Consider the following 121,896-nt stretch of genomic DNA (forward strand, 5'->3'; position numbering starts at 1 on the left):
TGACCATTTGTAAATGACTAAGGAAAAATAAACCCAGAAACATAATGTTATAGATTTCATTTTCTCTGTATCATGTTGCATTGTTCTGACTTGCCATTGTAGTTTGAAGGACTCGGCCTTAAGAATCCCTCTTGCAAAGTTGTCACAGAGCTGAAGATTCCCTCTAGAGGTTTTCTAAAAATACCCCCAATTCCCTTTTGAGATCTTCCCTCTTCTCTCTTCCCCACATGACCCTTCTCTTGACAGGAACCATGCCTCCCTCCCTACAGTGTCCATCAAAGCTAACTTGGCCAGTGTCAGCCACAGTTCCCTATAATCTCCCAGGAGGTATAGTGGTGCCAGAAGTGACAGAAGTCTTTATCCACATCTCTGAAATATAAACAATATTCCAGAATAATGACAGGAGCTGCATTAGCAACCAATACCCTTTAACCATTTTGGTCCAGATAACGTTAAGGGAAAAAAATGACTATCATTAATACCTGGCTCGGGGTCTTCAACACATCTTTATCCTTATCTACTGTAGCAAAGTACCTCAGCGAAGAGCACATTTCAGACATTTTCTCTTTTTCATCTTTCAGAGAGACAGGATTTTTTTTTTTTTTTTTTTACTGTAAGCTTCATGTTTCTTCAAAAAGCGAGATCAAACATCCTGCTAGGTTTAGCATGGAAAGTCTGGAGATCAGTTCAAACAGCAAGTAAACAGTGTCAGATTCTTCTAGAAAATGACTACAGCTGCCAAATCACTTTTAAAAAAGGGAAAGCAAAATGGATTAAACGTCTGCCTTTTAATTTGTTCCTCAATTAATCCATGAAATCCATGTACATGTTGCAGGACATTAGGATAGATGCCTTTTAAGGATTTTGAAGAATAGATGGAAAGTGGTTTCTTTCACTAGCTTCCTGGAAATTTACTTTGAATGGAAAATGAGTTTCCTAGAAAATACAGATTTGCCATTGGCACTCATTCCCCAGTTCTTCTCATCAGTTATGACAGACAACCAAATGTGCAAGCATGTGTTGGAAGCGGGGTTGGTGCAGTTCATCACTTATAACTTCCTACTATTTCTAAATATGATTAATGCACTGTGAAATCCAGGCTATGCCAATAAAATTATAGATAGATAGATAGATAGATAGATAGATAGATAGATAGATAGATGGATGGATGGATGGATGGATGGATGGATGGATGGATGGATGGATGGATGGATGGATGGATGGATGGATGGACGGACAGACAGACAGACAGCAGTGACGTGTGGTGATGTTTATGGCTGGTGAGGCACTGACACAGTGGTGGGTTTCAAAAAAAATTAGACTTGTGGACTTCAACTCCCAGAATTCCATAGCCAGGCATGCTCAGTTCCGATTTAAAGCGACAGCATTTGTTTTTCTCCTTTGTGAAATAAGTTTCCTTCTTTCTTTTTCTTTTTCTTCTCCCTTCCCCTCCTTCCTCCCTCTCTCCCTCCCTTCCCCCCTCTCTCAAACACACACACACACACACAGAAGTTGGATTGGACTATCTCTCCTACCCCCTTCCCTCTCTCACTCAATCTCTCTCAAACACACACACACACACAAAGTTGGATTGGAGGGAGAGCACCAGTGAGGAGACCACAGGAGGAGGCAGGAAGCCAGTCAAAGAGCCATACTGGAACATACACACTTTCCCCCAGCTCCGGAAAGATCCAACCCAGCTTCACTGATTACAGGTTTGAAAAGGCAACGTGGCTCTGCCTGCAATCAAACTACACTTGGGGAGGGAGAGCACAAGCGAGCCAGGGTCCTTCCCTCCAGCCTTTGCCCAAAGCCCCGCACCAGGAGGATGAAGTTTGAATTCCTCCCCCTCCCTCCAACTCACACGTACCTTTTCCAGCTGTTTCAGAGAGGATTTCAACTCTGCTCTTGCCTCAGGTCCTCTGAAGAAGCCCCGCCCAAATGAGCACCCTTTATTATGAGGAAGGAGAACTGTGTGCCTCCCCTACGTCCAGAATTTTTAGGCTTTTAACCCTTGCTTACCTCTGCTCGAGTGATCATAAAATGCCTAAAGTCAGACTAGATGAGGCACTCAGTTCTCCTGCCTCATGGTAGAGGGCTTTTTTAGAGGCTTTTTTAAACAGTTAAGCAGAGTCATCCATGCTGACGCAGCAACTAGCTCAGCCTGACCTCAGCTCTCGCCTTTTTCCTTTTACATTTTTTTTCTTTTCATGATGGGAGTGGTGAGGTTGTGCCTCACTTGCCTCACCTGACATCACTGATGGACAGACATTTAGATCTTGATCTAGACTGATAAAGATCATATGCAGGAATGTGGGCAGAGATGGCATTCCAATGATCAGACAAGAAATGGACTACATGGCTAAAAGCACTACTTAAATACTGTAGGAGGTATCTAATTAACACCCATAACATTTTATCTTATTCTAAGACAGAAAAAGTTTTTTATTCCAGTTCATTTTAAAAATGCAGGTCACAATTCAAGTTTTCATATCAAAATATGTTTTTTTTAATGTTCATGTCTTCTAGAAAAGAATTAATTGATTTCCAGTTCTGAATCAAAATTTACATTTTCTAGAAAAAGTGAATTATGGCTCTGCTTGGCTTCTTGAGGTGCATTCCTTATTTGGCAATAGTAACACTCTTACACCTTATTTTTCTTCTTTGTCATCTTCTCCCACTCATAAACTGTGCCAGAAACTTTTTCTAGGGTCTGTAATCTGGTAGGAATAAACTAGGAGAAACAATAGATTTCATATCCCAAAATGAAATTCAATTTAAGTTAAAATGTAGCAAGAAACAGTATATATGCGTCACTTTAAAGATTTAAGCTCAAATTTAAACCTCAAAAATTTAAGTCAGATTGAATATGACTCCATCCTATTCTATGCCCTACTAAAGCCAGCTTGCATAGAAAATGTTTGAAAGATGTTCAAACAAAGGTTTGGGTGACTGGCAATAGAAGGGGAGCATCATTGTATAGACATGCAATCTGAGGACGGGGCATAGATACCACATTTTGATATCACAGGGGATCAACTGCCCCAAGTTTTATACACCTAGAAAGAGTATCTCCTGTTATCTCCTCTGGTTGCCAGAATTAGAGGGGAAAGGCAGAAAAGATTTTGGTGATCCATAGAAAAATTATTTGCATTTTTTATATTGCACTAAATCAGGGCTCCTCAAACTATGGGCCCTGGGCCGAATATGTGCAATGAATGCTTGTGTTGCTGCAGAGACTCTCCCTCTTCGGGGTCTTTTTGTGCAGGTCAGCGGGGGGGCAGAAATTCCAACTTGGGGTCTGTTTCAGCCTCCTGGTGCAAGGCTTTGGGCAAAGGCTGGAGGGAAGCACTGCTGGTGACAAAAACCGGAGGGACTTATTCCAATGGGACTGCATCATGGTCTGGAACTGGCTGACCATCTCAGCCTGCTGTGCCTCCAGGTACCGGTACCTGGCCTTGCAGTCTCACAGGTCTTCCCTCTGCTTGGAAAGCCTATGATATTAGTCCTCAGTGAGGTGCTTCTGCTGAGCCTTCTTCTCAATCTGATCCAATTTGAATTGAGCAGCTGTTTTGCCAAATTTTTCTCGTGGTGGCTGCTTAGCTCCAACAACTGCTTCCTGTTGGGGGTCTAAGGAGTCTGGACGGTCAGATGAGTAGTGGGAGGGGAAGGGTAAGTAGAGGCTGGTGGGGTGCCCCTCAAAGTGAGTGACATCAAGTTGGCACCACCCACCGAGTCACACCCACCTAGCCATGCCACCCAGCCAGTCATTAGGCACATCATATTAGTGGTCTGTGGGATTTAAAATTATGAATTTAGTGATCCCTGAGGTCCAAAAGGTTGGGGACCCCTGCTTTAAAGAGTATCCATTTTGTCTCCTTACTGTCTTAGTTTACTCTTAGGAATGTAAAGCTTTCTAAAAACTCCAGCTACTAAAGAGGAGCGCAGGAAATTAAGGTGGTTATTTTTCACAAACAATATAGCTTGCATCACTGCTTATTTTGTTGGCTTGGGGTTTTTTTTTTTTTTTTGAAGCATCACAACTCATACTTTGCCATCAGCGTGTATGTAGCCACTCTGAAAGGTGAATGAGGATGGCCTTGCAACCAAAATCTTTTACTATAATTATGGATAATAGCTCTCTATCTAAATAGCAAGTAGCCAATCGGTAGCAATTATGTGATTCTACTAAAAACACTGTACTTTCCTAGAACACAAGGTATACTCATGAAATGTATTGCCACATTGCCCCTTTTATCAGCCATACTAGTTTGGGAAGATAGGAATCAGAGCTCAGTGTATTAAAACATAAAATTAGGAAAAATTGTTTTAAAAATAAACAGAAGACAATATTCAAGAATGAGACTATAACTTTGACAATTAACTGGATCCCCAATGTTGGAAATAGTCTTCCTACTTAATCAGAGTTACTGAAAAAGTATACAAGTATACAAGGAGAGTTGCAGCTTCCAAACTCTATGTGAAACCATGAGGTTAGAGAAGCAAAATCTAGCTTATGCTCTCATTGATATACCCTTTCCCTTTGATTTATTTATTTTATTTACTTAAAATATGTATACAACCCAAATTTGGATTTGTTCTATGGAGAATATTTTACACGTGAACAGTCATCCAGCCAGTGAAGCTAGAATACCAAAGAACAACTATTGGCCTTTCTTACAAATGAAACAAAAAGGTTTCAGTAGCTTTCATTTGCATTGGCTATGAAACCTAACCTATGAAACCTATCATAAACCCAACTCCATTCCCAAAATAAAAATATGGTAATAATAAATCTTGCAGTTTCCCCTAGACTCCACTCCAAATGACATGAAATGGAGTCAATCATAATAGAGTATTTATCACAGGCTCACACTTCAGAAGCCTCTGGCACAGCTCGAGATGTTGGAAGCCAGCCAAGGCTCAGCCAAGGATAACAAAACAGCTTTCATTCAAGTATTCCGAGCCAATTAAAAAAGACAAATTAGCAGTGTCCTTATCTCTACCTCCTTCTCCCCTTTCCACTCCAGAGGAGTTCTTGGGAAGGAATGTTTCTCATTCTGAATTGCTGGGCCTCTCTGAACTTCTTCAAGGTCTGTGATGGATAGAAATCTGTTCTTGTGTTCATCAAATGTCATATGGCTACACCGAGTCAAAATAATGGTAAAGTTGGGGACATGCAAATAGAAGGGAAAACTGAGATATTATAAGAAGGCTTCTTATAATATATTATAGGTAAGCATTATACTTCATGCCCTTTGACTGAAAGCCATTAATGATGCTGCCCTAAGAAGCGAATTCATAAGGTTAATTTTAATTAAGCAGGCAAGAAGTCTCCTAGACTAATCCAGAATCCTGATTTCAACAGTGGGCAATTGATGCCTCTCAGGAAAAGACCCAGAGATGTACACTTGTGTGTGTGTATTTTGGTTGCTATTCAGTAGCTCGTTATACAAAACAAAATAGCTTGAGGTCTTCTCCAAATCATTTTTTTTTAAAAAGCAATGTAACTTATTCCGGTTCATGAATAGGAGGATCATATTTGTTCCTTAGTGTGAAGATGATAACACAGCAATCTGGAAATAGTTGATGTATTTACTATCTTTGGTATACGATGGTTAAGAGATGGCTTAGAATCGCACTCATCTTTGCTAGAAAATGTTGTGTTTGTAAAGTAGGTTCCACCACAAAACCGCGGAGGACAAAATCGCGGTCGACGAAAGCGTGCATTTGACGTCATCACAGCGCGACGAAAACATCGCGCTGTGATCGAAAAATGTAAAAATAAAGCGAAAACCTTACCCTAACCCCCCCAAACCTAACCCTAAACCTAACCCTTAACCTAACCCTAAATCTAACCCTAAACCTAACCCTTAACCTAACGCTAAACCTAACGCTAACCCTTAACCTAACGCTAAACGTAACCCTAATGCTCTAAACCTAACCCTAACCCTTAACCTAACCCTAACCCTAACCCTAAACCTAACCCTTACCTTTATGTGAATCGGCTTGCTTTAATTTTATTTTTATTTCAATTTTTAATTTTTTCGTCGCGCTGTGATGACGTCAAATGCGCGCTTTCGTCGATCGTGCTTTTGTGGACCGCGGTTTTGACGGGTCACATGTAAAGTAATTAAACCAGTATCAAAGTATCTCAAGAGATAGCTGCCTTTGCTTGGAAGACTTCTAGTGAAGGGCAGCCTATTTTCTTTCTATATAATTTAGATAGATAATCACATAGTTATACAGTATACAATAGCAGAGTTGGAAGGGACCTTGGAGGTCTTTTAGTCCAACACCCTGCCTAGTCAGGAACCCTTAATTGATTTCATCACAGTTACCTACAGTAAATAATTGTTGGAAGCCAGCTGGGAAGGTTATAAATAGTGATCACATGACCCCAGGATACAGCAACTGTCATAAATACATGCCAGTTTCCAAGAACCCAAATTTTGATCACGTGACCTTGAGGCTTCTACAACAATCATAAGTGTGAAAAACGCTCACAAAATAACTTTTTATCAGTGCCATTGTAACTTCAAACAGTCACTAAATGAATGGTTGTTCAGGACTACGAGTACTGGAATGGGGAAGATTTTTAAAGTTCTGAGCAGAATACCATAAGCAATGCCTTTCTCTACATATCATCACCAGTACATATACTATGATTACTAAGTGGTTCGGGAACAGTGTGATATGATTGCAAAACAATTTTGTATTTCAATCAAAACGTAATTCCTAAATCTCAGGAAATACCATTTCTAATATATTCCACAATAGTCAGACCATATTTCAAGTACAATGTCCAATAGTGGATATTATGGATTCAGAGAATCTGAAATAGTTTACTCAGACATTTGAAGCTTATAAGACTGAAATAAGTGATATCTTGTGCAAAGACAAGGGGGATTTTAAATGCCTGATACTCTCTCATTTTATCAAAGAACAAATGGCAGGACTTCTGACTGTGATGTTAGACATTTAGCCAAAGCTGTATCACAGAAAGCTGTTCATCAAAACTTTGGTCTATTATCTTATATGTGTCAAACTGTTGGATTAAGAATAAGAGATTGAGGTTTATACAAAGGTAAAGGTTCACCTCACACCTATGTGCTAGTCGTTCCTGACACCAGGGAGTGGTGCTCATCTCCATTTCAAAGCCGAAGAGCCAGCACTGTCCAAAGACATCTCTGTAGTCATGTAGTCATGTGGCCTGCATGACTAAATGCCAAAGGCACGCAGAACACTGTTACCTTCCCAGCAAAGGTGGTCCCTATTTTTCTACTTGCATTTTTACATGCTTTCAAACTGCTAAATTGGCAGAAGCTGGGACAAGTAACGGGAGCTCACTCCATTACACAGCGCTAGGGATTCGAACCACCAAACTGCAGACCTTTCTGATCGACAAGCTCAGCACCTTAGCCACTGAGCCACCTTGTCCCTATTGAGGCATGTATAATTCCCTTCAATTTGATGACTTTGGGACAGTAACTGTGTCTTAAGCCAATCAACCTCACAGAATTGTGTCTATGGGACAAATGGGGATTTCTTGGTGATTTAGGTTCCTGAAGAGAGAACAAGCTGTAAAGCTATTGTACAGTTTAGTAAATAAATAATAATAATCAAAAGCTTCAATCTAGTTCTCTAATTAAAAGGTTAGCCTTGCAGGTTTTTCAGTCCTAGTATAATACTTGAATAAATATGTGTCCCACTAAAGAATCCTAATTTTAAGTGACCACTTTCTTGTTCCCTGAGGTTTGGTGGCTATGTCACAAGGGATTTCTGCCTAAGGAAACCAGAAACCCTTCAGTTAAACAGCTGGTTGGAAGTTTTATGGTCTTGAAAGACCAGTGTTCAAAAAGTCAAGTTTAGTCTGAATTCCAACCCTTGCAAAATCTTTCCCCAAGCTGATGAGATGAAGTGTCCTTGGAGATGGAGTGTCCTCGCTTTGAGATGAGGTGGGTGCAGATCAGTGTGGGATCAAAGTATTTCCCCTGATAAGCCATCAGGCTCAAGCAAGTGTCAAAAGAGGTTCAATGGTTAATTGGATGGCTTTTATCTTTGCCAAATGATTTGGAAGTATGAATGAAAATATCTAAGAACTTTCCTACTATTAACTTCTTAACTGTTCCTTTCATTTAGAATGAAAATTACTTTGGTCCTGGAAAAGTGTCAGCATGGTCACAAATGACTTGCATTATGCTGGATCTCAGACTGTTGAGCTCTGGACTGAAATTCAGGGAGATGTTATTTCCCAAGCAGTGATAAAATAAAGGATTCCTCCTCTTCATGGGGATCTTCTGGATCACTAATGTATACACAACTGGATCTCATTGGATGGCTTCCTCTTGAAAGAAAGTGGTTTTTGCTATAGGGGCAAATATCTGTAGCTCAGGTGTGGGATCCGGGTAATGGTTCGTTCTCTAAGCTTTTGGGTTGGTTTCCAAATGTTTTGTTATCAGGCTAATATTTTCAGCTGAGTTTAGGGGATCATTGTGCCACTTGGCATCCAAACGTGCATCTAGATTAGTGTTGAGGTTACTGGTCCAACATTGTGTCTTTTTTGAGGCATGGGGAACAGATCAAGAATTGGGGATCAAAGGACTACAGTATTAGGAATTCCAGCAGAATCAATTATTATTCCAGGCATGTGATTCCTGCTTTTCCAATACATATTCTTCTGCACAGTCTATTTTTTTAAAAATCCAAGCAATTTACTCCCAGATTGACTAAAAAGTCTGTAGATCAATTCTAACAGATTGACTAAATGTCAATGAAACATAAGAATGACAGGCCTTTGTCTTATTAAACGGGGATGGGGACAATCCATAATTTTTTTAAAAAAGATGTGACAAGAGAGTATGCTTTCTGCTTCACCAATTTATTCCTTTCTTTCCCAGGTATTTTTATTCCTAGTAATGTATCATGACCAGAAGTAAATTCTCATAAGGATAAAAGTAATTGGAGTGAAGAAATTTAAGGGAGAAATGCTTGAGGAACAAAGAGTCCATTCCTTCTCCTATCCACTCCCTCTGAGACTTAACACTCTGTTGCCCACACAAGGCATTTTGGAAGCTTTCCCAGCTTGTATTCTTCTAGCTGACCATTCTAGTTAAGTTTGGTTGATGGAAGTGCAGTTTAACATAATTGGTGAGCGCTAAATTGGTGAAAAGTGCTTTTTAAGCATTTAACACAAGCCAGTTTATGGGGAAGGTGAAATGGATTGGATCTGGCTCCACTACTCTCCATTCTCTTTTCTCCCTTCTAATTATATCTCTCTTATAGTGAACACAACAAATGGGGTGATATATCCTAAAAGGTTTTGTTGTTTCCAGCTGAAATATGGTCATTCCTTAGGTCATGTCTTGAGATAGCTTTTGCAACTAACTGTCTCAAAAGGAGGATCTGTGTAAGAAAAGCTGGACTTCGGAGACAAAAACACACACCCAGACAAAGGGAAATGAGAGCAAAAGGGAAAGGGAAATGTCCAATTTGTTAAATGCTGTTTGGCTTTTGTCTCATTGATGGAGGAAGAAGATGAGAATCTGTTGTTGAAGAAGGAGGAGAAAGAAGACTCCTTCCTGGTCCAGCTCGGAAAGAGCCCAAGAAAGAACAAATAACAATAGAAATGATGACCAAAGAAAAAAACAAATCCATCTCATTGACAGACAGTTGCTTTGGGATAAATTAATAGTGGGGGACGGAATCAAATACCTCCATTCGGGCATTCCATTTATTTTGTATAAGTGTAGGTTCTGCACAGCTGAAGAACTGCACAGCTGCTTATTTCATCTCCTAGATAAAGCCTATACCTCCCAGACCCCCACCTTTTTCTATGTGACTTATGGAGATGAATTACAGTTCTGAAGAAACAAAGAAATGAAACTTTCAGAAGAAGAGAGAATGAAGTAAAAGCTAGGTTAAGGGTTTAATGTCTGAGCACCTAGCTGGGCAATGAAGCCAAACAGTGTCAGAGCTGGTTCATACTGAATGTAGCTGGAGACCTCCCCCCAAAAGGCAAGACAATAGCTAAATATTTTTGTGTTGTTGAGAAAAATGCACCAACATGTAAAAAGTTTGTGTAAAGCTTATATGTTCATATCAAGACTGATTTGAGGGAAATGCTCCTGCCACCTTCCATTCCTTCATCCAAATATTTTCCTCAAATTTCACTTCTTTAACAAAATGGGAGTGAAAACACCAAGTCTATAACATCACTTGTAGCACAGATAGGTTCCTGAAAGAATGAGATTGCTATTGTTTACCAAGGTAGGGTATGGGGAGCACTGGAATGAGACAGTAGGCAGGAACAGGAACTGGCTTCCCAAAACATGATAAACCCTAAATTTTGACTAATAAAATACCAATGGCTTTGTTCATATAACCTGGGATGCCTAACGGTATGGCTTAACATATGGTTTGATTTATACAACAATTTCCTACCCAATTTCATTTTTCCTACTTGTTTAACAAAGATATTAAAATAGGAAGGTTTCTAATATGCATTCCAGTGTCTGCTTTGCTGAGATGCTGTCAATTTTTGATACTTGTTCTTGGATATTGTCCTACACCTTGTATCCATAAGGACAGTTGTGCACACTCTGTGAAACTAGGAGCCCTATTCAATTATCCCAATGAATTTGAGTGTCACAGCACAACTTGTGAGTAGCAGGACTCAATGACACTGGAATCTTGATGTACTGTAAGTACGAATAGCACAACAACCTCACAGCACTAACAAAATTTCCCAGATTATTCAATAATATGATAAAGAAGAATATAACAATATTGAAATATAGAATAAATCGAATACAATACAATACAGTACAATATAATACAATAGCAGAGTTGGAAGGGACCTTGGAGGTCTTCTAGTCCAACCCCCTGCCTAGGCAGGAAACCCTATACCATTTCAGACAAATGGCTATCCAACATCTTCTTAAAGACTTCCAGTGTTGTGGCATTCACAACTTCTGGAGGCAAGCAGTTATACTGATTAATTGTTCTAACTGTCAGGAAATTTCTCCTCAGTTCTAAGTTGCTTCTCTCCTTGATTAGTATCCACCCATTGCTTCTTGTTCTACCCTCAGGTGTCTTGGAAAATAGTTTGACTCCCTCATCTTTGTGGCAATCCCTGAGATATTAGAACACTACTATAATGTCTCCCCTTGTCTTTCTTTTTATTAAATTAGACATACCCAGTTCCTGCAACCGTTCTTCATATGTTTTAGTCTCCAGTCCCCTAATCATCTTTGTTGCTCTTCTTTGCACTCTTTCTAGAGTCTCCACATATTTTCTACATCGTGGTGACCAAAACTGAATACAGTATTCCAAGTGTGGCCTTACCAAGGCATTGTAAAGTGGTATTAACACTTCACGTGATCTTGATAATAATCTAGTAGAAATGAATCTAGCAATCTAGTCAAAGTAAATAGCTCTGGATTGAACTATAAAAATCCTTGTGCTGTCTAACATTGGTTGTTTATCTGCATATGTTTTATTATTCAAGGTGGTAATATCAACAATGCAAGTGAGTGTGGGGCTTGCTGCATTTTATTTCCAGACTGATTTGCACTAGTGATATTTCCAGACTGATTTGCAGTGGTGATATTTCCTATTTGGATAATGAAACATCTGCAAGCAAATAATCAAGTTCAGACAATACCAAAAACCCTATTTAGTGTATATGACACCATCAATGGGCATAGTAGCTGGTACTTTTTTGTCTGTACTGTGTCTACAGTTACCTAAACAGATTAGACTAGACTAGACTAGACTAGACTAGACTAGACCAGACCAGACCAGACCAGACCAGACCAGACCAGACCAGAGAAGATTAGCTATACTGGAAGCTGGGAACTTGTAAAGCAAAGCATCAGCCTCTTCTAATCTCTTTATTTTTCAAAATGCCTCTGGATTTAGGCAGACTCAACAGGCAGTTCAAGAAAATGAAAATATGGATGGCTACGCAGTGATGCTTTTTTGTAAGTGTGATCAGAAAAAAAGTTAAAATATGCTACTTAGACATGAGTTGTTGATCAGCATTTCTTAAATATTAGGCTAGGTTAAATAGCTTTGAAATAAAGGAATGCCTTCCACCCATCCCTCAGATGGAAACCTGCAAGCTCGGTGCTGAATATTGCTTCCAATATCCTTGGCTGCAGTTCTCAAAAATCTCCAAAAATTGTATTAGTAATTTTTCAGAGGAAAATTACTGAAAAGATATTGTGGTATCTAAAAATTAATTTAATTAACTTTATATACCAATGAAATGAAACCGAATTTTGTTTTTCTCCTGCACCATTTACTAGGTTTTTGAATTTTGTCCTATGACATCACATAAAAAATTAATTGTTGCCTTTGTCCAGAAGTTGCATATCCCTGAGATAAATGCTGCTTTCAATATAGCTTTCAGATACAGGACTGTTGAAGAAGAAAAACAGTTGGACTTCTTACTGCAGTCTGAAGTACAATTATCTTGTACAATTATTCTAGTTTTTGTTTTTCCTCTTTAGGCATAGATTCAGCCTTAGTAGTCATTAATCAGGTATGACTTCTGACTATAGAGAGGAAAGCCCAGGTCAGGTTTTGATATGGAAAGCTGGCAGACTGTCTAAGGACAAAAAATTCTGCTCATCCAGCGGAATTTGCCAAATGCTCATCCAGCGGCCCAATGGACACACAGTCTGGGGCTTATTGATCCAGAATACTTATCTAGAAATGTATTTCAGTTGGGTCTTCTTCCTGTGAATCAATCAACCAACCAACCCATCCGTGTCTCCATCTCAGATGTAGCCAATAGAGGTTCCCTTCCCACACAGGTTTTGACCCTTCCATTGCCTGTTGCTTCTGGAATTCCCTATCGCTCAGTGACTCAGCTGACAGCAAGGGAGACAATGGTTTTTTACCTCATCCCAGGCTGTCAGGAGCCTCTCTTATCCAGGCAATGTTTTTCTATTAGTCTAACACTCCATTGTGCTTCCCTGTTATCAGCTACAGTGATGATGTAATACTCTGGGCTTGGAATTAGCTCTTCCACCAGGACAGTTCCATTTTACTTGGGAGGAGAAAGAAGCAGGAGGATTATTTATCACCAACCCCAGGAGGTTGCATCTTTTAGACAACTGTTTCCAGCCCAAAGGTCAAAACTGCATTTAAGTTTCTCTTTGAAAGAATCCATGTGCTTGAACTTTATTGATCTTGGGCGACCCATTTAACTGATTTTCCCCATCTTTTCTTAAAAAAAAATACTTTCATATAAATTAAAAACTAAAGATGCAAGATTTTCTATCAAGGTATCTTATTCAGGCATAGGCAAAAAAATATTATGAATTCCACATCCAAGCAAAACTGTCTTTTATTCCAGCCTCACGATGAAGCAAAATGAAACTCTGCTGCCATTAAACGAGGAGTATGATTTAAAACCAGAGGGCCTTAACCACCAGGGAAGTCTTCTCCACATGCTTCCCAGCAAATCATGGCCTATAGGAGTGAGGTAAAAAGGGAGACATTTAAATCTTCTGCTGAAGGGAACCAAGTTACCTTGGAGTAGTCCTAGGGTTAAAGCTGTATTTTTCAAATCTTGAGTTCAGCAGAAGTTGCTGAGAATCTCCTCCATAGGAAGATTATGAGTGAACAATACTTTTCCTTAAAATGTAAGAATACATTTGGGACCAGCAATAAACTGTTGGCAGTATACAGAGTTTCTGTTGAGATGTCAGCCAGTCATAACCTTTTGAAGGTTGTAGCAAATTACCTCCATGTCTAGTTTTATGCTTTGGGGAGGGGGGGTATCTCCATAAGTCAAATGATCACATGGACATTGAACATTTTCAGTCCTCAGTCTGCTTTTGCACTTTCATTCCTAAATTTTAGAACCTTTTCCATAAACATAATTCTGCAAACCTAGTTCCTATAAGCTTTTATCCTATAAGCGTATACCCTATAAGTAATAATACATAGAAAACAATACTAGTTGTTTTCTATGATAATAGGAAATAAAGAACTCTGTTGGATTGATTTCATCTAATATAATAATAGCCTTCAACTGCAACTTTTAAGAAAATCTTTTTTAGAATTGTTCATCATTTGCGGCATTATAGCTTTAAAGCACATTAACTTGTATGACCTTAGTGAGAACATTAAATAATAGCTCATGGAAGGCTCATGTTTCAACCACAATTTCCAGGTGGAGTTAGCGGCCTTTCAGTCATCTAATAAAAAGTATTATTGATTAGTGTGTGAAAGAACACAAGTTGCTGAGCAACAGTTTGGAAAACCTGAAGGCTTTATATTAATAACTACTCCATTGGGAGGCTCTGTTTGTCCTCTTGGCCCAGTGCAAGAGGACTTTGGCCTTCTCTTATCATGGAGGGAAAACCAAAAGATCCAGGAATGCAAATGGTCAGGCTCACAGTGCTGTCAATTAATCAAACAGTGCTGCCACCCCTTAACCCTTTTGTGGGGCAAGTGAGGTAAACAGGGTTTAGTGTTCACCTAGAATGTATAGAAAGGCTGCACCTTTGGGAGGAAAAGATGCTGCTGAAACAAAGGAAGCTGGTTTTTTTTTTTAATTGGGCCAGCCCAGACTTAATCTCCAATATTAGGGGAATAACTTTTTGGGGAAGATGCTTTTTGAGGAAGACATATCAGAAGTGAGACTAAAGACATAATAATTTGATTATACTTGGCTAATTTATTTATTTTTAGTTTTGTATTTAATATTTTTCTGTGAACACACTAAAATACAGATCATGTATTTAAAAAATGGAAGTTTTAAAAAACTGTATCTGAGGCTTTAGGAAAGTACAAGTAATCATGAACCCCTGACACCTTACCAACAATAATAGTATGCAGGGGGATGCACTAAGTAAGAGTCAAAAAATGAAGGTGATAACCACAACTCCTCAATCAAAGCCCTGTCACTTTGTCTATGTGTTGTTTGTATTATGCATGTAAAAAGGGGGTGAGTCTTCAGTCACAAGGCCGCAGCCACCATTTTGATTATTTTTTTTTGACAGACGAATCCCAGCACCACCAAAGATAACTGTTAATAACTGTTAATAACTCATCATAAATAACTGTTACAGCACCTTTCAAATGGACTGTATTTTAAAATTGTTGACAACTCAAACGTTTGATAAAAATATTACTATTCTGATGTTGGACTCACCTTAAAGGGTGACAATGTATTACTGCATTAATCATTTCTGTGGCAGTGTACACAATTGTTATTGACTGGTAGAACAAATTAAGCAATATTCATTTATTTAAAAGTTGTCTAACTCTAAGTATGTTTTGGGGATTTGGAATAGAGCGTATCTACACTCACAATTAAAACTGCTTCTGTCTGTTGCATATGCTGGAATGACTCAAATCAGTTTTAAGAAAATCCTGAATAGGCTGAAGATTTGCAGAGAATTCATACTACATGTCCTCCCACTAGACAATCTACTTGCTGCTCTACTCACCCAACTTTCTATGCCTGGAATGCAGCAGCCAATCTTTTTCTTTCCTGTAAGTGGATTTTCATAGACATCTGCCATTTTACAGGTGTTTTGATGAAGACATCAACACTATTCATAACATTGAAACTTAATGTGACGAGTCCAACTGGTCCAATTGACTGGTCAGGCCAATTTGGGCATGGACTGTCCTGACATATGTTGGGCAAACATGTTGCATTTTCATAGTGCCCTTTACTTTGTAAATGTGATAGCCCTTTGGGATGAGGCCATAACAGGCACACCGATTTTATGCCAATGTTTCTCCCAGGTGGTCATATCTATGTCAAGCAATTTCAGGTTCTTGGAAGCATTTCTTTTGCCCTCCATGTAAGCATTTTCCAGGAGAAAGTTCCACAAAAAGGAACTGTTTGAGTATGTGCTTATCCAGCATATGGATGATGTGATCTGCACAATAGAGCTGTATTGTCATTATTAGATAAAACATTGGGGTGAGTGGGGCATCAGAGAGGGGTATCACCTCTTTTGGAAGGACATGATACAGTCTTTCCAGGTGTTTTGCCTAACTTTGATCTTCAGTAGATACAACCCCCGAGGGTTCTTTTAGCAGACGTTATGTGTGATAATTAAATGTGATAAACCAATACTCAGGACATTTTTTTTGTGAAGCAATGTATGAGATCTATGAAAGTGAAATAGCATTTTGTTTACTTTAAATTGTTTCATTTAGTGCTTTATTTCTCATACAGAGCTAATATGGGAAATCCAGTTCCATATCTGCAGAAATCCAATCAATCACTAGATGGCAGTATAGGGCAGGTTGCATGTTTTTGCCAACCTCTAGTGGTTCCATAGATATTTGCAGCCCAAATCTAATGGTAAAGGCCCTAATCTTGTGGAGAAAGATTAACAGGCTCAGCATTTTCAATGGGTCGTAAATAATGGGTGCCCTGGGCTGAGTTAAAAGCTGGAACTGATTCTTTTTCAGCTGCCTGTTTGGAACAGGCCTCTTGACAGGGCCCCTCCCTAATTTCCTTGTAACATGCGACCAACAAAGGTCAATAGAGCAGAAATCCTTCTAAAGGGCCAATCTGTATTTGAATTATTTAAACAATGTCGAACAAGCAAGTTAAATGGAGCTTATCAAACGTCACACCTCTCAAAGCACAATCAGAGATGGCAGGATATTAACTGGCAAACTCTCCAAGGCTGCCTGGGATGAGAAAAGCAATGGGCTGGCTTTCTCCCTTCCGCCTCCCACTCTTGAAGAAGAGAAAAGAAGGGCACACACAACCCCAGATTCCTGGGTGGGTGGAAAAACACAGGTGTCTGTGGCTTTGCTGCCAAGAGGTGACGTCTCAGTTGCTAAGGACAAGCCCTGTGGATGGAAGCCATGTTGCATCTCTCCCCTCATTAATCACCATCGTTTGCCAGGCTGCTGAGCAGCATTTTGAGGGCTTTAGCAAAGGGGGGGGGGGCTTTCTTACCAAAACCTTGAAGTTCAAACCAAATCCAAAGCCGTTCAAATTCTACTCAGGCTTTTCCATCCAGTTCAAGGAGAGAGATACTGGAACTAGCCCCCAAAGATAAAAACAGGATATTGGAAATTGTTTGAATTCTAGTGTTGTTGTTTTTCCGGGAGAGAGGGTGTTTTCCATTAAAAGGAGGCCACTGGAAAAAAGGTGATATTTTCCTCTTCAGCTCAAGTCACTGTTCATCTGTTAACCTTAAGAGCAGAGGGAATAAAGATTACAGACAATTCACTGGAAAACAAGGAAAACATTCTGAAATCTACAGTAGTGTTTTTGCACCACTTTTGCATATTTTTTGACACAATGTGATTGGGATCCTGGCAAACCTTTTTAGAACCCTAAGATTCATCAGCAGTAATTTGCTTTAAAGCAATATTTTACAAACTTGTCAACTTTAAGCAATGTAGATTTCAACTTCCAGAATTCCCCAGCCATCATGAAGCCCATCTGAAAGTCGCTTTTTTGAAAAGCACTGCTTTAAACTTTTACCAAATGCTGAAGCACAAATAGATCCCAATAACGGTAGTTTGATGGGTCCCATCATGCATAGAGCAAAATTTGATAGAATTCAGAAATTCAGTACCACATTAGACTAACAGTAGGAATAGTACCAGACAGGGAATGAATATAAGCAGGGAATGAGTTGCAAATCAAGATATCCCCTCCATCTGTCAAATCTTCCATGAAAGCAATAAGTAACTTTAGGGAAAATCACCCTTTCAAAACTTTCAAAAGGAGTATTGGGATAATGAATGAAACAACAGTAACCTATTGTACACATTTTAAATGAATAAATAATAATATAATCTCCTCCTCTTTCTCTTCCATCCTCATCAACACCATCATTATCAATAATTGACTAATCCATATCATATCAGAATACAAAATACAAGACAATATAAAGACTACATAACTCATTAAAGCAAAATACAAACTCAAAATAAATACAGGTCATATTTCTGTATCCTCCCTATAATTTAACTTTAATCAGATCTACATGCGCAGTTCTGAATTGTATTGTTTTATTCAGATAAAAGGAAACATTATATGTAATATTGGGGTTCTGACCACACATATTATATGTTATGCTAATATCATTTAATAATTAAATTAAATTAAATTAAATTAAGGATACTGAAATTACTAGATGACCTCCAAGGTCCCTTGCAATTCTGTTATTCCATGTTCTATGTTCTTAATGCCTTAATGCCTGGGATTTTCAAACATCAATTAAAGTCCTACATGGGAAAAGGCCAAGAAAAACAAGTCATTGTTGATACACGCTGGATAATTGATAAATTGAAAGAATACCAAAATGAAGGCACTATGTGCTTCATAGTGCTGATTACAGAAAGGCTTTCAATTCTTTTGATTACAATTGTATCAATCATGTGGAAAATACTCAGAAAAATGAGAATCCAGATCCAGAATCCAAATCTCATTGTTCTAATGAGAAACTTATATACAGGTCAGGGTACCACAGAACCCTTGTAGAATTGTTATTCAGATAAAATGATCCTGACTATCATAACTGTCATAAAAACAAGAAGTGCTTCCAAACATTTTTCTAAGTCAATCATTCTCACATATTGCTTTCCAGAAGTTTTGATACTAGTTGCTACAATTTTCACTGTCTGAAGGATACTAGTTTGACAAGGGCTCACCTATTCCAATCTTCCTTTCAAAAAATCTGGAAAATGATACTTACAAATTAGCCAAAGTCCCAAATAGCCAGCGGTTTGCAAAATAATCATCTACCTGATCTTGTTATATATCAAGGGTTTTATTTTGGCAAACCACCTTTTGTGCAAATAGACAGTCCCAAAAGACAGTCAAATATATTTTTGGAATTTGTTTCTTTAAATCAAACACCTTTGATTTAACAAGAATATTTGGTAGAAGTGGAAAATTCAGGATGAATATTTGCATGAATTTTCTTTTCAAGTACTGATAATTTGCTAGTTTTTAGTTGCTTTGACTTCCCTTATTGTTAAACTCTATACTGAGATTTTAAAATTACTTTCCAGTTCTTTAGTAGTTAAAGCATATTCTTGACTTTTTCCCACAGGTTTGGACTATCTTTTATCTTTAAATGTTGATGCTGCACAATCTCTGTGTAAGCAAAGATTATTTGAAAGTACATACAAGTCAGAGATTCTCCTTCCTACTACTTTAGCTCAGCACCTACAAACTGCTTTATTCCTCAAATGGCACATAAGTATATTTCAAAATCTAATACTTCCTTCTTCTTTTCTTGTCCCCTCCTATTATTTAACTCACATAGAGATGCAGCTGATCAAACATGTGATTATATTTTCCATATTGTTTCTAAGAATATCACAAGTCACTAGATGGGATTCAAGTATGGGTTGACTTTATCAATAAATTTAAGACCAAGTTTTCAAACTAAAATTGTACAATACTTTTCTGGCTGAAGACTGTTGTAAGCAGCAAATTAGGAAGACTGCTTCAAATAGTAGATAGAACCACAAGAAAAAAAAATGACTAGAACAAGCACTTAAAATGATTTTAGGTAAAACTTGTTTAAAAAATGAATCATTTGCAACAGTTAATATAAAAACTCACCATGCATTTATAAAGTTTCCTCTTTGATAATGTTACAAAATTCAATTTTGTGGCAACTTTTGAGAGAGATACATAGGATACTGAAGCCACATTGAATTTCTTTGTTACAAATTATGTTTTACTTAGGTCATTTAATTAGGGAACAAAATGATAAAATGCTATTTTTCAGGAAAATTTTTCACTTAAATCTATCCACAATTTCCCCCTGAAATTGGGAGATTTCTTTGTCAGGATTTTTTTTCAGCCGTCATTTTGAAGGCTAGATAATAAAATCTGCAAACACAAAAAAATAGATACACTTTTCCTTAGAAAAAGAAAAGTTAAGCGAAATTTAAACTGAAATTGCAGAATAATTCTTCTTATGATTTAAAAAAATAAAAACAACTATTTCTCAAAGTATGACCTTCATTCCAGATTAATATTCCTCCAATGGCAATGATATATCTGCCACGTTCTTGATGTTTTATTTTTTATTATTTATTTATTTAAATCCCATCATCACTATTTTTACAAATAATTCAAGGCAGTAAACATATCCAACATTCCTTCCTCTTCCTATTTTCCAAGAAGAAGAAAGATAAGGAGGAGCAGGAGGAAGAGGAGATGTTTGTAAAGGTTTCTGGCTGATACCCACATTATTAAGAATATCTTAATAACTTTTGAAACATTATATTAAAAACACATGCTTTCATGGGGCTACAGTTCACTTCATCAGATGCATGCTGATCTTGCTAATATCAAGTTTTGAAAGACTAAACAGGGTATGTTTTATTATTTTTTTATTTTATTTATTATCAGTCTTTTTGATTTGAAGTACAGTACTATGGATGACAACTAGAAGGCCATAAATAATTTGCAATTTCTGTAGACCTGTGGCAGCTCAGTTCTCATAACTATACATAATATTGGGCTTACTGGATCTATAAACTGGCAACCCAGCAATTTGACATATCAAAAGTCAGATTCATATTTTTAGATTCACAGTATTCTTTCTTACATTTTATAGCAGAAATGTGAAAACTGGGTCCATTCATTCACTATTGCGGCTTCCTTGCAATATGAATTGATTGTTCAATCTTCATTAATCAGTTCAATACATCTATTTTGTGCTTACTCTCCCACATCTAGTATTTCTGCTCTGCTTATTCTTTCTGTGCTAATCATCTTCTTTGACAAATAAAGCATTTTTAAAATGTATGTGAAATCCTGTATTTAATAGTAATAATTCTAAAAGTCAGAACATTTGTAGACATTTTTTAAAATAAATAGGATTTTAAGTATAAAGAAGCCTGTCTAAAACTATTTTTCCAATGACCTTCAAGCTATTTTCTCCCAGAAAAGCCAGAGGCTTTATCTTGGGAAATTCTATAATTTTTCTTGCTTTTAATCCAAAATATAACAACTGTTGGAAAACATCCAGTATATTGCTTTGAAGGATTATTACACTCTCTAGCCACCTGGTTTAATGCAGGAAGAAGAAAAACAACTGCTGAAAGAAGGAAAAAAAGAACTTTCCTAATCAGGTTGAAATAGATGTTAATATCTCTGATACTCTATACCAGGGGTGTCAAACTCACAGCATCACAGTGGCATCATGTGACATTTGGGACTTCGCTAAACTGGGCATGGGCATGGCCAGTGCGTGATACATCCTGCCCGAAGGCCATGAGTTTGACCTGCTCTATACGATTTTGTTACAGGAATAAGAAAAGATTGGCAACCCCTGCTCAACAGATATTAGATAAATGTGTCTCTGCTTTTAAGGCAGTTTTCTACTGCCTGATGCCTCCAAACATATTGAACTGCAGTTCCCGATCTAGAGCTGAAGGAAGCCATAGACCAAAACTTTTACAAGTCAGTTGTTTGAGGAAAATGGAAGACAATGACAAACCAGTTCCAACTTGTTGCCAAGTATAATTATTTGATACTTATGGGATCTACAGCAATTCAGTTCAGTTCATTTTTATGCTAGCCCACTGACATCCATTGTGACTTACTCACAAGGGTGCCCTAATACCACTTTTGTGACAAAACATTGTTGTAAAATTTAACAGAAGACCTATAGCTGAAGAGTTTTCAGGCACTTACTGTATAGCTTGGCCATATTTTTGGCTGCTTAAGAATAGAATATATGGTATAATTTTATCAGAATAGGCTTCATTGAATTAAATGACATTTCCTTCCTGCCCTCCTCCAAAATCCATATAGCCAGATTCTTTCATAATTTGTGAAGAAAGCAAAAAAGAGAAGAAAAGTGTATATAATTGGGAACCAAAATCAATGTATGAATAGATATAAGGAAGCTGTTCTAGGAAAGACAGGTAAAGAACTGCCATTTCCTTCTAAAAGATAAGTGAAATATAAATGTTTTGTATTTAAAAAAGAAATTTAGGCTGGCAGACCTACTGTAGTTATGGTAGTTTTTGGAAACGCTTTACAAAAGCCTTGCTCTGGGTGTTTCATTCAGCCAGTTCCTGTCTTGGAAAGCATATTAAGAGATAGTTTGCCAACTGGGAGCTTGGAGAAAATCCTATCTACTTGGCTGCATTTATTGAAGCATGAGTGATTGAGACTTATTTCTAAACAAAGCCATTGGATAATAGCTGATGTGCACTAGAAAATATATGATTATAATGCCTGATTCTTTGTTGTGACACTGGGGAGTGGGAAGTTTGAGAAATTGAGAAATCCAGTCCAAAAGTCACTATTACACATTTAGAATTTTAGGGGCAGGGTTTTTTAGTAATTTTGGAATGCAATCCTTTTTCTTTTTTAAAAAAATAAACATTTCTTGAGTTGAATTCCAAGTTCTTTCCATAGTCTTGGTTATCTGGAAATTTATCAATGCAAGTCAGAGGTGGGTTGCTCCTGGTTCAGCCCCAGTTTGGCCGAACCAGTTATGGAATTCAGGCCTGGGTCACAGAAGCGGCAGCAACCCAGGCCTGCCACACACACACACACACACACACCAAAACGGTTCCTTAGCCACCACTGGGATGCCGCCATTTTGGATTTTAGTGACCGTGTGTGCGCAGTTAACTGTAAATTGTTCTGCGCATGGGTACAGAACAATTTACATTGAACAGCGCACACGCATGCATGTGCGTTGCACACAGGTTGCAAACTGATAGTAGTATTCATAAAATGTCTATGCAACCCAGAATATAGAAGAAAGAAGGACCAGCAACACTAGAAAAATAATTATTTATTTTTATTTTCATTTCATTATTTTTATAAATAAGGCAGTGAACATATCCAATACATCTATTTTCCCCACAACAACTCTGTGAGGTGGGCAAGAGAGAGTGACTGGCCAAATTTTGAAATTACTTTAAAAAACAAAGGGATTGAACTATCATGGAAATAAAACATTTGCTATTTCATTATTTATAAAGATAAGGTAAAAAATTTTATTTCAATCCATTTATTAATGGAGATCTCAGAACAAGATTTTTCCTGTGACAATAATATCTAATAACCCCATTAAATGTCAGGTGGGTTGTATCTTTTAGCCAAGCAAACTCTCCTATTGTTTTTTATTGCTGCTTTGTTGTTCATTTTGAGTATCATTGGATAATTTGGAAGACATAGCCGCTCATTTAATGCTTTCCTCTGAGGCATGTTGTTTCACAAAGAGTTTGAAAGTCTCAACTTGCTTTCAAATTTATTGAGAAAATGAGCCGAATGTTCTCTTTAAAATTTTTTGGATAGACTCAGATGTCATGCTTAAAATCATAATGTGGTTTGTTTGTAGCATAGTGCAATGTAAGAATAAGCCACCAAGTTTTATCAACCATGGTTTTGGTATAGCACAATGCAAACATTATTTGCATGACCACATTTTACAGAATAAGCCATAATTAACTAGTTTAACATAACATATTAGGCAGAAACCAAACAAATTACATTATGTGTGAACCCCATCAGTTGCTGTGGATTAGACTATGCCTTCCTGCCTATTTTCTGAATTGATGTGTTTTCTTCTGACCAAAAATTCTGGTAAGAAAGAATGAGGTGGGTCTGTGGAAAAAATGGCAGGATGTAATCCATATTCATCACCAGAAATCCTTGGGAGACTCTTTCACTTACACCTAACCCAGGTGGGGGCAGGAGAAGGTCATGGATTTTAGGTTCCAGTTGTTGAATGCTTTTGTCCAGAGCAAAAGGTCATGAGATAAAAATGGTCGATTCTTGCTTTCTGTGTTGCTAAGAGATGGCGATATCTGTCCCTTTTGCCCTGTATTTGCTCACCTGCTAAATGCCAGCACTCACCAAAAAATCCAGCAGAATTAACTATTTCTTAGCTACCATCAACTATCCTGTACCCCTCGATAGGAAAATTTGTATTATGAATCTTTAAGTTTTAGCTAATTTTCTCTGTTCATTAACCTCATTTAGTATGAGGAAAGAATAGTGGATCTGTAAAGCATTCCAGGGTAAGTAAGTTCAGAGATTACCTCACCATTCCATCAAATGAAAAAAGAGAGAGCATTGATATCATTGCATACTATTTTTGCTTTTTTTCAGAGAGGAAAAAGTAATGATCTTGCACAGAGATTGATTGCAGAGCAATAATATTTTGGTCAAAACAAAATAATTGTAACAATTTTGATGGCAAACAATCTTGAACAATTATTTTATGTATGCAGAATACATTGTTTTGCTCCAAATCCATACAGACTTCATTGACTGATTGGTTTGAGTTTATTAGCGGCATGATTCCAATACAGTCTTCCATTGCTTGATCTTCAAACCCTTAATCATGGAAGTTTATTAGATAATACTGGGCCAGTTAGTCTCTCTTGATGCAATGTAAGGATAATGTGATAGTGGAAAAACAGAAGGAAGAAGTGATATGTATGCTGCCTTGAGTTTCTGAACACATGGTAGGATGTACATCTAACAAATAAATAAGGAATACATGCTGGAGATAAAACCTGTACTCCAATAACGTTAGAAGTAGGATACTAAATTGAAATTCTACAGCTTAGAGACAATATGTTCCTGAATAGCAATTTTAGGCCCAGTGGTCAAAGAGGACTGTTGCTTCATTGTCTTCAATGTAGTTGGGTGGGCTGTTGTTGAGAAGATGGATCTGAAGAGTGGTCCATCATTGCTCCTCTTTTACGTCTCTTGTATGTAAGTGCAATTCATATTGTTAGAGCTAAGCATGTGAATGTCTGTGTATGTGCATACAATACATGGATGCACATATTTATTTATTTATGGATGCCTACCTTAAGAAATCAACACTTAATGGCTCACAAGCCAAACTTCATAAAAATAATATATGGGTGTATCTACCTGGCTGGCAATTCTCTCTGTTTGCTATGCTGAGTTACAAGCTGTTCAGAAGAGTTCCACATATTTCTAAATACCGCTTTCACCCTCCCCTTTTATGGCTACCAACAATTTCCAAATTTAACAAAGCACTTTGCAAGGTGGATTTTCTAAATGTACAGGTCCATCTCTCTCTGGGACCACATTAGGAACACAGAATGTACTCTTGGTCACTACTGGAATGGAAGTGCCTTTTAATCCTGCTTGTTTCTCTCCTTCAAGACTAGTCTAAACAGACATCTTAAGAAAGAGACTGCTTAATTGCCAAGACAACTTGTGATAACACTATTCCCCCCCTCTCCCTTTCCAACTTAAACCTTCCAAAATGGTCCCTGGAGGCTGATTCCAGGACTGGAGCAGCCCCTAATGAACACTCAGGGAATTAGAAGTCACTGATAAGGCCCTGCCTTTTATAGTTTTAATTTCATAGCAATAGTCACAGCTTCCTGATAAGGAAAGCATACATTGGATTGCACTGCACTCCCTGTTTCATAGCTTAGAGGCCTTGGGTGAGTTGGCATCCATCAAAATGCTTTTTGCAATTTACATGAATACGCTGATGCCTGGTGATAAGGAAAAGTGTAAGTCAACAGAGTTGTGGCTGTAATTGGGTGTTACCTGTTTAGATATTCTGGGCTGTTATCTCAGGATCATTTCACTGGCTCTGTTGAACTTCAGCTTCACCCTTGTTAGGGTTGAAACCTGTGTACCATTCCAGCTCCCTATAAAGGGCACTTGGCAGTCTTCCTACAGCATTCCGTTCCTCAGGCATTTCCTGGAATTCTCAGAGTGGCATTCCCAGGGGCCAACTGGGGATGGCTCTTATAGATTTATGGAATCCTAAAGTTAAAGGAGGCCTTTTAAGGCCATCCAGTTGACTCAGGGACTCAATGCAAAAACGTTTCAGAATTCAGGTCTCTTCAAGAGGTCTACACACAAACCCTCTCATTGGCAGAAAGCTTGTCAACTGATCTTATTCTTAGGAGGTGTCTCCTAAAATTGGATTTCTTGGTCCTTAAATCTGTTTGATTTAGTCTTGCCCTGTAGGACAGTAGAGAAACAAAAAATCATGCCTATTATTTAAGAGCCATTCAGGTGCAAGTAGTCCTTGACCTATGACCACAATTGAGCCCAAAATCTGTCTTGCTAAGCAAGACAGTTGTTAAGTGAATTTTGCCCCATTTTACGCCTTTTCTTGCCACAGTTGTTAACTGAATCATTGCAGTTGTTAAGTGCAATCTGACTTCCCCATCGACTTTGCTTGTCAGAAGTTGGCAAAAGGTGATCACATGGCCCTGGGGCACTGCAATAGTCATAAATATGAGACAGTGTTCAAGCATCTGAATTTTGATCATGTAACCATGGGGATGTTCCAGTGTGAAAAACAGTCATAAGTTACTTTTTCAGTGGTATTGTAACTTTGAATGGTCACTAAACAACATTTTGAGGACTGTTGAGGCAGTTGAGGACTGCCATTATTTGTTGTAGTTGTTGCTGTTGCTGTTGTTATTGAAGGTGAATATACATGTCCCAAGAGAATGTTGTAGGATCCAATCTGGGTCAGTCACCAGGACCAGATTTTTAGTCCTCCAAGCTTTAGGACTCATGGTGGAACCCATCCTTGGGGAACTTCACTCATAAATTCTGATGGGAGAGAAGTTTTCTGAGGATGGGCTCCAGCATGAGTCCAAAAGCTTGGAAGACTAAATTTCTGGTTCCAATGACTGACCCAGATTAGATCCTGCATTATAATATTTATTTGAATATATGAACGGTTCAAATCCAATGACTCTGGGTAGCGTATGATAGTAAGTGTTCACATCTGGCTCTGTAAATCTATTTCATAATTACAATTTGCCAACAGTTTTACTATTTGTTTCAGCTATGAAATGAATATTTGAACACAAAAGGTGATGCTAGAGGTGGCCCCTAGATCAGTGCCTATTGATTTCTAGTTACTTGAATCACAATCAGGAATGGGAGGGAAACACTAGATAGCCTCACTCAATGATTCAAATCCTGCATTTGTATTTGTATTTTATTATTTGTATGCCGCCCTTCTCCGGGAGGACTCAGGGCGGCGAACAATTCAAGGGGGGGAAAAAAAGAGAACATAAAAGACAAAATACAAATAATAAAAGTAGACAACAGTCGCACAGCCATACATGTCGAGAGGGGAGGGAACTCATCACCCCCAGGCCTGCTGGCAAAGCCAGGTTTTGATGGCTTTTCAGAAGGCCTGGAGAGAGGTGAGGGTCCGAATCCCTGTGGGGAGTTCATTCCAGAGGGCCGGAGCTGCCACAGAGAAGGCCCTCCCCCGGGTAATAGCCAGGTGGCATTGGCTGGTAGATGGCACCCGGAGGAGGCCAACCCTGTGAGATCTAATGGGTCTGTGGGAGGTAATTGGCAGCAGGCGGTCTCTCAAGTACCCAGATCCAATACCATGAAGGGCTTTATAAGTTACGACTAGCACCTTGAAGCGTATCCGGAGACTGATCGGTAACCAGTGCAGCTCGCAGAGGATAGGTGTAACGTGGGTGTACCGAGGTGCACCCAGAATCGCTCGCGCAGCTGCGTCCTGGACGAGTTGAAGTCTCCGAATACTCTTCAAGGGCTGCCCCATGTAGAGCACATACTAGTACACTTCAGATTTTGGGGCAACTATTCCTTTATCACTAACAATGCTGCTAAGATTGAAGTGCAAAGCATCGGTAGATCTTTATTCCCTGCGTATCCCATAGTACGTTAGCAGTCTAATGATCTTTTTATGCATGTATGTATGTCTTGCCTTTATTTTTACAAAATACTCAAGGGAGTGAATGTATACAACAGACCTCATCCCATATTTTCCACACAACAACAATCCTGTGAGGTGATTTGGGCTTAGAGAGAGTGACTTGTCCAAGGTCATCCAGGTGTCTTTCATAACTAGGGAAGAACTAGAACTCACAGTCTCCCACTTTCTAGCCTGGTGCCAACACCACTAGACCAAACTAGCAATGATGATGATGATGATGATGATGATGATACCACCTAGGATGCAGGCAGTAACCCATATCAACCATTAGCACCAGTCAATGGTATTTGTGATACATTTTAAATGTCCAGTTGACTGAATTTCATGTTTAATGAATAAAAGAGATGATAATGATGATGATGATGATGATAATAATAATGATGATGATGATTCCAAAAGCACTGGAATTACATTTAAAACAGTTAAAAATTGACAAAATCACCATCAGTCAAATGCAAAAAGCTGCACTGCTTGGATCTGCACGCATATTACGAAAATACGTTACGACGTCCTAGGCCCCTGGGTGGGGCCCGACTAGTAACCAATGCCAAATCCGGCGAAAAACTGGTCGCTGTGATACAATAATAATAATAATATCCCCCATTATTGTGTTCAAATTATATTGAAATGGCTAAAGAGAGGGTTCTTTAAAAAGGGTGAGTTGGTAACACCTTGGACAAAAGACCTCTATTACAGTTGGGTCTTTGCCCTGCCAAGAGGTCATGTTCTCTGATATTGCCAAGGAACTTTCACATCAAGATTGGCAGGCAGAAAAGGGGTAATATGCAAACTCTCACCTCAACCTAAGCTGGGCGATCTGTTCCTGCAGAGGAGGAGGAATGCTTTGGTACAAAGAAAAAATGAATTCTGATTGTCAGGAAAAAGATTTCCTCCCCACTCTATTATGCTCCCAGTCTCTACAGGGAAAGTAGCATTGTCTGAGAGATAGGGAGAAAATGTCTGCGGCTTAACTCACTTAACAATTTTTCCCACTTCTGTGCCACTGAAGGATTCTATGGAGCCAATTAAAGGGCTCCCCATCCCAAATGTTTTTCCATCTGCAGGATAAATGTTGCAGCCACCCTGAGAACTTCATTCAACAAGCTGCATTAACAGAGGAATACAATTAAGATCAAGTGAGGTACTAATACCACTCTATAAAGCTTTAGTAAGACCACACCTACAACACTGCATCCAGTTTTGGTCACCACACTATGCAAGAGACGTTGAGACTCTAGAAAAAGTGCAGAGAAGAGGGACCAGGATGATTAGAGGACTGGAGACTAAAACATATGAAGAACGGTTACAGAAAGTGGGCATGGCTAGTCTAGTGAAGAGAAGGACCAGGGGAGACATTATAGCAGTGTTCCAATATTTGAGGGGCTGCCATAGAGAGGAAGGGGTCAAGCTATTTTCCAAGGCACCTGAAGGCCAGACAAGAAATAATGGATGGAAACTGACAAAGGAGAGAATCAATCTAGAAATAAGGAGAAATTGTCTGACAGTGAGAACCATCAACCAATGGAATAGCTTGCCTTCGGAAGTTGTGGGAGCTTCATTACTGGAGGCTTTCAGGAAGAGATTGGATTGCCATTTGTCAGAAATGATATAGGGTCTCCTGCTTGGGTGGGGGGGTAGACTAGATGACCTACAAGGTCCCTTCCAATTTTATTAATCTAATCTAATCTAAACATTGGAAGATGGGAAAGGATCAAGCTCATGGTATCTCTTGTATGAAAAATAGAAAATATTCTTACGCCAAACCATTCTTAGGACTACAGACACATTCTCTACTTTTATAATGAAACCATAAACATTTAAATTCAGCCGCCTGGAGTCCTCCGAGATTGGGTGGCCTAGAAATTTAACAAACAAACAAACAAATAAATAAATAAATAAATAAATAAATAAATTCAAAAAGCTTTAATAACTGATCGCCTCCGTGGATTGCTGCTGTTGTTTTAATTTTGTGTTGTTGCTCTCTTTTGTATATTTATTCTTAAAAGTGCAGCTATAAACTTCTCTATTAAGTGGTACATTCCACTATAAACCCAGCCCTTATAAATTAGTTGTTGTTTTTTTAACTATTTTAAAAAGAAACTTCCACTAGTTTCTTCTCCAGCCTTTCCTGGGTTGGGCTATAAAAATTTTCTACTTTCAAGGAGTTATTGCTTAATTTTACATGGGTTGGGAAGACTTTAAAAAATAGTTTAAAAACTTTCCCATCTATAGTCAATTTCAGTTCATTTTATCACCTTAGGACTCCATCCTTTCATTGTGATGCATGCGTTATTGGAGCCAAAAAATGCTAAGGATAATTAAGGCGTTGGGTTCTAACAGAGCTCTTTTTTTGTGGAAGTCATCCAAATATATTATCTCTGCTGCAGAATGCTTGCAGCCCAGACATCATTGCATTTCTTTCTTTCCTAGGGCCAGAGAAGTTAAAAATGAAAATGACCAGACCCTGGTCTATAATTAAACTAAGAGACTCAAACTGATTTGCAAAAAGTCAATGGCATCCTGTCCACTCTGCAGCATTTTTATTAGATTCTTATAATTTTTATTTCACTTCTGATGATCTAGGGTGTCAACAATTTATAGATAAAGAGAATCATATCTCTTGTAAAAGATACACGTTCTCTTCCCTAAGGCTTGTCCATACAGAGACAGACCCATGATGGAATGCCTGGGCTGTATGCATAAGATGTCTAGGTTTTTTTCAGACAAATAAAAGCTCAGGTTAATAGAGTTAGGAGAAGAGAAAAGAGTAAATATTATATAATATCGGCACAGAAAGGCAGTACCATATACTATATATGTCAGAGTTTTGGCAGCTTGACTATTATTATGAGATAAATCCAGGAACAAAACATAAAACACAACACAGAGAGAGACTTTAGACAATTAATAGTGGTTTATATACAAAATACATAAACATTCAAATGCAGACATAAATTCCCTTACCACCCAGCTATGGACACAAAGAGAGAAAATGAAATAAATGTTGAGAGAGAGAAATGCCCTCTAATAACCACCTATATATATAAATATAGATGTGTGTGGACCTCATCAGAGTCTTAAAAGGGCGATACCATAGTAGCAGGGACGTGCAGGCAGGGGAGGCAGGGGAGTCAGAGCCTCACCACTGTCATCATGAAAAGAAAAAAAATGTAAAAGGAAAAAGGCAAGAGCTGAGGTCAGGCTGAGCTAGTTGCTGCCAGAGTCATGGTGGATGACTCTGCTTAGTGCTTAACTGTTTAAAAAAGCCTCTAAAAAGCGCCCTCTATAGGAGGAGGCAGGAGACCGATGTGCCTGATCTAGTCTGACTTTACGCATTTTATGATCACTCGAGAAGAGTTAAGCAAGGGTTAAAAGCCTAAAAAGTCCTGACGTAGGTGAGGCACGTCATTCTCCTGCCTCCTCCTGTAGAGGGCGCTTTTTAGAGGCTTTTTTAAACAGTTAAGCAGAGTCATCCACGGTGACTCTGGCAGCAACTAGCTCAGCCTGACCACAGCTCTTGTCTTTTCCCTTTTACATTTTTTTTCTTTTCATGATAACAGGTTAAGAGCAGAGTTGAAATCCTCTCTGAAACAGCTGGAAAAGGTATGTGTGGGTCAGAGGGAGGGGGAGGAATTCAAACTTCATCCTCAAGTGTAGATCCCTCCCCTTTGGTTGCAGGCAGAGCCATGTTGCCTTTTCAAACACACACACACACACAGCTGGATAAAACTATATAAGCCCAGCTTCACTGATTACAAGTTTGAAAAGGCAACGTGGCTCCGCCTGCAATCAAAGGCTCGGATCGGCTCCAATCCAACTTCTGTGTTTGTTTGAGAGAGTGTGAGTGAGAAAGGGAAGGGGGTATGAGAGATAGTCCAATCCAACTTCTCTGCGTGCATGTGTCTGTTTGAGAGGGGTGGAAGGAGGGAGAGAGGGAAGAAGGTGGGGGAGGGAGAAGAAAAATAATGAAGGTAACTTTTTAGCAAAGGAGAAAAACAAATACTGTCACTTTAAATCAGAACTGAGCATGCTAGCTGTGGAATTCTGGGAGTTGAAGTCCACAAGTCTAAAAAAATTTGAAACCCGTGTCAGTACCTCACCAGCCATAAACCTCACCGCACGTCACTGCATAGTAGCAATGTATCAGCCTCATTGCAACAGCTTCCGGTTTACAACCTTATATCAGCTGGCAGATATTAAATCCTTATTACCTGACAATATAGCTGAAGAAGATGCTATTATTATTATTATTATTGTTATTGTCAGACAATAACAATAATAAGGGGCACGGCTTTGGGGAGGCATCATTACTCAGAAAGTAATATATATTTGGGATCACATGACCACAAATAGATGGAACTAGTACAAATATGCTTTATATTTTAATAATTAACAAGCTTACACACAAAAAATTAAGTTAATACATTTAGTAAATTTATTTAGTAATGTATCAATTTATTATAGTAAATAATAATTTATTTAATAATTAAATATTATGTAATAAATGTACTCACCAATACATTTAAATAAGCAAATAAACAAATAAAATACTTTCTATTCTTGAAATAATTTATCTCACTTTTACATTAAAAATTACAGCTTGGTAGAAAATTTTAGAGAAACTTCAGGAATGCAGCCAGCTTTATAATGGCTCCATCATAACCCAATAGACACAAATATATGTTTCTATTCTTCAACATATCTGACAATCCACAGAAATGCCATCCTTGTGTGCTTCAAATAGGTGCATGTAAGAAAACATTTTTGATGGGAGCGTTGCCCACTAATTCAGCATCTTATTTTTTTTTAATTCTTCTTCCAAAAAGGACAGGGAAATCTTTTGTTCAGTCCAACATTGCATCTTCCCATTCTGTATCTACAACAGGCCTCTGATATGATGGGATACTCAGTGGGGCCTTTATAAGTAAGATTTATATACGGATTTCCAAAGACAGTAACATATGTGACATTTCATTGAAATAAGATAAATTGCTATCTTGGAAAATTATTCAACAAATTTGTAGCTGCTAGATATGCCCACTAAAATGAAAAACTTGGTATATATCTGCAGTTGCTAATAGAGATGAGGAAAGAGTACCTCCTGGAGCCATGTTTCAAATGAAATTGGACCGGATGGAATGGTGCTGCAATCCAGGTATGAAAGAATCGAGCTCTTTGCATTGTTAGAGCAGAAACAGGAGTCAGACTCCAAATAACCACTGTTGAGAATGATGGAATGATGGGGGAGGGCAGAGTAAAAGAATCCTTCTGAAGGATGCATTGAAACTGTATAGTCTACATTGACTGAATTTTAAGATTTATTGTTTCAATGCATCTGGAAGATAACAGGCTGAGGAAGCCAAGTTCAGGATCAATGGAAAGGGAAAGAGGCCAATATATCCTGGGCAGAAGATTGGCATTGGAACAGGGCATTATCCTTCCATTCATTACCTCCTGGTAATTCACACAGATCTCATCTAGCTTATTCCAGGAGCTTGCCATAGTTGTTCAGTCATCTTGAGGTTTCTGATAACTCCCTCTGCTACTTTCTTGCTATCTAATCTGTACAACCCTAACAATCAATTAGACAACTCTGGACTTTCTTCTCTTTTTTTGTTCTTAAGCTTCTAGGAGGGCACCAATCACTAACCACCGATAGAGATATCTCTGGATGGCTATTGACCGTGGGTGGGGTTTCTTGTAATCAATTGTTTATCCTTTGTTTGGACTGACTGAACAAGCAAAGGGTTACAGATGATAGGGTGGGTTCCATCCTCCGCTCCCCCCCCCCTGTGAGGATTTGCATTTAATTAAAAAAAATGTTGCAACCCGTCACTATAGAATGTGCAAATTGTCCTGTCTAGACAAAGAGACCACTGCAGAGGGGGAAAGTAATAAGACAAATTTGGCTGAGAAGCAGAGCTTTTGGACTTGCTCTTTCCAAGGCCATGCAGCTCAAAGTCTCCTGAGGGTGACAGAGATCGGGGTTGAATAAAGATGAAGGAAGAAGCAAAAGTGGGCATAGATAAATAATTTATTCACCTCTAACTAGAGCAGCTGTAAGAAGAATCTGTTTGTTTCATGAGACCTACTGGTAGTAGTTTTACTGTCATGTCTTTTCTAGAACTACTGCAGGCTATGGGTCAGAATAGCCAAAATCCAGGCCGACTGCCTCTTTCCTGGTTTCAGAAGGATTGGGTGAAACTACGTCTATCTAAAAAGAAAATATAATCATTTATGCAAATAAAGTACAGTGAAAACTTCTGAAAGCTGCTGTGATTCTTTTATTTTTTTAAATAAAACCACTATTGTAATCACAATAGTGATTTTTTTTTAAATTAGTTAAGTAGAACTGAGAACTGAGCTAGCTACAATCAAATGTCACTGCTTGTTTTCCTTTCAAAGATAGCCAGTAGAATTATGAATCTGAATATGTTTCCATAGGCTAGGTTGCAAAGCATATTTAGGCTATTATAAGCCACGGGAAGAAATTTATGGCCCTCTAAATCTTACTAGGCTACAACTCCCAGCATTCTTCATCACTGATTGGTGTTACTGGGAGTTTTAGTTCCGCAACATCTAAAATGCCACTGATACCCCACTCCTTGATCTATGGTAAAAAAAAAATGGCGGGGGGGGGGGAGTGCATATTTTCAGTTTAAAATAAACTGAAAGCAGTTGAAAGCCTACATTTAGGAATCAAGAGTTATCTTTCAAATCCTGAACTTAACAAATATAGTGCTTCAGAATGAAAAAAGTATGCTTGTATGTTGGTTTTTGTATTTATTATTTATTAAACAAATTTATATAGCTGCCTGACTCATAAATAGATAATTCCAGGCACCTTATATTACAGACACAGTAGAATCTACACCAAGTGGTACAGAACAATTTTGGCACCCTTCATCATTCATTTTACCTGTAAAATACCAAGAGGCTTTCACTGCATTTGTAATCCGTTTTTTAATAATGTACATACGTACGTACGTATGTACGTACGTACGTACGTACGTACATACATACATACATACATACATCTTTATATATATAAAATCACACACACACACACACACACACACACACACACAAACATATGTGTATATATATATATGCTGGTCTTCTATTCGGGTCTTTTCCCGTGTAAGATTGAGATTGTCTTGGCAACGTTTTGCCATCTTCAGGCTGGTGTTTTCAGTAAAGCATGGTCGGAGCTGCCGTCTCTCTATAAATCTTGGCGGGGATGGTGGAGTGCTGGCTTTGTTGCTGTAAGTGGGTTGATTGGCTGTGTAGGTGCATCCTGATTGGTAGATGGAGTTGATGTTTGTAGATTGCTTGGCTGTTTCGTATCATCCTGTGTGGTTGAGCTGCTGGCTGTGTGTCCGTTGTTCTTTTGTGTTGTAACTACCTGGGTAGTGGGTGGGGCTCATTTGTTGACTAGGGCTGGTTTCCAGATGTCTGGTAGGTGGGAGGTATTGCCATGTTTATTCATGTTGTGGGGGTGTTTTTCTATTTTGATGGCTTCCATAATTATTCTCTTGTGAAAACCAGCCCTAGTCAACAAATGAGCCCCACCAACCACCCAGGTCATTACAACACAAAAGAACAACGGACACACAGCCAGCAGCTCAACCACACAGGATATGAAACAGCCAACCAATCTACAAACATCAACTCCATCCACCAATCAGGATGCAACTACACAGCCAATCAACTCTCTTACAGCAACAAAGCCAGCACTCCACACATACCTGGCCAAGATTTATAGAGAGACGGCAGCTCCGACCACTCTTTACTCGCACAAAAGCCAAAAACACCAGCCTGAAGATGGCGAGTGGGACCTCGCCGAAATGTTGCCAAGACAATCTCAATCTTACACGAGAAAAGACTCGAATACAACAAGACCAATAACCTACACCCATGAAAATCTACGTCTTGTAAATCCTCTTGCAATTTTACACACTGAAGTAAAAAATGTTATTTGCAAAAAGAAGCAGAATGAATTGAATGGTTAATTTCAGCTGAATTTGCATTTCCCAAGTATGGTCTAATAATTGGTCACCCATCTCTAAATCCAGCCTAGAAAAAGGGCCTGAAAAACACCCTGGTCCTTCAAAGGAGAAGAAAAAGTCTACATTCATGAAATGCACTTAAACAAGCTTTTGAAGCTTCTGGATTTGCATAAGATTTATTACTTTTATTATTACTAGATTTGAACTATAAACTAACTAAATGAAGTGACATAGGCATGAAGGCTTTTACCTCTGAGGGTTCACTTCTATGATCCTATGAGCTTCCATTCTAATAGACTGATGTGTATTCCAATGTTACTTCGGTATCTGTACCAGGTATCTTCAAAGGTAAAGCAATCTGCTCTGTAGTGCAGTTCTTGGCAGCTCATCACAAACAAAGCAGACCATCTTGCCTTCCTGGCAAAACATCAGAATTCTAGGCAACCCATAGAGCTGGACAAATGGAAGGAACTAAAGAGGTCATCAATTCCACCCCCACCCCATCCCTGCATACTGCCTGACTCACACCATTCCATAAAATGACTATTCACAGCCTCTGTTTGAAAAACTCAACATTGGATAAATGTAGAGCATGTTAAGCAACCAAGGTTAACGCTAACCAAGCTTAATATGTTGTGCAAATGTCCCTTCCATTTGTCAGCTTTTCAGCTAAGCTGTTAAGGGGGTTGTGTGTACAGCGCAGGCAAGAAGTCTTCATTGCAGATGAATTGCAACACAACAAACTCACCAGCACAGCTAATGCAATACTATGGTGCTCCAATCCAAATATTCACCTTCCTGCCTTCTATTTCATGGTCACACTGCCCTGTGATGGGATTATGTGGTCTGTCTTTCTATATGCACAAAGGAAAACCTTGCTCAATCCTTGTAAGGCGCCTGAGGTCCCACCCTACACCAGCCCAAACAAGGATCCCTACAGGCAGCAGGAACACTACTGGGAATATAAGGACTGTGCAATCTCCATTACTTTCGCATATTCCAAATTCCTAAAAAGCTGAGATCACCGGCAGAAGGTTGTGAAGAAAAGACTCCAGTCACGATGTTTTCTTTACTCTGCATTGTCTTTCCTCGCAGAACCTTTTGTTTGTATTTGGGAAGGTAAAATAAAGGGGTCTGGATAGGTATGTGTCAATTTGTTCCCCTGCCTACAGATTAACAGAGTTGGAAGGGACCTTGTAGGTCATCTAGTCCAACCCACCCACCCCTGCCGAAGCAAGAGGCCCTACACAATTTCTGACAAATGGCAGTCCAATCTCTTCTTGAAAGAACTTCCAACTAACTGGTTGGATTCACCTGTGGCCTTGAGAAGCGGCAGTTCTTTCGTTTCCCAACCTGGCGCCCTCACCACGGTTAGACACTGGTCGCTTTCTCCACAAACCCCTTGTGAGTTTGCAAGAGAAGGGTTTGGAAAGGCCCATGTTCAGGGTTTCATTCTCAACCGACACGTTTCCGACAGGGGTGTCTGTTGGACGGCTCGCGTGGGGATTTCAGCCCATCTGCTCTGCCCGTCCAGAAGGGAACAGATCCGGTCTAGCCGTCCCCGTTTCCTTTGCCTGCTCCTTCCTTCTCTGGCTGCTGTAATCTGCAGAGAAACAAGGGCTCGCACGGAGCGATCGGGGTCCGCCGGGTTCTGCCCTTACCCAGCGCCGGGGAGTCTACGCCCGAGCAGCAGAGACAGGCCGGCGGCGACCCTGCAGAGCTCCCTATCAGCGGACACCTCATTAATATCCCGGGAGGCGCAACGCTCCGACGTAGCAAGGGAATCGGCGCAGCAAGGCGCCGTTTACACGGGGCGGAAGGACGTTGAAGCCAGTAAACTGGCGGCGAAAGAGCGTCGAGGTCGACTTCAGTGGGAAAGGGGGATCTGTATGACGGCACCATGGATTGGAAGCAGTTGTCAGTGGAAAAGGGCGGTGCGAAGAGGTTCAGTCCGCCAAAACTAAAATAGGCATACTCATGGGGAGAATAATAATAATAATAGTTAATAACAATAACAACAACGATAATGTGTTGTCCCAATTGTAATTGGAGCCCTTGGAGCAATACCTAAAGGGCTACCTCACTATTTGGAAATTCTAACATTCTGACTCTACAAAAAACCACCCTACTTGGAACAGCTTATATCCTCCGACGTTACCTTAACAGTTCCTAGGTCCTTGGTTAGGACTCGAGCTGTTGAGCTACCAACTAGCCCCAAAAGCTGCGAATCTCACCAAAGATTAGCTGCATAATAATAATGATGATGACAACGACGATGTGAAGGGAATTGGTATGTTGTGGGTTTGCCAAAAGCTGTCTGGAGTGGGTGGTATATAAGTGAGATAAATAAAATAAAGAAATGCATGCAGAACGATGAAAATAAAATATCAACCACCCTCTAATAATCACGTTAATTTGGTTTTAAGATTATGGAATTCATAAAAGGTGCATACACGTTATCATAGTCCTCATGAATTTTCAATCAATATGGACTAAAAGTGGAACAACTTGTGTTGCTTTCAGAAAATGACTTGATGCTGAGTGATTGCATGACAAATGAGCAAAACCCAAATAAGGCAAACATGAGTCATTCTCCACCCCCACCCCCCAGCTCCCTTCATCACTTAAGACACCAAGCACGGCCAAATGTAAGGGCATTATTTTATTTGGGTTAAACACAGAGTATTTTTAATAAGAGTTGGGGGAAGAAGGTGAATTACTATAATTGGTCATGATTTGCACATGTATGCACAAGATCCCAAAGTAAATTTTGTCCACCATGCAAAATAATTTGCTGAGTATGAATGACTATGGGCACTAGGTAAACCAATGAGTTAATCATATTTTATTTTTTGCTAATAAAACTCTTAACACATATTTTGTTTTTCATACTCATAGTAAGCTTGAAAAGTGATATTGGAGTAAGTGGTAGAGCATGACAGCTGGCCTATAAGCAAACATTTGAAAACAAAATCAAGGTGGAAGGATATTTTTTTCCTATTTATTTGGTGCTCAATACGTGCATAGCCATTAGCAAACACTGCAGAGAACATAGGACTCTACCAACAGATCTCATTTGTAAGGGAGTCAAAAATTGAAAGCATTAAAGCAGCACCCCTCCAATTTCCAACTGGCATATAGAACCTCTGCTCCCCACCTCCACCCCCATTTCTAAATACCTGTCTGGTGCAATGCCCACTTCCTACTTCCTTCTCAACTGATGCTCACTTCCTGGGTTTTTTTCCCCTCAGCCTTCTCCAAGAGCAAAGAGAATATGGGCGGGGGAGAAATGAAACTTGGAAACCTGACTTCCAAGACTTACATTACTACATGGGCTTGTTTGTTTGTTTATTCTCTTTCTCATCTGTACCAATGACTCCCCAACTTCCCATGATTAACTGAAAAACAGGAAAATAGAGGGCAGAAGAGCCAACTCTTGAAATGAAGTCCTGTAAAGGACGTAGCTCTTTTCTTCTAACAATGTTAATTCTGTTGCACAGGAGTTACTGAAGAAAAACTCTTGCTCTCCCATTTATTTGCAAAGGAAACCATTGCCGTTGGAAGGCTGTATTCTGCCATCCCCCAGTTCCCTTGAAATAAGATAAGTCAAGGTAGAAAGAATTCAGTGGTTATAACAACATAGCTGGTATCCAATATAAAATTTATCTTCCTTCCTGGTCCTTTTTTCCCTTTTTTGCTGTGCCTAAATGCTTATGACCCTGTAAATAGACATTCCTTTTTAAAAGATGACAATTATTTTCTCCTCCTTGATGAATATTCATGCCGGAATGTAAGAGCCAGATCACGCATAAGATCTGAACCGTTGTCTAGAAAATGCTGCAAAGGCAAATTTAATAATCTATTTCAACTATTATTTGAAGCTACCAGCACCCTAAGGTGACCTGCCTATACTCTAGGATCCCTGCTTCTTTATGCAAAATTTGGATGTGGATTTATCTTTGTTTAGAAAATGCCCTACTCAGACTTGCTAGGAAGACCCATTAGCAGTATTAATTGATTGCAGCAAAGCTATCTGAATCCTAAGGATGTGCCTTTGATCTTCTCTCCAGAAAGATGCATTTTTCTTTTGGGGGGGGGAGAATTATGTTTTCTGGAGAGGAAAGGATCAAAGGAACAAATTTCGAATACAGATGGCTTGAATAGTCCCAGCGTTCCAATGCCGAGGCCAGGCTAAACTCACTTAAATATTTCTCCACTGAGGTCAGGGGCTGTGTTGGTTGGCCAGAATTAAATATGAGCAAAACATGTATCAGATGTTCCGAAGCCTTGAAAGATTAGCACAGCTTTCCATAAGCCGGAGCCCTCCAGATATGTTAGACTACATTTCCTATACTCTTTAGAAAAAATGTGCCAGACCCAGACTGGGGAATCTGGACTAGATGTTACAATGGAATTAGATTATATGCAAGGCCATAATAAATTTTCAAATTTCATACTTATTCAATAAGTCTGGGAATTATTTGGTCTTTTGCATATATTTTTTAATCTAATTGGTCATTTGACCAAGCCTTCTATTGTTATGAATGAAGTACAAAGTTTCGTATCTTACTCACTCAATTTTGAAGATAAATTTACCTACTGCCCATTCTTGATGTGCTCTTACGTTAGTTTTCTCAAACTTAATAAATGCCTGGAGTGTGGAAAACCTAGCTTATGCTTGCCAACTTTTATGTTCCACAATGAGGAATAGAAACTTAACAGAGGAACTAGCTCAGAATGAATCAGACAATATTGATTAATTACAATAATACAGAATCTTATTTTTCCTCCAGGGACTTTGGGGCAAACTGAGATAGCTGCTTCCTCATTTTACAATTTATGATTCAGTGAGGTGAATTTGGGTAATTCTTGAAAGTTCTTTTTCTGATCATCACACTGAACTGAAAATGTTCCATGAAATTGCACTGATTTTGTTTCAGTATAATCAACTGTAAAAAATAAAAATCTTCCTTTCGCTTCTCTGTAATTTAATTTTCACAGTGGGGTAACTAACTTCCTCAAGTGGTGAATCACAAATCTCATCACTCCGATCAGCATAGCTAGAGATGACAGGGTTTATTTTCCAACACATCTGGAGGACATCAAGATTGTTCTGGAGGCTCATCTTCATCCCTTCCTGTTATATTTTAAGCAAGGTCAAAGCCTAACAGTATCATTTATGTAATTTCCTCTGCTGTGTCAGTGGATCCATATGGTCAGGTATATGAAGCTGGCTGACTCCAATCTAAGAAATTGTCTAGGGTCCCTGTTATGTAAGAAGAGGCATTTTTGCCCACACCCATTTGAATTCAGACTCCCAAATGATTCATATCAATTGCCTTTATTTTTATGACTAGCCTGGAAATGTTTCTCAGCCTTGAATTAAGAAGTTCTGGCAGTCCTGGAAAGAGCTGGAAGATACAATTCCACACACAAATGTCCTTGAAATGATCTCTCCTACTCTTAGCAACTGGAGGGTTAGGTTTTTTTTTCAGAAAAGAAAAGGCAAGGACAGCAGAAGGAGAGGAAGAAATTAGAAGTGGGAGGAAAGATGGAAGAAAAGCCAGAGAAAGAAAAATGAAAGAAAAGGTAGGAAATTATATCACCAATATACGAAGATGTGCAGAATGGGTTTAGGGATATATATTTCCTGTACTGAGCACTGGGAGAACTCTCAATGAAATGAAACCACCTATATAATACGAAAGAAAAAGAAACTAAACAGGGATTCGAGGGGTTTTTTTTAACTATTCTAAATGAACGGGGCAGGAGTTGCATATGACTCTGGCTTGACTCCATCAAGGCACAGTCGGATGAAATTGAATCCCGGCAGACCCCCACAGATGGTCGAGGTTCTCCTTTTTCTTTTTTCAATATATTGGGAGAAACATCCCTCTGTTTTGTCCTAAACTAAGCAGTTTTGCATGCAGCTCCATTGACTCAAATACGATTGTTCTTGGGGGGGAAAACGTGATGATTCAAAAGTTGTATTCGTTTGTTCATATACTGGAGTTTTGGGATGCTTTGGGGATGAACCTGATCTAGTTTCTGATGAACTTAGGTAATCCAAAACAGTGAACAGAAGGATCCATTTCGAATAAAGGGATGGCTGAAGAAATGATCTGTTTCATTCTTCCTGCTGTCTGTTTAGGTAGATTTTTCTGCAAAACCTCACTGCAATCAGCAGACATATTGAAGCCTAACAGCAGGCTTAGCACAAGTGTATTTGCATATCTAGCTTATATTTTCAGAGGCTTTGAATTTAAACTTTTCATCATTTGATACTGATTTCCCCCCCTCCCCCATGTCAGGGTAGACTGCAAGTTCAGGTTACTATCTTATATGTTTACCTGGGAGTAAGTGTCCCAGTGCTTAGTAGGATTTCTGATTAGCAGTATCCAAATTGCTCTCTTCGGAGTAAATAGATCTCGCTATTAACCTAAAATCCACAGTAATACATTTACCCTTCAAAGCACCACACTGCTACAGCCAGCTAATAAAGAACTATAATTTACATGAAAATTAATGGGGTGTGCTATTCAGCAAAGCTGTAAGCTATTCACTAGTATGATGAACAAAGGTTTCCAGTTGTTTTATTATTGAAATGTTGTTTTCTAAAGAACTTCGGTTTGAAAAGAGGTGCATAAACCCAGTGAAGAAATAGAAACTAATAGAAGAAGACCAAGGAGGAGAGTAGATCACAACGCCTTCTTGGTCTTTTGGGCTAAGAAAATATTGGCAAACAATACAGCTTTATCTTCTGTGCCCTAAAATTGGTGAGGCGATGTCTTTAATGGGGTTTGTTGTTAGATAACTATGGAGGTGACTGAGTTTTAAATTTGGTCCTTGTTAAGTTGAATCCAATGAAGAGAAGCTCCAGGAAAGAAAGCCATCCATCCTAATCTCTCCCTTTCTTTATAAGGTGGTTGTAGTTGAAACTCACCAATAGAAGAAAAAACAAGATAGTCAAACATGCAACAGTTTCTACAACAACTAGTTTAGGCAACACCCTATTTATTTTTATTAATTCCAGCTAAAGACAACAATTGTTCATACCCCACACTAACTTTTTGATCATGGAACGGATGATTAATAAAACTAAACCAATGCCATGGAAGTCAGGGAAGATTGCTGCAGGATCTCTACTGATTCCCTTCTTATAAGTTGGGTGCAGCTCATTTCGGCTGGGTGCAAATGACTCCGCAAGGAACTGAGCAAGATGGCTGGAGGCTTAATTGCATCATCTAAGCTTTACACAACTCAGTCCTAACTTTTTTCCAGACCCGATCCCCTTGAGGATTTAGAGTAAAAGTAAAGCCAAGCCTCTGACTTTACTAGGGACTAGTGAAGTCCGATTCACTCTGACTAGTAAAGCCTTCGCTGCTTCTTCACCCTTAAGCCCACCTTGCTCAGAGGCCCACCCATGACCTTTGATGTAGTCTGAGGACCAGTAGAAGTTCACCACCTAATTCTGACTTGCAATTAAGTCCCATGGAGGGCAAGCGGCTTCGCTTCTGATTCCATGGGCAGCTTATTCAAAGGGAGCTGGGCGGCTCTGAGCGAAAAGAGGCAGAAACTACGGAACAACTTTCAAGCCCGATCCTATACCTGCTTATTAGACGATCTCTAAAGATGATCTCCGCCTGACTGAGTCTTGTCTCAGGCTTTAGATTTTGGAAAGGAGTAATAGAATATTTCCCCTTATAACTGAGCGGGAAGAATATCGGGTGGTTTTTTTTTGTGTGTGTTTTTTTTTTTTGAAGCTTCGTGACTTTCAATATCACCTGATCAGAAGTTTCCCCATTCTCTTTTCCTTCTCCTTACCCTTCGAACAGGATATCGGTTTCGCGCCGAAAGTGGTTTTTGATGCACTCTCCTTCTCTTTCTTTCTCGGGTTCAATATGTTGGCGATTTGCAGTGTTTCTTGGACGCCCACTATCTTGCCCAGTTCCTCTTGTGCGTGGAATCACATCCACACCGGTCTAATCTGCTTGTTGCCTGTTTCAAGGCAACAAAACTCTTTAAACCATCCGAAACATTAATAATATCGGTTAAATCGTGCCAACAAGCCGGGAGCGGAGAGAATCCGGAGCAGCGGAAAAGGCCTAAAGCAAACCTGGATTTGAATGGCGGGGTAGCCATTCAAATCCTGCCTTTTCATATTTATATAGAATGTATTATATTACATATAAAGGAAAAAGGGTGAGACGTAGCTTTAATTGTATGAAGTGCATCCTCTTTTTTTCCTAACGAATCCCCCCCCCCGGTAATAAATCTTCTCCCCGTTGATCCCGGAGGGAGGGACATAAATTCGCTTTTAAGATTACGCGCGTTCTGCGCGTCTTTGCTTGGGAAGAAACCGACTTCCCGCGGCTGTTTCCAGCCGCTCCGGCTTCTCGAAGTAACTATGCAAGCGGCCTTTCCCGGAACCTCCTCCGTTTTTCCTTGGAAGGCAGACGCGGAGAACTCTGGTAGACGCCCTTCGAATGAAGAGTTTAGCTTTCTCTTTCTTTCTTTCTTTCTTTCTTTCTTTCTTTCTTTCTTTCTTTCTTTCTTTCTTTCTTTCTTTCTTTCTTTCGTTCTCGTTCTTTCTCTCCCTCCCTCTCCCTCCCTCCCTCCCTCCTCCTTCCTTTCGTCCGTTTAATTCTCTTTCCTATCAGAATTTGGAAACATTTCGAAATGCGGGTGGGGGTGAGAGAGACATGTTTCCACACCTTTTTCGTAAAAGCATGAAAGCATTCTTCTTTCCGTTTATTACAAGACCTTTTTAAAACACACAGCCACTGGAGCAGATGTACAACATTATTTCTTTCCGCACGCATTTTTCTTGAAAAAAATTCTTATTGTTAAAAAGAAGAAAAGGCGTGCTAGAAATTATAATTTTTAAAATAGAAATTGTAAAAGTTTTGCATTGGGGAAGGAAAAACGGATTTCGTCTTGGTTTCTTACTATTATTACACTGAAATATAAAACACAGAATAAATGTTATATATATATATGTCCCTAGAAACTACCAAGTATTTTTTACTTGGTAGTTACTTTTACTTTTATTTTTTTATATTATATTTCACACGAAACTACTTATTTTTTTCTTTATCGAGTGACAGCTAATAATAATTTGTTCTTTATCAGAAAATGTATATTTTTATAGAAGTAAAACACACATCGTGGTTCCAAGCTCTTAAGTACATAGGAATGAGTCCCATTGAATTCAATAGTTTTACTTTTGACATGTATCAGAAATTTTAAAAAATATACACGGTACATAATGATTGTTAGGGTACACATCTCTGAGAAAACAGACCCAAATTAATAACAACATTGTTCTGTGATATGAATTCGGTTGAAGCATAAAATCAATTACTAAGTGGGAAGTGGGTGTTAGTTAACAATGAAAGTTTAGCAACAATAAATTTATTTCTCTAGTGGAAATAGCTTTACAGGCTGCAGTCTCATCTGCATTTCCAGGGCAAAATGTTTCATTTGCTTAGTGGACTTAACTTGCAACTGATGGGCAAATGGGCAAAGTGGATTTAAAAAATAAAAAAAACCAAACTCACTATTATATACTTTTAGTATATAATGGTTATACTTTTAGTATATAATGCCTATCATGCATTCCGGGTATACACTTTTGTGACTATTTCAGACAGCCTCGCCTTTTAATTTAAGAAGAACCTGAGAAAAACAATTGTCACTTCTTCACACAGTTTAAGCAAACTTATAACGGAGAAGAAATCCACCCATTTCCCGGGTGTTTAGGTAATCTTATAACTGAGAGGAAATCCACCCATTTCCCGGGTGTTAGAAGCCCTGCTCAGTTACCTTGATCAATAGCGACGCTGAGATTCAGTCGCGGTTTCGACACTTCGCACGGCCAATACCCTCCTGCAAAGAAAAATACATGCAGAAAATTCCCCTCGAATGTGGAAAGCAGCACGTCGAATAAATCCGAGCTTCTTTCCGTTCTTCGTGGCTGCTAAACAAAAGTCTGTCTCAGTATCTCGGCCGAGTCTCTCTCTCTCTTTCTTTCTTTCTCTCTCTCTCTCTCTCTCCTCGCTCTCTGCCTGTTTATCTCAAAAAGATTGTAGCACGGGTTTTTTTCCTCCCTACACGTTAACTTCATAAATAGCAGGCACAGACCACCCCTATCACCAAGCTAGTTTTCCCACCTATTAAAAGTTTTAAAAAATATTGTTCGTGCCTTGATATTGTTACAGTCAAGGACCGCAGCCCCAAGAAACAACAGAGAGGTTAATTCTTCATTTCAGTTGTAATTTCCACCACCACCACCCCAAAAAATAGCACCCTATGTTGTCGGTAATAAATTCCCAAGTGACAACTGTAAATATGAACACGATTTCCATGGGGTCATAGTAAATGCAGCAATTACAAGAGAAATGTATTTTAAAACAGAAGTAGACATTCTTAATTATTTCCATTTTACACGCTGGTAAATTAAGGCTAAGAATGACTATTCAAACCCTGGATGGTCTCATATTTGAACTCAGAACTGAGACCCTAGTAGAGTAACTGGATTCACCTGAATTGTTTAAGATTTTCATCCACTACAAACAAATACTTGTATGTTTGTGTGTGTGTGTGTGCACACATACAAATAAACTAGTCTGATTTTTGTTTAAAGGAGTAAAATGAATAATATAGAAAAGGAACTTATGGAAAACATATTAATAAATTAGGAGAAGGAAGGAGTATTGGCTATGCTCACCACCTTGAGTTATTTACAAAAAATAATAAAGGTGGGATAAAAAAAATCTAAAATAAAATAAATAAGTTGTAAGCCATATGGATCATGTGTGGAATGTTTGTATGTTAAGGCACAATATATCATTTATATTTAATTTTAATTTGATGAATTTCTGGGTCCCAGTCCTAAATCTATCTCTTGCAAGTCGATTCGGATTTGTTTCAGAGAGAACTGTACATTTTGATTAGGAAGTTAATGATACTGTGTATACAATGAACAGATTCGTTTTATCCAAATGCAAATCATGCCATTCAGCCTAAATTATGTACTTTTAAGAACCTTCAACTTCATAGGAGAATTAAAAGCCATCTAGACCACCTATGTGCTCCCATTTAAATGAATCAAATTATACAGTCTTTTACTTGGACTCCTGATGCTGAGAGCATGAATTGTTCAACATACAGCATCCATAAATGAATGATACTGACCCATAGAGAGAGAATCCTGCTTAATGTGCATGTATTTATTTATTTAGAAGTATGTCTGGGGCTCTGTACCCAATGCAGTATGCAAAGACATTGCAGACTTAAACTCTGCTCTTAAATACATCTCCATTTAGATAAGAGCCTCTGGACACATTAAGTAAAGTCCAGATACTATGCTCCTTACGTAAACATACCTAATAATACTTGGCAGTTCTATCATGTTTTATAAGGGTTACAAGCACTCGTATGCATCAGTTGATTCATCCCCAGGAGAAGTCATGCTGCCGTGGAAGGGGGGGCTGGGAAACTGGAGGTGCCTTGTCTAAGACCACCTCTCTGGTCCACAGCAGAGGCAAATCAGAGAGCAGACATTTCCAAACCTTTTCCAGTCTTCTACAACAGCTTGAGAGGAAGCCCCATTAAACTCAAGGGTGGTTTGAGAAAGGTTATCTAGGAACAGCAAAAAAAATGTCTTACGACCAAGAGCAACTTAAACAGCTAATCTTTCTGTTTCATTTCACTTTTCATGTAAGTTTTTATTTAAATAAACTCTGCATCAGTCAAAGGCACTAAGGCAAATATTTTTTAAAAACACATTATTTTAAGATATGAACTTTTAAACAGACATATTCAAATTTCAGACCAAAAAGACATGTGTGTGGATGGAGGTAATCTGTTAAGAACAACTTTGTTAATGCAAATAAAAAGAAGTATGTGAAATATCATGATTTTAAAAATTAATAAAATGTAAAATATTTTGATTCATGATTTTACATGGCCACTGATCAAGGATTCATTACTGGCAGTGGAATGTTAGATTGTGTTGTCTATATCTGATCTCTTTTTCCAAGGTTTTGCGTGAGCTGATACCTCTCTCACCCCCACATTGTTTTATCTGTACAACAACATTGTGGGATAGGCTAACTTGAGAAATACAAGCTAAATTTCAACAACATGTTAGATTAAAATAAAATGGGCTTGGGTGGTTCATTAGAACTGGGTAGTGATTAAGAATCAGCAGCAAAAAAGATGTTTTGTGAGATTGCCGGGAACCACATCACATGACTTTTGCAATTATTTTTGTTTGTTTCCAAATCAATGCTTAACCTTGTAGTGGATGGATTAAGTAAATGGTGAAAATCTAATCATTGTCTCAACAGGTCAAGTGAACCAGGAATCACAATATGGTTATTTGAGTATTCTCTATCTTCTGAATATTAATAGCAGAATGCAGCAACTGTGTTCTAATAATCTAGGTTCAAGATTTTTGTGCTGTATGAACAAAGTCTATGACTGGTCCATAATGCTTCTTGATTGGCAGGAGACATTATTTGGGACCTTCAAATCTTAGCTTCACAAATTGGTGATTGCACATTGAGTTGGAAATGAAATATTTGGGGTTCACTGTTGAATAGAATGGAAAAAAGGCAAAGATTCACTGACTGATTGTGTTCATGTAATAGTCACAAAAGGCTAAAATGAAGAGGTGATTTGAGATTTGTTGTAGGAGTCCAACTATTAGCTTAACATTTTGTGTGAACCAGGACATCATGTTATGTCATATTCAGGTTTCTTGGTTTATATTAGCAAGTATGACACCACAGCAAGAATTTTTTGTTAACTAGGATTAATGCTTAGTGCATTATGTAGCCTAAGCCATTGCTTTTGTGCTCTCTACATCAGTTGTTCCAATTGCATATATTTTGTATTACAGGCTGAGTTTTGTTTCTGATTCATATAGAATTCAATTCACTTAGAATGCTCTTCAGTATGGGGCTGATCCTCTCTCTTTCCCCAATTCCATGTTAGTGTGTTACGTTTAGTGAAGGCTGCATTAGAGGTCAATGAAACATAAAGATGTTTTATTCTCTATAGGTTCATTTTCTTTCTTCTTTTCTTAAGATGTACATTAAATAAAACTTGTCCTTATCTGGTGCCAACCTTTGCAAGGGGACAATTATACAATGTTCATTGATCACTCGGTACAGCAGAGAACATGTCATTGTCATAAATAGATTATATTCTTCCCACAAAAATCCTCCCCTTTTAATTGCTTCTGCCTTTATTTCCTTCTCTTTTCTCTGTTGCTTTGGTTGTGTCAAGTTTTAGATTGTAAGCTCTTTGGGTCAAGAAAAAGTACTGTTCTGGTACTTGTGAACTAGCCAGGGCTGTCAAGTTGGTTTGCTTTATTTATTTATTTAGATGGAGGTTTTGCCTGACTCCAGAATGACTCCGAGCAGTTGACAATATCAAGCAAACAAGATAAAAAACACAATACATTATACATTGTAAATAAACAAGATAACTTCCATCCAAACATTCCATGTACAAAGACTCATCTAAGGGGGTGGGTGGAAATTCTGCCTTCTTCCCAACATCTAGAATAAATATCTACATTTCTTGACTATATAGTATGTGAATTCTAAGCAGTAACTTGTCAGGTACAGGAACTAATAAACCACTGGCAGTATCTGAATATTAGCAGAGGATCAGGCAGATACATACAAATTTTTACCACTTTACTCTGCATAATTCCTTCCACAGATAATACCTTTTTCATAAAATGAAATGATGCTTTTAATTATCTGTTCATACATCATCCACCCATCATCCACCCATCATCCACCCATTATCCATCCATCCACCCATCCACCCATCCACCCATCCACCCATCTACCCATCCACCCATCCACCCATCCACCCATCTATCCATCCATCCATCCATCCATGTTAGATCCTGGGCTAAAGGAAAAATGAAATTTGGGACTATGCAAAATGTTGATATAGGATTGCCAGGAGATCCACTGGGTGACATTGGATGATTAGGCATTACTGTCTCAAAACAGTCATGATAGATGCTACTATTTTCTTCTGAGTAAATTTTAATGCAGTAGTAGGTCATTCAAAACTTACATGTGCACCATAGTTCATCCCACTTTGCATCCCTGTCACTAGTGTTGAGGCTGTGAGTTGGCACTTTATTTTCAGCAGGGTATAAAGGTAATAATGAGCTAAAGTAAAATAAATGAAAATTATTATACCCAGTCGATGTTATCAAACCATTTTTTCTAGCTCTCATACAAACAAACTCTGCATCTTTTTAAAATCTGGGTCAAGAACTTATATTTTCCACACACATAAGTGGAACTTATAATATAACTTATATTTTCCACATATAAGCCAAAACAGATGGACTCCCTTCTATTATGGAAAGAAGCTGTTCATTTGAGTGAGGAAGCAACATTCTCAGTTCTTCAGACTTTTAGCAAAATATTCAGAGAGCCCAATGATCATCCCTTTTTTTTAATTAGGTACAACATGTTCTTCAAGCAGCTATGGTAAAAATGACAGTTATTTTTAATGTTGCCTCTTGCACAAAAAATGCTTCCAAGATTCATAAATGTAATATGCAAAATGAAATATAATGATAAAAGGGACAAAAAATACATACTAAAGCAATGTTAGAGCCACAGTGGTACAGTGGTTAGAATGGAGTACTGCAGGCTACTTCTGCTGACTGCCGTCTACCTGCAATTTGGCAAATTGAATCTCACCAGGCTCAAGGTTGACTCAGCCTTCCAGCCTTCCGAGGTCAGTAAAATGAGGACCCAGATTGTTTGAGGCAATATGCTCTGTAAATCGCTTAGAGAGGGCTGTAAAAGCACCTTGAAGCGCTATATAAGTCTGAGTGCTATTGCTAGGCGATTAAATAGATAAATACATCTCAAGGCAGTAAGACAATAATAGGCAATATTAAGGAGCTGATGAACCACCATCACCACCAGAGATTTTTAAAAATGCCCATCATTTGATGAGGCAAGGAAATGGAAGAAGTCAAGGGAGGGAATTCCAGGATGTGGGCATTGCTGCAGGAAAAGTCCTTTGCATCATAGACCCTATTAATTATACTTTAGAGAAAGAAAGGAAAAATGATGAGGTCCTCTGCTAAAGATTTCAATTGAAAGCAGTTAGTTTTATAGGATATTGAATTAATCTCTGTTATCAGCTGTAACTCCATATTTTGAACCTCTCTTTCCTTATACGTGTTTCCCCCCCCAGCAATTTGGGTTTAAGCTGCCATTTTACACATCTCTCCTAATAAAATTTTACTGACCTCTGTCGGGCATGTTAGTGTGGAAATGTATCCCAGGGCTACATAGTTAATTGTTTATTATTTTAGTTTCCCACACTTGTTTCTGTAGGGCATTTTGTCAACTGAAAGGGACCCAGTTATAGAACATTAATATACCATAGTTCTTGGGGAGGGGGCTAAGATCTGGGTTGCTTGCCTGTTATCAGTCTTAAGGCTACATGGTGATGAGTTATTACATTTTTTTAATATAGTAATAGTGTTCTCTTATTGCCTTATTAACCTTCAAAAGTTCCTGGTACAGTGACATCTCATTACAGTTCAGTGGTGGGATTAATTTTTTTTTACTACTGGTTCTGTGGGCGTGGCTTGGTGGGTGTGGCAGGGGAAGGATACTGCAAAATCCCCATTCCCTCCCAATTAGTTGGGACTACCCGGGAGGCAGAGAATAGATGGGGGTGGGGCCAGTCAGAGGTGGCATTTACCGGTTCTCCAAACTATTCAAAATTTCCACTACCAGTTCTCCAGAGCTGGTCAGAACCTGCTGAATGCCACCTCTGGCCCAGTTCCAAGTAAGGCCATTGAAGAATAGCTAAAACATTTCTAAATCAAAATATTCAGAAATTGTGAGAATTCTGGAGATCTCTAGTATACAGAGAAGTCACATAAAATATGTTGTTAATGTTTTTTTTTAAATTAGAAACCAACATCAGGCAGTTGAGTGGAATGCCCAAAGCATTCCAGGGCAAACTGAGCATTAAGGTGTGGATTGCCATCTGACTCTTGGACCTCAGAGTCAACAGAGGGAAGGGAGGATGCCATGGAGGATCTTGGAAGGGGCTTAATAGGCTAGCTCACAAATATGATTAATTGCTCCATGCTGCCCTTTGAGATGAATTACCATAGCATTTGGATTTCATGAATTAAAAACCAACTTGTTCTAAATGTCCTGGCAAAATAAATTAGGAATAAAGAGGAATTTTGAGGGATGTGCGAATAAGAAAAATGTGGAACAAAGGTATTCAGCAGCCTGGATATGGTCCTGGGACATCTTTGCTACAGAATACTTGGTTCTGATGTAGCCTCAGCCTGAGTATTTTGGTTGGGAAGTCTGTTTCTATAAGCTCATCTGCCTCATACTTCCTGGAAAGAATCCAGTCCCTCTGGAATTTCTCCTGCTTGGAAGTTCCAAATTCATTAAATTTGTGAATAGCATGGCTGGCTACTGACTCTGATTTACTCATTGACTAAGCAGACTTTATGTTTAAACCAATCATCATGGCCAAGGCCAGCCCTAGACCAAATGGCGCCCCAGCACAAAAGGTCTTTGGTAGTTCCCTCTCCATTTGTTTGGTGTTTGTATAACTTGTTTATTTAATTTCATTTGTCAACCCTTGCACAACTTTGATGTGTGCCTGATTAGTTACATGCACACTTTTGGTGATAGGCCACCAGTTTTCCACGTCTTGTGCTTCATAAAGATAATTTTAAAAGAAAAGAAAAAGAGCAACAATGCCAATCTCAACAAAACACAAAAACCATGTTGGTATGGGCCACTGAACAGAAAATGGAAAGCAAAAGCAAACCCTCCCCTAAGCATGAAACATTCCAAGTCCAGGAATCCAGGTTTTTTTTTATTCAAACCCCTAGCTTTTACATATAGCCTAATCACAAAACATAATTAATTGTTTATATTAAATTGGGAGGTGAGACATTAATGTTTCAATGAAGTGCTCCTAGGGAACTGTTACAGTTATCAGATCTGGGTTGCAAAAATCCAGATAACCTTAGATGGCAGCAAAGAGCTCAACAAATCTCTAGGCAATCATCTATTGGCCATTTGGAATTTTATAGCCCAGTTCTTACCCTCCTAGAACCCCTACTCAATGAACCATTGGCACGTGTCAAATGTGTGTGTGTGGTTGGTAGAAATAGGTCTGCTTATCAGTGTAAAGGCCTATTGAAATAATAAGAAAGCAAGTCTGTGAGAAAAAAGTAGAGACTCTGCTTTCTTCTGCATGGGTGCATGTATATTATTTCAGATATGGATCTGGATATCTTTCCAAGCTTTCCTGGCACGCAAAATGGCCATTTTGTTTTAATGTATTTATCTATTTACTGTATTTGCAGAATGTCCTAATAGACTGAGACTCTGGGCTGTGCACAACAAAGCAGAAAAAAGGCAAAGAACAAACTAAAGAAAACAAGACAGAGATATGCATATCTTGATGGAAGACACACAATCGATCAGTTAGGGCTAAAAGCACAATATAAAACAATGTGTTAAATACGTTGCATAATGTACCTTCAGGCTGGGGGGGGGAGCACTTTTAGAAAGGCTGATGCCTGATCCAAATTTGATGTACTGTGTTTAAAGAGGGGAGGCTTAGCAGGCCCTCTCAAGTGTTCAGACTACATAGCCAGAAACCATTTTGACCAGTTAACTATTGCTTATTTTCTTAAAGGAGCCCATGCTGCTCATTGCAAAACTGCTAATTGCCAGTTGATTCCTCTCCCTTGCTAAATCAGGGCCAACTTGAAGAGATGACGTACAGCTTCATGGCTAATGGGACCCATATTTATAAGTCCATGTCTTAGGGCAAAATGTTTTCACATTTGGTGGCGTTATAAAACAATAAAATGGAAGACCTGCAAGGAAACTTCAAAGGTTGAAAGGTATGGCTATTCCAGAATTCCCCAAGTAGATTTCTTGAGAAATGTTGGACCACAATTTTCATTTCCTTCAACCAGCATGATCAATGACATCACCAGAAGCACCAGAAGGCTAGTCTATTCTAATGATGTATTTTTTCCTAACAAAAGCAATGAAATAAAGATATTTACAAGCACTAAGTGATTTACAGTATACAAAGAGATTGTCTTCCATCCTGGATTGATGATTTTATTTTTTATTTTGCTTTTCTATTTTCTTCTTTCATTGTAAGCCGCTCGGAGTCCTCTGGGATTGGGTGGCCTATAAATTTAATAAATGAATGAAATGAAATGAATGATCATATCTCCTTAATGTCCTTTCTGACCGGACATAGTCCATAACCTAATTTAAAAGAAAAAAAGATCATTGTACACAACTACCTGTGTGGATTGAAGTAATATAAATAAATTGTCATATATGTCTTTATTCTTTCCCATAGGACAGAAATAACTTTTTAGAAATCGACAGCTTGCACCCTCTTGAGTAGTGTGTCAAACAAGGCCACAAGTGGCTCCTTATTTGGTTGGGACTCTCAAGGCAACTCCAGAATATAATTAATCAATTAATGTGACAGATATAGAACATTAATAAATGCATATGGAATACTCAGCTTAGTTATACAGAGGAAACACACCTATTTTTAGAATTAAATTTAACTAAATAAATTATAGTCAAATTAGTTTTTCTTCTGCCCCCACCTACTTTTTGGATCAAAATGTTCATGCTGTTCAAAGGCTACATATTCCTGCCCTCGAAGATAATCTGCTACTAGAAGGTATCCTGGTGTCCATTACTAGTCAAAGCTAGTGATGGGTGGGATCAGATCAATATATTAATGAGACCACCCCTCCCCTTTCTCCCTCTCTCTTTTTTCTAGGTCTACTATCACTTCTTTCTCAAGTTCTCCTTTTCTCTGCTACCACTCCCCTCTCTGGCTGGGTTTGCATGCAATCTAGGCTAATTTGTGGTTTAGCTCATTGTGCTAACTCACAAAGTCAGCTTCAGTAAGTCATCGTTTAGTTAATGAATGAATATGACTTTCTTCCTCTTCCTGTTTCTCTGTCTTCATCTCTACCGAGTGGCTTGCCAAGCAAGAGAGAGATCTCTCTCATTAAAGTTTTTCATTGACCATTTGTAAAAGTCAATGCCACAAATCCACTGATGGCTCCAACTGAGTCATGGCACTTAAGGTCTTCTTTACATTACAGTGGTCACTTAAGGTGGTACCTATTATAGCCACTAGGTTTCTTGTCCCCCTAATATTTATTATTGCTTTGTTTTTTCCTCCTTTAATTTTTGAATCTCTCTTCTCCCTTACCCCAAACTGGCCATCTGGTATGTTGCTAAACAAAGAAATAAGCCCCAGTACCTTTTTCTGAGAATGTCATTGGGCTCATATGAACTCTGGAGACATTCAAAACAATAGTAGGCGGATGCAACCCAGTAAGTCAGACAGGAGAGTGTCGAACTATCCAGAGAAGAAGAAAAAGGTAATACCAGAAGACCAGTTAGTGATAAGGGTCTGTTTTGCTTGCAAGAATGGGTATCTTTTGCCTGGTGATTTTTAATGTTGTGTCTGCCTGGGAATGTATCTCACCAAATTATTTGTGTCTTTGTCTTTGATACAGATATGGGACTTTTGCATCCTTGAAAATGGCTTTCTTGCAGCTGGCAGCCCACAATAGGCAAACCTCTTCATGACAGCCATTTTTTGAGACCCTTTTAACATTTTCCCAACATTTTAAAGACATCCTTTGGCTCAGAATAGTTGCAGTCCCACACACGAACTCTTTTCTAAATCTCACCTCCACATTTTGCCTGTTACCTCCTGCTTTGTGTCAGTGAGTTCCAGAAGTTGTTTATAGCTTGGATCCAAATTTTATAGTAACTCTGCTCTATAAACAGTATTTGCACAACATGCTTCGGTTGGCTGATTTATATATTTAATATATTTTGAGCATTTACATTTTACAGGACAATCAATGAGGAACCAGGTTATGTTTGCAGAATACGGAGTGAAAACAAAAGAAACAGAAACACTAGCAGTTCTCATACAGAATACTACATTTGGTTAGTTTTAAAAAGTAATGTTTGCCTAGCAGGCAATCTATAACATTTATGGTGAGTCGGTACAATCAATTAAATTTGACTCACTGCTTGCAGTTTTCTCTTTATGAAAGCAAATGTAATTCCCCCTCCAGTTATCTCCTAATTAAAATCTCTATCTTTACCTTATTTATGTTAATGAATAAAGTGAGGTTCCAATTTGATGTTCATCAGATGTTTTGGACTACAGCATATTTTCCATCATCCTTGATCCTTGGTCATGATAGCAGGGCTGATGGGAATCATAATTAAAAATGGAAAGCACCAGATTGGAGAAGAATTAGAAGCTCTCTAACCAAGCTGCCCTTCTAGAGATGGCCTCCATTCAGAAGCAGAGACAAACCATACCAACCACACTTATCTGATTGACTCAAGAAAGAGGGATCAAGGTCTATTTTTCAAGTGTGGGTAGCATTGTAGCATAGAGAAATTAAATTGAGCTGACTTTGGGAGTTCTATGTTCAATCTCTCTGAGTCATGTAACTTAGTGATTGAATTCTCACAGTGTAATGTCCAAATTAATAAAATATGCCCACACACTGTATGCCACATATATGCCACAGTTTACATCCTATGTATTTACTACTTTGTAATGAAATTAGCCTAATTCATTTCTCAGAATATGTTGGACCTCAAAATTGTCAATTCCATTTCAGCCCAGTGTGGCACATTGTATGAATGCAATTAGTGAGTAAATCTGAGCCACCAGAGAGTTTCCATGAGTTTCCTTCCTTCTTAAGTTCACCTTCCCAGTCACAAATGGGGGAATGCAAGGGGAGAGAAAGCAGAGATGGGGGGGGGGGGGATGAGAGGATAGAACACTTTCATTTTTTCTGACATAAGGAAAGCAATTACCAAAGGGAACTAAACTGCAGGAAGCAGAATTCAGAATGTTGACTGCTGCTGAGAAGGTGCAACTTCAAATTCTCCTATCCTTTGCTTGAAGCTCAATAGTTGATTCTCAACGAAGGTGAGGTAGTCATTTCTCATGGTAGTGAATATTATTTGGGGGGAAGATAGGAACTGCAACCACCAAAGCCTTACTGCAAAGTGGTTGGGAGCATATCACGCTCCTGGTTGGATCAGGATTTTCTCATTTTCCTAGGGTTTCTTTTGGAGGAGAGGGGAAGGGGATTTTTGTTTTGGTGATTGTGTGCGCCCATTAACCCTATTTCACACCATATACTCTGATTTTTAAATGTTTCCAGCCTCAGAACAGTGGGAAACTGGTTGGAGATTGAGGAGGCTGTTCAAAAGAAGTTCAGGAGCTGCCTCATAGGGTTGCAGAAGGAATTGAATGAGAATAAAGTTGTGGATAATCTGTCTTCAGAGCTTTGAAGGAAAGCCTGAGGCATATATGGAAGAAAAGTCAGTAACTTAAAGGGAGTCCTGCATGTTATGTCATCCAATCTCATTCCTCTTTAATGCAGCATTTCCAAAAGCTGCTGTCTTTGCTAATGTGATAACTCCAGCAAGGGAGAATTGACCATTGCCTTGTTAAACTGGTTCCGTTACCAAACTCCTGTTCTCAGAACACTTCACCCAAATTTGCTTTCCTTCCGCCCTTTAAATCCAGCAAGTTCTATACCTCCAAGCACATTTGCAGAATGGGAGTTCGCTCTCATGCACTTCTATCCACTTGATCATTTGATCGCATGGGGCGAGTTTCTCCCCAACAGTAAATCACCTGACCAAAACCTACACGTTGATTTGCATTGCCCCTAAGTACAGTCCTGTTTTGTAGAGCCTGCAGCTGTCAGTCTTTTAGTAGTGGACGTTCCTGCATGGGGTGGAGGGTTGTTGATGGCTTTTTTCCCCTCTTTTATCCTCCTCCAGTAAAATGAATCAGAAAGGGGTCCCAGAGGGAAATCTGCATAGCGGCAGAACTCACTGCTAAAGATAGGCAACGGTACTCCCTGACGTGGAAGCAATAACAGGTATGCACAGAGTAATTTCTGTAAGCATTTCTGCTGCATCCCTCTCTTGACACGGAGCCTACCAGACGAGACTGGGCATATGGTGGCAGTGATGGTGGCAGTTGAAAAACACATGGGGGGGGTACCAAATCAGGAAGGAAGGGTGAGGGAGAAATAGTTAGAACTCTACTCATGTTGTTTGGGGGCACAAGTTGAAAGTCGGTTTCTCACACCCTGAGCTTATAACTGCACCCAGTTGCCCACGAACGTGGATACCTATGTGTCTGTCTATCCTTGATTGTGTGTGTGTGTGTGTGCGCGCGCGCGCGCGTGTGTGCGCGCGCGCGTGTGTGTGTGCATGTATGTATGTATGTATGTATGTATGTATGTATGTATGTATGTATGCATGCATGCATGTCTGCCTGCCTGTATGTATATTCCCCCACAGGAATGAAGCTTGGCGCCGGCTGATGGTGCAACAGATACCCTCGTTCTCCCCCCCCCCCGCCCCCAACTCATCCCGTCCCCTCGCCACGTGGTGTGGAGAAGCCAGTCACCAGGGTGGAGACAAGAAAGGAAGAGTGTAGGGAAAGAGGACCAAGCGGGGGGTGGGGGCTGGGGGTGAAAGAGAAAAGCCGGGGAGGGAAGGCAAAGCGTCCCATCCCTGGCTGCCCAGAGTCAGAGCGGCGTCGGCGGCGTCACCGGGAGCGAGGCGGGCCAGGCAGCGCACCCCGCCTCATCGTGCTCGCTCCCCGGCCGTCCAGGCAGGGCTGCAGAGAAAGGAGGGAAGGCGGACTCGGCTCCGGGCACCCAGGAGGCCCGGCCTGGGCGGGGGTGGGTGGGCGCTTTCGCTCCCGGCGTCTCCGTGGCCTAGAGGTGGCGGCGGCGGGCGGGCGGACGCGCGGGCCACCCAGCTGAGCGGCCAAAGCCGTCCGGGCGATCCTTCCTACCGTTGCGCCGCTTCCCTGCTTTCTGACAGGCGCCCCATTTCCAAGGGTTCGATCGGGCTCCGGCAAGACAGCAGATCGCGAAGGAGCCCAAGGCGGCCAAGCGGAGACGTTGGAAGCAGGTCGGTTTGGCTCTGCGGGAAAAAAAACTTGGAGCGATTCTCGGTTCCTTTCTAGTTCCGGAACTCCGACGCACCTTTGGCGGCCCTTTTCGTCGCTGTAGTCTTTCTTTCGACTTCCCGGTGTTTTGTCCGAAGTTCTTGTCCGAGCAACCTTTACCCGAGAGAAACGTCGCAAGGCGACTTTTCCCCGGGTGGCGAGTGGGGTTTCTTGTTTAATTCCGGGCGCCCCCGCTGGAGTGAAGGGAGCCCCGGTTGGAGCGAGCCTCGCAGATGTTCTCGCCCAACTTTTCCTCTCTCGTCCGCCGGCATCGCTCTTGCTGTGTACAGTATTCTCTTCTGGGTAGAGACATCTCGAAAATAAATCCCTTTTCTCCCAGCAGAAGAAATAATAACGAATGTAGTTATTATAGAGGGCGAAAAAATTGGGCGTAAACATCCTTTTATTTATCGAACTTGAAAAATAAAGACCTTAATAATAACGCACGAAATATGACTTTTCCCCATAGTTTTGGTAATCTTCCTATACTGTATTCCGGATTTTAGGTGTATAAATCATTTTGTTTTGTTTTAATTAATAGCTTTAGTTGTTTTTTTGAAGCAGCATTCACAAGTCAATCCAAGGTAAAAGGTTTTTTTAAATTTCACCGACCTGAATTCGATTTCTATGTGCGCCAAATTGGTCAGAAGAAAAAGCGCCGAACTTTCTTTGGCTATTATTATTATTCTTACTTTTGTTCCTTTTCTGCCATTGATTACTTCAAGGATATTTTGGGATAAAAATTGCTTTTCTTTCCTGTTTATTCCAATTAAAAGGGGACCCATCCACTGAGTCCCACTCAGTTTGTTTGTTTGGGGGTTTCCTCAGAGAAAATTGGCAGGCCCGTAGTATATTCTTTGGTTCAAAAACAGCAGAATTCTGGTTTTCAAAAGGAGTTGGGAAAAGATTAGAAACGTTAAAAAAACAGGAGGAGATATTACAAATATAGGCCTCCAGTTTTTTTTATATTGCCCCTTTCAGAATGAGTGAATGTACTATGTCGCATTATTATTATTATTATTCTACCATGTTCTTTCTTATTCTGTTGTGGTTATTTTAAAACAGCATAGGGACGTAAACGTTTTAAGCTGAGCTGGTAAAAATGGCCAGAGAGAAACTGTGGATCTGTTTCAACTATTTATTACAACCAGTTATTTCTATTTGCAATAGTTTCAAATATTAACGCACTTATTTCTCTTCAAATCTGCTTTGAAAGTACATCAATAAAATGATTGTGCGCCTTCATGTAAATATTTCTAGAAAATGATGGATGGAAATAATGCCTTTTGATGTAATTCTGGAATCTTTATGCTATTTTGATTTTACTTTAAAAATAATTAATTCTTCTTCCCCATTTACTTATAACAAAGAGATAATGAAATTAGTGTTAAGGGCTCGTATTTGCATTCTTCAGATCTATATTTTGAATTAATTGAATTCCATTATCCAATAAAAATCACTTTCAAGTCCATTGATTTTGATGGGAAGATTAATACATATTAGGTAGGTAGTGGGTAAACTGTGTTTCTTAAAACACAATCATCCTTTGGTGAATTGTGCCCATATGTGACTATTTTGTAGAAATGTATGAAAGGTGCCTAAATATAACTATTTTGTTTTATATATAGTGTTTTTCAAATGTTTTCTAACTTCTCTTGAACAATTGCTTTATAGGTACCCCCTGTGCCACTTAAGATTTGCTTGCTTATTGGCAAATGATTTTACTGGAATATAACAACAGACATGTTTTCTCAAATAACTGTGAAAAAAAATGTAGTGGTAGTAATATGTGAGCAATTGATATGAAGATGATTTTAAGGCAGTCGGGTTAGGTGATTTTTATTTCACTAGAAATAAATTAGAAACGGGGGGGGGAGGGGATGGACACTAGCTTTTTCTAGTTCTGTCCGAGATTTCTTTCAACAGTTTTCTTTCACACTTCTTTTGTTAATTTCACTTTTTAACTTTTTCTTTCTTTCTTTCTTTTCTTTCTTTCTTTCTTTCTTTCTTTCTTTCTTTCTTTCTTTCTTTCTCTCTCTCTCTCCCTCCCTTCCTTCCTCCCTCTCTCGGAGACTGATGAATATGGTTTTGCTTGAGGAATTGAAAAGTAGGATGGGACAGAAAGGGACAGGAGGGGGAGAGGAGGCGGCAATCCGAATTTGCACTGAAAAAATCCACAGCTGGAATATAGCTCCATGGGCAACTCCAGCCGTCCACATTTCACTTTTAGAAACAGCGCCAAGGTCCCGTTACGTAGCCAAGAGAAAAAGTGAGAGGTTAGTAAGCCTGTCTACAAAACCGATCCCTTTCCAGGGAAAACTAGTAAGTCCTGAAGACCGTGATCCTAGGCCTGCTTCCCAGAGACTAAGACTCATTAAATGCAGCAGGATCACCCACAGACGAGGCCAGCACAGGATGGCTCTATGAACGGAAAACAATTCTTGGACAATTCTTTGTAGAGCCATGCAATCCTAAGTCTCCTCTGCAATCCTTGATGGAGAGCACCCCTTCCCGCACACCAGTGCTCGAGGTGGTGAAAGAGGTTTCCCAGACTCCCCCTAACTTTAATCTCTGCTTTTCACTTCACCTTCGAAACTTGCCAGTCCAGGTTGCTTAAGATGATCTGGGTCTGCTGGGGTCTAGAAGAAGCAACCTGGAGTCTCCAGGAGAGGTTTTAGTAGTTTATTTAGAATGTACATTGGTGCATGTAGGAAGCTGGTAAACCCTGAATCTCACTCACTCTAGCTTCTGTTGTTGGGCAAATAGGAATTTTGTCCAAATCTACCATGTATGCACAGCTCAGTCGGTTTCTTGTTCATAGATTCTTTTTCAAAGCCATGAGTTTGTTTTATAAAAAGGAAGTAATGAACAGAAGAGAAACCTCTGAGACTCTTTGGCACAGAATGGCCAAACTCTGTCTGTTCACATTTGATTTATAGGTCACCACTGCTCTGGGTATATCTTGCACGTTCTTTCCCTCGGGTTTGATCTCAAAACCATATTATATGTGGATTCGCCCAAGACTACACTAAAGCAGGAGTAAGCATTTTATGGTGCAGTGTGTTGTCAGAACTCAGCTGTTGTTTTAGCATGGTTATATAAAACAGGGGATTATGTTACACAAATATTCGCTTCAGCATAGTATGCATGTTAACCTGTATATTGTGTGAATGCAATCCGTAAAGCAACAACTTATTTGCTTTGAAGTAGTATTTTTAAAGGGTTAAACTGGCTATGGCTGTTTTAACCATTCTTTTATATAAAACCATCACACACAAGAGTGTTTAGAAAACAAATCACAAATAGACTTTTATAGCTGAGTGGCCAGGATAAAATCAGGATGATGATGCACTTTGATATCTCCAGGGGGAATAGATTTGGGGTGTGTGTGGATATAGGATTTAAGTTAAGAAGAGCCTTTAGATCTAATAGTTGTGTACTCACTAAGATTAGGGAAAGATTTTTAATATCCATGTAATGGCAGCTCTGATGGAAGTGAAGCATTGCCATTTTTTGTCTTCTTTAGAAAATTCCACTTGGTGACAGTGGTGTGTGTGTGTATGTACATGTGCATGCAATGTATCTTTATATGCAGAGCTAACTGATGCTTGTAAACAACACTCAATTCTTTCTGTTCTTCATCATTTACTTAGAGTAGCCACAGACCATTAAGGGCTAGGCAACAGCATAGTCAACCATAATGGTTATATAGATTGTGTGTCAGGAGTGTTCTTGCCAAAATGCTAAATGCTAAAATTTTGGAGATGTGCAACTAAATGCATATTCAGCAAAACATTTTTGAGTTTTGTTAAACTGGGCCAGCCTCAATTTACATTGAGAAGTTTTCAAATAATTTATCAGGACAACTGGAAGGGCAAGTCTTGTTCTCATTTGGAAATGAACAAGCTCACTTTGTTCCTGCATCAACAGAAGTTAGAACAGCCTTCCCCAACTGGCTGCTCTCTAGATAGGAATATTATTAACGGAATATTTTTTTAGTTGAAGTCCAATACATCTAGCAAGTTTCAAATTGGGAAAGGCTGTGTTGAAAAGCTGCATTTTCTTCAGTTTTTGCAAGCACAGACATTTTCCTATTCTGATTTTTTAGCTGTTTCTGAATTCATTTGGTGGGACCTTAAATTGATATGTGTGTGTGAAAATTAATAGTGCTATGGGTATACAGTATGTTGCAAGCATTTTCATGCAACAATTCATCCTGTAAATTATTCCTGAATTTGCAGGAATTCAGATCATGGTCACAGTCTTAGTCCACTGGAACCCATATTTATGGTGTAAATTTCTGTAGTTTGAATCTCTGAGATATTTTCAAATTTGGAACTAAGAATATTTTTGAAGAAGAAAGGACTACTGATCAATCATTTGTAGAATTTATTTCCATTATTCTAACCTTCAGAAAACATTGAACTTCTTCTGAAGAAGTTTATTTATTTATGTAACCTAGGATTTCTGGGAGTTGTAGTCCAACATATCTGGAAGGCACCAAATGGGGAAAAACCCCAACAGTAGTATACAACTGACTTCACCATTACTCATGCCCAAACATTTTTCATTTTCCTGCGTGAAGAAGATCTTACTATCACTTCTGCCTTTTGATTTTCTCTCCCTCTCTGCTTAGCAGGCAGAAAAATTGACCTTATCTTAGAAGCTAATAAGGATTGGAGCTGATTAACTGCACGATTGTGTCTGTTTAGTCACTAGGCTCTCGGCTCCTTCAAAATTCCACTTCACATTTCCTCATTCAAATCCAGATTTTGAATCCCCTTAATGATCAAACGATAGCTTTGGGTTTAACTTTTAAAAAAAGGAGTAAGTCATCTGAAGGAAAAGGATTGATTTCAGAAGGAGCATTTGGTTAAGGAGTAGAGGTAACCCTCGACATACAACAGTTCATTTAGTGACCATTCAGAATTACAACGGCACTGAAAAAGTGACTTACAACTGTTGCATCTTGGCAACTGATTCATATTTATGATGGTTGCAGCATCCCAGGGTCATGTGATCACTTTTTGTGACCTTCTAACAAGCAAAGTCAAATTCACTTAACAACCTTATCTCTAACTTTAACAACTGCAGTGACTCATTTAAAAGGAAGGTGCAAGGAAGGTTGTAAAGTCACTTAACAAATGTCTCACTTAATAACAGAAAGTTTGAGGTCAATTGTGGTCATAAGTCGAGGACCACCTGTATCTCTCTAACCTCTTCCCCAAACCTTACTAAAAATACTTTTAATGGGGAGGCCTTTCTGCTTTCTTTTTCTCTTTTTCATTCTGGATACAATCTCATTTTAATTTTGCCTCTGTTGTAGGTGGGAACTGAAGATCCAAAGATTCTGCCGGCCCTGATGGCTCAAATAAGACAGGAAAGATCGAAAGTGGAACCTAGGCAGTTCTGTTAGGGATTTTTCCTGGATTGGAAACCATCTTCGCTGGATCTGAGTTGGAACTGCATGGTCCATCCTGCCCTTTGTGGAGGAAGGTGACTTCATACTTGCCTTCAAACTTGGATCTCTGGAGATAACTTGTCCGTGTGGTTGGGTTGCAAATCAAAGCCCAGTCTACACCTTCAGAGATGTACCAGAGTTTAGCAATGGCAGCCAACCATGGCCCACCAGCATATGAAGGGACCAGCAGTTTTATGCACACCACAGCTGCTGCTTCTCCTGTATACATACCCACCACAAGGGTCACTACCATGATCCCCAGCCTGCCTTACCTCCAAGGGAGTGGTTCATCCCAGCAAGGCAGCCCAGTCTCCAGCCACTCCATTTGGACTCAGCCTGGAGCTGAGAGCGTTGCTTACAACCCTGGATCTTCTCATCCATCAGTATCTCCAAGGTTCTCCTTTGCTACTAGCACCCCCATACCAGCAACTACTTCCAGAGAAGCATCTGCTTATAGCAGCTCTCTTAGTATCTCGGCCAACAGCAGGGACCAGTATGCTCGGAGTTTCAGTGGCTCCTATTCCAGTCCATATCCAGCAAGTTATATGACCCCAGAATTGGGCACCAGCTGGACTTCATCTCCCTTTGATAGCCCCATGCTCCACAACCTTCAGAATCGAAGTACTCCAGGAGCTTCAAGGCACACCAACATAGGTAAGAATGAATCTTCTAAACTTTATCATACCAAGAAAGGTCATTATTATTTTCAGTATGGAATGGAATCCATTTGGAATGGATTGTATGACATTGATAAAATTTTAAAAGATAAGACATACTATGCAGCTCAGTGAATTTAGCAATTTAGCATACATAGATTATCAACAAAATGCATTTTTTCTCATTTTGTCAGTGAAGTAGTCTTTTAGCAGATACCATAAATAAAAGAACTCAGGGAGATAGTATTTACAATTTCTTCTTCATCACCTTTAGAAGCCAGCAATATTGGTCCCAATGACATAAATGTGTCTTTTAAAAGGATCAAGAATCAACAATATGGTGATCTCAGGTGCATTTTAAAAAATGCACCTGAGATTAAAATCAGAGAAATTCTGTAACTTCTAATTCCACATAGTTCTTGTTTTTTTTTTACCCTATTTATAATTTTATGCACTGGTGAACTGCTTCCTATTAGCTTCATTCCATTACAATTGCAGTCCTGTTACACTGTATCTGGGAGGAAGTCCTTATGGATACACTTGGAATTGTTTCTGCTTATGTCTTGCTGTCCCCATGATCTTCCTCCATCCTATAATTCTGGACTGAAAAAGACCTACTGTTTGCTTCGGTTATAAGCAACAAAAGAGTCATGGTTATATTTATTACTTTGTATCATTTGATGCAGAAGGAGGGCGTTGGCTAACCTTTGAGGTCTTTGCAACATTAAGCAATTTTTAATCTACTATTAAAAGTGTATTGCATAAAAATCATAACTTTAAAGCTTTAGTTCATATGGATTAAACAATTAAGGCTCAAAGTACTCACCTGTACAATATACTTTGTTAGCATTACAAATGTTGCAGGTTGTTTTGAGAAAGGCATAACCTTTGGGACAGTATTTCTCAACCTTGACAACTTTAAGAGGTGTAGACTTCAAATTCCAGAATTCCTCAGCTAGCCAAGGTTGAGAAGCCATGCTTTGGAATAATGAAAAAGGGTACTGTCTCTTGTGAGCAAAATTATTCCTGCCTGTTCATCTGTAAATCAGTTAAAGGGCCTCATGTATATTTGCCTAGGAATCCTTTAAAAAAAATTGAAATTATTATCTTACACATTCAGTGATAAATTGGTAACCTATGGACTGTTGGAAGCGCTGCCATTCTAATCTCCCAGTCAGCCAGGGTCGTGTGTTTACCTTTTAAAAAAAACCATGTATAATTGATGCACAATAGTACATTTTTCTGCAGAAATTCATTCTATTGATGTTTGAAAAACTGAATAGGGTGTATATAAGAACCTTCTCAGAAGAAGCTGACCACAGGTATAAGTTCTCTGGAAAAAATAAATTGAGGATTTTAAGCAATCCATTACTTGGTATGATGTGCTTAGTATTTTGCAATGGTGTGTACCCCCTAGTATTTTGCAAGAATATATATATATACAACCACACGACCAATCATTCCACTTACTGAAACAAAGCCAGCACTCCACACACTCCTACCAAGATTTATAGAAAGACGGCAGCTCCGACCACGCTTTAAGCCCAAAACCCAGCCTGAAGGTGGCAAGTGAGATCTTGCCAAGACAATCTCAATCTTACATGGGAAAAGACCTGAATACAACAAGACCAGCATACCTACACCCATGTATGTATGTATGTATGTATGTGTGTGTGTGCGCGCGTGCACATATGTATATGTGTGTATGTGTGTGTGTGTGTGTGTGTAAATTAATTATATATATATATATATCACAAGATTACACACACACACACACATGCACACATGCTACCTGTGAAATCTTGTTGTAATCTAATTTCAACATTCTTTAGTTATGAGATGAGTTATTTTACTTTGGTTTCAGTTAAGAGTTATCAAGATTCCCTTGCTGATTAGACGCAATGCTAGAACAGGGGGAGTGAATGTAAATCTGAAGTTTAAATTAGCCCACGGTCTACAAGGACCAGGAAGTATACACAAATTACAACAGGGTTTTCAAACTATGTTCTGCAGAATCCTAGAGTTCCATGAAAGAGTAAGGGAGAAAAGGACAGTTCAGTTCAGATGCAGCCAAGGGTGGCCAAGGTATAGTGGGGCTTGTCATACGACATTCAAAAGCTTCACTCTCACAGTTTCAGTGGCTCAGGATGTGACATCATTCTGAATGAGCCTGAAAGATAGGCAGTGGCAGGGTGAAAATGATTGCCACAATTTTTCCCTTGGAAAATGCCTTAGCCATGCAGCTATAATTGCCTTTGGGTGAATGCGTATCCTGCCATCTGCAAAGGAATCTTGTCCCAGCTCTGTCTCTTTCCCCCCTCCCCTTAAAAAGGTGAAATGGAAGTTTTGGGGGTGAATCTGTATGATTCAGATAACTTCAGTGTTACCTCAATTAGAGTGAGCACAAATTTGATGGATTAATTTGATTTTTTTATTAATTTGATTAATAAATAAGTTTCATTTTATTTCCCATTTCCTATCACTAGAGGTTTGCTCTTTGATCAGAATTTCAGGAATTTAATTTTTTTAATTAACAGGATCCATAGCCTAAACAAGTTTGAAAATCTCATAACACTACATAACAAATTTGTAGCACACTTTGTCGTATTTAATATGAGTAGCATTTTAACATTTTTGCTTTACTAGTGCAGTACAGTTATTGCACAAAACACTGAAATCCTCCTGGAGTTTCACTTTATAGACTTGCAATTTATTATCAGGAAGGCCAAAAAATGAACCAATCACCATATCTTTTCAACCTCCCCTCTCTCTCCCTCCCTCCTCCCCCTCTTCCTTTCTTCCCGGATTCAAGTATTTAGTAATGTTTCTGCTCCCATTCATAGAGAAGGAGAGAGGGAAGTGAGGAGAAAGAAAAAGGAAGTTAGGATTTTAACATCATTTGTTTGATTAGGTTACCATCCTATAAGGTAGTATTTCCCAGCCTTTCAGATATATTGGACTTTGAGTCCCATAATCCTTTTCCAACCTGAGGGCAACAGAATGGGATAGGCTTCTAGAAATACTTTCTCATGATGATGCAGTCAGCTTTCCTATTAATTCGCTTTTCTTCTGCTTCTCTTTTAAGAAGGTCAGGAGACAAGATAATTAACTGCCTTTCTGTTTTTTTAAAACATTATAATAACCCTAAGGGGTTGGTTAGATTGAAAGAATAGTGGCTAAAGGTGGTTCAGGGTTAACCAATTTTTTTTTCAGAAGGTGGAAAGTTGAATCTTCATTTCCCGAAATTGGCTGGTTATTTTGACCACTAGACCACACAGGCATTTGATGTGAGTTAAGTTGTGCTATCCTTTGATTGCTAGTTTTATGTAAGTCCAAATCAATTTGGCTGAGGGATTTTTTCTTCCATTCATGCCCTCCTCTAGAAATGGAACAAAATTGAGAACCTAAAATTGGGACAAAATGATTATTGATTGGCGACAATAATTCTAAAGGGTGGAAAGAAATGAAAAATTCAGCTCTCATTTTCCTTGTGACCCCTTTGATCTTTACATGAGTCTGTGTTTATATGAATAAACCAATTGCACTAAACATCTGTTACATTTATCTTATTTTTTAAAAGATTTGATTCATTTAACTAAATTAATGTTCCTAAATACTTTTATTTTATTTTTTAGCAGGAGCAGGGATTAGAATGATTTACAGAATTCAATATAAAATCATAATTTTGAAATAAATGCAGAAACAATCTGGCGGCTTAGTAAAACCCAGTATAAAGAAGTGTACATTGTCAGGAATTAAACCATACTGAAGTTGCTTAAATCTGACAAGAAAAGATAATGTTGATAGGTGCCAAATGGACATCACAGTTGGCCTCTAAGGTGAACCCTTTGAAAGTACACATGCTGTAAATTGGGATGAAGGGTGTATGTGTGTTTGTCTGGGCCAGCTTTTCTTTGAATCTTCTATCTCAATTAAATTTTTAGATAGTGGATTGGAGAACTTTACAGTAGTCTGAGTGACACTAAACTACAATTTCAGCTTTTAGTCAGGCTATAGGTGTTATAGGTGGCTGGTCTTTTAGAGCTCAGAGCAGCACAATACTAGATAGTGGGGAACATAAATATTGGGGGAGGGATATATAATTAGTTCATTTCCAACTTAAGAAACATCTGGTTGGTTATCCCAGGACAGGATGCTGCTTTAGATAAGCCTTTGATTTGATCTAATATTCTTGTCCAGTTCCTGATAGTATTGGAGATTTAAATGAGTCGAAATTAAGGGCTGCGTTTAGCACAATGAAATTCAGTTCTGAATGAGATTTGGGTTCAGAAACGAATGCAATAGGAAGAATCAATCTAGATTTCCAACGGAAGATTTTCAAGGAATAGTTCAATTGTAGGCTAAGTTGGAAGTGAAAAACAGCCTCCGAAGACAAATCATTTCCATACTGCTACCAAATAAACTACATAGCTGTGCCCACAAAATTACCAGGAATTGAACTTCATTCAAGATTTTATTCCTTCTTATCTTATTACCAGTGTTCCTTTGGTCTGTCTCTTAACAGCAGGCAATATCTGTGACTTTATACTCTGCTGCATGATGAAGTAGGTCAAATTTTCCATTCACACCCAGCACAGGGACCTGTATCACATCTATTCCAGCAAATTGTCTTTTGTTGTGACTGGGGCACTATGTTGGTCTGCAAATGAGGCTGAGCTTTGCAAAAGTTACACACGTGTGTTTGCTTTTGCAAGCTGAGAAGAATAGGGAAATTTCTGTGGCAAAGCCTCCCTTTCTTTCTCACTTATACATATTTAAATGAAACACCAGGAGCCCCTGGGCAGTCAGGCAGAGGTGTTACTTGTAAATAAGATCATAGGTTTTTCTTCAATAAGGATTTAAGAGGAAGAGAAGAAAGATTAGCGGTTTGTTTGTTTTGTTTCTTTTTGGGGGGAAGATTTAAATGGAATTTTATTTAGATAGGATTGATACCATTTTGCAATTTTATGAATTATTTTCATTTTAAGAGATTTATCAGTGATAATGAGAACTTCATTCTGGATAGAATTTGGTCTCTTTCTTCCTTGAAAGGCTGCATTGTTAGGTCAGATTAAATTTGAGATTACCTTCCTCAGATTTTTTTTTATACAGAATGAACCAGAATGTTAAACTTCAATTTCTATTAGCACCACAATCTAAATGAGACCTGGGCATTTTAGGGTCTGTGGCTCATTTCTAACCCTTTAGCTGTCTCTGTCCAGCCTGAGGCAGTGGGAGAGGGGAGGTGGCAGTGGGTGTGGTATGAAGGCAATCCTCCACAACAGCCTCAGTTTTCCATGTGGCCCTTTGGGAAAATTAATTGCCCAGCCTGTTTTAAACCCTGCCGAATGACCATGGAGGACTCAGTTCATCTCACATGATTCCTTGATGCTGGAGCAATGGCTTCATGATTTTGGACGTGACTGTTCTCAGGTACTGCTCAGTTTATATGGATCTTCTCTCAGACATCAGGCCCCTGTGTACTTTATCAAAAGAAAAAAACAAAGAGGAAGTTAAAAAAATCCTTAACACGAAAGTATTCAATAAGGCTTTGAAATTTGCTTCATGATGTCAATCCTTTTTCTTGGAGATCTGATTATTAATCCCAGATATTTGGGGCTTCTGGGTCGTTCAGTGACTAAACCAGTGTTTCTCAACCTTGGTGACTTTAAGTCCTGTGGACTTCAACTCCCAGCTGGCTGGGGGATTCTGGGAGTTGAAGTCCACAGGACTTAAAGTCGCCAAGGTTGAGAAACACTGGACTAAACGATTCTGTATCTGCTGGAGGTGCTGCCTCCTTTTATTCCTCTTTTCCTAGCATCCCAACGTAGGGTAAAACAGGCCCAGTTCAGATCATGTATAGGTAGTCTTCAACCTATGGCCACAATTGAGCCCAACATTTATGTTGCTAAGTGAGAAATTTGTTAAGAGAATTGTGCTCCATTTTACAACCTTTCTTGCCATGTTTGTTAAGTGAATCACTGCAGTTGTTAAATTAGTAACACGGTTGTTAAGTGAATCTGGCTTTCCCATTGACTTTGCTTGGCAGAAGGTCCCAAAAGTCATCCCAGGACACTGCAGCTGTCATAAATGTAAGTCAGTCGTCAAGCATCCTAATGTAACCATGACGATGCTGAAATGGTCATGAACGTGAAAAATGGTTGTGACTCACATTTTTTCAGTGCTGTTGTAACTTTGAACAGTCACTGAGTGAACTGCTGTAAGTTGAGGACTATTACCTACAAAAACATATGGTTCATTTTTTTAGATTTTTAATATTAATACATGTGCCTTTTGATTTGAATTATATATTTTTTTTAAAAAAATATTTATCATACAGATAATGCATATATATTCTAAACTGTCCAGAGTTGAGTAACCCATAAAACCAAGCAAATAAATACAATATAGCAAATAAATGAATTGTCCCATATACAGTATCCCTCAGAGATTCCTACTCTTTATACTTCTGTTCTATACATCCATAGAGCCTTAGCCCTACATGCTCAGCTCTATTTTTGCTTGTTTGCCAACAAATGGTTTTCTGTATTACTTCTGGTTGGAAATTGTTTCTTTTAGGAATGTCCAGCCTTGCAGATAATGTAAACAAAGCTCAATTGCTTTCTGTTACAAATGTTACCCCTCCTTTTTTTGCAGTTGTTCCAACTTTTTAAAACTTAATATGTGAAACTGCACTGGAAGCAAACAATACAAAGCAAATCACGGAGGATACAAGATGTTGCCCCAAAGGTGCTTTTTTTCCCCAGGAGGCAACTGGACTTTCTTGCTTTTTCTTTTGAAGACATTTCACTTCTCGTCCAAGAAGCTTCTTCAGCTCTGACTGGATGGTGGGGAATGGAAGGATTTATAGTCCTTGCAGACAGCTGACCATGTGCATCCTTTTAGAGAGTTGTTGAGGCTGATTGGATGTTTATCTGTGTCCTCAGGGTCACCTGAGTAGTGCTAATGGTTCCAGTAGTCTGCAACTTTTCTGGAAATCTGTTCATGGTCCCCTACCATTTGAGGGGTATTCATCCCAAATTGCATAGCTAAAAGTCTTCAAAGGGAAAAACGAAGAAGTCCAGTTGCCTCTTGAAAAAAGACAACCATGACTTGAATGACTGAGAATTGCTACAGATACAAGATGTTATTTTAATGTAAATTCCACACATTTAAACAAGGCTGGTCCCATTGAAACATTCCATATAGTTGGAATTTGGCTGTGATTTTTCAAAATTCATTAGAATCTTTAGAATTATATTTATGCACAAAGGAAATATTCTTTCTTACCTTGTGAAATGCATAGTTTCAAATTAGTAAATAGTAAAGTAAATAGGCACTATTCAAAAATATTGCCAAACAATAGTTTTTGAATGGCTTTTGGTTTATGTGTCTATATTGCCATTTATTTATATATATAAATATATATATATATAAATATTTATTTAGCGTATGGCAAATACATGGACTTATAGTAGTTCAAATGTTGATGTCCAGTCCACCCAGCCATCCAAGACAGGGTGGCCCAAGCTCTTGATAGACATTTGGACACAATGTGATGGATATTCTGTCGAGGAGCACCACAGTCACACTGAGGGGTAAGGACAAGACCCCACTTAAACAATGAGTCCTGGCAGACACCATGTTGGGCACAGATCCTGTTCAGAGTTGACCAATGCTGGTGAGGAAGGTCAAAACTTGGCATCTTTCATGTAGGGTCATCTACATAACTGCCTGTATCTGGGAGTTCAGCAGCCCATTTGGCTTTCCACTGTGTGTTGAAGGCAAAGTTGTTAGACAGCTGTTGAGCAAGTGCCAGAGAGGCCTTTTATATTTTGTATATTGCCAGTTTTGCTTTGTTGCTCCTTTTAAAAATCGATGTATCAATTGTTTTCTTACATTGTTAACATGTATCAGTGTATGGTCTGTGTGTTTTGACTGCATTTAAGCCACTACAAATAATGGTGTAATTAGCTACGGTAAATAGTTTCTTAATCCAGTGCATCTGCTGAAAGAACAGATATAATTTAATATTGTACTAGATTCATGCAGTGTATAGGAAGTAGAAATTACCTTTTAGTATTTTAACTGTAGTAGCAATGACTGCAGCAGTGAATAAAGCAAAGATTCTTAATGTGAAAATAGTACCAGAGTGTTGGTATTTTAAGTACATGAAAAGTGTGGGCCATATATTGTGCCAATTGCTACCTCTCCACATATCACTGGGAAAATGTGCTATTTTAAATGTTATGATTTCCAAATTAAGAATTACCTTAGAACAGGGTAACATTTTTTCCCAGGTGAAGAACATGCTTTCCAAAAAGCGAATATAAGATATATTCATCTGATTTGAAAGATAATTTATTGAACAGTATATATTTTTTTTTAAAAAACACCTCTTGGACTTTTTGGTAACTCCAGGTAGATCAGAATTACAAAAACAATCAGTTTCATTCTCCTTGAACTGCTATAAGCATCACTATATTTTTCAGTTCTTAAAGTCTTCTACAAGACATCGCATGGAGAATGTCAACAAAGAAGACAGGAAGAATGAGAAAATGTAGCAGCTATGCTGGATGAAAGATGCAAAGCACTTCTCCTAAGATTTCAGAAAGTCCAGTGCAGGAAATTTGTGGAGAAAAATACTTTCATTTAACATGTTGGTTTATAGTTCCCAAAATCGTCTTAAGGCATCATGATGAAAATATACAGTAGTTTGCCAGATAAATTTTGTAGAAAGGTTGGAAGAGAATGTCTACACATGGAAGCTCTTTCTATATATATGAGATTAGTTATCACAAAGGAAAAATTCCCCCTCTACCATAAGCACAACTATTATCTGTAATGTAACGATGTGATTTGCTTATTCTTTCCCTTCCCTGACTCTTTTTCTTTTTGCATTTTTTCCTTTTAATTAGTATGCCCCAGTCTGTTGCTCTTTGGATAGGTTGGACTATACTCCTTCTCATTCTCCAGCAGCAGTTGTAATCTAACATTTAAAAAAACATTTTTTAAAAAAATTAAACTTCATATTGGGAGTGTCTATGGAGATTCTCAGTCATCCAGGCCATGGTTGTCCCAAAGGTACTCTTTCAAAGCACAACTAGACTTTGTTTTTCTTCGAAGACATTTCGTTTCTCATCCCAGAAGCTTCTTCAGTTCTGGCTGAATTGGGAGGAGGGTTGGGAGATTGGGAGGAAGGAGTTGGTTTAGACTGCGGGCTTTTTTTCATTATACCAGAAGAGCAACAGTATAGAAGGTTGACAAATCTAACACCAAACATGCTGGATTAATTAATTTATTTACTTCTAATCTGCACTTTTATTTCCAAAAGATTCAAACATTTCTAATTTCATTTTTATAACGTAAATAGCATGGCATATCCTCTGGTTTATTTATCCCTTACAACACTCAATTAAATAAATTAGCCCAACAGCATGCCTAGAATCATTGTATTAGATACCTATATAATTAGATGCCTAGAATTATTGTAAGGCTATGAGATGAAGGACTTTAAGAAACCAGTGATATGTTAATCAAATATAACCCATTTTAAATGGGTTACATTGATATGCATATGGTATGGAGGTGAGTTGGATAACCTGACCTTCTGGTAGGTGGTTAAAGTTTGGAAAAAGTTAGTGGTTTGTATCAAATGACATCAGGAATCAGGATCCTGAGAACTGTAACTATAACTTTCAAGGAGGATCATTAATCTGAATCCGTTAGACAAGAACAGTGTCTCATAAGAAATAAGTAATTGCTGTCTTTTTGGTTCTGGCACTCTGCAGCACCAGCTGAGTTTAGTCACATTAGTTTTCTGACCCATCTTCCTTTATAGAATCTCCTTATTCAGTTTTATTCTGGCAATGTCAAGTTTATGAGATGGTTTGGTCTAGAAAAAAGTAAATTTGTCTGATAAATTATCCAGAGAGAATCTCTAACTTACCCTATTCCTATTCCAATATATACTTAAAAAGTCAACTGACTTTCAGAAATGTTCAAGAGCTTTTAAGTTACCCTCTTTTCATTCATTCATGTTCTGTTGCTATTCAAGACCCAAACATACTCCCCAGATTACCAGGCATTTCAAAATCATAGTCTAAAACCATACAACATAGTCATTCCTAAGCATTAACCCTACAGAGGTAACATTAACAATGAAGTCCACATTTTTCCCTGGAGTTAATATTACATTAATATTTTACAGGGGGAAATCTCCTTTGAGTTGAGAGTGATTCCTTATGAATCAACCACTTTGGGAATAATAGCAAAGTAGTTTGCCATTGCTTTCTTCCGATGCTGTGTTGTGTGTGTTTCTGTGTGTTTTATTCTCTTTTCCCAATCATCACAGATAGAGTACTATGGCATACAAAGTCATCAAATGTAGCTTTCATGGTAACTTCTATGCCACCAAAACAATTGAAATGAGACAGATTGGAAAGCTAGACAAAGTGATAACCTTTTTCTCAAGGACTTGAATTTTTTTTCAAACCACATTTCTCTTGTTTGTTAAGCAGAGTCCTTGCTCTGCATTTTCCTGCACATTTCTGCTCCTTTTTTTTTAACATGTTGGTGAACTCCTGCAGCCATTCTGTGAGCAGCAGGGGAGCGGTGGCTCCTGTAGCTTGTATTTCCATGGATTGTGACATTTATATGGCTTCAGTCTTTTGCCATAAACCAGAAGACAATGGGAGGGATTTTGACACTGTGCTAATAGTGGGGCTTGGTTCCTCCAGTGTTAATGATCAGTTGAACCTTAAGCTTTATGGAACCAAGTGTGGACGTTTGAGATCAAGGTGCCAGCCAGATTTAATACTCGGTTGCCAACTGTTTCAGAGTCCTGCTTCATTAGCATCCTTTCACCTAGGAGCCTTAAAAGTAAACTGCTAATGAGTAAGTCTCCATCTATAAAAGGTGAGGGTGCTGGGACATCTATTCTTCCTTTGGTTTCGTATGTTGCTTGAATAAATGGCTTATTGGTGAAAGAAAGCCCTTCTGTTCATATTGTGACACCTTTAGTTTTATTTACACTGACTTTTCAATTTCAAGAGTTAAACCTTGACGTTGAAAGTAGATTTGAGAGTGGATAAATCCTACTGAGCTATAGCTCGAACTAAATGTTGGAAATTGGTAACAGAAACTAAACCTTGTGGATGGACTCATGCTGTGATCCAGTACATTTGTCCATGATGAAAAAAATGGAGGTGGTTCTTAAGTCAAATGAGAAATGCTCACTGCTGCTTGGGGCACAAATGTATATTTGTCTTAAGATAACAGAGGGAGTGGAATATTTCACCCACATTGATATATGACTATAGAGTTCCTCAATATAAGACTGGTAACTACAGAAATCTTGTCACTTCTTGCATGGAGATATTTTAGTCCAGGGGTCCCCAAACCTGGCAACTTTAAGACTTGTGGACTAGAATTCTGGGAGTTGAAGTCCACAAGTCTTAAAGTTGCCAAGTTTGAAGACTTCTGTTATAGTCTATACGTGGATGTGGGCATGCAGCAAATTTTGTGTCCCAAATAGGCAGATAGTAGAGAAGTTTTCTGGCTGTATGACAATGAATGGTGGAGGATAGGAATAACTTATGCTCCTACATTCCCTTGCATTTTTTTTTGTACATGAAAAATGATCATGAGAACCATCCTATTTTTAGCCATGATTGCTGAATATAATGTTCTTGTCCAGGGATAATATGTTTTTGGGTAGGAGAGGCTTGGAACCAAGAGGGGATGGCTCTCCCTTCATGCTTTTTTTATGATCTTCTTGGAAAGTTTTGATAGATCCTGTCTAGATCCATAAGGACTCTTTTCCCCTGTGCTTCAAGAAAACAGACTCTTATTTGCAAATGAAAATGCTTAATCTCAGTAGTTAAAGGGAGCTTCAGAATTTACACCTCCCAGCTAAACTTTTGGTAGTCTTTCCCCAGCTTTTTCAGTTTCTCTAACCTCTACTCCCACAGCCTTAATTGAAAGAACTGCATTTCCCATACTTTCTCTTTTAGAAATTGCCTTTAAATGTTTTCTAGTTGAAGTGGGCGTGGGAGCCTTTGAAATGATGTCAAAGGTACATGAAGAGAATAACTCATTTTATGGAACATTATCAAAGAATATAAAGAATACGTGGGGAGGCGTAAATTCGAAGTCCCAGCACTTAAACTGAATGCTAACAATTATGCACAGTCCAAGATTCTCTTATTTGTTTGCATTCCACTGCCACTGAGTTAGGCATGGTTCAATCGAGAGCAGTGGCTTTTACCTCCCTTAGTCCATTATTTTTTCATGTTGCTGTTATCTCCTATTGGAGTTCTGTGCTTGGTCCACAAAGTTTGGGTTGCAAAAATGTGGATTACTACTGACCATGTTGCAAAAGGATGGGGCAGCCCAATCCAGTGCTTGTCTTGATTTTTGCAGGCCAGATAGCATAGCCCTATGGAATGACTATCTAACAACTAGAAACCAAGAAACCTTGAGTTTTAGCTCGAAACTTTGAGTTTTGGCTCCATCTTAGGCACAAAGCCAGTGGATGGCTTTGGACCAGTCCCTTTCTCTCATTTCTAGGAAAGAGGCAATAGCAAACTTCTTCTGTAAAACCTTGCCAGGAAAACTGCATCAAATTCTCCAAGCAATTTCCGAGAATCAGATACAATTGAATGGGGACCTCTAATGCTAATCTACAGAAACAGTTTTCTTTTTTCAAAGCTCAATGGTAAGGGTTAGCCTAGTGGCATTACCAGTTCTTGTGGACCCCAAAGTGGTTTTTTCCCTTTCTGTCACTGTATTTCTGTCACTTTCCATGCAGCACTGCCCTCCTCCCCACATTCCACCCCAACATCTGGAATGGAAGCTGTAGGGAAATCTGTCTAGCCTGACGTGAAGCATGCAATCACTGAACTAATTGGTTGTTAAACCAGTAGGATCCCACCACTGCTTAGACCTTCCTCTTTTAGTAAGCATTTAACAGTAATACTTAATTTTAACATTAATGTTGAAATACTAATGTTAAAGTTAATACTTAAATATTTGTATTAAATGAAACCTGTTCATATTATTTGAGATTGTTATTATTATTGTTACCAATTATTGCTTAATATTTAGTATTAGGGTATTATTAGTATTAGTAATATAGTGTTAGTACTGTTGTCTGCTGACCTGTAAACTTTTATATTGGCTGTTATTTGAGATTATTAATTGGTGCTGCTTATTGCCTAACATTAGTATTTGTGCTGTAGAATTAATATTGTTATCTGCTGACCTGCAAATTTTTATATTGGCTTTATTATTGGTTCTTATAATTGGTTCTTGGTTTGTAAATGATTTACAAATTACTCTCAGGACATTCATCAGCTGAGTGGTATATAAATTAACGAATGTATAAATAACTCTATAAGTAGCAGTGAGATCCCAAGGATCTGAACTACACTTAGTTCAGTTTAATTGATTACCAATGAAAAGTAACAGCAAATGATACTACAATTTTTAAGAAGCAGCCCTTCAGGACCTAAAGGCTTCCCAGCCAAATGGTCAGTGATGTTCACTGTAACTTCAGATATCACTAATATCCTTTGAAATGCATGTTAGAAACCAGAAAAACACCTGATGGATACAATGAATAGCCATATTAAAATAATGTGGATATTAGAAACTTGATTCCATGTTCAGGCTTGGAAACTGGAATATAATGTTGGGATTACTTAACTTAGTAGTAAGAGAAGTTTGAGAATAGGAGGAAGGAGTATTAGATATACTCCATTCAACATATAGTCCTCAATGGAACTGCATCTTCATGGAGGGAAGTATGCAGTGGAGTACCCCAAGGCTCTGTTTTGGGCCCATTACTCTTCAACATCATCAATGATTTAGATGAGGAAATAAATGGGGAACTCATCAAATTTGCAGAGGACACCAAGCTGGCAGGAATAGTCAATACTCCAGAAGACAGGCTTAAGATACAGAAGGATCTTGACAAACTTGAACATTGGGCACTATCTAATAAAATGAAATTCAATGGTGAAAAAAATAAGGTTCTACATTTAGGCAAGAAAAATGAAGTGCACAGGTACAGTATAGCTGGTACCCTGCTCAACAGTAGTAACTGTGAGAGGGATCTTGGAGTCCTAATGGACAACCATTTAAAGGTGAAACTTGAAAAATTAGAATATCATGCAAAGGTTCATTTATTTCAGTAATGCAACTTAAAAGGTGAAACTAACATATGAGATAAGACTCATTACATACAAAGCAAGATAGTTCAAGCCATGATTTGTCATAATTGTGATGATTATGGCGTACAGCTCATAAAACCCCAAATTCACCATCTCAGAAAATTAGAATATTACATGCAATCAATAAAACAAGGATTGTGCATAGAACAATATCGGACCTCTGAAAAGTATAAGCATTCATATGTACTTAGTACTTGGTTTGGGCCCCTTTTGCAGCAATTACTGCCTCAATGTGACGTGGCATGGAAGCTATCAGCCTGTGGCACTGCTGAGGTGTTATGGAAGACCAGGATGCTTCAATAGCGGCCTTCAGCTCTTCTGCATAGTTCGGTCTCATATCTCTCATCTTTCTCTTGGCAATGCCCCATAGATTCTTTATGGGGTTCAGGTCAGGTGAGTTTGCTGGCCAATCAAGCACAGTAATCAGGTTTTGGTGCTTTGGGCAGTGTGGGCAGCTGGAAAATGAAGTCAGCATACCCATAAATCTTGTCTGCAGAAGAAAGCATGAAGTGCTCCAAAATCTCCTGGTAAACAGCTGCATTGACCCTGGTCTTAATAAAGCACAGTGGTCCAAAGTCCTGTTGCTCAGTGGTCCAAAGTCCTCTTTTCTGATGAGAGCAACTTTTGCCAAAAGTACTAAAACCTGGTTCAATGACCATGGGATTACCATGCTTCATTGGCCTCTCCATTCTTCCTCCATACTCTGGGTCCTTGGTTTCCAAATGAGAAGCAAAAGTTGCTAGGCAGGGGGTTGGACTAGAAGACCTCCAAGGTCCCTTCCAACTCTGCTATTGTATTATTGTATTATATGTTTGCCATCTTGAGTTGTTTATATAAAAAGTAAAATTGGGAGATAAATGATAGCTAGATAGATTAATTGCTTGGAGGCTGAACATTTTTCTTTGGAAGCTTTTAAAGGTGACATGAAACAACATAATCAGTTCTCTGATTGTATTGTTCCATGTCTGTGAAGTCCTGGATTAGCAAAGTTTACAAAACTCCCACTGTATCTCCAAATATAATGGAAGTATGCCTTTGAATTAGAGTGTTGAGGACTAATCACTTGAAATAGGATGCTGGATGGCCATTAGTCTCCTCTACTCTGGCTTATCATACATTCTTAGGTTCTGCTTTGCTACGAGATATCTGCACATTGTAATATTTCTTGCATCAAATTAGCATTGCAGAAGATTTTATTACAAATCCCCACCCAGCCATAACCTTTTCCGAATGAACCTGGGTCAGTCATCATTTATCATCTAAAATTACCTACCAGAGTTGTGAGGATAGATCAGCCCTGAGAGGACCATGTGTGCAACTTGGATAGGTGAGGTACAAATAAACCAAACTGTGAAATTTGATTAGTTGCATGAAATTAAGTCCACAATCAAAACAAACATAGAAAGATGGCTCTGATTCACAAATACAAACCCAACCGCCTCCACATTTGGAAGGGTACAATTATTGAGCCCACCCACTTGCTTGCTCTGCTTTTGACATAGCAATTCATCTTATCTCCGAGGTATTCGCATGCCAGTTTATACATGGCTAAGAATTATACTAAAATGGCTTTTAAAATGTGCAGAACAGCCTTAAGAGAAAATAACCTTGGCTGAGTGTTTCTTCTCAGAATATCTGATGGTGTTGCTATGTCAGGGGCACCTTGATGGTGGATAGGCACATGATGGTAAGTTTAAAAGTTGTGCTACATTCTAAATACATAAATACGGTAATTGAAAAGTGAACTTGTGGATGGCTCATTCTGACCTGTACCTCCCCCCTCTCTATATGCAAGAAAGTGTGTGTGTATGTATGTGTGCCTGTCTGTAACCTCTACCCAGGGGTGAAATCAACTTATCTTCGCTACCGGTTCACAAATATGAGTGTGCGCACCGAGCGTCAAAACAGGATGTGTTGACATCCGGGTGAGTGGAACCTCTCGCCGCCACTACCGGGTCACCCGAATCGGATAGAATTGGCTGAATTGCACCACTGCCTCTATCCTCCCTCCATTATATATGGAAGAATGTGTGTGTGTTTGTGTGTGTGTGTGTTTGTATGTCTGTTTTTCTGTGAAAGCATTCACAGAGGAGATAAACAATCAAGTTGTCATTGATCAGTTTCTGAAAAATCCTGAAATTCCTTGTAGCCACTGTACAGCAAGGGTGATCTGGAAAGGTTGGGTTCAATTGTACACCATGTGCAAACTTAAGGAAGCTAGACATTCATCCTTTCTTTGGTTTTTTTGATAGCCTTTGCTGTTGAAAAAGAAAGCACAATATGAATCATTTTTCAAATATAAGGTGATACAAATACAGATACATCTTGAGATCTTCAGCCTAAGGCTATCTTCTTCAAAAAGACCTGCTTTTTATTGTGCATTTTCTAGAATTAGTCATTAATATTTCTTGTCATTTTCTCTCCCATGCAGTTATCTTTCCCCTCCTAAGCTATTATTTTTAGCCTTTTCTTATCATCTCTCCGTTCAGTTTCTTGTTCCAAACTGTAGTTCCTCGGTCCCTTAGTTTCCATTGAGCAAAGTGCAGAGGGATCACTTGAGATCCAGGTTTATCTTCTATGGGTGTTCATTTATTATACCTCTTTTCCTTTCCATATCATTTCTGCATCAGTCTTCTGATTGTCATAGCAACAAGCCAGCTATCAATCTTGGTTATTTATTAGAATGAGATTTGAAGGGATCAACCCCATGCTTCACTGCTTTCCATCATCTTTTTTCTCTCTCTCTCCCTCTCTTTCTCTCCATCTCAGCTGTTTTTCTTTCCTCTAAACTATTCAAACTTTGTCACTTCCAATCTGAGCCTTGATCAATAGACACTAGCTTACAAAGTTAATGATAATCACAAAATAAACTCTGAGGTTTCAAAGTTCATCTAGCTTCAACCCCTCCCCCGCCATCCCAGGACCACGTCAGAGGCTTTCATTGATTGTTGTGGAGGGAGAGCAGGAGTTTGAACCTGGCCTCTCTCCTCTCACCAATCCAATCTGGATTCAAGACTGCTTCAATTCTCTTCCTTATCTGGATCTTTTTGCCTATCTTATAATGTCTGTTATTTTAGATAAAAAGCCCAATCAATTGATTTAGAAGCCAGGCAAGTTCTATTCCTCTCTGATAACTTTGCTCCCTGCTGTTTTATCAGATAGGTCAGGGTTTTTCTCTGACTCTGCAGAGTTTTGGAAGTGACCTCTGCAGATACTTTATCAATGGCTGTTAAAAGATCTATGCTCATGGTAGTGATGGTTGTAGTAATGCTTTCTCCGTGAACTGTGACTTATGCAATAGTTTCTGCCACATCCAGTTTTAGATTTTCAGTTCCAAATAGGCAGCAGAAATGAGTGTGTGTGGGTGTGTGTGTGTTTGTGTGTAGGTTTAGCTGATAAAGGAGGAGAGCCTGTGGCTTAGTGGTTAATACAGCTGCCTGATATATAGTACATCCCAGGTTCAATTCCCAGTAAGGGTATGGCTAGCTGATGAGAACTAAATAGCTTGAAATACATCTATACTAATCTCCCTTTATTTATTTATCAGCACAAATGCTATGTATGTATGTATATGTATATGTGTATATATACTGTGTATATATATGTGTGTGTGTGTGTGTGTATGTACGTACGTACACACACACACACACACACACATATATATGCTATTGTATTGTACAAATTGTATAAATTGTGTAAGGTCTTGTTGTGTTTGGGTCTTTTCCCGTGTAAGATTGAGATTGTCTTGGCAACATTTCGGCGAGATCTCACTCGCCATCTTCAGGCTGGTGTTTTCAGCTTAAAGCGTGGTGGGCACTACACAAATGGAAAAGCCATAAGGTCTGTCTTACAGAGAGTAAGAACTTTGGAAAAATACATGGACTCCAGGGATAGAAAGCATTATTTGTTTAGGAATTTCAGAGTTTTTGTATGGTCCTTGCTCTCCAATAACACAGTAGTGGTTTCTCCCTTTCAAACCAGTCTTTCAAGTAGAATCACAATGGAGTCCAAAATTTCCATTGCTAAGCAAGACGGTTGTTAAGTAAATTTTGTGCCATTTTGCAACATTTCTTGCCACAGTTAAGCTAGCTACACGGTTGTTAAGTGAAGCTGGCTTTCTCATTGACTTTGCTTGTTAGAAGATTGCAAAAGACAATCACATGACCCTAGGACACTGCAACTGTCATAAATAGGAGCCAGTTGCCAAGCAGCCGAATTTTGATCATGTGACTGTGGGAATAGCAATAGCACTTAGACTTATATACGGTTTCACATTGCTTTACTGCCTTCTCTAAGAGGTTTACAGAGTCAGCCTATTGCCCTCAACAACCTGGGTCCTCATTTTACTTACCTCAGAAGGATGGAAGGCTGAGTCAACCTTGAGCCACTCAGGATTGAACTCCTGGAGAGAGCAGTGAGTTAGCCCTGCAGTACTGCATTCTAACCACTGCGCCACCACAGCTCTTGTAATTTTTGATCATGTGATACTGTGGTTATAAGTGTGGAAAATGGTCACAAATCATTTTCTCGAATCCTATTGTAACTTTGAATGGTCCCTAATTGAATGGTTGTAAATCGAGGGCTACCTGTATTCATGATCCGCTTTACCTTGTATAACAATTGTTTCCTAGTTACTACATAATAATTGCTGTAAAAATGTCCCCACTTTGGAACATATTCATATCAATTTAAGACATCTGTTGGGTTACCATGGGGTGATTGCTAGAGCTTCTGTGTCTATAAAAAAAGGATATGAGGAAAGATCATAATATATATGAAGCCCTAGTGAAATCTTCACAAGAAGGAAAATCTCAGAAGAAATGAATCATTGGCAATGGCAGCAAAGGTTTATTGCTTTCAAATGCTATTGTGGGAACAAACATTGACCACGTCAACAAGATTAAGTAAAAGACTAGAAGACACAAAGGATGCCAATGGGAGACGGACATGCCACTTTATCTACCTTCAAGCAATTAGTTGCCATTTTTTTTTCAGTCTTATTTAGATACATTACTCAAGCAACTATATGAAAATAGTAAGAAAGGAATTTAAAATGTTGGGAGCTAGGCAGATTGAAGTCCTCTGTAGTATTTTGTCTCCACGTTTTCTGCAAGTCTTGTCTATGTTCTGAGGTATGAAACTTATTTTAGGATTTACTCCAAATCTTACACAGGAAATGCTCCAGAAGCTGTCAGAGTTCATGGGCAGGCACAAGAGGAATTTCCTTAAAAATGTTTTTTCCTCCCATTACAGGAAGTCAACAGGATATGTCTTTTGCCTTGATCTGTAAGACCTAGTTCCTTGACTGTGCATTATAGGAATTTTTGTTTTGCATATACTTATGTTTTGCTGTTGTCCACCATTTTGTAAAATATGGAGGTCTTTGCAATCATGATGCCATTAACTCTATTAATATATAGTCAAGACAGCCAGATACTCATTACCCCCCAAAAGGGGACAGAGATTTGTTGAAGTCTTCAATACACTAATATATATGAAAGTATTTAAATTTGATTGAAATTCAGTACAATGTAGAATAGTAGGGATGAACTGGCTCAACCTTTTGCTATCCTCAGTTCTTAAACATGGGTGAGTGGCTTCAAAATCCTTTCTCTTATAGTTCATCTTTAAACAAGATTTCAGGCAGTCAACCTTTTAAAAAGAGGATTACTGTCTAAAGCATGAAATACCATCACTCTATCAATTATACTTCTAAAAATGAACATTAATTTACATAAAATGTTTAGCACCAACCCTGGGTAAACACACTGAGGGTGGGGGGAAGTAAATTCCATTGCTCTCTCCAAGTTATATTAAATCTCAGATCATCTTAATGAACTCAAAAGGTACTTTCAAGCATTCTAGCTGCTTATTTAAAATAATAAATATAATGCAAATCTAAATATTGCAAATGGCAAATGCTAACGCCACAGTCATTTTGCTTTTTATCTTAGAGTCTCATTTTAGATATTTTCTTCCTATTACATTGAATTTAGCTCATTCAGTATAAGTAAAACACCCATAGTGGCTTTAGCTTCAGAACAACTGCTGTGAACCATGTCCATTAAGCTTTTCTGGAACAATTTAATTATAAAATGGAGAAAATTCATAAATTCCTGTTAAACATGGGGCTGGACTCAATGAATCTAACTACTGTCATCCATTGAGGCCTTCAAATACAGAGAGAGGCAGGAAAGAAGAAGTAGGGAATAAGAAGTATCATATGATTGCAAATTATATGCAGAGTGCTTCAAGAAAATTATATGCTAGAGATAATTAAAAAGTGGCTAAACAGTCATTTGAAGATTCTTGCCTGAATGAAGATTGGATTAGATGACCTCAAAAAACTTTTCAAACTGAAATTCTGGGTTTTAATGGATGAGCATCTCATATCTTTATGAGTGGGCAGTGCATACAAGAAGTAAATATGCGAACTATTCCTGATAAGATAGCTGAAGACAGAATCTTCTGAAAATAATTATATTTGCTTTATATACAAAGGCTGAAGAGTTTCCAGAACTGTTGCTATCAAAGAGCTCTTGCATGGAGCCAGCTTCTCTCATATTGCTCCTGAGCCAGGGACTTTGATGGGCTTTGGCTTATGGAGGGAATCACATTTGTTGCTCCTAGTTAAATTTCAACTGCTGCAGCCTCCAAACCATAGTCTGAGCTCTCAACTCTTGCTATCCCCTTGGACCCTGCCCGATTGACTGGTAGGGATCTGGCCAAGGAGCTTTGCATAAGCAGTTGGTTTGGATAAAGGACTCCACCCTTGAAATGCTGTCCTACTACAGACTTTTCAGATGCTAGTCTCTTACTCAACCCACCCCCAGCCAAAGTCCCATGATTACATGACTGTATTGTTGCTTTCATCTATCTTCTCCCCCCACTCCGTGCAGTGGAAGAACAAAGCTTAAAGGATGCCTTAAAAACTATTGACTTAGAAACTTAAAAGCATTCTTTAAATACATTAAAAAAAACCTAATGATTTGAAAGCCAGGCTGGAGACTTGTTGAATACCCATGTTGGAAATTAATGGATAATTGGTTTGTGCTACTGGCCTCGGTGAGATGAGTTAAATATAATTAGAGCCAAAACAAATGAGATTCTTAAAATGTTAGTTGATAAGTGTTGCAGATGAACCAGGATCTTTAAAAAAGATTATGAAGATTCCAGAGCAAAGTATGAGTTTGCCCAGTAAACCTGAAATTTTAAATTATTGATGGTTTCCAATGTATATTTCTTTTATGTATTCAAATAGGTTTGTTTCATTTTTCAATTTATTTCATTTATTTTCATTTTTACATACTATTTATATTGAAAACAGTATCCTCCTGTTATAATTGTGCTATACTTAGAACACTAATGGGATTTTTTTTCAATAAGTGAAACATCCACAAAATTATTTTCTAGATTTCTATTATTTCTGTCACAATAACAACTTCATTAATTCTTCAGAAATATTTATATCCCTTTTTATACTTTAAAATAACTTTTTAAATTTTTATTTTATTTTATTTTTTAATTCCCTACTTCAGCTTCCTTGCTTTAAAATGCCACTTTAACATTTTTAATCCATTCCCAAAGCAGATCATAATAAAGATATGTAAAATAAAATTTGCATTTAGAGCCTCCCTTCACATTTCCAAGATTTTGCTTACAAATGGCCATTTTGCCAACAAGCAAAGACAGGGTCTTGCCTCAATTGCCCTTGGTGCTACTGTATAACCATGGGATTGCAAAAAAATAATATTCTCCATCTTTTTCCTGATTTCTATTAGCTTTCAGATTTTTGTAGCTTATAGAGAGAGCTATTTTAGTGGTTAAGGCACCAGACTAGAAGCCAGTAGGCTGTGTGTTCTAGTTCTCCCTTAGGCATGAAAGCTGGATGGGTGACTGTGGGCTAATCACACTCTCTCTCCCTCCAGCTAATTGAACATAGTTGTTGTGGGAAGGAAGAAGTTCTGATGGATATGTTCACCACCTTGAATTATTTGTTCAAATAAATACAAACAAACAAATAAATAAAATATCATCAGTACTATTTAATAACAGAAAAGTAGTTCTTTCTCTCTTAGTTAACGATAGAACCTGGAATTTGTTTCCTTTCTATTTTGTTGCACAGGCAGTGAAAAGTGGGAAGCATGATATTTTATTTTTTCCAATAAAGAGAAAAAGAAGAGGTGAAAGAAATATTAGGCATGTTCACCATTTTGAACTATAGGTAGGTAGGTAGGTAGGTAGGTAGGTAGGTAGGTAGGTAGGTAGGTAGGTAGGTAGATAGATAGATAAATAGATAGATAGATGCATTACATCATCATTTCTGTTAGTAATATTTAGATATTTTCAAAACTTAAGAAGCCTGATGGAACAGGCCAATGGCCACTTGTCCAAGTTTTTTGTCTAATAATGATGCATTCTGGAAGTTCCAGCATGAAACAATATTTTGTTTCACTGTTGCTCCTAAGCAGTGGGTACTTAAAGTGAATAAGTAGCACATAAATGTTTGCATTTATATATATAAATTCTAGATTTAGATACTTTCATCCAGTCTAGAAAGTATTAATAAGCCTCTCTTCAGTGAATTTGTCTTTTAAATTGGTAAATATCACTTAAAAACAGCAGCAAATGTGAAGTTCAACTACGTTGGGTTAAGAAATGGTTATATTTTAATCCCCTTGCACTTCTGTTTAATGAATAGCCTTGAGTTCTAATTTTATTAGCAAAAGGAAGAAACTTTTTTTCTATTCATTTTTTCTCTGCTGTTAAGCAACCTTCATGTTACTCATAATCTGCTAACATTTTAAGATGAAGGCCCCCAGAAAGGACATCTGATACATACACCTGGGGCGAGGAAGGCTGTAATAGATAAAGAAGTAGCTAAATCTGATGAAAATATATTATCACAAACAACATTTCATAAAGAAATAATGAAAAAGATGACATACTCTTGCTTATGCCAAGGTTGCCATTCAAGGCTTAGTCACTGCTATTGCATAATTTAAGAATCTGGTTATGGTACCTTAAATTGTCGTTCAGTTTTCTTTACCAGATGCTCTCTAAATGTTTCAGTTTTCAGTTCCCACAATCCTCAGGCAATCTTCAGTACAGTTTGTAGAAGTTCAATACAAATATAATATAGCAGTGCAGCAAAACTCCACTGTTTTGGAGCTATCTCCAATAATAGCAATAGCACTTAGACTTATATACCACTTCACAGCGCTTTACAGCCCTCTCTAAGCAGTTTACAGAGTCAGCATATTGCCCCCCAAAATCTGGGTATTCATTTACCGACCTCAGAAGGATGGAAGGCTACGTTTATATACATATGTACTCTACACCTAAAAACCAATTTTGATACCCAGTACTGTCCTGCAATTTATATACTAAAAGACAGGAAAGGAGATTTAAGATGCAACAATAATGCAACGAAAAACTTTTTTGTTTTTTTAAATTATATATACATATACATATACATACACATATATACAAACAAACATTTGGTCCTTTGCTATTTCCAGGCCCGTCTCACAGACCAGATTTAAGCACCCTGGGGGCCAGATCTGGCCCATGGACCTTGAGTTTGACACTCCTGATCTATGCTATCTCCAAAACAATTTATTTTCTCCCCTAATCATTTAATATGTCTGAGCACCCGGAATTGTCTTTGCTGGAAAACCATAGAGTTGCCCAAGCTTTAAAAAAATGGTTAGAACACCTTAGTAAACCAGCCAGGTGTTTTAGGTTTAGGCTCGTGTGCGGAAGTTGTGGCTGTTTCTAATGTGATACTATCTTTGTGTTCAGGTGTGTTTTCAAGATCTTTTTCTGCATCATTGTTGAAAAAGGCACAACTTTAAAACACAGAGTGTTTGGTATTTAACCAGCAAAATATAATTAGCAAAGTACATGCCATCAAGCATGTTAGCTGGCTCTGCATTTTGCGGTAGTAGCAGATTCCAACCATTCTTCCTGGGTTAAGGTTAAGCAAAAATGAACACATAGAATACTCTGAACAAGACATAAAAACTGTTACTCTGCAAGGTAAGATTATGACTAATAAGAGGTTATCGGAAATCTAATTTTGGCTAGAAGAAACATTGCTCAACAAGAAAAGAAACTGATTTGGGAAACAGTAGAATTGTATTTGCTGCAATGGCTAGAAAACATACCCTTGTATTGTGAAAATCAGTGTGTAATACTGGTTAAAATGCTGAATTGGGATTGCAGACATTCAGATTCAACTCAGTATTAGACCATAAAGATCAAGGAATAATTTTGGGGCTAATCTTAGTCCAGTCTACCTTATGACTGTTTAGTTGTGGGGATAAAAATTATCCATATATGCCCCTTTATGTTGGTTAAAGGGAAAGTGTCACATAAATGAAAGAAATAAAAATAAATTCTGTGTTGAGCAAGGAAGTTGGAATATATTCAGTGCTATGATTCTATGAAAATAAAACTTCAACAAAGAATGACAGACAAAACAAAAAAATGATAACTAGGAAGAGTTGAAATATACAATTTAAATGTCAGGATTTTGCCCCAGAGCCTATTTCTAAAACATATGAAGAACAGTTGCAGAAACTGGGTATGTCTAGTTTAATAGAAAGAAGGACTAGGGGACACATGATAGCAGTGTTCCAATATCTCAGGGGTTGCCACAAAGACGAGGGAGTCAAACTATTCTCCAGGGCACCTGAGGGTAGAACAAGAAGAAATGGGTGAAAACTAATCAAGGAGAGAAGCAACTTAGAACTGAGGAGAAATTTCCTGACAATTAGAACAATTAATCAGTGGAACAGCTTGCCTCCTGAAGTTGTGAATGTCCCAACACTGAAAGTCTTTAAGAAGATGTTGGGTAGCCATTTGTCTGGAACGGTGTAGGGGATAGGACTAGAAGACCTCCAAGGTCCCTTCCAACTCTGCTGTTGTATTGTGTTATGATTCTAATTTGCCTTACCATTATTATTATTTGCATATATAATCTTACATCTATGGAGTTTATACAAATCCCCTGCTCTGTTTTTATCTTCATAACAATGCTCCAAAGTAGGTAGAGTTCACCATTTATCCTTGCAGCAAAAATTTAAAAATCCCTTTTAACACACAGTACAAGTGTTCAATAGCATTAGCCTTTGCTATTTATCTGCAGGAAATAGTACAGTTCATAGATGTAAGCTGAGATATGGTTGCTTTCCTTTATGTAATTGTTATTTCATACTTTTGTACAGAAATTAGGATAATTTGCTATGAGGATATTTAAGATTAAGAAATTAAGAGTAAAATAACTTTTCAAGTATATATGCTGTGTATCAATAGTGAAATTCATTTTTTTTTACTACCAATTCTGGGGATGTGGCTTGGTGGGCATGGCAGGGGAAGGATACTGCAAAATCTCCATTCCCTCCCACTCCTGGGGAAGGATATTGCAAAATCTACATTCCCACTCCACTCTGGGGCCAGCCAGAGATGGTATTTGTTAGTTCTCCATACTACTCAAAATTTCCATTACCGGTCAGAACCTGCTGAATTTCACCCCTGCTGTATACATATACTTGAGGATTAAATTGTTAAATTGTAAATCTGTTTACAATTAATAATTGTCATTATTAAAAGACAGTTAATAATTGCCTTTATGGCTGAAGGAGGAGCAAGAGGGAAAGAAACTTTAGGTGTGGCAACATTGAGTGTCTCAGATGTCCTCCTTGTGTTAATAAGAGTTTTCCTTTTTTTCCCCATGGAAGATGCTCCTTGTTCATCTTTGTAGAATTTCACATGATCAATTTCAGTGATAAATCACCCTGATTTATCAAAGCCGTCTCTTGTCATAACATATTGTTTCAGGAAATCTCTGCTCAGCAGGTGGAGGAGAAGGGGAGGAAGAGGCCTTCTCTTGAGTTTTGTTTAGAGCCTCTCTAAGTGCCTGCCCAGCGCACAGATTTGCCTTTGCTGAGGTGCTTCGGCAATCTGACAAGCTGCTTTGCAAACTCTAGGAATGTTGATATTAAATTTCCCTCCTGCCTGTAAACAGAGCGCTAGGACAGGATGACGGAGAACCCATTGCCATCTGGCAAGCTGGAGAATGAAGATGAAAGGAGCTGGGATGATAAAAGGAAAGCAAGATGGAAAGCTGATGGAACTGGCAGGTTATGCCAAACATGTCTTGACTGGGTAGCAGAGGGCAGCTTCTTATCCTACTTTGATGGCTGGCCAGTGGAGTTCTATTTACAAATATAATTTAGTTTTACTTGGTACATGAAAGGTTCCCCCCCCCCCTCCATTGCTTAGGCAATAATAATGAGCAATATCAACAGCAATACCTGGATGTACTAGAAGAAAATGCTATAATAGTTTGGCTCAGGGATGGGTTCCAGCAGGCACTACTGCCGGTTCGCTTGTGTGCATGCTGCATGCTTGATGAGCGCTGTGCACGCATGCACAGTGCTATTAAAATTGTTCTTTGCATGCGTAGATAGCGACGCCTACGGCGGCACCCGGGGAACTGGTTTGGGGGTGTGGCAGGGCTGGGTCGCTGCTGGTTCCAATGACTCAGGCAGCCAAATCATACCGGTTCAGCCAGTAGGAACCCACCACTGGTATGGCCTGCTCCCGATCAGGTTTCCAGGCTGACAAATAATTGATTTTTTTTTTGCAAGATAAACAGTTGATTCCATTCCACCTTAAGAATTCCATTTCTCCCATAACAGGGAACCCTCTAATCAGAATGACTATTGAGGGATATTAATCCTTGAAGCTATCTTAATGAGAATTTATAGGATGATTTTGCCACAATACAGGCATTGGGCAATATTGTTGTATTTATATGGACATGCTTAAGATGTCCGAGCCATTAAGGAATAAGCCTCAATGAACTGGATAGAATTGACTTCAAAATTGCAATGCAAAGAAATCTTCTGTTTTAAGAATGCAAAGCTGGCATTTCTATCTAGGGGTAAAGCTGACTGAATATATTGGGAGTTATCCTAGATTAATGAGAAGAAGCTGCTGCTTAAAAGACTACCTACAATCTGCTACTACAATGATTTATAACCTAATAAATTTTCAAAAAATGCAGAATTAAACCATCACTCAAAGAACAATACAAACTAAATGCAGTTTCTTACATTTCTCTTTACTGTGTTTGTGCTCTGGAGATCCCAATACTTGGAATGACTTCTCATTTTACCAAATAGTCCTGAGAGGTAGGCTGGACTACAATAATTGGGTTATTGTAAGTGAACATAATGTGTTACATTAGATTTATAGCCATGATGGTGGGGAAGGGGACCCTAATTTTTCTTTTCAGAATTTTCCAGAAATGCACATTTTTCTCCGTGTGTATTCCTTTCAGCAGTTATGGTAAAATTTGCTAGCACATTTCAGATTTTGATAAATATAGCTTATTTTGAAAAGCAAATTCTTCTAAACCTTGTAACGGGGATGTCCACGAATATACAAAGCCAGCAACTATACCTAGACATTTTAATTGGTGCCATTCAATCATTCATTCTTTGAATGAGTTCATTTCTAAAGCTGCTCATTCAGTCAATGACAATTAATTAATGGATCCATTTTACTGGATTTACTTTTTGTGATGCAGGATTTTTGTTTCCTTATAATTTTAATTAGTAATTTTATTGTGTGCTTTACTGCACATTTATTGTCCTCCGTCTTTTGGAGTGTAAATCTTATGCTGAAAGTTCAAGGGCATTATGTTGTAGAAAGAACTTGTTTATATTCTGTAGGTTCAGGACTCTTTCTATTTAAACTTCTACTAAAATGAAAGGAGGCCTGAAGTTTTTCTGATAATTTTCAGAGTACAATTTCTGGAAGAAGCATAACTATACATACAGAAGTATTATTGAGTTTCTAACTACTCCAGATAAGACTGGAAAACCCTGAGAGTAAAAGTGTAATTAAGTCCTTAGTCTACTCGATTTAAAATCTAGTGTGGTTGTTCAGTTAACTGAAGTTGCACATTCCTACTGTACGACTATGGTCAGTTAGCTCCAAAAGATCCGACTTTGATGTTCCAAGGGTCAGATTTCATACAAGACAGCATCCTATGTCAAACAAGATTGATAGCCTAAACCACCATATATGTTTGTAGTAAATATAAATTTTTCAGCAAATAAGATGCACTTTTTTCCTCAAAAAAGAGGCTAAAAATCTGGGTGCGTCTTATACACCAAATATAGCATTTTTGCCTTCCGAAGCCCTGCCCCTTCACCAAAATGGCTGTGCATACCCTTATGGAGGCTTTCAGAGAGCTCCTGGGGGCTGGGGAGGACTGAAATGAGCAAAAAACAGGCCTTTTTTGCCCCCCCCCCGAACACTCTGCAAGCCCCCCTCCCGGCTATTAATGCCATTTTTTAAAAAAAAATTCTTGAAGGGCTCTTTTTTGGAGGTTTTCGGAGTGCAAAACCCCTTTTACTTTTGGAAAGCTTTTTAACTGATTGATGAGAATTACATTGATCAAGTGCTGTGCCAGCAGAAAACCTACAAATCTACTGTATTTCTCTCTATCTCTCTATCCCTCTACCTACCTACCTACCTACCTACCTACCTACCTACCTACCTACACACACCCTCTCTCCCTACCTACCTACTGTATTTCTCTATCTCTTTATCTACCTACCTACCTACCTATTATCTCTCTCCCTACCTATCTACTGTATTTCTCTCTCTCTTTCTCTCTATCCCTCTACCTACCGACCTACCTACCTACACACTCTCTCTCCCTACCTACCTACTGTATTTTTCTCTTTCTCTATCCCTTTATCTACCTACCTACCTAACTACTCTCTCTCTCCCTACCTATCTACTGCATTCATCTCTCTTTCTCTCCCTGTCTATCCCTCTATCTACCTACCTACTTTTTTTTTAAATTTGCCTCTTCAAAACCTTGGTGCATCTTATACTCTGAAAAATACGGTATTCCTTGAAGTGGACAAAATGAATTTTTCAAAAGCATTATCAGAAATACATAAATCTTTCCTGAATGGGATGTGGTGGCTTGCTGACCTATTGTTCTGACTCCAGGCAGGAGCTGCTGAGGTCTTTTTCTGCCTCAATAACTATTTCCTTTCCAAATTGCTGGGATGCCCACAGGAAAGAATCGGTGTCAAAAGGCCCCATAATGGCAGAATATAGAGCAGCTGTTGCTCGAGGCAGACAGCTGTAAATCAAGATGCTTTCGGCAGTTGTGCTCCACAGTCAGATGGACAATAGCTTAGCAACTTTTCAATATCCATTCCTTTAATAGTTTTTATTATGTATTTATCACATTTGTATTCCATTTACTAAGAGAGGTTTTTTTTTAGAGGTTTTATTTGCATTTGTAGGCCGCCCTTTTCCCTGAGGGGACTCAGGGCGGCTCACAGAAAACCAGGGAGGGGGGAATACAACATTGAGACAACAACATATAATAAAATAGTAAACAACATGCATACATCATTCGGGCGGGGTAGCGATCCTTATCCCCAGGCCTGACGGGCGAGCCAGTTCTTCAAGGCTATGCGGAAGGCTTGGACGGTGGAGAGGGTACGAATCTCCACGGGGAGCTCGTTCCAAAGGGTCGGGGCTACTGCTGAGAAGGCCCGCCTCCTTGTAGTTGCCAGCCGACATTGGCTGGCCGATGGGATACGGAGGAGGCCTAGTCTATGAGATCTTATAGGTCGTAGGGAGGTAATCGGCAGAAGGCGGTCTCTCAAGTATCCAGATCCACTGCCATGTAGGGCTTTATGGGTGATTAATAGCACCTTGAAGCGCATCCGGAGATCGACAGGTAGCCAGCGCAGCTCGCGGAGCTCAAAGCAGCACTCATGGAGGTCTTCCTTCATTTTATCCCTTGGTCCCTTCCTTTCATGTTCCTGCTGAGCCAGAATGAATGTCCTCAAGTGCCCCAGCACACTTCATAATCAAATAGGGCTTGGATCTTGGCCCAAGTCTGATATTTTAACCACTGCAGCTGCTGCCTGAAATAAACAATTTGTATTCAGTGTTGTGTGCTGCAACAATTTACTCTCTACAAACTATTCCAAAAGGGAGAAGTGCTGGGCAAAGTGTTAAAAAAAAATGTTGGAAACTCTGTTGGGATGAATCCACTTTACACAAGAAGTATCTCATACAGTGGTGGATTAAGGCTCACTGGTGCTCTAAGCACTGACAAATCTTGGTGCCCCTCCTTTGTACAAATCTTCATTGGTTTTTTTCGTTTTCAACTTTGTGGTGTCCCCTTTGGGCCTGCTGCCCTAAGCACGTGCTTAGTCTACTTAATGGTTAATACACCACTTATCTCGTAGCATGTGAGCCTGGTAGTACTAGCAGGTATCATATCTTAATCTGATGGGGGTCCTACTCACAGTTGAAAGCCAATATAACAAAGAGGTTAAAGTGTTGGACTGAATAGTCCACCATCTGCCTTGGAAATTCCTGAGATGACTTTGGGCTGGTCCGTCACCCAAAAACTGATGTTACAGACTTATGAGAATAAAAGGGAGGTTCCCAAACTACCTTGAACATCTGGAGAAAAGTGGTGATAGAAAACTGATGCAAAACTAATAGGGTGGGCAGATCTTGGAACGAACAAAGTTTCTACCTCAGAGCTCTTCAGAAATGTTGCTCAGAATCAGGTAGAACAGAGAAGTCTTTAGTGCAAAATTTGTACCTTTTTCTTTAAAATGATGGTGGGTGAGAGAGAAGAAAGAGGGAACACTGTTATAGTGAAGTGAATTAACAGCCCCTGCAGACCAAATAATCTATTCCAAATGACATTAATACCCTAGGGCAGGGGTGTCAAACTTGTTTTCATTGAGGGACACATCAGGGTTGTGTTTGATTTAGGGGTGGGCGTGGCCATAGTGGGCATGGCCAGATCAATGTTACTCGTATCAGGAGTGCCTTGGGCGGCCCGAGCACTCTGCCAGTGAAGACGGAGCTCTGTTTTTCGTGGCAGATGCACTGCAGGCAGGTCCTTTGTTGTTTCCAGGGCGGCCCCACAGGCCAGATCTAAGCATCTCAGGGGCCAGATCTGGCCTGTGGGTCTTGAGTGGGACGCCCCTGCTCTAGGGGATTAGACAGATATCTTTTCCAGACTAAAGAAAATGCCCTACTTTTTATTGTACAGAGGTTTTACTACCTGTTTTCTTGTTACTTTAATCCGGAATTTTATTATATGTTTGTATTTATGTATTAATGTATATGTCAGCTCAAAACATAGGGCAGATCATGAAGGTGACTCCATAGGAAGACTGGAACTATACTTCATTGAGAAAGGCTACACATTGTCAAACCTGGGGCATCACGTTTCTACAGGTTTGCATGAAGTCTGAAAATGCTTGCACATTCAAAGTAAAACTACTTAAAACCTTCAGTATGTAAAACTAATAGAAAATCAACAATTATAATATAATCTGTGTCCAGCACAGCTGTGCATGTTTTCAGTATGCTTTAGAAACACTTAAATATTATGTAGACAAAACATCCTCCTACTATTTATTAAAACTAATTAAGCTGAAAAAAGACAAAGCTATTGTATGAGTTATTTTAATAAGTTGACTTTTTAAAGCAGCTGCATCTTTAACCAGATGCATGCCAAAAACAATGTGATTGTTTAGTAAATATTAAAGAGATGAGGTACTCTTTCAAGGTCCAAGGGCATTCTTCCAAATTATTATGGAAGTGTGCAAAATTAGTTTCTTCTAACACATTCAAAGGGTAAAAAGTTATAATTTATTAGAGACTCTCCAAATCAAATACTGTTTTTTTAAACAGCTTCCAGGCAATTTTTCTAAGCTTTCCAGCTTCTGTCTGGCACAGCCAAGGTTGAATGTCTTCCAAAAAAATACATTGCTTATCTACCCAGGCCTGGACGTTATGTATATTCTGTCTCAATATTCCAACATTCGGCACAAACAACCCTCTGTTCCTACATGATAAATCCCAGGCAGCCCCAGTGTGTAACCACGTATAAATTCAGGACAATGCAGACTGCAAGGACGCCTTTCCTCCTGCTCTTGTTCTTCTCTTCCCTCCTCCAATTTTCATTTGGGATACTTCTTTTCCACTATTTCATATATACATTATTTGTGATTTATAATTTCTCCTCCTAAATGGAGGGTAATTTATGGACTTTGTGTGTAATCTCCCTGTGTGTGTGTGTGTGTGTGTGTGTGTGTGTGTGTGTGTGTGTGTGAGAGAGAGAGAGAGAGAGAGAGAGAGAGAGAGAGAGAGAGAGAGAGAGAGAGAGAGAGAGAGAGAGAGAGAGAGAAAGAGAGAAAGAGAGAATGAGAATATGAATATGAATATGAACCAATTTTAGTCGGTATTATTTAAAGTGCAGTTGTTCTGTTTGCTTGCTTTATTTTGTCCTTCTTAGCAGCGAGACGTTCCACATTTCCAAGTTTCATTTGGAGGAGGATTACATCACCTTCACAGTATTAGCTTTGTTTATAATTATGCAAGCTATATTTGGAGGCAAGGAGCTACTGTATCTCTTATACTTCTCCCTCCTTCGGAACAAAACCCCACAACTATAGCAGATGGTACTCTGAATTTTTTTCCCCAACATTGTTCTTAACTTAGAAACAGCTGCTTGGGAGATATCAGAGCTGGCACTCTACTTTGATCAGAGCAACGGTGCCCTGCCTATGTGTGAATTTTTCTGAAATCATCCTCCAAACTTCTATTAACGAGACCTTCTCAGTTTATAAACTCACACGTTTATATTGTGTCTTTTGTCTCTTTGCAAGGTTAATAGCTTTGTCCAAGGAACATCACTCTGATATCTGTGGAAGATTCGTTTTCCTCAGTACACAAATTCTTGCTTCTAAGAGCCCAAGGTCTTCTAAACATAATTAGTGCAGATGCTACAAAATGATTTTTTTAAAAGGGTGTTGCTTCATAATATAGGAAGAGGAAAATAATTCCTTTAGCAACATGTCCTTTTAATGTCATGCACCCATGACAGTACTGGCTCCTCTTCCCCTCAAACACACAGTAAATGCCTATTGGAGGGTGGGGTGGGACATTTGCAAGTAATTTGGTGTATAACAATCTAAATTCCACCACTGTGGTTAATTCAATAAACCATGACCAACCATCATACTCTAGTTGAATCAAGTTTTTCAGTCAATTTTCTGATGATATCCTTTTTAGATAAAAGTTGTTAACAAAATACAGATAGATTCTAACATCGGCACTGAAATAGCTATGCTGGAGGAAATGAGCTGGGCTGACTCCCAGGATTTGGGAGGAATAATGTGCATAGACAGTCATAAATGAGATGAAGGGGAACACTGGAGTCAAATCTGCATTCAGCCACAAGTATTGCACAAGATGGGATTGTGATGTGTGTGTGTGTGTGTAAATATATACACACAATATATATTGCAGGGCTAGCAATAATGCCGACATTCTTTTAAAAATATGTTTTTGTTAAAAATTTTGCTGAATTGAAATATCAAAGAACAAGACCAAACTGTCTTTATTTATTTATTTATCTCTTTCCACCATCACAAAATTTGAGCTTCAAAATTTTCAGCAACGGGTACTCTGCCTAGTGGCCTAGTTGGCCTCCTGCACCATGGTGTGTGTGGGGTGCGTTTTTCCCTCCCCCAGACTCTGGAGGCTTTCCTCAACCCTCTGGGAGGGTGAAAACTGCCTCCCCTGGGCTCCGGAGGCCCTCCAGAGCTTCCAGGAGGCCCCGTTTTTCCCCTTTCCCAAACCTCTGCAAGGTCCCTGCACTTAGCTCTCATCCAAAATGGACTGCGTAGAAGGATGGGCGGAGTCAACCACGGGTGGGATTTAGAGGTTCTCCGAACCGGCCACAACGTTAGCTATAGGTTCTCCTGAACTCGGGCAAATCCCTAGCAGCCTACCCCTGGGTTCTTGGTGTAGGTGAGAGAAGAGAGAAAACAGTGAATTGATCCCACAATCCATTCCAGATATAACCGAGCTACCTTTTGTCTGAGTGAAGATGTCCTCAGAAATATAAAAGAGCTAATGCGATGTCAGCCCAAGAGCTTTTCTTGGACCAGTTCAACTCTTGAGACATTTTGGAAATATCCATTAATTGGATTGCCTGCCACATCCCCGAACTGTTTCCCCGGTTGGCGTCGTCAGCGCAGCTTCCTTGCTTTTCAGTTCTGCGCATGTACAGAACAATTTTAATTGTGCACGTGCAGCATGCACACGAGCGAATTGGCAGTAGTGCCGGCCAGAACCCACCCCTACACAATATATTAGTGTCTAAACAAAAAACAAGGTTGTGCATTTGGCATTTCTTATGGAAATCCAGCCATTGTACTAATAAGTTGTCTGAATCCAATTATTATGTTTAGCAATATGTTTTTATTATTATTTTGGTTGGGTAGAGTTTAATTATAAGAGTCCTGCAATTGTTTTTTTTTAAAGCAGGTTTAAGATTTGTGTAAATCCCTTGACCAACTTTCAGACTTGCATAAGGAGACAGAAGCAGAGCAGTCTTTCTGCTACACATTCTAAGTACAAAGGGTCTTTAAATATTTGATAAATGCATCCAACATCTTTGTAGAAGTTAGCAGCATAAATAATACAGGTCTGCCATTTGTTCTGGCATAAATTGAAATAAGACTTCCCTCTACTGTTCAGTTTTAGGAACTACACTAATAGGAAGGCCTTGCTTTGTGCTTTCCCCAACCTGATGGTTTCTGTTATGTGCTGGATTTAAACACTCTTAATGTCATAGTCATCATGGCCACTGCTTGGGCTAGCTGGAAATGATAAGTTGTTATCCAACCCATATGAATGTACAAAACTATGCAAAGCTATTCTCTGTGTAGGCCACTTGCAGATTCCAAATAGAAATAATTCAAGAAATTGACATGCATTGTCTTTTTATGTGAAAAGTGGTAGAAAGACTTTATCCTTTGAAAGACAAACCAAAAACACTTGAAATAAGATAGTGGAGATAATAACCTTCAGCTTTTTGCACCACCCTGGTAGACTAAGGAAGGGTATTCAAGCCGCTCAAGAGTTTATACTAAAGACTTGTGAAATGGTTACATGAAAAAAAATCCTTTGATGACTTACTTCATTTTGCCGTCTTGTGTCTACAGAGTTTTTTGATGATTATGCCGAAGGTCGGGAATGTGTCAACTGTGGTGCTATGTCCACCCCACTGTGGCGAAGAGATGGTACTGGCCACTATCTTTGTAATGCATGTGGACTCTACCATAAGATGAATGGCATTAACCGGCCACTGATCAAGCCCCAGAGGAGGCTGGTAAGGAGTGAGATGCAAAACCCTCACAGACTGTCAGAATCTCCTTTGTGATTCAATTCCACCTGTCCAGTATTAATCTTGACCTGTAAAAAAGCAAATTAGATTTACATCATTTATAAGGTTGTATATTATAACACAGTTTCGATATGGCTCTGAAGCTTATTCCTCCTGCTCCAACACACAAGGAATTTGTCTCAGGTGTAGAAGCTCTCAATGAACATACAAATAACAAAATGATAAATCATAAATCATAAGATACCATAGGAGAAGGTAATAGGAAAGGTGAGAAGGATAAGAGCAAAATAGCCCTACTACATGGGTGAATATCAGGGGTGGGCTTCAAAAATTTCAGCAACGGGTTCTCTGCCCTGTTGCTGGGTGGGCATGTCTATGGTGGGTATGGGCTAGTCGGCCTTCTGCACCACGATGGGGGGGGGGGCTGTTCTCGCCTTCCCCAGGCTCTGGAAGATATCCCTAAAGCCTGTGGGAGGGTGAAAACTGCCTCTCCCTGGCTCCGGAGGCCCTCCAGCACTTCCATGTGGCCTATTTTCCCCATCCCCAAGCCTTCAAGCTTGCACTTACCTTACATCCAAAATGGGCCACATGGTGATCCCCGGAGGGGCGGGGTGGGCAGCGCCAGCCAGGGGTGGGATTTGGAAGTTCTCCGAACCGACCATAATGTTAGCTACGGGTTCTCTCAAACCCAGGCGAATCCGCAGCAACCCACCCCTGGTTAATATCCTTAGGTATAAGACAGTACTGTGGGAATTAGGTATTTAACAAAGTGATGGCATGGGGGGGGGACTGTTTTTGTGTCTAGTTGTTTTAGCATTTTATAGCAATTTATGATAATGAGTAAAAAAAGATTGATAGATAAGATCAATCTTAGTGAATTAATCAGCTATTCTTGCTTTGAACTCTTGTCCTCACAGTCAGCCTCCCGTCGGATTGGACTGTCATGCGCAAACTGTCATACATCTACAACTACACTGTGGCGCCGGAACGCCGAAGGAGAGCCAGTCTGCAATGCCTGTGGTTTATACATGAAGCTCCATGGGGTGAGAGGAGAAAACAAAGCATAAACTATCTATGGCAGCTTCCCCCAGTTTGCTTGTTTCCCCCATGCTGGATGGGAAATCTGAGAATGCAAAAACATCTGGATGGCATCAGTATGGGAAGGCTCCTTTTGGATATAGATCAAGAAGGTGGCATCGGGACTTTTTCCCCTGCGTAGGCTTTCCTGTTACTAAAGAGGGCAGAGAAACCGCCGTTTCTAGGCATTACTTTGAAGCCAAAGATGGGAGGGCAGAGGAGGAAAATGGTGGGGGGAAAATCCAATCATCCTTGTTGGGGGTTTATAGTGTTGCTCTCATACATCTGGAGGGTGTTTTGGATTTGGTCTTTAGTAGAGATGTCCTCCTAGGACTCTTCAACCAGAGTATTTTGATTTGGTTGTTGAAACAATTCAGAATACTCTGAAAGTTCTCGTTTTCCAAAAGAACAACAAGAACATTAAGTTTTGCTATGGGAAACAATGGGAACTGAAAACAGCTTTTGCTGTCATCATTGTCATCTTCATTTTAGCCACTGTTTATCCAATGCAGGATGAAGGCCTCTTCCGCATGTTTGCAACCAATACAGTTCTGAGCTTTCTTTTGCCAATTGGCCAGCAATACTTGCTGATGTCTTTGATCCATCTTCTTTTAGGTCTCTTTCATGGATGCTTTTTATCAAGTGGGATCCATTTTACGATTGCCTCGGTGATCTTGATCTTTGTATAGCTCTGAATAGAATTTTCCAATTACCATATTTTTCGGAATATAAGACGCGCCTTTTTCCCTCCAAAAAGAGGCTGAAAATCTGGGTGTGTCTTATAAACTGAATGCAGCATTTTTTGCCTCCTTAAACCCCATAATGGTTGTGCAAAGCCTTTAGGAGCCTTGCAGAGTGTTCCTGGGGGCTGGGGAAGGCAGAAATGAGCAAAAAATGGACCTTATTTTGCTAAATTTTGCCCCCCCCCTCATAGCATTCTATAAGCTTCCTAAAGGCTATGCATGCCCCCCCTTTTTTTCCAAAAATGGGCCGGTTTTTTGCTCATTTTTGCCCCCTCCCCATGAACACTCTACAAGCCTCCTAAAGGCTATTCACGCCCTTTAAAAAAAACGAGCCATTCATTTTCACAAAAAACAGGCCGTTTTGGGGACGTATGCAGAGTGCAAAAACGTTTTTTAAAATTTGCCTCTTCAAAACCTTGGTGCATCTTATACTCCGGTGCGTCTTATACTCAGAAAAATACGGTATTTCTAACATTTCCTATCTTCATATTTAAATATAACCATCTTCATATTTGAATGCAAAAACCTTTTTTTATCTATAAGCTTGCATTTTGCTCCATTAATCCCTTTGTTTTCTTCAATTGTCTTTTTCACAAGTTTCAGGTTAAACTGACACATTTCTTTTTGGATTCTTTTTCCTATGGTCGTGCAAATTTCAATGTACTCCAGTTTATGCAAATAAGAGTTAAGAAAACAATGAATTACTCTCACGATTTTGTACATTCAAAAACTGCAGATTTTTCTAGGGGAGTAATGTTGATCTCTAATGCATCTTCATAGGTTCCAAGACCTTTAGCTATGCGAAAAGAAGGGATCCAAACCAGGAAGCGTAAACCAAAGAACTTGAGCAAATCCAAGACATCAGCAGGTGAGTACAATTAGAAATAATCTTATCTAATATGATTCAGTGGTAATTACAATTTAAGCTTAACATCTGCCAAAGCTGGAAAAAGTAGACCAAAATCAAATATTGGCATACTATGGCCCTTCAAATAAAACACATCATTTTTCATTCATTCATTCATTCATTCATTCATTCATTCATTCATTCATTCATTCATTCATTCCCCTTGGATACCACCAATTCAAAATAGACTTTGTGACAGTTTATAAAACAATCAGCAAAACCTTCTACGCATAAAAAAATACAGAGAAGTAATCCAAAGGGAAATAAATTTGGTGAGAACCAAGTATTTCGTCAAGTGTTCTTTGGAATAATTTTAGCTTGTAAGAACAAGGTGAATGTGGCTTAGTGGCTAAGATGCTTCGCTTGTTGATCAGAAAGGTCAGCAGTTCGGAGGTTCAAATATCTAGCGAGCGGCAAGTAACGGGAGTGAGCTCCCGTTACTTGCCCCAGCTTCTGCCAATCTAGCAGTTCAAAAGCATGTAGAAAATGCAAGTAAAAAATGGGGACCACTTTGGTGGGAAGGTAACAGCGTTCCATGCGCTCTTGGTGATTAGTCATGCAAGCCACATGACCATGGAGATGTCTTCAGAGAGTGCTGGCTCTTCGGCTTTGAAACGGAGATGAGCACTGCCCCCTAGAGTTGGGAATGACTAGCACATATGTTCAAGGGTAACCTTTACCTTTAAGAACCTTAGAAAGAAGCTAGCCTGCATTCTAAGGTGAAGGTATTCCCCCAGGCTGAGCAGACACCACCTGCTTTCCCTCCATTTCATTGGTGAAATTTGACCAAAGCTGCTGCCATTAAGATGGGCATGTTGGATAGGCCAATTCAGATAGAAGATGGGGGTCTTGCAGGTATCTGGACATCAACTCATGTTCACCTAGGAGCTGAATGTCAATACATTCTGGCATTCTATAGCAAGGTTCTTGTGTTTTTCTCTGAAAACCTTCCTGATGAAGATCCATTTTGCCTTTTTCTTATTTAACGTTCATTCTTATTACAGCAGCAATAGTAGCCAATGCTTTAATATTTGCTAAAGTCTCAGGGCAGATCTGGTTTAACTGTTTATCTCTCCTTTTTCCACCTCCCACCCTAGGATCAGCCACCAATGAAAGCCTCCCCACTGCCATTAGCTCAGCCCCCTGCACCAGCACAACCACCACTACTACTGCTGAAGAAATGCGCCCCATCAAGACAGAACCAGGGATCTCATCTCATTATGGACACCCGAGCCCTATTCCTCAGGTGAAGCTTTTTATTAGGCAAAAGAATAGTCATATCATCTCATTGCTTATTGACTCTGCATTTGTATTCTGCTTTTCTGTCAAGGAGTTCAAAATCAGACACACACGGCTTTCTCTGTATTTTAGTTTCTTAGCAATCCTGTACTGAATTTAACAGAACGGAGCTGAGTTAAAGCTTCAGCGTTCCATGGCAAGCTTGTTAATAAAATTCCTGCACCCACCTGCATACCTTAATGTCAGAGCGTTTGCAGCGTGACTACTATTAGGAGACAACCCAGGAGCAAAACACAGCACACAGACTTAGATATTCAACAGGGGTTTATATTAGAGGTGGGTTTCTATTGGTTTGGACCAGTTCAGTTGAACCAGTAGTAACTTGGCGGCCTGGGTCGCGGGAACTGGCAGCAGTCCAGGCCTGCCACTCCCCCGAATCAGTTCTCCTCCGGTTCCACCATTTTGATTTTCAGTTCTGCGCATGCGCAGAGCTATTTTCATTGCAGAAATGTAATTTTTCCCCCTTTTTTGCGCATGCACAGACCTTTTTAGGTGCAAATGCGCATGCTGTAATGCCGCAGTAATGCTGGCAGCAACCCACACCTTGTTTATATACAGAAATATACGTGGTAGCAAATACCTGACAAGTAATCAATCTTCTTAACTCTACATGGAGAACTTAACAATGGATACAATGGACACAAGGAGAGAGACATATGCTCTTCCTGGCTGGCTTATATAAACTCCTCCTAAAGTGGTAAAGACTTTTGTGGACCCCTTCATAGTCTTCAACTGGCTATACCAATGCTGATTCATCTTCATTGCATGTGCCTTACATTTCATCAGCTTTACAATTCCATCAGCTTTACAGCTGGTCAGCTCTTAAATCTCAATACCTTAACATTTAAGCTTGTAAAGCAAAGGCTGCATAATCAGAGTCATTCAACATTATGGTAACTTTTCATATTCTGGATATCTCCAGATGTAAGACATTTCTCTCTCATGGAGAAGACTGTGACCATATGATTTATGTACAGGTAGCCCTCGACTTACAACAGTGCATTTAGTGAGTGTTCAAAGTTACGACGACACTGAAAAAGTGACTTATGATCATTTTTCAGAGTTATGACCTTTAAAGCATCCCCAACAATCATGTGATCAAAAGTCAGATGCTTGGCAACTGCTTCATACTTATGACCGCTGCTGTGTCCCAAAGTCAAAAGCGATCAGCTTTTGTGATCATTTTTTTTTCATTTTATTAGGATTTATAGGCCACCCTTTTCCCTGAGGGGACTCAGGGCGGCTTACAATCATAGGGAAGGGGGTGAAATGCAAAAACAAACAATATGTGAATAAAATAAAATGATAAAAACACAACTTGCATTCAACACTCAACACTCGGGCGGGGTGAAATTGGAAACCTATCCCCAGGCCTGTTGGGATAGCCAGGTCTTAAGGGCTGTGCGGAAGGCCTGGACGGTGGTGAGGGTGCGTATCTCAACGGGGAGGTCGTTCCACAGGGTCGGAGCTGCAACAGAAAAGGCTCTCCTCCGTGTAGTCGCCAGTCGGCATTGACTGGCGGATGGAATTCGGAGGAGGCCCAGTCTGTGCGATCTAATCGGTCGAAGGGAGGTAATCGGCAGAAGGCGGTCTCTCAAGTACTCAGATCCACTACCATGGAGTGCTTTGAAGGTGGTCATCAACACCCTGAAGCGCACCCGGAGATCAACAGGTAGCCAGTGCAGCTCGCGGAGGATGGGTGTTATGTGGGCGAACCGCGGTGCGCCCACTATCACTCGCGCGGCCGCATTCTGAACTAACTGCAGTCGCCGGATGCACTTCATGGGCAGCCCCATGTAGAGCACATTGCAGTATTCCAGCCTAGAGATCACAAGGGCTCGAGTGACTGTTGCGAGAGCCTCCCGTTCCAGGTAGGGTCGCAACTGGAGGACCAGGCGAACCTGGGCAAAAGCAAAGTTAATGAGGAAGCCAAATTCACTTAACAAGCAGGTTACTAACTTATAAACGGCTGTGATTCACTTAACAACTGTGGTAAGAAAGGCTGTAAAATGGAACAAAACTCACCTAACAAATGTGCCACTTAATTACAGAAATTTTAAGCTGAATTATGGTCGTAAGTTGAGGACCAGTAATACATCCTCATGTTATCCAGGAGTTATGAGTATTGACCATTTCAATTGACCTCTAGTGCCTTCTTGGGGTTCTTTAAACCTGGGGCAATAAACTTTTCAGATGTTTTATTAATTGATTTACATTTCATCTTTTATCCAGAAGCAAAATATAACATACATAGCACATCTTACCTTAATTCTATCCACATCCTTCTAAGAGTGAGTGATAGATCCAAAGTGAGTTTCCAGACTAAGGGCCTGGGTCACCCCAGTCCAACACCTTAAACACTCTCCCATATACTGGATCTGATGGTCTTTTCATTTTTCATTTCTGATACAGACAAATGACGAAATAGCATTATTTTCTCTTTTCCTTCCACATTATTTATGTTCCCCCCCCTCTTTTCCCTCTCCCCACTAGGCATTCTCTGTTGCGGCAATGTCTGGGCATGGACCTGCTCTTCACTCCACTATGTCTACTCTCAAACTGTCTCCACAGGCTTATCAAGCAGCCATGAACCAATCTCCCCAGCCCAGCTCCAAGCAAGATTCCTGGAACAGCCTAGTCTTAGGGGAAACACATGGAGACATCATCACAGCTTAACAATCTTCTGCCTCTTCACCCCCTTCTAAGGGAGTTACCAAGCTTGGGACTCAAAGGCGATGGGCAACTATCAAGCAATACTATTTGTTCTCCCCCCCCCCACTTGTTTCTCCCTCCCATCCTTTGTTTTTGTCTAGTTTTGGTCTTAGAAGAGCCATTCCAAAATGCTTTGGCCTGTTCAATCAAAACTGCCAAGTTCTATTTTTAAGAAATCCTCCAGATAACATGGACACCAATATTACATGTTTATACGTAACTGATAAACAGAAATGTAATATCAAATAGTATGTTTGTATATGTGTGTGTACATGTGAAGAATGTGTATGAGCATGAATGGAAAATTGTAAGTGCAGCTTTCCACATGTTCAGTCTTCAGTCATCTTTTGAAAAATGAAGGAATGTATAAGCCAGCCCATAAAAATAGAATGGAGGTTAAGAAGAGATAAAAAATAATTTAAACAAAAGGGCAGTATATAAGCCAGCAATATCCCTAAACTTTTATTATGGGCATCAGTGGCTAGTGGCCTTTATGAAAGATCTGATTTCCTGATCTGGGACGATAGCTATCCATCCCATTGTTAATTCAAAGCCTAAAGAACCAGCAGCATATGCAGAGAAGAATGGAAAAAAAGGCTAGTGGCTGGCATAGGCTTGGGTTTTGGTTCTCTATTTCCCATTTTGATTTATAAAAATTATTCTTCCCCAAAGAGACTGCAGACCAAAATGTGTTATCTTTGATAAGAAGAGACTCAAAATTCAAGTACGGTGGCTCACAAGAATCCAGAAGAAAATGGAGGTGCTGTGGTTTGCAAATGCTGCAATCAATGGTGAACTGAAGACTCCAGTTTTTTTTTAAAGTGTGGAACAGAAGCAACAGTTTTGTCTTCAAACATAGCTGCAATTCACTATGGCCTGTGGATTCTAGCCGGAATTTTGTGGATCCAGCAATTTTATGACTGCCAGCAGCACACTGGTGTTAATTTAATTGCTTTTCTGTCAACTTGATTAACCCCTCTTCTTTTGCTATTAATAAATCTATTTTTCCTTTCAAAGCAACCAACTCATAGTGTTTTACCTATCTGTTTTTCAGCTGAAAGTGGGATTCTCTATGATTTATATACAATCTTTCAGATAAAGGTCAGGCACAGCTGGAATGGGTGACTGTAGATTAGCAGGCACCCATTTCAGAATATGGCAAGGGTAGGGGGTAAGCAAATATTTTGAATTGAAGGTCTGCTTTCTCTCTAATATTAAGCATGGTGTCAGTACTAAATAAAACTTAAAAAAGATTTTATACTTATGATCAAGGTGAACATGATCCAGTGGCAGGATTGACACTAGTTTTCACTCAATCTCATTATCTCCTGCGATGAACTAATCAAACCATTGCAAAATACACAGTTCTGAAGCTTCTGTTCTCGTTTAACAGAAACAAAGCTTTGTGTGTAAAATCAGTAAAATTGTAATATTCATCTTCAGAACTTTTGGGATAGTTGCGAAGTATTTAAAACAAAAAGCAATCAATGAATTTGAATAAATTATGACTCTTAGATCACAAATTACATGTAGACGGTCCCTGATTTTATTCCAAACATCTCAAATTTAGAAATGAAGAGGATCAGGGAAAAATTATGGATAGGGGATTTGCTAAAACAGGGGAGTCAAACTGTAATGTAATGTGACATATCAGGACATTTTTCCCCTTTGCTAAACCAGGGATGGCCAGTGTGTGGCGCATCCTACCCAAAGGCCAGGAGTTTGACAGCCCTGTGCTAAAACTTTTCTTGAATCTCTATGGAAATTCTCAATCATCCCGATCATAGTTGTCCCTAAGGTGCTTTTTCAAAAGGAAACTGGACTTTGTTTTTCCTTGAAGACATTTCATTTCTCATCCAAGAAACTAGAAGCTTCTTCAGTTCTGAGATTTTCTTGAAAATCTCTTTGCTACTATCTGGTGGATGTTTAGATCTTTAAGCCTAGATATGGCAGCCCTGTTTTGATTCAGATTTTGGGATTTTGTTCAGATTGCATTGTTTGTATACCAAAACTTATCCAAAATGTCATACATGCCTCTTACAAATCTAAGCAGGAACAAATATAGGATCCTAGTTTATTCAGGGACTGGTCTAAAGACAGTATCTGACATGCAGAAAATGCAGACACTTCACTCATGTGAATCCTATTTGAAATAGTAGTATCTGATTTAGGTTAATATCTCTGAAAATTAGAATCAGTTTAGCTTACCTATCCCTTGATTTTTATTTAGTGAAAGAGATTACCAATGTAAGGCATTTGCTAAATCCCTATTCTTTTTAAGACGTAGCATGTCTTTGGATCAGTGCAATCTCAGAGATTTAAACATTTTTATTTTAAAGTATCAACATAGTTTTTACTGTGAAACATTCATGTACATGTTTTGGTACTATTCTCTTCAAAATACATACACATATTCTATTTTTAATTATCCTAGTTATTTAAAACAATTTGTCCCTTTTAATAATTTAAACAATACAGCCAAAGAACGAGCAGAGGTAGATGCATGCAAGCATTTTGTATTGACTTATCAGTATCTACATTACAATAACACGGTTAAAATCAGCCTCAAATATAAGAGCAAGAGCATTAATTAAGCCTGTAACGTATGCAGGAAAGCAACCAAAGCCCACAGGAGGCGTAGATTGACATAAAGCCATTTCTGTACCCACAAGGCGGGTTTCAAGCTGTTAATGGCAACCACCTCAGCAAAAGGCAGGAAACGTGAATTCCTGTGGACAGTAGAACTTTAAACACAGAATTTTGATCCATCTGGTGACCAGTAGGTAGTAAATGCCTCGCAAGGCCAAAGAAGGAGTTTTATGGCCATGATTTGCTGCTGCTGTTGGATTACTCAAGGCTGTTTGGACCCATTTCGGAAGATGCACCTTTATTCTGAAAGCCAAACATCTATCAGTTCTGCTGATGTAATTGTCTCTGCAATTACAAACAAATTGATAACCACAATGAATTTTGGCGCTGATAGGTTGTGCAGCGGTAGCCTCTGAGTTTGATGTAATATGTAAATATTACTGAATGTTGCTTCAATTAAGGTGTTTTAACATGGAGTCCTAGTAGTAACAAGACCCAAGCAGCAGGAAGAAGATAGCATAGTATTAGCAGTTTTGTCTCTGAACAATATTTTCAGGATTGAATATTACATTAGTATCCAAAAAACATACACATTAAAACATGCAGCTCAGCAATCCCTTCCAAACAGGACTGCCCAATTTGTACATGTAATACACCTACATAAATTATCTTATTTTGTGCTAGCTTGTACACAGGACTGTTTTGGGAAAGGAAGGATACCTCTTAAGTTGTACAGTTTTGTTTTCACCTTAAACCCAGGAAACATTGCAAGTTTCAGTAAACATTTCTCAATGCTTGCCATGCCAAGGATAGGTGTTGAGGTTGATAATCAGCACCTCTGTTCTAGTTCCAGCTGACATTAGTAAGAATAAAGTTAATTACACACACCTAAAATGTGTTTACTTCTGAGTCATCTGATGTCTCTGATTTGTTCACAAAGCATAAACAAACTCCTACTGGATTATCTTAAGCTGATTTATTAGGGAGTAAGCCCAGATTCTGTGTGGTTCAGAGAACTGGCAAATCAGACCACCGGCTGCCCCTGCCCGTTTTTCAGGCTGTTTTCTGAGCTTAATCTAAGAAGATGTTGATCTACCCTTAATCTGGTTTTTCAGATCTTCCAATGGTTCACCTATCGCTATTGTAACTTGAGTCCACCCCTCTTGCCGCTTGGCTGTTTTCTTCTACTTTTCTAAGCATTAAAGCCTTTTTGATAATATGTACAAACTAGGATAATTTGAGCCTAATGATTTTTGACTCTAGATAAGAACTATGTACATTTCTTTGATGAGCCTATTTTGTTGGCTGTCCAGGGTTGTTTTAGGAGCCTTCTACAGCATGCACTTTCCAAAACGTGTTATTTTAAGGCACTTTAGCATGGGTCCATTGTACACACCCTGAAAACTTTTGTTTTTAAAAAAGCTTCCTGTGAGAAAAGAAAATCTGTACAAGCTCATAAATAAGTTAGCATTTTTATTTTTTTTTAAAAAGAGTTTTGCCCTTTTTATGGAGAAAACAGATTGCAAATCAAAAATTCTACCCGAGATGCCAAATTCTTTGAAAATAAAGGTTATCAACCAAGGAAAAGGGATATAAGAGGTCCTTGGTGCTCTCTGAGCTTGATTGTTTTCATGCAGATGTTTCATTACCCAAACTAGGTTTGTTTTTTCCTGTCAGAAGCACCACAACATACTATATGACATAAATTTTAAAATATAAAATACAAGATTAAGACATGTACACGTTAAACAGATCTTGGCCAGAAACGGATAATGATGGCTAGTCTGAGTAATGAAACGTCTGCAAGAAAGCAACCAAGCTCAGAGAGGATCAAGGACGCCTTCACTTCAACCCTGAGCCACAAATATTCTCCTTTATTGAAAAAGGATACTTTATTCTCTCACTGTGGCTACCTACATTCAAGCAAACTGCAAAACTACCCAAAGTTAATGCTAGCCAAATTTTGCTTTATGTGCGTTTGCACTTCGCCTCCTTTAGTGAGTTGTGGGAACACAACGGTGCACGATGAGACTGTTTGCATTTATACCTCAATTTTTCTTTTGCAGTTCAAACAGGAATAAGGAGCTTTCCAAGGCTTTCCCTTAGCCCCAATTAGTTCACTCTTCGCAGGGCTACGCAGGGATCGATGGAGACGAACAGTTCGGTTCTCGATTGGAAAGGTCTGCCGAGAGAGTTCCTTTCAGAAGGCAAATAGGCGAAGCGGGAGCAATAAACTCTCGCTCGGAAATGAAAGAAGGCAGGAAGCCCTCTGAAGCGAGAAAGCTTTGGTGGCTTCAGGTCGGAAAATAACTTTTAAAAAAAATCATTGATCGTGTCAGCTGCATTTCATTTTCTTCCGACTAGACGTGGGTGTATCTGACTTCTATTACAATTTTCAGGAGCCTCCAGTGTAAGATATACGTATGTAGTTCGATTTGTGTTGCAGACACACGTCTTCCCCTATAATGCTCCAAATAGCTGTTGTAAATGGACTATATCCCGTTTGTATTTTCAAACTGCTGTTGGTTGGTGGATAAAGGATAAAAATGGGTGGAATCAGAAGCATGCAAATACCTATAAAAACCTGGCGACAAGCAACCTAGGATGGTCTGTATTAGGGGCTGAGATACATTTCTTTTAAAAATGGTCAGAGCAACTTCAAAACCAGATGTTTGCCATGTTTGGACACCTCCAAACCAGGCGTGGTACCATTCTTGCACAGGTAGTCCTTGACTTACAACCACAATTAAGCCCCAAAATTTGTTAAGTTGGGACATTTGTTAGGTGAGTTTTGCCCACTTTATGATCTTTCTTGCCACATTTAAGTGAATCACTGCAGTTGATAAGTTAGTAAGCTGGTTGTTAAGTGAATCTGGCTTCCCCATTGACTTTGCTAGTCCCTGGGACACTGCAATGGTCAGAAGTATGAACCAGTTACCAAGCAATTGAATTTTGATCACATGAGCATGGGGATGCTGCAAATGTCATATCTGTGGGGTTTACATGTTTATCCTCTTAACAGTCTTTCCTGGCTGAGTGTACTTTACTAAATGTTTTCTAACAGACAATTAGGGAGGTAGTGCCAGAATTGACATTTCTGCCTTCCCAGAGGTCTCACTAAAGTGTCTGAAAGAGTTAACAATGTGGCTTCCCCTCTTGAAAAGTCCTTGTACCAAACTGGAGTGTGTGTGTGTGATCACACAATTGTGCAAATTAGTTACAGTCTTAATCATACTTAAAAGTTGATCAGTACAAATTCATGGGACTTATTGAAAAGAAATCCAACTGATTATAATAGGCTATTTAAAAAGGTTAATGTTGTTATGTTAGGGGCTGCCACTCTACTGCAAGTCTTAGTGTATATTTAATATTGTTGTTCAGACTAGAAGCTTGGAGGCCATCATGGGAACAGACATTTTATTACACAGAATGGCATTTTTAACCATTTTCCTAACATTCTTTCAGCATTGAACTTGATTGTCCGGAGTGCCAGGAACTCAGCTGCCATCCCCAGTTTTGGGCTCTTGCAACAATGCCAGAAGGCCCCTCTGTAAAGAGGTTCCAGCTTCTGTGTTCTCCCTATGTAGGGAAGATGGTATCTAAGGTGGGAGGAACCACTAGACAGATCAATCCAGATGATCTGAAAACACTGACACTGTGGGATATCCAAGTGAGTTTTTCTGTGTAATAAATATTTAACTCCTTTCTAAAATAGCAACATTGCCTTATTTTGTATTAATGCTGTTTTGCCAACATTATCATTGTTAAAAAAATTATACATCAGATGACATCATTAACATATACGGTAGCAAATACTAGAGTCCAAGGAAGATACAGAAGATACCTTTTTGCTCAAGGCAAATTAAGAGACTTGATTATTATCCCTGTACTTCATGTATGGTTTTTGGCAATGTAACAATCGGCCACCTTTTGGAGACTGCATCTCCCAATTTTTTTTAAATGACCCAAGTCTTGACAATATTTTGATACCAGTGTTCAAGATTTCATGTTGGAATATGTATTGATCCCAATAGATTTGGTGCTTTGATGCCAGATATTTCTGAAATTTAATTTAAAAAATGAAATGAAATTTAATTTAAAAAATAACTTTGTCCAAGGTTGCCATATAGGATGGCTACGTACATTCTGCTGCTTTTGGTTGCCATGTTGCTGGCTTTAGATTTAAGAAATCCTAATAAGAATTCCATCCTGGATCCATTTTATGAGAGCCTGAATTCCTGCTTCATAACTAAAGGCTTGCCCAGATATTTCTGTTAGCTAATAGGCTCATCTGTTTCTGTTTCTCTCCCCTGCACTTTTATTAATCATTGGAGAAGTTATATAAACAAAAAGAAGAAGCGATGAATAAAAAAGGAGCCCTGCCAGGGTTACTAAAATGAAGAAGATGGAATAGAATGTGATATTTTCAAAATGATTTTTTCCCCCAGGTCCATGGGAAGAATTTGTTTTTGGCTTTTGGCACCAAAGAGAAATTAAAGCCCAGCCATGACAGCATATCCTTGGATTTGTCTGAACAAAGACTGGAAATGTCTGGAAGCAGTTCCTTTCTCCAGGGCCAGAAAGAAAATGAAGTTGAAATATGCAATCCTGAATGCTATCAACAAGAAGAGTCAGCAAGCCAGTTGGCATCTGATATGGATAATAATAATGGGCAGAGTTGGAAATGGCTTCGCTTCCACTTTGGCCTGTACGGAACCATACGAGCCAATGAGTTTGCAAGGGCGAATAAAGCAAACAAAAGGGGTGACTGGAAAGATCCAATTCCCAGGTTAGTCCTCTGAGCTTTACAAAGGGAGTTTTACTCTACTGTTATACAGGTAGACTTTGAGTTACGATAGTAATTGAACCTTGCAATTATGGTCATAAGTCTTGGTGGTCATAAAGTGGCTAATTTGCAATTGAATGTTTTTTGCTAGAAATCAGAAGTAAACTCTGGTTTCCAGAAAAACCATAATAAATTAAGGTCATGTGACCAAGGGGTGCTTGCAAACAGTTGTAAACGTGGGCTGATTCCACAGTAGTGTGGTCATTTGGCCACCAGGTGGGGCTGATGTTATAATTTCAAAATCAGGTTGTAAGTTGCTTTTGGGGTGGGGTGGGAGGGGTGTCTGTCACAATGCCAAACTGTTGCTAAATGACCAGTTGTAAATTGAGGATTACTGGTAGCTGGACTAGTTCTTCTGAAAACAGCCCAACAGGGTTTTTTAAAAAAATAAATAAAGCAAAAACATGTAATTTTTTTTGACCAAGTGGTGCATTTTATTTTAAAAGGCATGCTGGGCCAGGAAAAAAAAATGTTTCCTTTGCATTTAGTCAGTTACATTTTACGTTATTAATAAATTAATGTTATCCATCATGCATTTATCATTTTTCCTTTTCCGTCACATTAAAACCAACAGTTTAAAAAAGTTTTTGGAGATACTCTCTTATGTTTTTCAGGGTCGCATATGGCCCATGAAATTCAGGCTCAGCTCACCTGCTCTAAATTAATTGGTGTTTGTTTTCATTTTGGATATTTAGGCTGGTTCTCCATTTTGATGCTGGGAACTTTCTGGTATTTTATAACTGCCGCATACAGCAATGCTCTTCTCCTAGCACTGATCCAGCAACTGACATCCTGAGCCCGGAGTTTGACCGGGAGCGGGCTCTGGAGGTCCTTGCAAAGGATACTCCTGTGTGCTACATGCTTCTCAACCAAAGTTATTTCTCAGGAATAGGTAGGTTCAAAATTAATGCCAAGATAAAAAATGTATATATATGTTTAATTTTGGGATTTATAATGGGAGTTGTTGCAAAATATGCAGGGGTATATCTAGTAGGGCAGCAATTATATTCAAGAGTGAATTTTGCAAATGAATGGACTTAAAAAGGGATCTTTTTCATCTATTTAAACATTACATTGAGGGGCAATAATGGAACAGGGTCCATAATACACATATCTCTGCCATTTTAAAAAGATGGCAATTACATGTTTACATCCAGAATAATTATGTGCAGAGCACACCAGGAGAAAGGCGGGACTAGATGAATCAAAAGTTGGAATTAAGTCTGCCAGGAGAAATATCAAAAACATGAGATATGCAGATGATACCACTCTAATGGCAGAAAGTGAAGAGGAACCAAAGAGCCTCTTGATGCAGGTGAAGAAGGAGAGTGCAGAAGTTGGCTTGAAACTCAACGTTAAGAAAACTAAGATCATGGCATCTGGCCCTCTCATTCCTGGTAAATAGAGGGGGAGGAAATGGAGGAAGTGACAGATTTTATTTTCCTGGGCTCCAAGATCACCGCAGATGGGGACTGCAGCCAAGAAATTAAAAGATGCTTGCTCCTGGGGAGGAAAGCTATGGCAACTTTAGACAGCAGACTAAAAAGAGCAGAGACATCTCCCTGCCAACAAAAGTATGTATAGTCTAGGGCTATGGTTTTTCCGGTTGCAATGTATGGCTGTGAAAGTTGGACCATTAGAAAGGCTGAGCAACAAAGAATTGAGGTCTTTAAACGATGGGGCTGGAGAAGACGCCTGGACTGCAAGGCAATGAAACCGGTCAGTCCTAGAGGAGATCAACCCTGACTGCTCTTTAGGCGGCCAGATCCTGAAGATGAAACTCAAGATACTTTGGCCACCTAATTAGAAAGAAGGACTCACTGGAGAAGAGCCTAATGCTGGGAAAGACTGAGGGCAAAAGAAGAAAGGGACGACAGCAGGGGTGGGTTCCTACCAGTGTTGCTACTGGTTTGCTTCGTGTGCACTTTGCATAATGATGCCCATTGACTAAAAGGTTTTCTAACTGCCTACAGTTCCTAAATAGCTGACAGCAGTGTATGTTTTTATTGTGACTATTTGTATATCTTCATAAAGTAACAAAATGAGAACAAGGAACATATTGGTCTTATCCACTTGATATCCCCTGTGAGATAGGACAAACTAGGCTGAATAACTGATACAAGGTTAGCCATGAAGATTAATGAGAGTTCAGATCTGAAGCTGAACTTTCTAGTTTTAAGTTTTCACCCTGCCCTACAGCAGCCTTTCTTAATATGTACAGTTCCAGTGATTCCCAACTCCCGTGATAATTTGTTAGGAATGATGGGGATTGTTTCCCAAGACTTCTTTAAGGACTCCAGTTTGGAAAGGCTAATCCTTTGCATAAGGATTACTTTTTTCACTTCACTTTTATAGGGTCTCCAGTGTTCACTTTCTCCTGAATTCTTTTCTCTTCCAGGAAATATTATTAAAAACGAGGCCCTGTATTTAGCAAAGATCCATCCACTGTCCCTTGGCTCCTCTTTGGAATCCACAGATCTCAAATCTTTGCTTGATCATATTGTCCAGTTCAGCTTGGCCTGGCTCCACAACCAGCTGGGAAGACAAAGATTGCCACTACAGATTTACATGAAAGATAAATGCCCCAAAGGGCATGAGGCGAAGAAGGAAACATTTGGACCTCCGGATGGGTTGAAAAGGCTTACGTGGTGGTGTCCAAAATGCCAGCCTCGAGTCCCACCTGAAGAGATGGATAGGCCTCTTGTACAAGGCACCTAATTTGCACAATCTCTTTGGTTGTATAATTCCGAGAGATAATGTGAAAATCAGGGAACAAGTGTATGATTCAAAAGAGAATGAGCAAATACATGTGTCCCTTAAAGGGATTTAAGATTTGCAATTACATACAGTGTGGATTGAGCCATCACCTTCCACAGTCCAATTAGCCACTTATGTAGTTCCTGGAGAGTTGTGGTTAATGAAAATGATTCAAGATCTACAAATGCAGCATGCAAGATGAAGCTTGCTACCAATGATGAAGCTATTTGGAGGGAAGGGGGAATGGTTCCCGTTTACCTATATGCTCTCTGTGCTTGGACCATTCTTGTCTTGGATTTACACAAGGTCAAACATTTATTTCAGATTCTCATTCCAATATTCCAATATTCTTTTATTATAGGAATGACTCATGTCAAAACAATTCTTTATAATCACCATTGTAATTACTTAAGACTTTGCATCCTTTTTAATTATCTGGGGTAGTATTAAGGATCAAAGCTATACAAATTAGTTTTGATTTGTAAATGAGGAATCCATTTATGGTTAACCTGAAATGTTGGTAAGCCATGAAAACAAAAGCATGGGAGTTGGCTGTGAGGAATTAGAAGGTGCAATCCTATTCTAGAATTTGAATGTGTTTAAGGTTAAGATCAAACAAACCAAATATTTGAAGTTACTAATAACAGAGATGGTATTTTGAAAGCTCCACTTTCTCAGTTACTCAATTTATATCTTGATATAGTAGGGAGAAGAGGCTTAGAATTTTGTTTATTTGAAAGCTGAGTATATGGAAGCTCCTGAATTTCATTAAAATATGACTTGTTGGTTTGAATGAAACATTTCTTGTGCTGATTTTTACATGATTGGAGTAGAATAACTTTGTCACTTTGTACACTAATTGGCATACATTAAAATGAAATTTTGTTGCATACAACTCTGAAAGAGTCACCACTTCCAATATACACCACATAAACATGACTAAATAAATAAATACAAAATTATGCATATATCTACATATATTATATGATATGGAGAAACAACACAGTCTAGTTCAATGTATACATGGACATGGTAAGTAAAACGAAGCTTGTGAGTTTACCAGATGGATGGCATAGGGAACAAAGCTGTTACAGAATCTGGAAGTCCTGCTAGAAATATTTTGAAATTTCCTGTTCCTATAATCTTCTCGGCTGTCTTTACCACTCTCTGAATGGACTTTCTATCTGAGGCACTGCTGCCACCAAACCAAACAGTGATGCAGTTTGTTAAAAGACTCTCAATTGTGCCTTTGTAAAAAGTGGCCAGGACAGAAGGAGAACGATGTGTTCTCATCCGATGCAGGAAATGCAGAGACTGGCTTGCACGCTTCACTAAGGATGACGTCTGGAAAGACCAGTTCATATTGTAAGTTATCTGCATCCCCAGATACTTAATACTGTTCATCACCTCTACAGCTGCATCCTTGATACTGAGTGGAGTATGACTATACTGGCTCTTTCTAAAATCTACAATCACCTTTGTTTTATTAACATTTAGAACCAGATTACGTTTATTGCATCAGTCCATCAGAGCTATCACCTCTTCCCTATAAGCATTTTCATTGTCCCGGACTGCCCACCACTGCCATGTCATCTGCATACTTCACAATATGATTCATAGCAGATATGCCACAGCAGTCGTGGGCAGGGGTGGGTTGCTGCCGGTGTTACTGGTGCACAATGTGCGTGTGTGCTCTTCAATGTAAATTGTCCTTTGCGCATGTGCAGAACAAATTACAGTGAACTGTGCATGCAGAGTCACTTAATTTCAAAATGGTGGTGCCCAAGCGGCAGTGAGGGAACTGGTTCAGGGGCGTGGCGTTCTGCAACCCAGACCTGAATTCCACTAGTGGTTCGGCCGAACCGGTAGCAACCCATCTCTGTGGGTCATCAAGGTGAACAGTAATGGACTCCAGACACAGTCCTGCGGGGAACCTGTACTCAAGGACATGGTGTTGGAAACCAACTTAAGAAGACTTAACATGAAGCATGAATCAAAGAAGTATTTGAAGAATCTGGCATATCTATGTCCCCATCATACAATAGGGTCCCCAATTCTGAAATTATAATAACCAAAATCTCAGGAAATCTCACCAGATTTTTATTATCTTACCTGAATCTATGAAATTTTAAATCATAAAATCAAAACCCAGTAATATTTGGCAATTTTCAAAAAGTAAAACAAAATTAACAGTGTTTTGTTTTTATATTTGCATCTGCGATTAGTGTGCAGGAAGGCTATTGGTCTCTGGAAGAAAGATTGAATCAAAATAGTAATTTAGAAGTTAGACCGCATGTTTAGAAGTATGTTGAAGAAAGTAATGGGATGGAAAACCAGGACTTTTTTGTAAACTGATTACAGATTTCTAGGAGAGACTAAAAAGAACCATTATTTCTTAAATTTTAATTGTGTATTTCCTATCCCATTGTCTTTACCACCTTTCTATTCATGCCACTACACATATTTTTGTACGGGTTGCTCTGTTCTGCTTTTCACCATGGCTTGATTGACAGAAATTTCAACAAATGACAAAACTGACCCTACTATGGGATTGGAAGCTAAATGGTCCTAGCTCTAGTTAACATCTGAATGGGAAACAATTAGAGAATCAAGGTTTCAAGGTTTTCAAGGTTTATTAGCATTTGTATGCTGCCCACTCCCTAGAGATTCTGGGCGGCTTACAGATAAAAACAGGGGACATATAAAAAATTAAAAAGAAAACAATCATTAAAATTACACAACATACATACAGCTTAGAGTGGGGCTGGATAAAATCAACAGCCCCAGGCCTGCCGGAACAGCCAGGTCTTAGTCGCTTTATGGAAGGCCGGAAGAGTAGTAAGGGTCCGGATCTCTACGGGGAGATCGTTCCATAGGGCCAGAGCAGCTACAGAGGAAGGCCCTCCCCCGGGGAGCCGCCAACCGACATTGACCGGCTGATGGTACCCGGAGAAGGCCTAATCTGTGTGATCTAATTGGTCTCTGGGACGTAAATGGCAGGAGGCGGTCTCTCAGGTAGCCAGGTCCTAAACCATGTAGGGCTTTAAAAGTAATGACTAGCACCTTGAAGCGTGTCCGGAGACCAATGGGGAGCCAGTGCAGCTCACAGAGGATAGGTGTAACGTGGGTGTACCTAGGCACCCCCACTATCACGCGGCTACATTCTGGACCAACTACAGTCTTCGAACACTATTCAAGGGCAGCCCCATGCAGAGGGATCCAAATTAGACACTGATGTTTAAAAAAAATCCAGGGAGAAAATAATGGCAGCCACTTTCTTATTGATGGCAAGAACACTATATGATGTGTCCACAAAGTCACCAGGAGTCACTCATCAGAATCTTTGGGTGTGTTGAGGAGCTGCTTCATTGCGATGTTACAACGTGCGTTCTCGATACTCTGAGACCGCCATTGACACTTTTGCCGCTGGGGAGGGGGTCCAATGAGACCTAAACCATCCCGTAGAGATGGTGATCAGAAAGACAAAGCCTTGCTGATCTCAGGGATATCACAAAATCCCTGATAGACCCAAGGGAAGTGCTTCAAGCCCGCGGTGAACAGGCAGCCTCTAGGCTGATGAAGTCGGGACGCTCCGGAAGGAAGGACGTGAAAAGAGAAAGTGAGTCTATCTGGTGAGGTATTTTTTCTATTTTGCTAAAGATTGCCCAAAGAAATGTTTCTTTAAAGCCAAATTGATCCTTAAACAAAAGAATTGAGTGGTGAAAATAATCCTAATGGGATCACTGTGGAAAGTTTTTTTTCCCTTTGTCATTGTAACTATTTTTTATGGATTGAAATGCTCGTCATGTTCTCCATTTCTCCTCTTAAAGTGAATGGATTGATTTTTTTCTTCTGCTTCTTGTTGCTTTATTTTTTGACTTCTGGATTAAAACCTTCCTTTTTATTTTAACAATTCTTCCTACTAGTTATTAAATCACACTAAAAGCAATCTAAAGAACTTTGTTTCCTGCAGGTGAAAATTAACTGCCAGTCGGAGTTTTTTGAAACAACGTATCTCTTTCTTTATTTGACCACTAACTTTGCAGCTGAAAGGTTTGCAACTTGTTTACAGAAACTGATAAAAAACCAAGGGCACGAACTGTTTTCACAGGTGCCTCTGAGAATTATTTTGGCAGAGGAAGAAAGAAAGGAAAGAAAGAAAGAAAGAAAGAAAGAAAGAAGAAGGAAGGAAGGAAGGAAAGAAAGGAAAGAAAGAAAGAAAGAAAGAAAGAAAGAAAGAAAGAAAGAAAGAAAGAAAGAAAGAAAGAAAGAAAAAAGGGGGGGAACAGAACCCTTACCCTTTGAAGAGCATAAAAGAACTTGTGTTTAAGTCAACTTAAAATAAAAATTAAGAGAGGCCTGGAAGACTAAACTGGCAGTCATTATTAGTTTCTTTTTCTTTTTCTTTCTTTCTTCTGTTTTGGAAACATGGGTCAATACTTGGATGAGGAAACCTTAAAATTCCAAAATATCTTGGCTGGAA

General features: G+C 39.0%; 2 protein-coding genes and 2 long non-coding RNA genes across 5 annotated transcripts; 2 read left to right on the forward strand and 2 right to left on the reverse strand.

Moving 5' to 3' along the window:
* Nucleotides 1–58,554: 58,554 nt before the first annotated feature.
* Nucleotides 58,555–108,241, forward strand: GATA4 (GATA binding protein 4). The gene is made up of 7 exons (XM_014063472.2): nt 58,555–58,815; nt 64,179–64,967; nt 100,302–100,468; nt 101,401–101,526; nt 103,084–103,171; nt 104,308–104,456; nt 107,003–108,241. The coding sequence occupies exons 2-7, from the start codon at nt 64,442–64,444 to the stop codon at nt 107,183–107,185; spliced, it is 1,239 nt and encodes a 412-aa protein (XP_013918947.1). The 5' UTR covers nt 58,555–58,815; nt 64,179–64,441; the 3' UTR covers nt 107,186–108,241.
* LOC148044910 (uncharacterized) lies at nt 98,967–106,904 on the reverse strand. Its single transcript, XR_015696897.1, has 3 exons — nt 106,774–106,904; nt 100,276–100,551; nt 98,967–99,092 (listed from the first exon to the last, which is right to left on the reverse strand). It is a non-coding gene; the product is annotated as an uncharacterized LOC148044910 (long non-coding RNA).
* Nucleotides 108,242–109,534: 1,293 nt separating the features above from the next.
* LOC148044911 (uncharacterized) lies at nt 109,535–111,998 on the reverse strand. Its single transcript, XR_015696896.1, has 2 exons — nt 111,858–111,998; nt 109,535–110,155 (listed from the first exon to the last, which is right to left on the reverse strand). It is a non-coding gene; the product is annotated as an uncharacterized LOC148044911 (long non-coding RNA).
* Nucleotides 111,999–118,211, forward strand: NEIL2 (nei like DNA glycosylase 2). 2 transcript variants are annotated; one of them, XM_014063466.2, is made up of 5 exons: nt 111,999–112,231; nt 113,276–113,480; nt 114,259–114,599; nt 115,352–115,548; nt 117,055–118,211. In XM_014063466.2, the coding sequence occupies exons 2-5, from the start codon at nt 113,343–113,345 to the stop codon at nt 117,372–117,374; spliced, it is 996 nt and encodes a 331-aa protein (XP_013918941.2). In that variant the 5' UTR covers nt 111,999–112,231; nt 113,276–113,342; the 3' UTR covers nt 117,375–118,211. The 2 variants fall into 2 exon arrangements, with proteins under 2 accessions (XP_013918941.2, XP_013918942.2); XM_014063467.2 differs by having other exon boundaries at nt 112,026–112,108.
* The last annotated feature ends 3,685 nt before the right edge of the window (nt 118,212–121,896 follow it).

This window comes from Thamnophis sirtalis, unplaced genomic scaffold (assembly GCF_051295495.1).
Source record: "Thamnophis sirtalis isolate CommonGarterSnake01/CBP01778 unplaced genomic scaffold, rThaSir2_p1.2 scaffold_6, whole genome shotgun sequence".
NCBI lineage: Eukaryota > Metazoa > Chordata > Lepidosauria > Squamata > Natricidae > Thamnophis > Thamnophis sirtalis.

Excerpts from the sequence above, each read along its gene's own strand:
- GATA4 (XM_014063472.2), top strand. The coding sequence starts at position 64,442 with ATGTACCAGAGTTTAGCAATGGCAGCCAACCATGGCCCACCAGCATAT. Across the intron at positions 100,469-101,400 it reads TCAAGCCCCAGAGGAGGCTG|TCAGCCTCCCGTCGGATTGG; the intron begins GTAAGGAGTGAG and ends TTGTCCTCACAG. Across the intron at positions 103,172-104,307 it reads CAAATCCAAGACATCAGCAG|GATCAGCCACCAATGAAAGC; the intron begins GTGAGTACAATT and ends CTCCCACCCTAG.
- NEIL2 (XM_014063466.2), top strand. The coding sequence starts at position 113,343 with ATGCCAGAAGGCCCCTCTGTAAAGAGGTTCCAGCTTCTGTGTTCTCCC. Across the intron at positions 113,481-114,258 it reads TGACACTGTGGGATATCCAA|GTCCATGGGAAGAATTTGTT; the intron begins GTGAGTTTTTCT and ends TTTTTCCCCCAG. Across the intron at positions 115,549-117,054 it reads AAGTTATTTCTCAGGAATAG|GAAATATTATTAAAAACGAG; the intron begins GTAGGTTCAAAA and ends TTTCTCTTCCAG.